We start from the raw sequence: 118,040 nt of genomic DNA on the forward strand, positions 1-118,040 counted from the left end.
CTTTTTGGCCACAATGCAAAACAATATGTTTGGCGTAAAAGCAACACAGCTCATCACCCTGAACACACCATCCTCACTGTCAAACATGGTGGTGGCAGCATCATGGTTTGGGCATGCTTTTCTTCAGCAGGGACAGGGAAGATGGTTCAAATTGACGGGAAGATGGATGCAGCCAAATACAGGAACATTCTGGAAGAAAACCTGTTGGTATCTGCACAAGACCTGAGACTGGGACGGAGATTTATCTTCCAACAGGACAATGATCCAAAACATAAAGCCAAATCTACAATGGAATGGTTCAAAAATAAACGTATCCAGGTGTTAGAATGGCCAAGTCAAAGTCCAGACCTGAATCCAATCGAGAATCTGTGGAAGGAGCTGAAGACTGCTGTTCACAAACACTCTCCATCCAAACTCACTGAGCTCGAGCTGTTTTGCAAGGAAGAATGGGCAAGAATGTCAGTCTCTCGATGTGCAAAACTGATAGAAACATACCCCAAGCGACTTGCAGCTGTAATTGGAGCAAAAGGTGGCGCTACAAAATATTAACGCAAGGGGGCCGAATAATATTGCACGCCCCACTTTTCAGTTTTTTATTTGTTAAAAAAGTTTAAATTATCCAATAAATTTTGTTCCACTTCACGATTGTGTCCCACTTGTTGTTGATTCTTGACAAAAAATTAAAATTTTATATCTCTATGTTTAAAGCCTGAAATGTGGCGAAAGGTTGCAAGGTTCAAGGGGGCCGAATACTTTTGCAAGGCACTGTATTATAACACTCAAATTCCAGTTTTTTTCTTGTATTTAAATAAAGGAGCTATAGCACACAGTAAAAGTTAAGCAGCCTGTATTGAGTCTTAAATAAGTTTAATGATAAGCAAGTGTGTTGCAGATATTGAAGTGTTGAGAAATAAGGACTAGGTTTTTAATTTTCTGTCTGCACTCATTGGGAAAGTGCACAATATACAGGACTATATGCTATGCCGAACATACTGCATATTTGTGTGTGTAAAACGAAGTAGCTGAGACATGAAGTACATATCAATGTTTTATTTAACAAGGTCATTGACCGCCTCCATAAAATTTACAAACTTTTCAAAAGACCTGCCAGAAAGTCCTTTGGACGTGGACGCCTTGACCGTGTAGGTCTTTTTTTTGGGGGGGGGGGGATATTTTTTGTGACCCTGTGCGGATTGGCCACAAAGCGCCCAGGCGCGTAGTATTTTACATTGCCAGTCTTCATCATCACCTTGTGGTGGTGGTGCTTGTTGTTGTGCTGCTGCTACTGCTGCTGATGATGGTGGTGTATTTGCTACAGCAGGTCATGTTGATAATGCTGCTAATGCTGATGCACAAGCTGACGTGAGGGGCGTAGCTGGTGCAACTTTGCCTTTAGCTTGCAACAGAACAAAAAATAAATATCACGGTTAAGCCCTGAAATGCATTAAAACACTGGCAAAGGAAATTATGTTATTTTTTTATCGACCTACTAACCTCCTCCTCCTTTGTGAGGATGTACAATCGAAATCTCTTAACGAGACACTGATGTCCTACTCTGTCATCAGTAGCCACTGACGCACAAAGCAGAAGGCTTCCTGGGCCATCTTCCATTCTTCTGCGCTTTCGGCCTGGAGATCGTTACGGAGGAGCTTGGAGAAGTCATAAAACTGCCACATCTCCTCGAACGTGAAGGACCGGAAGCGGCCATGCCCGCAGATGGCCCGGTCGATGTTCTGCTCCAAGTGGCATGACACCGGAGGGAACATATCCACGTAGCGTAGAAGCTGCTCCTTCAGCCTCCACTCCCCAGTTTTGGTGTCGCACCTTCCCTTCTGTCGTCGCCTCTTTTTCACGTGGCTATCGAGGAGACTTTTTAAGAGAGCATGCAGTAGTTGTTTTAAACCGATTTTTTTATTTTGGGTAACAAAGACACACAATCCACTGCCTATTATCAATTTCTTATATATACTCACTACTTGACATAGCCGACATCTTCCTCCGTAAGCCACATGAAGGTCTTGCCTTTGTATTTCCCAACGGTCACCGTGAGCTGGCCGGGGATCTGTTGGAGCTGCGGTGACGGCAAGGCAGTTTTTCCTAGCTGTTAGGTGTTAAAAAAAAAAAAAAAAAAAAAACATCAGACAAGAAGTAATAATATAGTTCAATTCATTTTTTAAATGAAGGAGATGTTTGTTTTTTTAAAAGGCATCCAGAACAATACCTTTTTTGTACATGTACTTCTCAAGCGCAGTTTAAGCAGCAAAGCATGGTGGCCGGTCATCGCTTCTGATGTACACTGAGAAACACAAAGGCAAGTGTCAACACAAAAGCAGGACATGACACGGAGGAAAAATTCTAGATGATGGTAATAATAAAATTGCGTTTTTGTCGGTTGTGAAGAGGATGCCTCCATTCCTAGCTGGCAATTAGAAAAAGAAAAATGACTTGATGTTCAGAGATGCTAAAATGTTGAGAGGGGTGTCTTGAGTTCATCTAATTCCCAAAGTCCAAATAAAAACGAAGTTATTGGGGAAAATGCAAAATTGGCCCACTTACAAAATGATGACGTCTATGTAGTACAGTATTTCTGTTTTGTTTAGTTTTTTTGTAATCCAAATAGGGAGCATTTACAGTGTGGGCATCATGCTAGGGAGGATCACGTCACAACAAAAATGCATTGAACGCAAGTGAAATGAATGAGCTATCGGTTAAATTTGTGACTAGTTACAAGTAATAGAAGACGTATAGCACACGGAGTCATTGAATGTTCACGTTACGTGCGTGCCTGCACATGGCTAATTATTATTAGCGCGGCGCAACGCGCACAACACGGCTTATCTACACGCCAACGAGCCTAGCTAGCGTTAGCTCGAATCGGTAATTGAAAAACAACACTCGGTTTGCAACCTTTTTAAGCGAATTTCATACACAATATTTACCTTTTCGGCTTGTCGATTGAGTGCGTGGGTCTTTTCGCCGATTGCGTCTTTTGGGCCAATCACAGGCGCGTCGTAAGGAGGAGGCGGGCCGCCGCGGTCTACGTTCGCGGAGCCAATCACGGGCGTCCGTGGTCGTAGGCGAGGAGAGCCGATTGGCCGCGCCCGAAAAAAGGAGGCGGGCCGCGGTCGACGTTGCGGCCAACGGCGGCGTGGCATTTTCTACAGCAAGAGGAGGAGGCGGGCCGCGGTCTACGTTTCGGCCAACGGCCGCGCGCCGTCTACGCTCGTCCACGGTCTACAGTTGCACGCTCCGAGCTCAGACTCCTGCGCACGCAGGCTTCCATCCATGTCTCGTGCATTGATAAGTAATAGCAGGTCATTAAATCAAAGGTTATTCAAACTCACGGGATTAAAACAAAACAAAAATGATCAAATAACAAAATAAATATGTAGCATAACTGGCAATTTATGACACAATTGGAACAGTAACTCAAGAAATAATTAGCAGAGAGCATTACCTTTCACAGAGAGCTTACAGATGCAAATCTGTAGCGCTGCAATGCATACTGGGAGGCATGAGTCATGTTGGACGACAGAGTTAGCATGTTCTTCCTGTGCCTGCTTGGGGTTTCTCCGGTTTCCCCCCACATCCCAAAAACATGCATGGTAGGCTGATCAAACATTCTTAAATATATCCTAGGTATGAGTGTGTGAGCGAATGGTTGTTAATCTCCTTGTGCCCTGCGATTGGCTGGCAACTGATTCAGGCTGTACCTCACCTACTGCCCATAGTTGGCTGGGATTGGCTCCAGCACCCCCTTGACCCTGGTGAGGATAAGTGGCTTGGAAAATGAATGAATGGCCAAATGAAGCTTCGTAAGGCAATGAAGCTTAGCAGCCAATTGGTTTCAAAGCTTTATGGTGGTTCATTTGCTCTATTGTGCTAACAAGTGGTCTTGAAGCCCAAGAGTTCAGTTGAGAAGAGAAAGAGAGTGTTGAGAATTCAATGGCTATTTGTTTAAGGAAATCATATGAATGTGCCTGTATTTGTATTTTCACAGCCCGAAATCCTCAAAATGTGAAACGACTGATTCCCTATGTGCAACAAGAACAAAAATGAATGTTTTTAGGATTTACATAGTATTTTTTATTCTTATTTCTTAAACATTTTTGTATCGTGACCCTGGCATACCTAGGTGCATCCCCCGCTTGTCTGATCATCTCAAGGGAAATACAAGTGATTTTCCTCAAGAATTCAGTCCTCTAGAAGGCGACACTAAGAAAAAACCTTTGCCCCTAGGCCAGGATCGTCTCTGGACTGCCCAGACTGAACTTTAGAAAACACCTTATATATATAAATCTAGATACAGTATGTACGCACACACTATATGTAAACGAGTGATTGCAGGCCGGAAGGTGTGAATGGAGGTAGTAGGCTTATAGCAGGGAATGAGTGGGCGTGGCGGCAGCGTGTGTGTGAGTGTGACCCATTCTCCCCAGACTTTCCTAATCGCGGCCTGATGAACATCTGGCCAGTCTGATTGGCTGAGGTGAATGGGCTTTGACTACAAATGCGGCGCTGTGTGAGTACAGAGGGAGGAAAACAAAAGGACCGGCCTTTTCCTGGACAGACACCTGAAAGGGAGAGTCGACATTACACCATTTAAACTAAGCCCAAACCCCCCTTTTTTATAGTTAGTTTTTGTGCAAACTGTAAATAAACAAATTTGAACAAAAAGAAGCTTCGTTGATTGTCATCGTGCTGTGTCTCAGGGGTGCGGCACAGTCCTGCTCTACTACAAGTGTCGTTGTTGGCAGGACCCCCTGATTACACAGCAGGATGGATGAGAATGAAGTCATGCAGCCACAAGTAATGACAGTAATGATACCATGGTCCATGGGCGCACCCTTAGGTGCCCAGGTTCAGTGGTGATGAGGCCAATTTTCTAGAATGGAGGACACAGATAGAGGCATGTATTCGATCGCAGGGACTAAATGTACAACAGGAAGTGATGGGAGGATTAGAGGGAGAGGCCAAGAGGGAGGTGGTACCGTTAGCTGCGGGTGACTACGACACAGGGGACATGGGGGGCAACAGCCTGTCGCCCAGCTCCGAGTACCATTCTATCACTGTAAACAAGAACCTGGAGAACTCTTCGTCTGCGGGAACTGAACCACCGGTGGAAAACCAGGCAACTGCTGGAAGTTGGAGATGACGACGACCTGCTACGGACCCAATTTATCCTGGGCCTTATACCAGGGCCAGTGATGCAGGAGCTACAGAGGCAGCTCAGGAGGAACCCTGCAACCACCTGACAGCAGATGAAGAAGGTCGAACAGCAGGTTACTTTCCTGAGTAAATCCATGATAGAAGAACTGCGGGAATAGCTGAGGCCAGCTCCAACAGACGCTGCAGCCCCTCAATCGCTCTGGCGACCGCAACTTGGACACCCCCGCTCTCAATGCTCGGGAGCAGCCGCCTACCTGACAATCCAATGGGATAGCCAAGGTTGGGCAATGAGTCGCGACTGTGGGGTAGTGGAGCACATCCAACGCTTTTGCCCCCGTTGCCACCCACAACAGGATTTTCGGCATTCCCGGTCACATCGGCGCCAGTGAACCGCTATTTTAGGAGGATCCCAAGATTGTGGTGACTATACAGGGTAAGACTATTCCATGTGTTCGGGACACTTTCTCGCAGGCTACACTCTTGCGCCAACCACTCTTCCAGCGTCACTTTGGAAACAAATTCATAGAAGGCCCGGTCGTATATCGTGGGTTAACTTAAGAGCGGACAATGGGATTCGTGTACCTGTTGTCGAATACGCGAAACTACATTTTATGATTGGGGGAATTGAAGTTTATATGAAGGGGGTTATCATTGTGACCGATAAATGTATCATCACAGAGGGAATTCTGGGCTATGATCAGCCAGAGTGGATACCGGAGGGCCACCGCTTTTAAATCTCTCTTCCCCCCTACTGCAGGGAGGTCCTGGGATGCAGCCTGGCAGAGGGTGGGGTTTTCCACTACTCAGGTGGAACTGCAGGAAGTGGCCATACTGCAACGACAGCCCCCAATGGGACTGCCTCCTGATACAGAGACTATTGTCTGGGCCCAAGTATTGCAAGCCACAAGCTTGGCTGATTGCCCTGTTCTAGTGGAGGACGTAGCTGACAATGGCCGGGGGTGGCGAATGGCTGAAGCATTGGCCTGGACACAAAACGTTCGAGTTCCCCTGCACATCTGCAATCCAAAGCCCTTCCCCTCGGGCTGCAGAAGCGGCTACCCCTCGCCACAGTGACTCAAATTGACCAGCAGGAGATCAGAAAGAGGACGACCCTTCGTACTGCACAGCACCGGTCCCCTTGTAATGGACCGGCACGGCGACACCTATCAGAGAGCGTTATTGTCCTGTAGCTTCAAACCTCTACTCTGAGTTATGGGCGCTGCTGCAGCGTATGCTGGACAGTGGGGTGCTCAGAGAAAGCTCGAGTGCGTGGGCTGCTTCGGTGGTACTCGCCAAGAAGAAGAATGGATCCTGGAGGTTTTGTGTGGACTACCTCAAACTCAACGCCGTTACCCACAAGGACTCCTTTCCCCTGCCATGCATCGAGGAGTCACTCACCAGCCTCTCGAAGGTCAAATGGAATTCCACCCCCGACCTGGCCAGTGGCTACTGGCAGGTGGAGGTGGCACCGGAAGACCAAGAGAAGACTTTACCACGCCATTTGGCCTCTATTAGTTTGACAGGATGCCATTTGGCCTCTGCAATGCCCCAGCAACGTTCAAGAGTCTCATGCAGCACAGCCTGGGAAAACAGGTGTATGACCATCTGCTCATCTATGATGACGACGTAATTGTCTACTTGACTCACTTTTCTGTCCATCTGCATTATCTGGAACAAGTGTTTTCCCACTTGAACGAGCATGGCTTGAAGCTCCAACAACACAAGTGTCGCCTTTTCTAGAGGAAGGTGACGTACCTGGGGCATACAGTCAGTAGTGAGGGAGTAGCAATAGACCCAGAGAAGGCAGCGATGGTCCGTGACTGAGCTCCGCCATCAACAGTCAAGCAGGTGCGGTCCTATCTAGCTTTCTTTAGCTATTACAGATGGTTCATCTTCAATTCTGGGTAGGGATTAAGCATTTTTATAGGTTACTACGTTGAAACTCCTATAATCCAAGCAAAACCTCTAACTGCCATCTTTCTTTTTCACTAACACCATAGGAGCAGCCCATAGGTTTAGACTTCTTCTAATCTCTCCCTTCGCCAACATGCCTGAGAGTAGAGTCTTCACCTCTTTGTACATTGCTGAGGGAAGAGGCAGATCACGCTCTCCAATGGGTGGCGCATCACCTGTAAAGATGCGATGTTGCACCAGGTCAGTACGGCCACTCTCTCTTAAGAGTCTCCTTCCAGGTCTCCTGTGATGGTGCAGACACATGGTCATAAACAGCAGCACATGTTATCTCAGATTGGGAAGTTCCATGTGCTTCATCCAGGGACAGTGCTTCTTTTTGAATGGCAGCAAAAATGTCCTGGGGGTTTCGACCTACATAAACTTTCAGGGCAAAAGCCAACGAACCATCACGAAGCCCCAACAAAAGTTGGTCTCGCAGAGCAGTATCGGGTAAGGGATCATCCATGTCATACTTCTGCAGCCTACAGTATAACTCCCTTAATCTTAAGATAAATTACAGTACAGTCTCATCAGGTTTTTGAGCACAGCAAAAAAAAAAAAAAAAAAAAAAAACAAGACCTCAAAACAGGCATGACAATGAATCTAAAAAAAAAATTCCGGACCTGATCTCGTCCATCATCCTTTAGAACAGTGACTTGGTGTTAAGCCTCTCCTGCCAGTGGACCTAAAACAATCTCAGTTTTTTTGGCCTCTGTTAATTCTTGTATCCCAAGTAGGCCTTGGATTTTTTCTTCCCAATCACAATATTTCAAATCATCATTGGATCCCTGAAACACGTGAAGCAAAGGGGCACCAGGGTACACTGGCATCATCATCATCATGATTGCTATGAATCTCCTTGGTCACACCGGTGTGCTCAAAACCTGATCCTCTTCGTGACAGCAAATTTTCGGGTCTTGTCATGGGGAAGTGGGCTAATGTAATAATAAAAAAACAAGGGGGGGCCTTGACGCTCTGACCCCCAACTACAGAAGCTAACTCTTGGGACATAGAATGTCACCTCTCTGGCGGGGAAGGAGCCCGAGCTGAAGTTCCGACTAGATATAGTTAGACTCACGTCCAAACACAGTTTGGATTCTGGTATCAATCCTCTCGAGAGGGGTTGGACTCTTCCACTCTGCGGTGAGAAGCACAGAGCAGGTGTGGGCATACTTATTGCCCCCTGGCTCCGGGCCTAATACGTTGGGGTTTGTCCCTGTAGACGAGAGGGTAGCCTCCCCCGCCTTCGGGTCGGGGGACGGGTCCTGACTGTTGTTTGTGCTTACGCACCAAACAGCATTTCAGAGTATCCACCCTTTTTGGAGTCCTTGGAGGGTGTGCCTGTATTGCGCTCCCTCTGGGGACTCCCTTGTTCTGCTGAGGGACTTCAATGTGCACGTGGGCAATGACAGTGAGACCTGGGGGGGGGGGGGGGGGGGGGGGTAATTGGGAGGAACGCGCCCCCCGATCAGAACCCGAGCGGTGTTCTATAATTGGACTTCTATGCTCATAACAAATTGTCCATCACGAACACCATGTTCAAATGTAGGGGTGTCCATATGTGCATTTGGCACCAAGACCCTAGGCTACGGGTGTCCAAACCTGTCCTGTCAAGCACAGACAGTTTAACCAATTAAGTTTCTGCTAAAACAAGCAGCACCTGACTGCAATCAACTGATCACACTTGTAAAACACCAGATTGGTGAAAAGGTGTCGTCTTGTTTTGTTGGAATGAAATCCAGCACTCACTGCGGTCCAGTGTGGAATAGTTTGGACACCCCTGCCCTAGGCCGAAGTTCGATGAGCGACTTTGTTGTCGCGTCATCATTTGTGGCCGCATGTTTTGGACACTCGGGTGAAGAGAGGTGTGAAGCTGTCAATTGATCACCAAGTCTCCGATGGCGGGGAAAGATGCTGGCCAGAACTGGCAGGCCCAAACGTATTGTGAGGGTCTGCTGGGAACATCTGGCAGAATCCCCTGTCAGAAAGAGCTTCAACACCCACCTACTGCAGAACTTGTCCCAGCGGAGGTGGGGGACATTGAGTCTGAGTGGGCCGTTCCGCACATCCATTGTTGAGGCGGCTGATCGGAACTGTGGCCGTAAGGTGGTTGGTGCCTATCGTGGCGGCAATCCCCGAAGTGGTAAGGGACGCCATCAAGCTGAAGAAGGAGGCCTAGCGGACCTTTTTGGCCTGTGGGACTCCGGGGGCAGGTGACAGGTACCAGCTGACCAAGTGAAAAGCAGCTTCTGCTTCTCGGATATGGGAGGTGTTTTGCGAGGCCATGGAAAACGACTTCCAGACGGTTTTGAGGAAATTCTGGTCCACCATCCGGCGTCTGAGGACAGGAAAGCAGTGCACCATTAACACTGTGTGTAGTGGAGATGGGGTACTGCTGACCTTAACTCGGGACGTCGTGAGTCGGTGGGGAGAATATTTTAAAGCCCTCCTTAAATTCCACCGACTCGCCTTCCTTTTAGAAAGCAGAGTCTGTGGTTCCGAGGTGGTCTCTCCTATCTCTTGGGCCAAAGTCACTGAGGTGGTTGGAAAGCTCCTCAGTGACAAGGCCCCAGGGATGGATGAGATCCGCCCAGAGTTCCTAAAGGCTCTGGATGTTGTGGGGCTGTTGTGGCTGACACACCTCTACAACATTTCGTCGACTTTGGGAACAGTGCCTTTGGATTGGGTTAGTGGGTGGTCCCCCTTTTTCAGAAGGGGATCGGACCTAAGGGTGTGTTCCAATTATAAAGGGATCACAGTCCTCAGCCCCCTTGGATAAGGTCTATTCAGGGGTGCTGGAGAGGAAGGTCCGTCGTGAAGTTGAATCTCGAATTCAGGAGGAGCAGTGTGGTTTTCGTCCTAGCCGTAGAATGGTAGATCAGTTCTACACCGTCGGCAGTGTCCTCGAGGGTCAGGCATGAAAATGGGTCAGGGGTTAAAAAGGTGAGAAGGGTGTGGAGGAAATATGTTCCAGTACACTGTACACCCCAACAAAATATTGAGCCATGTTGACCCACACTGTGTTTCAGCAGGGCCATGCAGAGACCGGTGGAGGGGCGGGTGCTCGTAGATCAAAAGGGGCACATTAACAAGTATTTAATACACCTTAAAACAAAATAACTTCAATTTTAACCAGCTTTAGATAATAATTGGCTGCGACTGTGACATACTTTAATTGGGAGGGGGCAACAGTGAATAGAAATCAAAACTGTCATCAACACTTTCTGGCTGTGACTCAGTCAGTCTGCCTCTTTTCGTCCTTCAACCTCTGCATCAAAACTTCCTTCCTGAACTTGTTCATCTGAGAACAAACCACATCAGATGGTCACTGAGCCACCAACAGCAGTTTTCTTAAAACTATTATTTCATTATTATCCATACTTAACAACTCTAGCACCTAATGATTAATAAAGCAATAACATAAAAATCTTATAGAAAAATAACATTGTAATTGTGTTTATAATTGTATTTAATACCCGACTATCCTTGCAAACTTGTTCTTACCAGGTCTGCTATTCACCCAGCTGATGAGGTATCCACTGCCTTTAGCAGCCTCATCTAACTCCTTTTTTTATCCCTCAATCTCCCTTCCCTACGACGCATGTCTATGTAATGAAATATAAACATTTAAAAAAAAAAAAAAAAAAAAAAAAAACAGACTCCCCGGTGGCTTTTAGTTTTAAAGCTTTCTTAATTTCTTTCTCTCTCAATAACGATGGAGGTAGATTTGTGTTTTTATTATTCAATCAAAAAACAAAGTTACTTCTATCAAAAACAAAGTTGCTTCAATCAAAATACAGTATATACTTTTAATCCCCAAAAAGTCACTTCAATAAAAAAAAAATTTTTTAATTGCAAAAATAAATTTGAGACAAAAAAAGCATTTGAAAACTATTTTTCTTGATTGAAACAAATTTTTCCATTGAAGTAATGTTGTTTTGCGTTTGGGCCACATTTTGGCTAGGACATTTGTGTCTTTATTATTCAATCAAATAAGTTGCTTCAAACAAAAAAATATATATAAAAAGAAAAACTTTGCACACGTGTCAATCACCGTTTACCAAAGCCTGAGAGGGTTTGAGTAGACTCACTATGAAGCATTTAATAATGCCAAGCATTTTCTGACTACTTTATTCTTGTTTAAAAATAATTTGGTGGGGCAGTAACATGTTTAAAACATCATAATTCTTACATTTTGAAGTGCTTGAAAAACATTTATAAATGATACTTTGGTGAAAAAAAGTGAAAAAACATGTCTTATGTATCTTTTTTCCAATGTAAAATCTGAATAAATGCATTGAACACGCACAAAAAAATGGGGGGGCGCTACTTCGCGGTTTTCACTTATTGCGGCGGGTTCTGGTCCCCATTAACTGCGAAAAACGAGGGATCCCTGTATTTCTGAAAAGCTTTATGAAGCAGGACTCATTCCCACCGATCGTCGGGCCGGTGTTGTGCCGACACTGGCCGTCAGCTCAAATCCAAGCCGAAAATAACGCGTCTCCGGCGGACGACGGGAGCGATGTGAGGCGCCCCCTCCATCCGAGAGCATGCCGCTTAATTTGACTCAACAGTGTGTTTCTTCGTTTATATTACCGCTAAATACACAAGCTTGACGCCAATTTAACGGGAGCTATTTTTTTTCATGGGAGATTTGGCTAGCTCTGGCAGTGTTCAACGCAAGCTGCAACGAATGGCAGTAACTTTTTTATATCGCAAAATGTGAAAACGATTGAAACCATTACTCACCAAATTCAATCTGCTGGCAAATACAGGCAAGTGTGTATGCTGTGCTCTGGTCTGCCCCGGTGTGGATAAGGCCTGCTTTTTGTTTTCGCAGCTTTGCAATGCAACCAAAGGCTCTCCGAGCACTCCATGTACAGTAAGGAGTGCGCGCGTTTGGAATAATGGAACGCAGCTTGGGCCGATGATTGGTTCTCGTCAGCGAAGCATCTAGAAGGATTTGCTGACTGTGTTCTTAAGTGCTCAGTTTACGTACTAAGTTAATCACATGATGATAATAATAATAATTATTAAATAAAACCTCCCGACCCCCCCCCTCCTCCCAAAAAGAATTTCTCCTCGGCTCTACGCAATTCACGTAGGTCGCCCTTTTTGACTTCAAAACGGCGAATTTCGCCGAAAGGTGAGAGATTTTCATGCCTGGAGGGTGCATGGGAGTTCGCCCAACCTGTCTACATGTGTTTTGTGGATTTGGTGAAGGTGTTCGACTGTGTCCCTCGGGGAGTCCTGTGTGGGGTGCTTTGGGAGTACGGGGTACCAGCCCCTTGGTAAGGGCTGTTTGGTCCCTGCACGACCGGTGTTCGAGTTTGGTCTGCATTGCCGGCAGTAAGTCGGATTCGTCCCCAGTGAAGGTTGGACTCTGCCAAGGTTGCCCTTTGTCACCAATTCTGTTCATAACTTTTATGGACAGAATTTCTAGGGGCAACCGAAGCGTTGAGAGTGGCCGGTTTGGTGGCCTCAGCATTGCATCTCTGCTTTTTACAGATGATGTGGTGTTTTTGGCTTCATCAAACCGTGTCCTCCAACTCTCTCTGGAGCAGTTCGCAGCCGAGTGTGAAGCAGTTGGGATGTAGATCAGCACCTCCAAATCCGAGACCATGGTCCTGAGTCTTGGTTTGGGCAAAAGAGTTCGTGACCAATGCTGTCGGGGCGACGCTGATTATCTTCTGTCTGTGTCAGCCTTGAGGGGTCTGACTCGGTGCGCGACGCCCGCTTGGAACTATCTGTCCGTCCGTTATCATATTGCAAGGAGGTTGACGTGAATTGTGTTGAATTGTGCTGTATAAATAAATTTGCCTTGCCATGTCAGCTTTGTTCTATCACTTAGTCCTTCATTCTCCGCATACTTTGTCTGCCCACACAAACATTATTTTACATGCACTCATATTTTAGACGTATTTTATTATTGGTCACATTATGTTTTTAAAGCAGCACGTTAGCTGCACAACAACTCCAGCCACCATCCTCTGGGAACGAACTGTAAATTGCTCTCCGCCGGGCGGTTTGCCGATCCACAAAGACAATCGACAACCGGGTCGTCATGTCAAATAATCCAGGCTAGTTATGTGTGATTTTCCGCTTCGAAGACTTTGAAACATCACTCGGTCCGGGTTAGCATGTCGGCTAGCTGTCACGCCTTCTGGTTTGTTTACATTCTCCGAAGCCGGGGAAGGGAAATGACATATGTCCGATTTAGGTGTCATAAAATATCGTTTGGGAGGTGCGACAGTAAAGGTGAAGTCGACAGTTTTGACCATTATGGAGTAATTTTGCCATGTCGCCCTGAATAAATGCATTTTTATTATTTCATATTCCATTCAGCACAAGACTGTTATTTGTCATGACCATGCCATTTATTTAGCAATTGGGGAAAATACTTGGATAAAAAGAATATCCTGTAAAAATATTGAAGTAAAGAGACAGAAACACTGACATTTTGCCGCTCTCTTTGTCGCGTTTTCCTCGTTGTGAATAGTTCCCCCTCGACGGGCTGACTGGTCCTTCTCAAGCCATTTATATAGCTATTGGGGAAAAATACTTGGATAAAAAGAATATCCTGTAAAAATATTGGAGTAGAGAGACTGAAACAATGACATTTTGCGGCTCTCTTCGTCGCGTTTTCCTCGTTCTGAATAATTCCCCCTCAATGGTCTGAGTAGTAAAACCGATGAGCCCAGTCTACCGCTGACATCATCCACCTGTTGGGGACGCTAAAGCCCTATAATGGTAGGTGTGGCTAACCGGCAGATTAAAATACTAATTTCTCGTCATCTGTGCTTTGCTAAATTGTTGTATATAGTCGAATCGTCTCAAAATATGATTCTAATTCACATAATAATGCCATTTAAGACTTTTTTTCTCATGTCATATGCTCTTTAAATCAATGGCAATATATTATAATATTTAGTACATATTTTGACCGATAGTTGGTGCCATGTTTTGCGGGCTCGCAGTGATGACGTCAATTGGATGTTTCCAAGTGTCTAGCGCAGGGGTGGGCAAACTATTCCACAAAGGTCCGGAGTGGGTGCGGGTTTTTGTTGCAACCCATTAAGAGGACACCTTTTCACCAATCTGCTGTTTTACAAGTGCAATCAGTCAATTGCAGTCAGGTGCTTCTCATTTCTGCTGAAACCTCATTGGTTAAACTATCTGTGCTTGGTCAGTTGGAACAAAGACCAGGACCCACTGTGGCCCTCGAGGACCGATTTGCCCACCCCTGGTCTAGCGTGTACAACAATTGCATATTGCTGCCTAAACTCACGAAGTAAAATGCCACGATGTGCTGCTTTTGGATGCAATTTCCAGTCAAATAGAAACAAGGGGAGTGATGTGAGTGGGCAAGGTGGAATTTTTTTTTTTCTCTCTTTTTTTGGTCCCTGTATGCACGTATCCTACCTACCACGCGTTACCACTGGCACCCGAGCATTTTTCCTGGATCGTCAGTCAAGTAAGGGATCCGTCTATTTTCTGAATCCGACGGTCCCACCGCAGCTGCTATATTGGTTTCGGATCTGTCTATTGTCTGGATTCATCGGTCCCACGGCGGCTTTTCGGATCAGTCCTGATCACGGCTGCATCATCGCCAGGGGCTTGGTCTAATTCCTGGATCTTCGAGTGAGTGAAAAAAAACGCGGATTTGGATTACTATTGCTATCTTTTTTGTGGACTATTCTTCGTGGGAGTTTTCCCCAAATTATACCAAATAATTAAAGCACTATGGCAGGCGACAGTGACGACAGTGACTCTGACATTGACCTTACTTTTATGTTGGAGTTCGTCTGGGAAGGCGTGTGTGCGTACCGCTGAGCTCCCGAGTGACGAGTGGTCAAGGTGGAGATATTACTTTTTGTGTATAAATGTGCATAAGTGTAAGCGTCTCCCCTTTTTGGTACTTTCATGCACGTATCCTACCTACCACACGTTACAATGTACAAGTAATGGATTACACTCGATTCCAGGATTTGTTCCAATCAGAAGACAAATTTAATGAGGACAGCCAACCACGACACGACTGCTATCCTGACTGTCACACGTGTGCATTCAGATTTATTACCTTCAGTGAGAATTTATAATGTCATTAGTCATGAAAATAAAAATGCACGAATGACGAGGTGTGTTCAAACTTTTGGCCTGTAGCCTACTGTATGTAAAGCACACGACAGCTCTGGATGCTAACAATCTACATAATTATACTGTGATAAGTTTGAAAAAGGCAGTAGCTTACCTTGAAGATCTAACAAAAACCGGAGTTCTCAGCAGCACATGCTCTCTCGCTCCGTTGTCATTGAGATGCACTTGCCGCGAGTACATTCCCAGTTTTGCCCAACTCTTGTCTTATCAGGTATTTCTTGCTCGTCTTGTGAATGACCGACAGTGCTTTCATGCTCTTCACTTTTCCGATCTGGTTCAAATTGGAAGGGCAGAACCGATGACATGTTGGGGTTGCTAACGAGTGACGCGCTGGAAGTCCGGCAGTGGGCCCTGTGACGTCACAGCACTGCGACGTCAACAAGAATGGCGACCTATCAGTTAAAATAATTTTACAACTTTTATTAAAACGAAAACATTAAGAGAGGTTTTAATATCATAATAAAAAATAAGTCATACTAACATTTATCTTTTAAGAATTACTTGTCTTAAAGATCGAGGATCACTTTAAGATCTTTATTTTATTTAATACTAAAAACAATAGAAGCAGGCCTGTCTTCAATTATCAATTAGCATGTTGGCAAAAATACAATTTTCCTTTACTCTGCCTGTTTGAGATGGTCAGAGTCCTACAGGTCACATGCACTAGTTTTCAGACTGGAGTCAGTTAAGCTGGAGGGTTAAAGTTAAAACTGTAAATATAGCAAAAATGCAAAGCAAACAACATCACACAAACCCAAAAGAAAATTTTTAAAAATATCACAACACTTCCACCATGGGACACTACCGTCTCACACCACGAGGCAGGATCAGTATCGATATGTGTATTGTTACCAGACGTATTGTTCTATCAAACACAACAAATGTTTTGTTTTAAAATACTGTAGTTTACGTATTTAAAAGTTGTTTGCAAGGACAAAATAGCTTTTTCAGCCTTTTGTGTTTTCCGCCATATACTTTTTTTCTTTTATTTAATTTTTCTCACCCTAATATAGTATATACATTTGAGCGTTCACACATGTGACACTGATTCACATTAGGTCAAAGCTGCCCATTATCCAGCGTCACAGACATTGTTTTTTGATCTGCATGGAGGAATGCGAGGCCTTTCTCTGCACTGAGCTCATCAAGAAGAAATGAGCGTCAAGTGTACATTTTTATACAAGAAAAACTTGAGAGACTTAATGTCAGCTATGATGACAGCAAGTTTCTCAGCAATTTAAAATGTATACTCTACATTCCAGTTTTACTAGGATTTTTCACATCAGTGTTTGAACAAAACTAAACGTTTAGTGTAAAAATAACCTACATTTTAGCATTTTTATGTTTTAAATGTACTGTATATCAGGACGCTGAATGAAATCTGAGTCGTAGCCGCCTAATGATGTCTGCTGTGTATTGCTTCTTAGCCTACTGCTCTCCACATTTGTCATAATCACAGGCAGTTTTCTCATTAGTGGAAACCATTAGCCATTAAAGCTCTATCAGACGCTTATCATGCCACCACTCCTGCATCACTAGGCTCAGTACACACGCACCCACGCAGACGCATCCCCCCGCCAAACACACACACACACACAATGTTCTCCAAATAATAATCAAAACATAAGGCACAAGAGAGATAACAATGGTAATGTTATGGTGCTGTTGTTCCATTGCTCCACTTAGCTCAACCATCTCAAGTCGTATTTGACCTCACACGTCGAACTGGATAGCTCTAGTAGCATTGGCTGGTTACAGAGCACACATCCTAATCTGGGTCCATTAGCAGTATCTGTCCTTTCCAGTTGCTGAGCTTTGTTCAGCTGTCAGGATGACCAATGATGTCACACCACTGCCTGATTCATGATGACGACCCTGAGATCGCATCTGATGGGAGCATCAGGCCAAATGAGCAAATGCACCCCACGAACCTATTATAGTCAATTTATCTAACTGAACATCTAATGGGAGCACTTCTTTCCAACTTTAACACTGTGATGCTATCGCAGAAGATTTGGTTAAGACTTTGCTTGGCTGAGGCTATCTGTGACAATGCAAGTTTGAAATCGGTGCAGGTGCTGTTTTAAAGCTACATTTGGGACCGAAAAAGAAAACTAAAACAGTTGAATTAAGTAAAGATTAATTTACCCCACCACCTCTTAATTTACCCCACCAGTTCAAATGTCCTACACACTCTGAACTAGAGCTCACCCATCCCCATCCCAATGAGTGCAATCAAAAAAGTAAAAGAGCGAGAGTAAATACTATCTGTCGCTACTGCTAACCGCTACCGCTAACTCGCTAAGGTTATGTCAAATAACCTTAGGTTATGTCAAATAACTTTAGCAAATAGTTTTGATTGTATCGTGGCATAACATTTTTTAGTCATACGTAAGCGTGCGTGAACATTTTTGTATGACTAACCTACATTTGTAATGTATACATTTTATCTAGATTGTTTAATGCCTGATCATTGGTGAAAGTGGCTAGAATTTATTGCTTTAACTCTCTGACATAAAAAAAAAAACAAAAAAAAAACACCAAAATACAAAGAAAACTGCTTTTGTTACAGTTATACCCAAGGGAGAAAGTGGGCTGGTAAAAGATTTGGGCGGGAACAGTGCTTTGATTCAGAAAATATGACGGCAACTGTCAAAACCCCATTTAAAAAAAAAAAAAAATGCCAGGCACCCACACACACATCTCCAAGAAGAACAATTCTACAGATTTATCCTTAAACTATATTCCATCTCACTGTGCATACTATAAATCATTTATGCTTATTTTTGTTATTTATGTTATTTATGTCTTCATTATTTTAAAAAAATTAAGTCAATGTTTACATTATCTTCATTTTTAATGTACATCCTATGTTTTTAAATAGTTTAAATTTAGGTTTGCATTTATATATGAGGAAATGAGGGAAAATAAAAATTAGATGGAGTTTTAGATGGTATTTTGCAAATCAGTGAATGTTGTGTTTTATTGTGTGTTATATGTATAACTGTGCTAAAAGCAGTTTTTGCACTTCTGTGTTTTAACTAGGGTGACCATATTTTGATTTCCAAAAAAAGAGGACACTCTGCCCGGCCTCAAGATACTTAAATTACACTTGAAGGTCACTCAATGATGCCTTATCACTTTAATATATTTAAAGTGTGCCTCCTCCATCTGGATAGAAAATCCAGTTTTATAACTAAGTAATAGCTATATAACTAACAACACAAATTCTAATTCTCAGAGGTTACTCAAAAGGCTTTATCATTCCTAAAATAATACAACAATAATAATGTAAAGAAACTGAAATGAAATAATCATTAAAAAAAAAAAAAAAGCCTGCCTCTTCTGTATTAGCGAATCATCCTTGAACAAAATAATAGCTGACTTTTCAATTCTTACTGGAAAAATAAATAACATTCTAATACCTTTTCCGTTGAAAAAAATCCAGCTTTAACACAAAAGATCTTTTCTCTTTCCAATGAAATAATGTACTGTAAATCAAACCGTAACCTCACAATAATTCTAATTTAACAAACAAAAAAACATATTTAGTTTTTCTTTTTTGGTTGGTTGGTTGGTTGTTTTAGCACTTCGGGAGACGATGGAACATTGCTCCTCTGTTACTGAGCATAGCAGAACCAACTACTGGCCAGGCTCTCTGGGATCACGCCAGAGGCAGCACAGAATGGGGCGCCATTTGTAAAGCAGCACATGCCGAAAATTACGACAACATTTTCTCACATGAAGCGCCATGCAGTGTTAAAAATGTGGTGTGAAATGTTTGCAGTCACTTTTTTTTTGCACATTTACAACATTATTTAGAAACTTAAATATTTATTTTTAAATAATAAGTATTGGACTTGAATGTTTAAATCCAGAACTAAATATTTACTTAAATCTTAAATGTAAATCTTAAATGTATATTGTATATATATATATATATATATATATATATATATATATATATATATATATATATGTATTAAATTTATATCCTAAATATATATATGTAATTTATATCCTAAATCTGAATTTTATATTAAATCCTAAATGTATATGTTATATCTAAATACTATATTTAAATCTTAAATCTGGAAACAATTGAAACAAAATATTTAGCGTAATATGCAAATTCACATGACTGGAGACCGGAAGTAACAAACTAAAAGCTGGAGCAGCTCAGACTGTTTGTTACGTTGCTTGAAAATGAATAAAACTTACTCAACGGTGGCAGTCGCCTCTTGGACATGATTTGTGATAATAACAATATCCAGGTAAAATACACATTTAGGAGAAACCATTTAAGGAGTATTTTGTGCTTATGTTGTCACTTTTACGGACGAGCCCTGTAAAGTTACAAAGAATAGCCACGAGGGGACTCTGTTGGAATGGACTGGAGAGCTAGGTTGCCTTTTCTAACTTCAACTGCAAAAATCCCGCGTTTCTCACTGGGAAACCTTTGTATTGCAGTCAGAATAGCTCTGCCGATAGTCCCGGGTAAATTTGACTCGCCTGACATTTTTTTTTACAGCCCACCTTCGCAGACTGTGAGATGAGAGGGGTACGTGATACCCGGTGGTGTGTAAATTAAAAGCTTTTCATTGCGAAATTGTGATATATTTTATTATAGGAACATCTTTAAAATACTATTTTTGCGATGTTTTTGGTATTTTTCCAAATTCAGGTCTTCCCATCGGCTATTTTTCCTTTTCAAAATTTCGGTTTTGTGATTTACTTGGTGGAATGGAGATGCAGCGAAAACACTGCAGTGAAGAACCATTTCACACTGGGCTGCTGGTGGTGTGAAAGGCCACTGCTTCTTCTGTACTCCCACGTGTACTCCCACTCTGTCATGCTCTCTCTATCACAACTACAACACTCGTGCACATATGAAACCCACAGTCGACCTGCCCTGATACACTGTAGAATTTTTTATTTAAATTACCTGAACCCAGAACCCCACCTCGAAAATCCACAAAATCGCAAACCCTTAAAGAGCATTGTTTTGTTTTTTTGTTTTTTTTGAAAACGAACAATTTTATATGACAATGATGTGATGATGACGAGCTAACAACGTGTCTTGGGAGACTAAAACATAACGAGATGAATTCCAGCTTTCGTCTGACGGGACGAGAACGAGATGAAAATTTGCCACAGTTTCCGTCATAAGTTCCCAATGTGGGACATTTTCTTATCGTACGTGTAGTTGGCACGCATCATAGCAGTGTTTGATAGTTTCACTCATGTGACGTGCTGCAGCCACACTCACACACTTACTCACTGGCTGGTGAGTAAGCTCCTTTTGTGAAACATGTGTCCGGTGCTGTTGGGTTTGGTTTTCTTATCTTGGCTAGATATACCATGTTGCTTTAGCCTTTACAGTGAGCGATCATCACACACTAAATTTAACTTGTAGCGTTAACATAGCGTTAGGGTTGCAACCCGTCCCTTGAAATAAGGAACAATCCGTAATTGGGAATTAAATGTTGCGTTCCGTATTGAACCAATACGGAATTTAGATGAATAGATAGATTTCTATGCATTTTATGAGTTTTTGGGATGTCCCTTTTTTTCTGCCAGTACAACTTTGGGCGCGAGGGGGGTCCTGTATTTCTATTTTTGAAAGGTGGCAACCCTACATAGCGTTGTTGTTAGCATTAGCATTTAGCGTGGTGAGTGTCGTCTTAAACTCTTGAAAAACTTTTTATATACAGTTGGTGGCATCCAGGTGAGTTTAAGTCGTTGAAAATAATGCACTGTATACCTGCTGAGTGTGAATTATCATCACGAACATGTTGGTGTCCTTGCGGACAATTGATGTGCTCGTCTGTCAATGTTCATTCGCACCTTTTATTTATTCATGTACTTAAACTTTTGAAGTTTACAGACAAAAACATTTTGATTGTCTACTAAAACTAGATGAAATTTTCTAAGTTTTAGTTGACTAAAACTAAATGAAGACGAACACATTTTGAAGTGACTAAAATTTGACAAAGAAGTTATTTCGTTCAAAAGACTAAGACGAAAATTAAAAGTGCTGCCAAAAACAATACTGCTCCAGATGCTGGACCATTTTAAATAACTACTTAATCAATATTCACAAAACCTATTACTGTTAGCAAAAACCTATTAGCCATATTAGCCTTAAGAATCCCAAATCATTTCCATGACAAATTCCTCTTTGAGCCTCTGTGCAGGAGTTAAAAATGTTAGAATGAATAGAATGAAACACTGTTGAAAAATATTTCCTAGAAAGTTGCAAGAATCATTAGATAAAGCGACATTATTTCTAAATTTGCTAATGGTAGAAACTTTTCAGCTCTCTTTCTCTTGCATTGCTTTGATAAGATAAGTGTACATAAAAACTAAATGTTTCATGTTTTTTTGCACTAAGGCTAATAGGCAGATTGAGGGGTTGTGGACAGGACAGATGTGGCCTGCAGACACATCGAGCAAGGTTGTCTATCTCATTTGAGAATTAAATGTTATGTTAAACACTTCAATAATGATGTAAATATGATGAAAATTTACTTTTTAAAGTGAAGTTAAGTGAAGTTTAAAGTCTCAAGAAAAAAATGGGCATTGTGAGGATTGGTGGCCCAACACTGTTGCTGTGGCTTTTATACATCTTGAAAAGGATTTATTTGGCACTTCCAGATAGAAGCAACCACTAGCTGGCCCTAACTAGAAGCAGAGGAAATCTATTGTTGAAGAGACCACCACTTTTTTCGTGTCATGCCGTGAAAGTGAAACATTGTCCATGATGGAGAGAAATTTGCTCAGTGTTCTTTGACCCATCACTTAATCAAAGGTTTCTATCTTCAGTAACATGGGGTCGCAAGCCATCCTAATTTATATGTGTGTTTTGTCTCCCTGCAACAATGCTGCTCCCCCAGGGGATTACAGCAAAGTAGATGGTAATGTCTTCCACAGTGTGGTAACACTTCCTGGTGCTTGCTTACAAAAAGTCACTTAATTTTCTAGTGTTAAAGTAGCAATATGTAAGATTTGCACCTTAAGTATTCACAACTGGCCCAAGTACAATGGTACCTCAAGATCTGGAGTGTCTTTTGTATCAGTTCGTATAATGAACCACATTTTACATAAAAAAAAAAAAAAACCTCAGAATTCAATCCTAGTACTACTAAAATACCACATTAGATTTTATAATCAGGGTAAAACCAGATTAAAATAAGAGGCAAATACATTTGAATCATGCAATATACCGTATCTGATCTAACTATTACTACCAATAATGAAGTAGCTGATAGAACATACAAAAATGTGGAATCTTACCTTTCGAGTGAGGCGATACTTTTACTTTGGTGTACATAGTGCTTCAGACTCCCTCTCACAAAGATGAATGCATTTATCACACAGAGAAGTCACGGAGCCAAGTGAATGAGAAACAGAAAAAAATACAGTTTCAAGCCTAAGTGTGCCTTTTGATGCTTGTAAAACTTCTATAGAACTATCCACCTGCTGTGGATATCGTCAAGATGGTGCCCTTGGTTTAAAAAAAAAAAATGATGGTGGCCCTGTGTTTGGCTGGCCGTCTAACTCTGCTCGATGTATTTGCTGCTTATACGGACAGTGTCACCACTACAAGTGTACGATCACCTAACGCTTCTAACATCGGTGACACTTTGGAAAAGCTGCCATTCAGTGGCTCGTATAGGCACTCAAAGTCACCACCGTCTTTCCACTGTCATCTACCGGCTGAACCGCCGACTTTATTCAAAGCATACAATCTATGGAGCTTCTCAGAGTTCCGTTATCAGTGGCTTTGGCTGACTCATCGGGACGTTACTTCCGCTTTGTCGACCGGTGTGGCTGTCTTTGCAGGGTTGTCTGCCGAGGAACTTTGGCCCCCTGGCGGCTTCAGCCACCCGGCTGGGCAATCCTTAGTTCCCTCAGTGCTGATCAACACGAGATGTCTCACGAATAAGAAAATGCAGTATATCTTGAATGACTTTTTTTGGCATATGACCTGGTTTTCCTTTTCCGAATAAAGAGACCTGGTTGAAACCAGGTGAATGCAGGGCCTTTTCAGAGCTCCTCCCACATGGTTGCTGTTTTTTCAACACCCCACGACGTACTGCCTGCTGTATTCAAAGACAATTTTTAAATGTAGGTCCATAGCTGCTAATAATTACTCCAGCTTTAAATTGCAGTTGTTCACTATCAACCGCACTCCCCCAGTGCTGGAATGTATTTTATTTTTTATTTTATTCAAGAGTTATTCTGAGTTTTTAATCAGATTTTATTCCAAAGTTTGGCAGGGTTTTAATTTGCAGGGATTTTAACATTCATATCTGCTGCTCTGCAGGGACAATACAATACAGATGCTATCATGCCCCCCCCCCCCTCGTCCGACCCTGCTCCTGTCCAGAGCGCGCATAAGGTGAGATGTGTCCTCCGCCACATTAACATCAGGAAGGCGGCCGGTCCAGATGGAGTACTGGGCTCATTGTGCTAAAAGACTGTGCCGCCGAGCTGACAGACGTCTTCACCTATATTTTCAACACCTCACTGTCCTGCTCACTGGTCCCTGCCTGCTTTAAAGCAGCCACATTCGCTCCTCTCCCAAAACAGTCCAACGTTACACGTCTCAATGATTACAGACCTGTGGCTCTCACCTCCATCCCCGCCAAATGCCTGGAGAGAATGGTCATCAAGCACGCCAAAGCTGCCTTACCGCCTTCACTGGACCCACACCAATTTGCATACAGCAAGAACCGTTCATCACCACAGTGCTGTATACACTTCTGGTGCACCTGGAAAAACACCTATGCACGGCTCCTCTTTGTGGACTACAGTTCGCTTTTAACACCATCCGGCCGTTCAAACTCCGGTCCAAACTCCACCAAGTGGGCCTCAACACGCACTGTGCAATTGGACAGCGGAATTTTTAACTAATTGCACACAGAGTGTCAGAGTGGGCAAAAACACCTCCTCCACTCTCACCATCAACACCGGGGCCCCTCAAGGGTGTGTTCTGAGCCCTCTGCTTTACACCCTGTACACCCATGACTGCTCCGCCTCCTCTGCATCCAACCTCATCGTCATGTTTGCCAACGACACCACAGTGCTCGGACTCATCTCCAACGACGAAACAGACTACCGAAGAGAGGTGCAACATCTGGAGTCATGGTGTCACAACAACAACTTGGCTCTTAACACCAAAAAAAACAAGGAGATTGTGGTGGATTTTCATAAGGGGAGTAATTATTTATCCGCCACTAAACAACTGACAGCTCTAGTCATCTAAGATTGGTCTTTAACACTATTGACTGTGTTATAAACCCATGCCCTACTGTCTTGTCTTCTGATAGGCAGACTATCTGCAACACTCTCATCTCATTGGATAATATACGACTTCCTGAACTGCTCACTGTTTTTGAGCAATTTGACCTTATACCATTGTCATCTAGGACTAAAATAATGGCATGAAACCCATTAACTGTCACCTAGATGTAATGCCGGCTAGGCTTCTAAAGGAAGTTTTGAGTTTACTTGGTGAAGTCTGCTGGCTCTAATACAGCAAGTGCCTGTCTCAGATCCAGATCGGTCCTAGGCTACCTTTGATCACTCTGTAGCCAGACCCCTTCTTGAAAAAAACACATCTCAACTCCTCTGCGCTGTCCAATTTTAGACCCGTTGCCCACTTGCCTTTCCTTTCTAAAGCTTTATAAAAGGTTTTCTTTATTCAGTTACAAATGTTCTTAAAGACCAACTCCACCTTTGACAAGCTTTAATCAGGCTTCTGATCCACGGACATGAAGGACATGAAGGTAGTTGGTGCGAGAGCAGAAAATGCAGGGAATAGGGTTTGATGGAGACAACTGATTCGCTCTGGCGACCACTGATGGGAAAAGCCGAAAGGAAAAAAAGAAGAGGAATAAAAAGATTTTCATGCCGAAGCTTTGAGACCCAATGAACAAACTGCTCTCACTAATTTTATGGACTGCATTTCCGATGTGAAGCAGGGTTAGAGTTAGCACAAAGTTTCAGTTTGCACCTTAACAGCAAAACTGAAAGTATACTGTAACTTTTGGCACACCATCCATGATGAATGCTCTTGAACACAACTTTGGTGCTATGGCTCCATTTTTTAAAGATGCACCTAACAAATCTTGGAGTAATATTCGATAGCAGGCTGAACTTTAAAAGACAGATTATTTCCATTGTAACAGCAAGTTTTTTTTTTACCTCCACCTCTTGGCCAAAGTGAAGTCTTTTTTTGGCTGCCATGACCTTAAAAAAGCAATACATGTCTTTAGAAACTCAAGACTGGACTACTGCAATGCACTTTATGTAGGTGTTCCCAATTCCTCTATTACATCTGCAACTTGTTCAGAATGCTGCTGCTCGATTTTTAACCGGTACATCCAGACGTGAACATATCCTCCCGTTCTAGCGTCAGTCCACTGGCTTCCAGTCCATTTTAGAAATGATTTTAAACTTTTACTGTTTTTAATTCTATCAATTACCGGGCTCCTTCCAAATTGTCTGAGATTTTAACCTTCCTTAACTCTAGAAGGACTCTTCGTTCTTTCGGCCAGCTTCTTCTGCAAGTTCCAAGGTCGAGACTTGGAACTTGCAGTCTCGTGAACTAGTGGAGATATCGATCTTTTACAGTTGTTGCCCCCCGGTTGTGGAATAGCTTTCCCCCTGACATCCGCACCATAACTAATCCAGGACTTTTAAAATCTAGGTTAAAGACCTACTTTTTTAGACTAGCTTTTTCTCCTGACGAGGGTAATCTGTTTGTTAGTTAGGATAGGTTCATACTGCAGGTCTTAATCTGATCTTTTCATGTTTTTCCAACTCGACTGAGACATTAACTTGAAGGTCTGAACGGGACAAGTCAAATAGAAGTGGACCATTTCAAATCCAGTCTGGATCACTTTCGTATGTGGTTTAAATCCGATCTGGGCCACATTTTTCCAGAATGTGGCGGCGGTCTGAACTGTCAAGTCTCCCAAATCCGAATTCATGCAGCAGTTATGTAATCAAAGAGCGAGAGCAGCATGCGAGACCGCAGAGATGTAGCTGTTTATTAGCATTAGCGCCTAGCTTTTACGACGCAGGAGACGGGCTTGACTGCAGTCATAAAAAATACAATGAAGAAAAGGATGAGCCTGATAATGCTAGGTTTCTTACTGTGCGCCAAATAAGCAATATTTCAGTATTGCTTAAATTGCCGAACCAATTTAAGTATTGCTTAAATTGGCAAAACTCACGCACACACATAATGAGTGTGTCATTTGTTTGGATGCTTCTGTGCATGCGGGTCAGTTTGCCCAACGCGTCTCGGACTGCGAATTAGTGTGCATGCATAATACTTGAACGGGCTTAATGGACAAAGGCAATCTGAACGGCACGCCATAAAAACATATGATAAAAAATCGGAATTGTGCAACCTAGCCTTAGTTTGTTCCACCACCAGCTTCACTAGGGCAGCCCAGACTTCCCTCTAACCAGCCACTTCAACCATCTCTTCTTGGGGGATACTAAGGCGTTCCCAAGCCAGCCGGGAGACATAGTCCCCCCGGCGTGTCGTGGATTGGCCCCGCGGCATCCTCGCACTGGCACATGACCGGGACACCTCACCAGGGAGGCATGCTAATCAGATGCCCGAGCCACCTCATTTGGCTCCTCTTTGCCTCTATATGCATTAGAGATGCGTTTGAACAATGGCGACAACTGATGAAGATGAAAAAAATGACGACAGATGCCACACTTGCACAATTTCTCCTCGCTAGATGATATACTTTTGAGTTTTCCTATATTACTTTCCTATGTGGTCCAGTATAGAGGATAGAGGGTGTATAAGAGGTACATTTATGTGTGTTTTTATAGACCCTACCCACGTGACGTCACAGCTCCGCTCTCCTGAATGGTACCGCCCACTTGTCCGTCAAAACATAGTGTTAACCTGTTACGGCTACGTACATTTCTCCTATTTACGGCGTGTTTTTCTGCTCCTTAACATTAATAATCAAAACGGTGAAGGCGTGTGTGGCGGTTGGTTGCACTAGCAGAGAAGATGGAAGGAGAGACTTGAAGTTTTACCGTATTCCGAGGGATCCAAAGAGGAGAGCGAAATGGACGGCTGCAATTCGACGTGAAAACTGGGCACCAAAAAATCACCACAGACTATGTAGTAATCATTTTATATCCGGTAAGATGCATTTAAGATATACTTAGGGGGTTTTGGGCTGACAAATAACCACAATTAAGATCGTTGCGAGGCTAATCGCCGACAACATACGACGTAGTACGACATAGTTTCAAATTCAAGATGTTTGTGACTTCCCTTTCTTCCACCATCGTTATTTTTTTGAATAATATTTAGCTGGTACCAAGTGAAAGAAACTGGCCTCGTCTACGGGGCTGACAAATAACCACAATTAAGATCATTGCTAGGCTAATCGCCGACAACATACACGTATGTATGTCGTGAGAGTGCTATCGCTAAACCATATAAAAAAGCCTTAACTCCATTGACAAACGACATGAAATACATTAGACTTGACAGTGGATGTTAGCAATAACAAAAGATTTTGAATTGAAAATTTCGTAACTCACCTTTCCAAGCACAAGATAGATTCCTGCCGAACGAGGACCTGTTTCACCCAACCAGCAACGAAGTATTTATAAGCCTCCAAGCTCTTGAAGTTTTTCAAATTTTCGTGGGAATAGGTTGATTTTGTGTGGACAAGATCATTGTAAATATCAGCGTAGCAGATGTCAGGCAGACAGGGCGAAGACAGTGGGTCGAAAAACATTGATTTGGGCATCAAATATGGATCTGGCGACTGTATAGAACGAAGCTTTTCCTCATAACGCCTTTTATGCAACAGATCCAGTGAGTTTGCGGCATCAGAAAGCACCGGGTCTTCCATGAAATGCATTTTAAATTCCGCCATCAATTGAAAACAATGCTAATACAGAGTCAAAATGACGGACAAGTGGGCGGAACCATACAGCGAGCACGTGGTTTTATGACGTTGGTGGGTAGGCTCTATAGTATTTCATCGTTTTGACTTGATAGTTTTGATTTGCTGTGATTACTCTTGTTTGAATCCTGTGCATCAATAAATACCAGGAAGAAAAGACAAAAATTAACTTCGTCAGACTCTTATTTCAGTTTTACATTTGATACTGATTCAATGTTCTATTTTCTGCCGGCATCACAAATATGTTATAACAAATATTGCTAGCATATAAAGGCCCCACAAATACACGGTCAGAGATATTTTTTTCCGACAGTAAAATCGTAAAACAATACACATTATTAAAATGTGCAAAACCCCATAAATGTAGCTTGACTTGAACTGACACATAATAAAATAAATAATAAAAAGGCTACGGTGTAGAGCTGTCCCGACTAGTCAACGTTGTCGACGTCATCGATGACGTAAATGCGTCAACGGGCAAAACATACCGTCGACGGGTAATGAATGGTTAAAAAAAATTACATGCGGATAAAGTTTAGAATGGCAGGCGCTCGCGATACAAGCGGTTGTTACTGGCACCCCCATGGGGACCGCTGTTATTTCAATGTGACCGGCATTGTCAGATTGAGCAAAGAGGAAGAAAGTGGGCGAGCGAGCGAGAGAGAGGGAGCGAGATCGGCGAGTTGGAAAAGTGCGTGGGCCAGGTAGAGCCGAGTTGAGTGGCTTCATCCCCCACGTTTTTGATTTGGTCAATAAAAGTATCCTTTAAGAGCCATCCGACGCCTCTCGGTGTTTTTTATGCCGCCTTCCCGAGGAGGAAATCGGACGAACCCAGACGAACCGATGACAACGAGCCAAGTGAATCGCCGGTTAGGAGTTGAAAACACCGCCAATTTCCAAAAAGGGCAGAGATGGTTACACGTGAAAGCGGCATAAAGCCAAAAAAGCCGACCAGAATAACCAGAGCCTGGAATTATTTCAAGGAAAATATGGAGGGTGCCACTGTGTGTACTCTTTGCAAAGCTGAGCTCGCATACCACGGCTATGAACGAACACGTGAAGCGCCGTCACCCAAGTATAATTTTCGAAGACAACAAGAAACAACAAGCTAGCGGATTGTAAGTCCATACAACTCTCTAACGATTTTTTAAATGGAAGTTGCCTTTATGTGCGTCGTATCAACGCGCATTTTATTTAATAAAATAATTAATATAATTATATATATTTTTTAAATTATTATTAAATTTATTAGGATCATGGAAGCTCCCACTTAGGGAAAATATATACATATATCCTGTATATACATAATATAAAAATTAGGGCTGTCAAAATTAATTTTTTAAATTAATCACGTTAAAATATTTGACGCAATTAACGCTCATGTCCCGCTCAGACAGTATTCTGCCTTTTGGTAAGTTTTACAGCAAGGTTTTTTGTGCTGTCTAACAGCGAACTCTTGTGGTCGCTTTGCGACATGGTTTATTGCTTTTTTGCCAGTTCAATATGGCTGCATGACGTCTCGGGCTGACGCCTACGTTGTAATGTTGTGCTTATATGATCCTTGGACAAGATTTGTCCGTAAGTATGGTTGTTGTAAAGAATGTACATATTATGTTAGTAAGCGAAATGTTATATTATTTGCATGAGACGCTTTTTGTTTATGTTTAGTGAACCTGTATAGCGTGCTAAGCTAACGTTGTTGCTAATGCAATTGTACTGCTCTCTCTATGTGTTAGGCTTCCTAGCGTTAACATAGATAAACAGCAAGCCAAACTCCTTTTCAAGAGCCAGGAAGTGAGCGTCCAAGCTCCTTTTATTGACGTCTTTCAGACCAGAAAGTCATGCTGACAACATTGAATCGGAGTGAAACTATAAAAAAGAAACACAAAATATATGCTCAATGAAATGCTAACATGGCGATGCTAACATTAGCACGTCTCAAATAGATGCTAACTGCATTATGATTGAGTAGATAGCATGCTAAAATATAGTGCTGAGTTGCTTCTCAATCTTGTTAAATGAAAACATACAAACGAATTATAGTGCAGAAATTACTGTCAATATAGAAACATAAGCATGTACACATTAAATAAAACTCACAGTCATTGCTTTCTGAGGGGGTTTTCATGTAGGATTGCATTGGATTAACAAACCAAAATGAGCGCAACCATGCTGCTTTTCTACACTCATACAGTCAGTCATTAGTTCCTACTTCCTGGTTTCGTCACTTCCTGCTTCAGAACGACTTCAAAATAAAGGCACAAAATCTTACATCCAAACAAATGACTTGACTGTGTTATAATTAACTGCAATTCGCAAAGAGAACATGTGAGGGCAGCACATTCACAAAGAAAACGTGAGGGCAGAACACTCCCCGTCTGGCATTAACTGATGCCACTAAACCTACTGTCCTTACTTGGCTCCTAACTGTCCTGAGGCAGGAGCAAAACAATGTCCGATATAGGCCGCAAGAATGTCTTTACCGTCCCTTGTGATGTCATCCTTACTTCCACTTGGCGGATTTTCCCGTCACTGCTTGGAAGTGTGGATGTGACCAAACCCATTGGCCACTCATTTCGAGGTACTTGGCTGTGTTTTAGCAACACGACGTCTCCAACTTCGAGGTCACGACGTGCTGTGTGCCACTTACGCCTCGGTTGAAGAGTTTGGAGGTATTCGCCTCTCCACCGGGACCAAAATTCGTTCGCCAATGCTTGAACTTTCCTCCATTGACACTTGAAAAGATCTTTCTCATCGAACTTGCCGGGCGGAGCAGACACACCTGGTTTCTGAGTGAGAAGTGTTGCAGGGGTCAGAAGCGTTGGTGAAGTAGGATCCGATGAAACAGGCACCAATGGTCTTGCGTTGATAATGGCGGACACCTCTGCCATGAGGGTACAGAGAACTCCGTGAGTCAGATTGGTATGTTTGTTTTGCAGGAACATGGAATCCAGTATTCTCCGAGTAACTCCGATCATGCGTTCCCACACACCTCCCATGTGAGACGCGTGTGGAGGGTTGAACTCCCACGTACAACCGTTGTCATGGAGGAACTTGAGAATGTTGGAATTGCTTGGATGGTCTTGAGTCATACCCAGTTCGGAACTCGTTCCAACAAAGTTGGTTCCTCTATCAGATCTCAACTGCTTAGCTGGTCCTCTCAGTGCAAAAAATCTCCTTAGAGCGTTGATGCAACTACTCGTGTCCAAAGACTCTATGACCTCCAGATGCACAGCTCTAGTACTCATGCACGTAAAGAGAATGGCCCACCGCTTGTCTTGAGCTGCTCCTCCTCTTGTACGTCGGGTGACCACATGCCAAGGTCCAAAGACATCCAAGCCCACATAGGTGAATGGTGGGGATGGGCTCAAGCGTTCAGGAGGGAGATCTGCCATTTTTTGAGTCTCAATCTTTCCTCTTAATTTACGGCATGTCACACAATTTTGAAGGACGGAACTTATCAGCCTCTTGCCAGCAACAATCCACATCCCAGCGGCTCTGACTGCTCCTTCAGACAACTGACGCCCTTGATGTCCTACCTTTGAGTGGTAATGGCTGACCAGCAGTCGTGCAACATGACTCTGTTTTGGGACAATGACTGGGTGTTTCATCTCGGACTCCAATGATGCATGTCTCAAACGTCCTCCCGTCCGCAGGAGACCGTCTTGCATGAAGGGATCCAGATTCAAAATTGTGCTGGATTTGGAGATTGCGTTATTCTCGCGCAGTGCAGCATACTCTTCTGGGTAAGCAACCCTTTGAACAGACTTAAGAATGACACGTTTTGCTGCTTCCAACTCCTCCGGGTTGCGAGGCTTCTCACATCTGTGCCATCCTTTACATGCATCTCTTGAGTTTGACGAGCGTGAGCGAATCTGGTGAATCAAGAAGGCTACTCCACGTAGCAGGGACTCCCAAGTGGAGAAGCATTGGAATCTTTCAGAGTCAAGTTCATCATCACTTACGTGAGTAGCAAGGATTGTTAGCTGAGGTCTAACATCTACGTCTGTTTCTGGTTCGATAAGCTCAAAGGTTTCTTGTGTTGCGAGTTGACTTGGTTTGTGAAGGAACGCTGGTCCTGTAAACCACATAGTCTCGACGAGTCGTGAAGCAGGCACGGATCTTGTGGCCAGATCGGCTGGATTCTGGTCCGTCGGCACGAAGTGCCACTGTTGAGGAGAAGTCGTCCGGGGTATACGATGAACACGATTGTGAACATACACAAAAAATCTCTTGGAGTCGTTATGAATATATCCAAGGACGACTTTGCTGTCACAGTAAAACTTCACAGCATCTGGTTTGAAGTCAAGTTCATCCAGGATATGCTCAGCCATTTCAACTGCCAGCACTGCTCCGCACAGTTCGAGGCGAGGGATAGTGGGCTCTGGTTGAGGAGCTAGTTTCGCCTTTCCAAGTACAAAGCCCACCCTGCACTGTCCATCAGTTGTGATGACCCTCAAGTAAGCCACTGCTCCTATTGCCCAGTTTGAAGCGTCAGAGAACAGACACAGCTCAGTTTGTATAGCGTTGGAGAGGGACTGATGTATGTATGAGCGGGGCAGATGAAGTTTGCTTAGATCTTGTAGGGAGTTTTTCCACGTTTCCCACTTGACAAAGTTCTTGGCAGGTAGTTCTGCATCCCAGTCGAGAGTGTCAGTTGAAAGTTCTCTGAGGAGCGCTCGTCCTCTGATGGTCACAGGTGCTACCAAGCCCAGCGGGTGGAAGAGGCTGTTGACAGTTGACAACACTCCGCGTCTGGTGAAGGGCTTGTCACTCACCGCTACTCGAAATGTGAAGGTGTCAGTGGCTATGCTCCAGCACAGACCGAGACTTCTTTGTACAGGCAAAGTCTTTTCATCAAGGCTCAGGTCCTTCAGACCTGCAGCTAGGTCATCAGGGGAAAAGGCTTGCATCACTTCAACGCTGTTTGAAACAATTTTGTGCAACTTCAAGTTAGATTCTGCCAACGAGGCCTGAGTGCGTTTGAGCAGATCGATCGCTTCTGCCTCGGTTGGAAGAGAAATGAGACCATCGTCTACGTAGAAGTGCCTGTGTACAAAGTGTTGTGAGTTGGAGCCATATTTTTTCTCACCTTCTTTTGCTGCTCTTCGGAGGCCGTATATAGCCACTGCAGGCGAAGGGCTGTTCCCGAAGACATGCACACGCATTCGATACTCTGTTACCTCCTTTGTCAGATCGTTGTCTTTGTGCCAGAGAAATCTCAAGTAATTTCTGTGGTCCTCTTTCACCATGAACCCGTAGAACATCTGCTGGATGTCAGCTGTCAGTGCAACGGCCTCTTTTCTGAACCCAAGCAACACACCAAGCAAAGAGTTATTTAGGTCCGGGCCTGAGAGTAGAACGCTGTTAAGTGACAGGCCATCTTCTTGTGCACTTGAGTCAAAAACAACTCGAATTTGACCCGGCTTTTGGGGGTGGTACACCCCGAAGATGGGTAAGTACCAACATTCTTCCTTTTCTTTGAGAGGAGGGGCTTCTTCAGCGTGTCTGTTCTTGAATAGTTTCTCCATAAAGCTGACAAATTGTTCTTTCATTTCAGGGTTTTTGTTCAATGTACGTTGCAGAGAGTGCAGGCGTGAAAGGGCTTGACCACGATTATTCGGGAGGCGAGGTCTGGGTGATCTGAATGGCAAAGGAGCTATCCAGTTGTTTTGTCCATCTCTAGCAAACTCTGCTCTCATGATCTCAAGGAAGGTCTCATCTTCGAACGATGAGGCAGGTTTATCGTCATTCTCTGTTCTCATGAACACATCCAGTCCGAGTTCGTTTTTGGCACGCAGACCAGCATTCAGTTGATTGGACAGAGAGGCGGAGGTATGGCGTCTCTGCTCCCCGCCGTAGCTTGATTTCTCTTTGATATAGATGCTGTTCTGACACGGGGTGAAGAGCGAAGGACGTCCGTTCTGCAGGACATTAGTCTTGAATACTGACACAGTGGGTTTATGCGCTCTGTCGATACAAACGTCGCCCACTATGACCCACCCTAGGTCTAGGTGTTGAGCAAAGGGAGCGTCATGGGGCCCGTTAATCTGCTGTCTCACCTTGTGAACACGTATGAGGTCTCTTCCAAGTAAGATTAGGATCTGCGCCTCAGGATCGAGCTCTGGAATGTACGGTGCAACAGGTGTGAGGTGAGCATGAGCAAAGGCAACTTCTGGTGTTGGGATCTCTGCTCTGTTGCTTGTGATTTCATTACATTCAATGAGTGGAGGTAAGTCCAAACACCCTTCCCCATTTAATGGCTCAATCTGAAAGCCAGCTGCTTTTCGTCCAATCATCTCAGTTGTCCCAGCACAGGTCTTCATTAGATACGGTGACAGACTGCCATTGATGTTGAAGAGTTGAAAAAACTCAGATCTAGCCAGTGACCTATTACTCTGGTCGTCCAGGATGGCATACATTTTTACTGAGCGTTCCCGTTGTCCTCTAGGAAACACCTGCACCAAACATATCTTTGCACACGATCTTGCTGGGAGCCCTTCTCCACAGATCTCTGTACATCTTGACGTTACCTCTGGTGGCAGGTCGGTTTGCAGCTCAGGCTCTGGTTCTGTCGTAGGACGTGCTGAGTGTGAGAGGATTGGTTGCATGTTGCCTGGATGCAAAGGTGTACAGTGTTGATCGCTACCACATTCGTTGCACTTTAGCTCAGCCGAACAGTCTTTGGCCATGTGAGTAGGAGAGCAGCACTTGAAACAACGTCTGTGTTCCCTCAGTAGATTCTTGCGTTCTGCTAAAGGCTTCGTTTTGAATGCTCTGCATTTCCCTAGGGGATGTGCTTTATTGTGAAGTGGGCAGTGGTTAGCCTGGTCTGTGTTGGCTTTCTTGTCTGTCCCCGTTTTATACGTAGGGCTTGAGTCTGCTGGTGCGAGCACATCTGTTTTATGGACCGATATAGCATTCTTCATACCGTCATGTTTTGCTATTGGTTTGTCGCTACAGTACTGATGCACACTGAGCGGTACTGAGCGATAGCTGTTTGATAGCAGAAAGCTTGGATCGTTTCTGGCTTTCACTTGGCTCCTGACGAAGTTGACAAAGAAAGAGAAGGGAGGAAAGCAAACTCCACGCTGTTCTTTGTACAGTGAGCCGACTGAGATCCACTTATCTTGTAAGCTCAGTGGTAGCTTTTCGACGACAGGGTTGATGCCTCGTGGTGTATCTAGGTAGCTGAGCCCAGGCAGATACCCATCTTCTTTGGCTGAGAGCAGTTCCATGAGGAGATCGCTAAGTTCCCTTAGCTTGATGTTGTCCCTTTGTGAGAGTCAAGGAAAAAGAGTCTAGTCGTCTAAATAAAGCACTCTCAATCACCTCAGGGGTAGCATAGCACTCATGGAGTCTCGTCCAGGCCAACTGCACTGCAGCCTGGGGGTTGTTGATGTGGACTGCACGTATTCGTTTAACGTGTTCAGCCGAGCCATTTTACAAGTAGATCTAACTCCTCACTGGCTGTTAGCTCCAAGCCCTGTGTAGCATTGAGGAAAGAAGATTCCCATGCTCGATAATTCTCAGGCTGGTCATCAAAAATAGAAAGTCCTGTAGTTACCAGCTCTCTGCGTGCTAAGTATTTGGCGAAATCGAACATGTTGGTGGCTGGCGAATCATGTCCGTTTTTCTTCGTAGGGCTGTCTGAATAACTTTTATGCTTAAATGGAGAGGAGTCTGGCTCCTGATGGGCTCCAAATGTGGCTCTTGCGCGGGCAGCTTCAGCCTTCGCTCTAGCCTTTGTAGCAGCACTAACTACTGAAGCCCTCGACGACGATGTGTGGTTAGAGCTGGTTACGGATGACATTTTGTCGTCTTCGTCTCAAACTGTAGGTGAAGAATCCCTCTGATGATATGACTTTTCACTGTACTGTTCTCTCTATGTGTTAGGCTTCCTAGCGTTAACATAGATAAACAGCAAGCCAAACTCCTTTTCAAGAGCCAGGAAGTGAGCGTCCAAGCTCCTTTTATTGACGTCTTTCAGACCAGAAAGTCACGCTGACAACATTGAATCGGAGTGAAACTATAAAAAAGAAACACAAAATATATGCTCAAGGAAATGCTAACATGGCGATGCTAACATTAGCACGTCTCAAATAGATGCTAACTGCATTACGATTGAGTAGATAGCATGCTAAAATATAGTGCTGAGTTGCTTCTCAATCTTGTTAAATGAAAACATACAAACGAATTATAGTGCAGAAATTACTGTCAACATAGAAACATAAGCATGTACACATTAAATAAAACTCACAGTCATTGCTTTCTGAGGGGGTTTCAGGTAGGATTGCATTGGATTAACAAACCAAAATGAGCGCAACCATGCTGCTTTTCTACACTCATACAGTAAGTCATTACTTCCTACTTCCTGGTTTCGTCACTTCCTGCTTTAGAACGACTTCAAAATAAAGGTGCAAAATCTTACATCCAAACAAATGACTTGACTGTGTTATAATTAACTGCAATTCGCAAAGAGAACATGTGAGGGCAGCACATTCACAAAGAAAACTTGAGGGCAGAACAGCAATACTTGTGTACTTTTTTTTGTAGTTTCACTACGGTCTAAAAAGGACAGTGGTTTGAGGCCATTTTATTAATAAATCAGATGAAAAAGGAAGAAGTCTGATTATTAAGGCGTCGTTCACTAGCTGTCTAGCTTTGGAAAAAGTAGACGCTACGGAGTGAAGACAGCATAGACAGATTTAAATGACAGTAGAGTGAAATGCCCACTACAGTCCTTATGTACCGTATGTTGAATGTATATATCCATCTTGTGTCTTATCTTTCCATTCCAACAATTTATTTTACAGAATATATATATAATTTACAGAAAAATATGGCATATTTTATAGATGGTTTGAATTGCGATTAATTGTGATTAATTACGATTAATTAATTTTTAAGCTGTAATTAACTCGATTAAAAATTTTAATCGTTTGACAGCCCTATAAAAAATATATATATGGAAACACCACTGGCCTGCTTACTGTAATCCATGACTGCACTAATGTTAGTTATTTCATATTATAAAGTTTTACATACAGTAGTATGCTATAAAATTAATACTATATACTTAATTTTTGTTACTGTGGGTATGTGTGCCTTTCATTCAAAATAATTGTGGTAATATTTCTGTGTGCCCTCTGCGTTATCTTCAGGTTAAAACAAACAAAAGTTGAACAGTTTTTCCCCTCCCCAAAAAATGTGGAATGCACACTGAAAAGAGCATCTGAACTCACACAAAGTATTCTGAAAATGATTGTCCGGGACATTGCAATTCATTTTAACATTTAGAACAATATAGACAATGACATACCGCAAAAAGAGTAAGAATTGTTTTGACACCTGTTAAAAAGGTGAAGTCACAGTGTTTCCGTTTACATTTTTTTGCACCAGTTAATGCCAGCAGCATTTGACCTCATTGTTTGTGATTTATTATTGATATTTATGTTATTTATTTATACGTTAATAAAGAATTTAGGTGTTCCAAAATATTTTTTGTGAATTAATAAGCTTTAACAAAAATTTCATTATTAAATTAGTAAAAAAAAAAGTTTTTAAAAATTATTAGATTAGTCGACTAATCGTAAAAATAGTCGGCTGACTAATCGGGAGGAAATTAGTCGTTTGGGACAGCCCTACTACGGTGTATCACAAAAGTGAGTACACCCCTCGCATTTCTGCAGATATTTAAGTATATCTTTTCATGTAACAACACTGACAAAATGACACTTTGACACAATGAAAAGTAGTCTGTGTGCAGCTTATATAATAGAGTTCATTTATTTTCCCCTCAAAATATAGCCATTAATATCTAAACCCCTGGCAACAAAAGTGAGTACATCCCTTAGAAACTACGTACATCCCTAAATGTCCAAATTGAGTACTGCTTGTCATTTTCCCTCCAAAATGTCATGTGACTCGTTACAGGAGTGCTGGCAGAGATTGTAGAGGTTGGGGGTTAGCCTGTTAGTGCTCAGACAATCGGCCGCATCTCTACATCAAATTGGTGTGCATGGCTGTCACCCCAGGAGGAAGCATCTTCTGATGACGGTACACAAGAAAGCCCGCCCGTCTCATCAGACCATATGACATAGTTCCAGTAATCCATGTGCTTTGTAGACATGTTTTTAGCAAACTGTTTGCGGGCTTTCTTGTGTACCGTCTTCAGAAGATGCTTCCTCCTGGGGTGACAGCCATGCACACCAATTTGATGTGGAGTGTGACGTCTTGTCTGAGCATTAACAGGCTGACCCCCCACCTCTTCAATCTCTGCAGCAATCCTGACAGCACTCCTGTAACCAGTCACATGACATTTTGGAGGGAAAATGACAAGCAGTACTCAATTTGGACATTTAGGAATGTACACAGTTTCAAAGGGATGTACTCACTTTTGTTGCCAGGGGTTTAGATATTAATGGCTATATTTTGAGGGGAAAATAAATGAACTCTATTATATAGACCCTACTCACCTACGTCACAAAATGGGCGTGTCGCTGTCTCCGGCCGCCATATTGTACCTCTTTTTCAGACCTATTCTCATTGTTTTCAATTAGTCGAGCAAGTTATAGAGCAATTCATGGAAGCCCCGGTGTTATCTGACGCTGTAAACTCATTGGATCCGTTGCATAAAAGGCGTTACGTGGAAAAGCTTCAGTTTATCCATTTGCCAGATCCGTATTTGATGCCTAAATCGATGTTTTTCGACCCGCTGGCTTCGCCTGACATCTGATATCCTGATATTTACAACAATCTTGTCCACACAAAATCAGCCTATTCTCACGAAAGTTTGAAAAACTTTAAGAGCTTGGAGGCTTATAAATGCTACGTTGCTGGTTGGGTGAAACAGGTCCTCGTACACGAAAATTCGGCAGGAATCTTGTGCTCGGAAGGTGAGTTACGAAATTTTCAATTCAAAATCTTTTGTTCTTGCTAACATCCACTGTCAAGTCTAATGTATTTCATATCATTTGTCAATGGAGCTAGGGCTTTTAATGTTTATATGGTTTAGCGATAGCACTCTCACTATATACATATATAACACGTAATTAATATGAAGTGCGATAGCACTACTCCAGATTGTCCCTAGTTGAATTTATTTTTTGGCTTTTGACCTCGATAGTGAAATTGTAAATTAATTGTATGACAACTGTCTGATTATCCCCTTATAATTATATATTTTCAGGTAGTTCATTCACAACGTCTGAGTGTATGTTGTCGGCGATTAGCCTAGCAATGATCTTAATTGTGGTTGTCAGCCCAAAAACCCTTGAAATATATATTAAATGCATCTTACCAGATATAAAATGACTACTACATAATCTGTGGTAGTCGTTTGGAGCCCAGTTTTCTCGTCGAATTGTAGCAGTCAATCTCGGTCTCCTGTTCGGGTCTCTCGGAATACGGTCAAAATTCAAGTCTCTCCGTCTATCTTCTCTGTTTTTGCAACCGACCGCCACACACGACTTCACCATTTTGATTATTAATGTTAACGAGCAGAAAAACACGCCATAATAGGAGGAATTTGCGAAGCGCTAATGCATTAACATGACTAGTATCCGGACAACATGGCGCGGGGGCGTGGCTGTGACGTCACGTGAGTAGGGTCTATAAGCTGCACACAAACTACTTTTCATTGTGTCAAAGTGTCATTTTGTCAGTGTTGTCCCATGAAAAGATATACTTCAATATCTGCAGAAATGCGAGGGGTGTACTCACTTTTGTGATACACTGTAAGCCAAAAATTTCAAAGGTGGTTGTTGTAAGCCTCACTTCTGACACGTGGACATCCATTAAAGGGTATGACAACACCTGGGGAAATGCTAATATTCCATCATTTATCCATCAACGCATGCCTTTTGAGTTCATATCATGCCACTTCGTGTAATTTTACACATCTCAACACCAAGAAAATGATAGAAATTAGGTCGATTGTCAAACTAAAACGACCCGCCCCCGAGATGCAGGAAATCTAGCATATTGTGTGCGTGACGTCACTATAAGGAAACAACCGGCTCAGTGCTTAGTACTGAATGGCGGCGATGATGGCGGACAATTTTGTTTCTAGTTGCAGCGACGAATCCGACGTAACGAACATTCTTCTAATGGTGACGAGGAGAGTTTTGAACCTTTTTTTGGTGTTTTGGGTTATCAATTTGAGCCCAAACGAAAGCCAATGCAGCCTAATGAAAGGATCTTTGAGGGGAGCAATCACGCTGATGAAACACCGGCGGCAACAGAAACACCGAATGGTTTGTTTTGCATTTCTTTTTATGAAGCTGATACACCGTGACCGCAAAATAAAGTAATGTATAGAATAATTATCATTTAATGTGCTATCATCGGGTTTCGCTCTGCCAACCGACACAAATATGAATGGGATTAGAGCAGGGGTGGGCAAACCGGTCCTCGAGGGCCGCAGTGGGTCCTGGTCTTTGTTCCAATTTACCCAGCACAGATAGTTTAACCAATGCGGTTTCAGCAGAAATGAGAAGCACCTGACTGCAATCGACTGATTGCACTTGTAAAACAGCAGATTGGTGAAAAGGTGTCCTCTCAATGGGTTGCAACAAAAACCCGCACCCACTGCGGCCCTTTGTGGAATAGTTTGCCCACCCCTGGATTAGAGGATTTGTTTTATATATTTTACGAGTGATAATTTATACATGTGTCCAGTCCTATGTCCAATGCGTGATATGTATTTTATTATAAAAGAGTACTCACTCTGTCCATTTCCCTCCTTTGCTTTGCCTGGGGTTAGGGATGGGAATTGATAGGATTTTTACGATTCCAATTCCATTATCGATATTGCTTAACGATTCGATTCTTTATCGATTCTCTTATCGATTCTAATTTGGGGAAAAAGAAGAACAAACGTTTTGATTGGCATCGAGTTTGTTTAATCAGAACTCACAACCTTACAAACTCACAACGAGATCAAAAGAGGCCCAAAGCCTCAATGTTAACTGTGGCAATAAGTGGCAAATACACAAGAATGTGTAACATTTTACTGAAACATTTATCTAATAGCAGTAAAAAAATATTGGTATATATTGGCAGATAGGTTGTTGTTCTGCCTTTGGCAATATGTGTTAAAGCAGGGGTCCCCAAAGTTTTTCCTGTGAGGGCCACATAACTTTTCTCTTCTCTGATGAGGGGCCGGGGTCAGTTTGTAAAAGAAAAAGTGTGACGATTGCAGAAGTGCATAAATGTAAAAAATTATTGTTTTTCAGAAAGCCACAATCAAATAACCCTTTCTGGATTCTTCACGGAATGAAAGTAAATAAAATACAAATAATAATATAATAATAATAATTAATAATAAAAACACTATTCATTAAATAGATAATAACCAAATAACCCTCTCTGAATTCTTCAAGGAAAAAGGCCAGGAAATAAATAACACGATTGAAAAAAAAAAAAAAAAAATCAAAATGGCCGGACCAAATGTGGAGGCGGGCCGTATTTGGGCCGCGGGCCGCAGTTTGGGCACCCGAAGAAATGCCGCATCCACGCGAGTGAGCGAGCGAAGTAAGAGAGGGAAACACTTCTACGAGCCTACGTTCTTTGTTAATGTTAATATCTACAGAGGCAACGCCTGTATGTATCATCTTTTGTGTTGTTGTTGTTGTGTTTTCACTCGCGATCGGACACTTAAATCCAGTTGTGTAGTGGTTTGAACGATGTGCTAATGCTAGCGAACGAATGCTAACCATACTGTTAATAGCAGCTAATCATCGCTGATTTACGTTGATGCAAACCTGTTTGTTATTGGGGACGAAATTGATTTGTTTCATTTCTATTCTTAGTTTCACTCTTCAAGTGATGGTTGAATAAAGTCAGCAAATTATACCAACGTCTTCTACATCGTCATTTGGGAGTTTAGCTAGCTGTATAGCCAGAACTGAGCCTTAGCCTCTCTGTGAGGACAGCGCAGTCGTATTCCCTCCCGATGCAGTTGTCTCCACCTTGCAATGACTGCAAGTCGCTTTGTTGTAATTTTTCCTCCTGAAGTGAAGACACACTTTCGAGCGTTTGAACCTACGCGTCATTGTTATGTTTACGGCTGCAATGCTCGTGCTTACCCGTCGTAACCTTTCATTTTCACACTCTTTCCTGGTGAAGTGTAGTCAAACTTTGGAGCGAGTGGTTCTTGGCGCCATGCTAGTTTGATGCGTCTGGACAACAAGACACGTCACGACGCAATACGCGTCTTTAGGAATCGTTAAGGCTTTTTCATTGTGATGTCGAGGCCTCGAAACACTCGGAACCGGTTCCGAATTGGAATCGGATTTCGATTCCCATCCCTACCTGGGGTGGTGGGGTGGTCTCATCAGAGCCAGTCATCGTCCTCTTTCTTGTTATTTCGGGACATTTAGGTGGCTGCGCGTGTAGGTGGGCACCGCATCTGCTTTCAGCAGCAATTTCTTAGCAAAACCTGATTTCATTTGTCCATAGTTCTTATAGCTTTCAGGTGTAAAATGTGCACTACACAAAACCGTGCCGGAGGCTGGGTCTGCAAAATTAGCCCTCTTAGCACTGACGAACTTTACTCGTTGTCTGCGTAGTCCAGCTCTTTTTCTCACGTTCGGGAACTCATGGGTACTACATTGCGACAAATGGCTATTTGTAAACCACATAGCATGACAGGTTTGAACCATTTTAGCGATTTTTTGATAAAACACAAACGCAACTCTCTCGTCGATAAACAACAATGGCACCTGCCTCGACCTTTTGTTTCCTTTTTATGACGTCTCCGCCCCATTCGGCTGTTTCTTACTTACTTACTTTCGGAAATGTTCGTAATTTTCGATCCATTTTCGATAATTGCTCATGAATGCGAGTTATTTTTTTGTTAACTTTAGTAATATTTGTTATCTTGCCACATAACGTTTCTATTGATATCTCACAGCCCCTTAGTGTTTTCATACCCTTTAACATGAATGCCTACCTTAATGTCACATGGCATTTTTGGGGGGAGAACACCAGGCTCAACTCTGTGCTGTTGGGAATGCACACATACCCCAAGTCACACACGGCTGAGAATTTCGCTCATGTGAAATCCTTCCTAGTGGAGGATTGGGGAATAGCGAACAAGTTGACATGTATGCTCACTGATGGTGCTCCAAAAATGGTGGCCTGTGTAAAAGAGGAGAAGCATTGCCACCATATTTGCATTGTGCACACTTTAAATTGAATGGTGAAGAAGGCACTTCACCAGGGCCCTGTGCTCGCTACCATACGGGCCAAAGCAAGAAAAACTGGATGGATTCTTTAGAAGCAGCACCACTGCTAAAGTATGGTTATTGCATTCATTACAACGTCTGATAACACTTGTATTTCGCTGTTCCGGCTGTAGTTATGTAATGGCCTACATACTGTATCTCTAGCTTTAAAGGAGAGTCTTACACAAACGTAGCCTGATCTGGGCATGCCCCAAATGAAGCTCATCCAAGACCTGGAGACCAGGTTGAACAGCACGTATTTGATGTTGTAACGCTTAGTGGAGCTTCAGGAGCCAGTTGGAGCAACATTATCTGTGCTCCAACATGATGTGGGCATCATCAAAGGGTGCCTGACTTTCATTGCTGTCCCCCTTCCATGAGGCCAATGTGGAGCTGCGGGCTGAGGAAAATGTGTCTGCCTCTAAAGGTATCCCTCTAATGAAAATGGTCAAGCAGAATCTGCAGAAGGAAATGGCAAAATAGGTGCCTGTAGTAGCTTTGGAAATTGGAAACCGCCTTATAAGGCAACTAAGGGAGAAGCTACACAGTTTGCGATCAATGAGCATCATGGCTACACTCCTGGACCCCCGTTTTAAAATTTTTGGATTTTCCAGACAGACAAAAGCCCCTGAAGTTGTGAGGTGACGAACTTTAGAGTGTGGTACAAGTATAAGTGCACAGCCAAGCAGAGACAAAATCCCTGAGGCTTCTCCCTCCCATGACGTCCCAAGGGGTAATCTAGTTCACATTTTAATGTCAGGTATTGTTTTGAGAACATTGACGTGATCTGTGGTTTCCACTTAGATAGCAAACTGTGGCGTCATTTGGACACCAGTGTCATGGAGGCGAGGAGGTCTCAGAATGTAATCGCAGATGCAAAGGCGAAGTTTGACTTTAGGGGCAGGGGGGGCACAACATGTTGATGACCCCGAAATGTAGTGTCAGCAATAAAATTAACTTACAAGAATATTTATAATCATAAGTTGACAATGAGTGTTTTTTCCCATCATTCTTGAGGGGAATCCTAAATCAGGCTGCTTAGGCAATACTTTTCGCCAAGATTGTCATCCATTGAATATGGTACGCCCGCCGGTGTCGTGTCAATGTAGTTACCAGTCAAAAATTGTATCCCCTGGGCGGAGCCATATGGAGGTAGATTTGTGTCTTTATTATTCAACCCAAAAAAATGTTGCTTCAATTAAAAAAAAATGTGTTTGAATGCAAAAATAAATTTGAAACTCAATGTGTCTGAATGCAAAAATAAATTTGAAACTCAAAAAAATGCACGTGAAAGCTATTTTTCTTTTTTTTTTTTGTTTTTTTTTTTGTTATATAATTGAAGTCAAGTTTTTTTTTTTTATTGAAGCAACTTTTTTGATTGAAGTAATGTTGATCTGTTTTTGGGCCACATTTTGGCTAGGACATTTGTGTCTATATTATTCAATGAAAAAATAAATTGCTTAAAGAAATACAGATTTTAAAAAAGAAAATCACTTCAATCAAAAAAAGAAAAATTTCAATCATAGAAAAAGTTTTTGAATGCGAAAAAATATTTGAGATTGAAAAATTTGCATTTGAACACTTAATTTTTCATTGAAAGAGTTTTCTTTGATTGAAGCAATCCTTTTCGTGTTTGGGCCATATTATGATTAGGACATTTGTGTCTAAATCATTCAATCCCCCCAAAAACTTGCTTCAATCAAAAAAATTATTTTCGGTTAAAGAAAAAAATCAATTTTTAAATGTTTTTTTTTTTTTTTTTTTTTTTTAAGTTTTTTTTTCTTTCTTTTTTTTAAAATTATATGCAAAGCAAATTAAGGTGCTCGAAAAATAATTTTGACCCATTATAAAAATGTATATTTTTGTTAATTTCATTCATTTTTGTTGCAGTTTTATTGCTTTTCAACTTTTATGTATATAGGAAAGTCAGTTACATGCAATGACACTTTTTGGAGACCGGGGGGGGGCCTGGCCCCCATGGCCCCCCCTATAAAATCCGCTTATGCGCAGATGCTACAGTGGAGGTACAGTGGTACATTTCAGGGCCAAATATTGGAGGTAGGAAAACCCTCTAGAGTAGTGGGAGAGGCAAAAACTGGTGTACCCAAATTTGAACAAACGTGCGCTTTCTTTATTGTGCACTCCAGCATCTTCTGTCCATTGTGAACATGTGTTTTCAAAGCTGGAGAGGTTGTCTCCAAAAAAGTAAATCGTTTGAAACTGAATCTGTGCCCTTTTTCAAGTTACACAAAGCACTTTTACTGTCCGCTGCCTCATTAGACTCTTGCAATTGTCTGGAAAACACTGCACAACCTTCCATATGATAATACCATTTGGGGAATCAATTGCCACGTTTACATGGAGCCAAATATTCCAATTACAATCGGAATATTTGTTCAAACCGAATAAATGTGTTCCATATAAACACCTCATTCGGAATGAACAGGCCCAAACCGAATGGAATTTCATTCTGATTCACAGGGGTGGAATATTCCTTTTCCCAAACCGATTAGAAGTAAAATTATATCATGTAAACAGGGAAGCGGAATGGTGTCTGGTTGCGTTCTTTCTGCATATGCTCCGTACTGACGTGGTGACGTCACTTTGTGACGTAAGTAACGTCACTTGCAACATGGCTTCCAAGCACAGCGCACCTAATTGGAGTCCGGCAGAAAGATTGTATTTAATTCAAACTTTAAAAGAACTGAATATAATCGCTCGCTTAGACGGGCGTAAAACGAGGAACAGTGAACTATTTAAAAAAGTTCACGAGAGGTTACACGAAGCCGGAATAGACCGGATTAGAAACCGGTGGAAAACCGGCTACTACAAGGCAAAAGAGCAAAACAGCAGAAGCGGATACGACCCCACAGACACAACAAGTGGGTTAAAGTTAAAACAGCAGCACTCCGACGATCGATCTCCATGTTTTGCAACGTGACGCTTTGTTTTGATTAATCTGCGCATGTCAGACGGCAGTTGTCAAACGTCCTTTCGGAATAAAGGCAGTCACATGTAAACGCTGGATCGGAATAGATGAAGTGACATGTAAACAGCTGATCTGAAATTTCCATTCGGAATGATTTGAATCGGTATGAATAAAAGTCAGCATGTAAACGTGGCTATTTTTACATACACCCACTACTTTCAAAATTTCTATACATTTCTATACATTACATATGTGCAAAGAGCAGGGGTCTCCAAACCGGTCCTCGAGGGCCGCTGTGGGCCCTGGTTTTTGTTCATACCGATCAAGCACAGACCTTTTAACCAATGTGGTTTCTACTAAAACAAGCAGCACCTGATTGCAATCAACTAATTACACTTGTGAGACACCAGACTGGTGAAAAGGTGTGGTCTTGTTTTGTTGGAATGAAATCCTGCACCCACTGCGGCCCTATGTGGAATAGTTTGGAGACCACTGGCATAGAGGATTTGGTCAGACAACATTTTGTATATAATTTAATTCCCAACAAAAATCAACGGCTCACATTTGTAGCAGAGACAAATGACTGTGATTATACACTTAGCCAGTAGTGGTACCGTGCACACCTGAAGCATTGAGAAATGAACCATTTCTCCAACGAATTAGCTCAAGTGGTTCAGTGCTTCGTGAGGCTTCATCTAAACATCAGTAATTTACAGTCTTACATTTGCGCCACAGGTCTACAAAGTTGTTCACCAGCTCTCTGAACTTAATATCCTGATTGGACCAATATTCGCTCTATATTTTCATGCATCTAAGTAGACACAAAAGCTCCCTGAGCACACTAAGGACCACTCTGAGCAACATCAGATGTGTACTCTGTGGCCACACACCAGTATGACACCCGATCAAAACCTTGGATGATAGCAAATTACATGGCTTATTAAAAGAATCAAATTACAGCAGCATCTTGCATTAGTTTACTTTTAATACAATTGATTTGGCCCAAAAATCTTGTTGTTCATGAATGTGTATCGTTAAATGTGAGAGTCCTGCTTTAAACATTGTAAAAGTGTAGGTCCAATTGTGGCATGAGTGAGTTATAAATAGTTAATTAACAAAACATTATGAACAACCACAATAGCAGTATATCAAACTCCCAAAATAAAACTGTTCGGACAATAAGGACACTCAAGATTCATATTCTCCCTGTCTAAGCAGCCTTACAAGAAAGAAAGAACGAAAACATCTCAAACTTGCTTGTTCTTCTATTTGCACACACTCCAAGAGCCTTCCACTGTAAAAAACAAAAAAACATATTTTTTTAACTTTGGCTTGATGAGTGTAGTGTCGCTGTCCATTCTTTTTGCTATGATAAGGGGTTAGCAAGTGCAACTCTTCAACTCCGCTGCACTGTTGTCAGCTAACTAACCTGCACAGCGTGTATGGGCGGGCACATATGCGCAAAACTGTCAATGCTATGATTGGCTGCGTAGTGTATGTGAACTGGATCTTATTATTGGCTAGACCAGGGGTTCCCAACCTATTCCACTAAGGCACACTGTGGGTGCAGGATTTCATTCTTACCAAACAAGATGACAACACTTTTTCCCCAATCTGGTGTTTTACAAGTGCAATCAGTTGATTGCAGTCAGGTGTGGCTTGTTTTAGCAGAAGCCTCATTGGTTCAACTGTCTCTGCTGGATCGGCTGGAACAAAAACCAGGACCCACAGTGTGCCTTGAGGACTGGGTTGAAAACCCCTGGGCTAGACACGTGTTGCTCCTTGAGTTACGTTGCAAAACGGTACAAAAATAATATTATTGGTCTAATTAACTAGATTATATCAGTTTTAAACTTAGTAATTAATACTGTAGCACAAATTGGCAGCGAAATGTGGTTTCAACAAATCAGAACAGAAGTCTTACATACTTTTCACTCTTTATTTTTCTCCGCACTCATCAGGTCATGCACCTCACAACTACAGTATACAGTAGTGTCAGTCAGTAACCCACCAACGGGAGCACCGCATTCCTGTATCAAACGCACCGATAGAAGTGTCGCGCTGATTTATCACTGCAGCGCTGACAATAGTCCTAGCAATGCTACAAAACGTTTCTGTGGAATATTATTTTGTGCGCTGCATAGATTTTCTTGTGCGCCGAGTCTGTGCAAGCAGTGCGCAATTGCGCATGCATGCAGTTTAGAAGGAACGTTGGTTTTGACTGTCCTGGTTTGACTTCAGAATCAGATCGTTGATGACTGAGCTGGACAAATCAAATTGTATGATGATTTTAACTTTTTTTTTTTTTACAGACTGAAGGCGTGTAAAGTCATTGCTCATGTTGTTGTTGGTGGTGGTTTGTATACTACCATTTTCACAATGAATTTTGGTATGAAATGTATGGATTTTTTTTTTTTTTTGGATCAGGGCTAAATAATAGCAGACTTATTGTGCTTATAGTGCCTAATTTGTTCACTAACTCTGAAATAACCTTTAATTTTTTAATAACTGGAAATGACTGAGAATGACAGCAGTACATTGTCTAAATTTCAAATAATATCTCATTATTACTATAAATATTTTAGAGCAGGATAACATTTATTTCTTGGGTGACAACTTGTACTAAATTCTAGTGAGAGAAGTATGGAATTTGTTGATAATAGACTACCCTATTAAGTCATTCCAGTTATTAATCTAATCCTGTCCTGTGGCTGGTCTTGCCAGGTTATAGCCTTATTCCTGCCACATCCTATTCACAGATATGATAAATGACCATCGTGATAGGTAGTATGTCCCCCTTTAGCCTGATAAGACCCTGGCAGGGAAATGAAATCCTGCTTTTACTGAAACATTATGATTTATGGATCAGAATCATGACAGTGGTTGCCTGCACTGTGTCCACAAGCATTCTTATCTAGAAGTGCTCTTGTGTATGTACTTACAGTATGTGTGTGCATGTCCACAACATACAATGTATGGACGATACCTTTGCTTCTCTATGTCTCGTATTCTTGTATGTAACAATTTTAGGCTGGTCCTATTCTCCCCCTTAGCCCTCATTTAATTCCTTAGCCCTTGGTTTTGCACTTGCTCAAGAACTGAGGACTGTCCCAAGGCAAGGCAAGGCAAGACAAATTTATTTATATAGCACAATTCAACACAAGGCAATTCAAAGTGCTTTACATCACATGAATATCATAAAAATCACATTTAAATCAATACAACGTAAAAACCAAGACAAAAGATCGCATTTAATCACAAATAGAATATAAATAAACAAAAAAAAATAAATAAAACAAAAATATAACAAAAACTACTACTAATAATAATAATTGAAATCAGCAATGGAGATAAGCACAAGAGGAATAGAAAGGAGGTAGATTGAAATATATAGCCAGTTATGGATATGCAGTGCTAAACAAAAGCGTTTTTAGCCCTGATTTAAAAGAGCTAACAGTTTGAGCATACTTCAGACGTTCAGGTAACTTGTTCCAGAGGTGAGGAGCATAATAACTAAATGCTGCCTCACCCTGCTTGGTTCTTGTTCTTGGAATATGCAGAAGACCCGTTCCAGACGACCTTAGGGGTCTAGATGTATCATAGGAATCTAACAAGTCAAGCATGTATTTTGGTCCAAGGCCATTAAGTGTTTTGTAGACAAGCAGTAGTATTTTATAGTCTATCCTTTGACTCACTGGAAGCCAGTGTAGCGATTTCAAAACCGGTGTAACTTACAGACCTAATTTAGCTTTGAGGGGTAAGAAAATTCCACAAATGGCGGATATGGGATTTTAAAAGGCTGATGCTGATACAGATTTTGATACAGATTTTTTTAAAATTTAAATTCAGCTGATTGCTATCGTTTAAAGCCGAATTTGTATGCCCATATTGGAGGCCGATTAGCTTAAGAAAATAAAAAATCAGGTTTACTATGAGAGGTAATTGAAGCACTCATTATATAAATGTCTTTAGTGTGGTACCTCTATATACTAAATTAATTTGTTCAGGAGTGGCTTTCAGATCATGATTTTTTTTCGTACATTGGATTGAATTTACATGTAAATCGCCTTATTTGTTCAAAGCTCTACTAAAACACTAAATTAAATTTGCTGTCATGTTCTCTGATTTCCTGTCTTTATAATGTTTTGTCGCCCCCTTGTGGTGCTTAATTGTAACTTATTAGGTTCCAGCTCATGCTACAGACATTATCACATGACTGCTCGAGCTCAAAGCAAACACGGAGTGCGAAAAGACAAGCTAACTTCAGCTGCCATTGCTTGCTATTTCATCTCGCTGTTTGTCCCTTCTAATGTATATTTCTATTTTGTTTCACATACAGTGCATGAGCATTGTGTTGTGTATATTTCGTTTGCTTATATGTATTGTCAAACGTAATTACTAACTGTTGCATTGCTGCAAGCGGGAATTATCTATTACAATATGTCTTATCTGTCGAAAGATGAATAGTTTTTCATTATGTGAAGTGAAAAAAAGCTTTCGAAAAACTGGGATAATTTTTTTTGTGTGTGTACCGAAGCTTTCGTATCTTGAGGTACCACTGTATTACAATGAACATAACAGTTATCCTATCATATCGGCTGATGTCGGGAGATCTTGAAAAAAGTCCATATATCGGCCCGATATATTATTGGTCTTTCATAAGAAATATCAGCACCCAAACAACTAACATAAGTTCTATTATATTGGCCGATAGCCGATCTTGATAAAAGTGCATGTATCGGCCTGATAAATTGGCTGACAGATATATCGGTCGACCATTTACAAAAGTAGGCTTCAAAAGTTTAAGTAAATATTTTATTTCCGCAGTAATGGCACTCATGATCGCTTCCCTTCAAGCGACGGGCCCTCCCAAGGTCCATGGAGTGGGGCTTATTATCGCCTGCTCTGGGGGTGGTTGTCCCCTGGTTGCCGGCGCATGGTGTGGCACCCGTATGGGGATGTGCGGTGGGTGCCCAGGGAGTGGGGGCATTGGAGGGGCTCTGGTGCTTCTCTCGCCCTGCGGCCAGTGGTTCTGACGGGTGGGGCTTGCCTCTTAGCTCACGCATTTTTAAATTTGCACTGTAAATATCTTTCACCTTTGGCACCTACACACTGATTCAGGTCTTCGAGGGCAGTCAGAACGGGGCGGTACAGTCCAGCCTCCCCCTTGATTTTAATGCATCATACACCAAAAATGTGTGGCGGGTCGGACCAGTTTGGTGGGGGGGGTGACATGACAGTGTTCTCCCCGCTGCCGGCCCTGCTATTACCACACCTCTTTTTACACACCACATACATTATACTCCACGGGGGGGCTTCAACAATGGGCGGTGGGATGTGAGACTGGGAAGAACTTCCATGCTGCGGTCTCACTGCCCTCAGCCAGGCGCTCCTATTCTAATGCATACACTGCACAATCCTGCCCACAAAATCCCATCACGGTGCTGGGTAATGGCTGCCTGTCGGGGACCTGACAGCCACAGTAATACGGCTGTAGGTGGGTCCCTTTCTCAGGATTTAATAACAGACATGTTAGAGCTAGCAGAACACGTTGACGCTGGAAATTTGGACCTTGAGCACGTGGCGTACAAGACACAGCGGTTTATCACGAGAGAGAGCTCATGCAGAATCTCAGCAATCGCTGACATGCTGCCATGTTGGGAAGGAAAGAGCGCTAGCTTGACTCCAAGGCCATGTAGCTTGACTCCCTCAACTCAAAACCGCCTAGTTCACGCCCGCCCACCAAGTTTGATGAGCCAATGACAGATAAAATTATTTCATGTTGTACAAGGGGAACAAAAGTGCAAGAATGAAATAAAATTTTTTTTAAAAATTAAATCAATGTTGAAATAAATAAGTAGATAATAAGAAAAAAATTTTTTTAATGAAATAAATACATGTGGGAATACATAGATAAAAAAGGAAATGTTAAAATAATTAAATAAAATTGAAATAAATATAAATTGAAACAAATAAAACGTGAAATATGTAAATAAAAATTGAAATAATATTTAAAATGAATAAATATAAATTAAAATAATTATATTTAAATTGCAAAAAATAAATAAACACTGAATTAAATATTGAAATAAATAAATCTTGAAATGACACATTTAATAATTTATTTATGTATTTATTGGGGCTGTCAAAATTATCGTGTTAACGGACGGTAATTAATTTTTTTAAATTAATCACGTTAAAATATTTGACGCATTTAACGCACATGCCCCGTTCAAACATATTAAAATGACAGCACTGTGTCATGTCCACTTGTTACTTGTGTTTTTTTGGTGTTTTGTTGCCCTCTGCTGGCACTTAGGTGCGACTGATTTTATGGGTTTCAGCACCATGAGCATTGTGTAATTATTGACCTCAACAACGGCGAACTACTAGTTTATTTTTTGATTGAAAATTTTACAAATTTTATTCAAACGAAAACATTAAGAGGGGTTTTAATATAAAATTTCTATAACTTGTACTAACATTTATCTTTTCAGAACAAAGTATTTCTATCCATGGATCGCTTTAACAGAATGTTAATAATGTTAATGCCATCTTGTTGATTTATTGTTATAATAAACAAATACAGTACTTATGTACAGTATGTTGAATGTATATATCCATCTTGTGTCTTATCTTTCCATTCCAACAATATTTTACAGAAAAATATGGCATATTTTATAGATGGTTTGAATTGTGATTGATTACGATTAATTAATTTTTAAGCTGTGATTAACTCGATTAAAAAATTTAATCATTTGACAGCCCTAGTATTTATATAATTTTTGCACTCCTGGTCCTCCATAATAACCCCTTCCTGCTCGCCGTTTTCTCTTACTAAAAAACCCCAAAATGAATAATCACAATGGGATTATATCATACTCCCATGTGATACATTAAAACTGTTTAGACCAATAGGAAACTGAGATCCCCATTCTCTGTGTCAAGCCGCAGAACAGGGCAGGTTAAAGAAAAAAAAAAAAAGGAAAATGACAGAAATTGTGTTGCATTTTTGTCTTGTTCCAATCTTGTCAGACGTAAACAGGTGAAAGTACAAATCAAATCTTGTTTGTCAGAGCGGTTGTTGGAGATGGAGGTTGTTGCTATCCTGACACCTGTTGAGGGGGATGGCTCCTGCAGGCGGGCACGGATGATTCTACCACAGCTCAGCCACCAAACTGGCAGCGTTGCTCCAGGCAGGGGGCATGGAGGTGACCTACAGCTGGCCCTCCACATTTGTGAGGTGGAGCTCCAAACGAAAACCAGGAAGGTTGAGCTTATGCATTTGCGGATAAGGGTTATGGAGCTGGAGAGGCGCCCAGCTACCTGTACCCCTCCTGCGTACTGCAGCCGCCCGAGCAGTTAGATACCAGCAGGCACACTGCCCTCATTCCAACGTTTTGTGAGAACGAGGTGGATTCATATTTTCACGCTTTTGAGTGTATTGCCTCAACTCTGGCTTGGCCTAAGAATGTCTAGAGCATTTTGCTCCAGTGTAAATTGGTAGGGAAGGCGCAGGAAGTTTGTGCACATGTCTCTCCATGGACAATAGTATGGATTATGATACTCTGAAAGCCACTACAGTATATTGAAAGCATATGAATTAGTCCCAGATGTATCGACAAAGATTTCGGCAGTGTCGAAAAACGTCTAATCAAATTTTTGTTGAGTTTGCTAGTTAGAGGGCCGTGCTGTTGGACCTGTGGTGTGAGATGGGCGAAGTTTCTACATTTAGCAGTTATGTGAATTACTCCTCCTTGAGGAATTTAAGTTGTGTCTTTCTGAAAAATTAGTTGTGTATCTAAATGAACAGTGTCCAAGGCTGCCATTATGGTAGATGAGTTTGTGTTGACTCATTGGGTCTTGTGGCCAGCTGTTTGTCATGATCGAGTCTCAAGTGCCCCCACTGTAAAAAGCCAAAGAGTTCCACTTAGTGCTGCATCGCGGCCCCTTTCCGCTTCTCCTTACAATGGGGAGTGTTTTTATTGTCACATAAGGGGACATAGAAAAGCTGCTTGCCCTGTCCTGCAATGGAAGGAGCAACGTCGGACCCCCAGTCAGTCCAAACCAGTTTGATTGTGTCTAACCTGCTTCTGCACTGTTCCAAGTTACATCAGAGGGGATTCATGTTTAGGAGTCTTATAGGCCATTCACTTTGATGGCAAAGTTTATCTGTCAGCCGATGTCAACAATCCAGTGCCAATCTCAATCCTGTGTGACACCGGTGCAAGCCAATCCCTGTGTTTTGCCTTTTTCGGATATCTCATCATGTGGATCAGAAACGTTAGTATTGGGGCTCAGAATGGTTCCGTTCCGGGCACAATTGCACAACATATTCCTGTGTTGTCCACTAGTTCTAGTTCTTGGCCCTGTACGGGTCCGTGAGCATCTACCTGTTATGGGGTCCATCTTATTTTGGGCAAAGATTTAGCGGGAGAAAAGGTTTTCCTAACTCTAGAACTTAACAATGAATTATTTCTGGTGGGGAGGGATACCCAAAATTATTTCCATCATGTGTTGTGACAAGAGCACAAACGCGGAAAATTGAGGACGCCAATCTGTTAGACGATACATTCCTCTGTGTAGAGGGGACGCCGGCAGTGTCTGAGGTACCTGCCTATAAAATACATGCTGGGGCAGAACTAACCATTGATGTGCACCGTGAGACTTTAATAAGGGCGCAACAATGTGATCCCAGTTTAAGTTAATGTTTAAAAGCAGCTGCCTGGCCGAAGCCTGACCGTTTACCAGCACATGAGTTAGTGGACGTTGTGTTAGTTCATAATTGTTTCCCTCCTTCGATCAGTGATTTGTGGTGGAACTCTTAGCAACAAATGGTCGTGCCTCAGCTTTTTCATACCCAAGTCCGTCGCCTCACCCACGACACAGTCTCTGGTTATTTGTGAATCAGAAAAATGTATGATCGGATCGGATTCCGCGTGTTTTTTGGGGGGGGCGGAGCTGGTCTGAAATCAAGTGTCGAGTCGCTACTCCTCCTTATCGAGAGGAACAAATGAGGTGGCTCGGGCATCAAATTAGGATATCTCCTGGACGCCTCTCCAGTGAATTGTTCCAGGGACGTCCCACCGGTAGGATGCCTTGGGATCGACTGTGAACACGCTCAGGAGACTATGTGTCTCGGCCGGACCGAGATTGCCTTTTGATCTCCTAGAAAAATTGGTTGGGCAGAGGGAAGTCTGGGCTTCCCTGCTTAAGCTGCTGCTCCCATTACCCGACCTCAGACAAGCGGGAGAAGATGGATGGGGTGACGATATAAGTCGATGTTTCGCCTTACTATTGATTTCAATTCGATTGTGCTTAGCTTTTGTCGTAACCAGTAACTGCTGGTTAACTCATTCAATACCAAAAATGTATAAACAATGATGTTCCTCAAGCCAGGCTGCGCTCCAGGCTTGCTTGTTTTGAAAGGTATGGTAAGATTTCTACTCTTATCTTGGAAAGAGAGAATTTGCAATCTTACTTTAGCCTTTAAAGGTATTTGCTGAGTGCTCATCATACACTAAAGCCTGAGTTATGCTCCCGCGTTGCGGTGACGGCACAGCAACTAAGGCGTCATTCGATATTCGATGGTTCTCTGGCCAGGTGACGTGTTGCTCTGTAATTCACCACCAAGCCACTAGAGGCGTGTTGTGTTATGTTTGTACGGTTTTGGGGCATGCTTGTTGACTTCCTCTTGTCTAGTTTAACGGAGAAAAATAAACAACGCTAGATGGAACTCTTGAATGTGGATCTTCAGCTCATCAACACAGAATAAATGTTGATCATACAAATGTTGAGGCGCAGCCGACGCAGGAAACGGTTTAGAGGCGGTCTGTTCAACTTTTGATGCATAGAGAGTTCTAGCCTCGAGTGAAAACCAGCTAGCTGTGGCGGCTAGCTTCAAACTGGTGTCGAGCACTGCGTCCAGCGTTTTGTCCAAGGTCTGCAAAGCCCTCTAGCCCGATTTGTGTGCCGTGTCCTACAACCAGCCAGTGGCAAGCCATAGCAGATTTCTGGCGTCTATGGAACTTCCCAAACTACGTTGGAAGCCTTGATGTTAACGTTATCATTAAAGCACCAAGGCAGGTCTGACGCGGAAGCATAACTTGAACATAGTAAGTGCTTAAACTTGCTGTTTTGTTTTCGTTTTGTTGTTGGCGTTATTCTTTTAGACGCTACATTATGTGCTCATCTGTCAATGTTCATTCGAAATTGTTGGAAATCTTCATTTTTTAAATTATCTTGGGACTCAAACGTTGAATTTTTTAGTATTTTTGATAGTTAGTATTCATTTAGTATTCGTCGACTAAAACTAGATGGAGTAACACATTTTGAAATGACAAAAATATGACTAAGACTAATAAGTATTTTGTTCAAAAGACTAAGACGAAAATTAAAAGGACGGCCAAAATAACACTGCACAGCACTGTATTTTACAGAGCATAAGTTGAAGTGGCAGTAGTTTGTACAGAAAACTTTTCATGCGTCTTCTTCAAAACGAAAAAACATGGCGCTAAGTTACGAAACGGCAAGATGGAATAAACAATCGTCTACTTAGGACACAACCAGAACACAGTTACAAGTGGTGACGTCGCAGTATTGAGTGCAGTCCACATTTTTAGTTATATTTTTTCAAGCCTAAGTCTTTGCCCATTGAAAAGGGCTAGGGCAGAAATAATTAGCAAAATAGAACATGTTTGGGGAAGCTGGAAAGCTAAAACTTCACAAATTGTGACCGTGATACTGCAAATGAAAGGAAAAATGGAGATCGCACAGCCATCAAGGTGTTCACTGTCAATTCCGGAATTACACAGATGATTGCTTCACGGGTCCAATTCCAGAGGTGGGGGAGCCGGTCAATGTTAAGTTGTGAGCCATTTCCAGCATCCATAGTTTGGACACCTCACCAGATACGCCTATGTTTGATATCTGCACCAATTTTCTTGTCAAGACCTATACACGTATCGCCCACCAGATCCAATCCGTCACGTTGACATGATGAGCGCTGGAGATTTTATCCATCCATCCATCCATTATCTTCCGCCTAGTCCGGGGTTGGGTCGCGGGGGCAGCAGCTTTAGCAATTAAATGAGTTTGGCGCTGTACAGAAACACCCTCAATGAATAAAAACCACTGCAATGCAACATTGCATTCAAACCATTGTTAGCTTAGGTAACTATTTTTTTTTCCTGAATTGCATGTCGTAATCCCTTGTTCATTAAGAAAATTAAAGAACCTGTGAAGAGAGAAAGTCAACTTTTTTCTTCTTCCTTCCGCACATTGATTATAATGGTTACAACCAGTGTTGTATTTGGCAGCCCTTTTCATTTTCGTCTTAGTCTTGTTAGGGTCTGCAAATGCGGAAACAAGGTTGGACCTCGAAGCAGACAGCAACCGAGGGATGCGTACAAGGGTTTATTAAATACAAACAAACAAAAAATGCGCGATTGCGGAAAAGTGGAAATAATAAAATGGGTCCATGACAGCAGGTCAACGGGGCTCAATAATACTAACTCGAGGGTAAACTAAGGCAATAGGCAGAGAGCCAAAAAGACAGAATAAAGCACTCAAATACTTGCACAAAGTACAGGATTACAAACGAGAGCAGCAGCATGACAAATTAGAGGGAACACTGGATGCAGGCTGACTAACTACTCGTACAATTAGAAAATGTCACATATTGTGAACATATGACGGAAACTATTGGTGTCTCATTGTTTACTAGTCAAACGAAAACTCGCATTTGTCTTGTTATGTTTTAGTCTCGTCTTGTCACTGTCATGAAAAAATTGTTCGGCGACGAAATATTTTCATTATCGTTATCATTGACGAAAACATTAATGGCTGCAACACACCTTGTAAATAATTCGCATTATTGCTTCATCTCCTGCAACTATCATTTGAGGACACCAAAGTTTGTCGTTTACCTGCCAAGCACATTACACCATACAATGCAGCAATAAGGCCACGAATGCGGTTACCATTCAAATGCAAATCTATGCTAATTAAATTCCTGTTTTACTGAATCAGACATTATTCCAGACAAAGGAGCTCCACCGGTGAGAGACGTTTTAATATAGACCATAGACAAAAGAAACATGTTGCTCTGTGAAAGACATGCTGTAATCGCTTTGTTCCATTCAATATAATTTCAAAATAAAATTAGTAGGCGAGGTCACAAAACATAGTCTTAGGAGAGTTCAGTAATTCAAAAAAATCATTTGTCTTGCATATTGCGATTGTTCTCCACTGTTGTCAGTTGCTGCTCTCTCCAGCCACTCAATGTGCAGAGACAAAAAGGAGAAGTGCAGTGGGGCCAAGTGCCTATTCTAAAACACACAGCATCTTATTGACCTAGACACTTACACAAACCGAAGAACACAGCGTAGGCACGCACGCAAACACGCACCCACAGCTCTTGAAGCGTGCAACAGTGATATTACCTGGACTTGAATTGAGGTAATAGAGTTATTAAAGAAACAAGCCCAGGCTGACTAGAAAGAAGAAGAAAAAGAAAATACTATTAGAATAATTATTGAAGCCAACTACAAGTGTGTATGTATGGGGGGTGGGGGCGTTTTGTTTTTCAAAAACAGTTTTATAAAACATAAAAGTGCTTGCATTCCCTCAGCAATAACAGTTTTGCAAATAATCACTTGAAATATAAGGTGGAAATGCAAACGAAATTGCATCACCGCAAACATGTAATACAAATAGTGAAAATAAAGTACACAGAAAGGAACAAGAGAACAAATGATCATCATTTTGAGCATGGTTTTTCTCACGCTTCACTCAAACTTCTTGTCTCCCACATTCTATGTTGTCTTCCGTTATCATTAGTGTTGCACCGATACCATTTTTTGGCCCCGATACCGATACCTGGCTGTGCAGTATCGGCCGATACCGATACCACCCCGTTTTTATATATATATATTTTTTGTTGTTGTTGTTGTTGTTTTTTTTCCTCCAAAGAGCTACATAATTGGATGTGAAATCATTACTATCAAGGCTTTGTCAAGCTGTTGCTTACCTTTGCAAAATAGGAAAAAGACTAGTACAAAGTATAATACTAGTCCAACAGTAAGAAAGTAAAAATAAATTCATAATAATAAACTCTGAATGAACTGAGTAAACTTTTTTAAACCTCTCAAAGGCCAAACAGTGCAACTTTCATGAAATTATTGTCACATACTGCTGCTGGTTAGATTGTGTTTTGTTGCTGGGCTGTTAGTGGGGGCGTTCCTGACATCGCACCTGAATCCAATGCAGGCTCATCAACGCAGCATTTAAGCACGGGTGATCTCAGAGAAGGCTGCCGAGATATTTGCCTTGCTGATCGCCATTTGACATCTCGCACTATATCCTCGCTACATTTGCTTGTTACGCCCCTGCAATGGGTTTTTTCTGTTAGTGTGCTGCACTCGTTTGTAACCTCTACCCTGTGCAGGTATTTGAGTGTTTTTATTTTGGCTTTTTGGCTCGCTGCCTATCGTCTTAGTTAACCTTCGAGTTTGTAGTATTGAGCTACGTCGACCTGCTGTCAAGGACTCCTTTTGTTATTTCTACTATCCCGCGATCGCGTGTTATTTTTTGTTTGCAATCATTAAACCCTTGTACGTATCCCCCGCTTGTTGTTCGCTTCGAGGTCCAACCTTGTTTCCGCATTTGCGGACGCTAACAATTATAAGTAATAATAATTGACCACAGCATCCCGTCTCTCTATTAGCCTCCTTTTTTCGGGATGGGGGGGGAGTCCCTTATTTCTATTTCTGAAAGGTGGCAACCCTACTTTGGAAACAGTTCACAAATTACTGCGGCATTTCTTTAAGTAAAAGACAAAGTAAAGTTGACATATTGAACTTACCAGAGATTGTTGCACCGGTCCAGCGCCCTTCCTCTGGATAGCAGTCCTGCTCTTGCAGGCTCAAACTCGTTGTGTTCGTTCACGTTTCGTCTTCAAATGTTTTATCAGACCGCAAATCTTGCATGCAGCCATTGATTTTAATCGACGGGATTTGTATTTTGAAATATTTCCCGACCGCCGCCATTTCTCCTGGTTTATTTTTCCCTCATATGAAAAAGCACCCTTGTCATTGGTCGGGAGTGGCTATTGGCCCGTTCTCATTGGTCTGGAGCAGGCCAATAGCGATAGCTGCTTGGTGTTCACGTGTCATCACACAACACAGAGACGGAGTGTAGTGAGCGCCAGGAGAAAAAAAAGGCTGCGGTCAAATGTTATAATAATGGACCGGTAAATGGTATCGGCGCCGTCTTTGTTGGTACTCGCCGGTACCGATACCACCATTTCGGGCCGGATCGGCGCCCCCTGCCGATACTAGTATCGGTATCGGTGCATCTTTAGTTATCATATTGACAAAACACAGTAAATTGACCAAAGATGAGCGGGATTGTCATTGTTCTGCCAGCTCATAGGTCAGAAAGCAGGAAAGGCGGGGAATGTGTTTCCCTACATAGTCTTGAAAAGCGTCATACCAGTATCTGTTAGTTCTACAATTAAAGCAACACGAGGTAACTTCTCAATTTTGTTCGATTTTAGGGACGCCGGTTGAAAAACGCGGTAGTGTTTTGCCTTAAAGAAGACTGCGTTTGTCATGGGGACCAACACACCCGAGCAGTGTCGTAAAATCATGATATCCCGGTCGCCTGCAGATGGATTAAATGACATTTTTGTTTCCAGCGGTTGTGTGAAGGATGAATATTGATAAGGAAATGAATTCAGTTGTGGCTAAACAACAGCATATGGTGGAAAACACACAGGTGGCTTGCATGAAAAAGAGATGGAACCATTACCTCAGGGCCGTGCCATCCTTCTCTGACCGAGAGTCAACCATCTCCTTGGCATTGTGGAGGTTTTTTCTGGCGTGCACGGCTCTTCCGAGGGCCTGGGAGAGGAATTTTAATCTGTGCAAAAAACATTTCCAGGAGAATTTTAGGGGTTAAATTCCAATGCAATAATATTTTAATTTTTACAAGTGGGCTTTTTTCAATAATTTTTCATTTATGATTAAAGAATGTGAATGCATTGTTCTATCTTTAATTCATTGAGAAAGTTATTACTGTTGTTTAAAATTAGTTAAAAGGCTTTCTAGGTTAAAAATGTTAAAGTGGATGCATTTCACCTCTTCTGCACTTAATTCTGCTACTGTAACTGCTAGATGTCAGTGCATGCCTGTTGACTTTTGATATTACCAATTTTATTCTGCAAAAAAAAAAAAAAAAAAAACTGTCGCGAGGACAGAAACTGCTTTTTCAGCCGTGTGTGTTGTCCGCCATATGACGGTTAGAAACCGTGTGGTTTATTATGGCTAACTCCTCTACCCGGTGTTGTAAAATCATGATCTCCCGGTCACCTGCAGAGATGTATTAAACATTTCTGGTTCCAGCGGCTGTGTGAAGGATGAAGGGTAATAAGGTAATGAATCCAGTTGTGGCTAAACAATAGCATTTGACAGTTAGCAACCGTATGGCTTAGTGTGGCCAACTCCCCCACCCTAACTCCTCAGCGCTGACAAATTCGGTTGGGGGTGGTCACGTCTTGAGTAAACTGGTAGCCTCGCATCGACGTCTGTCTTTATAATGAAAGGGAGAAATGGTGTATGCCGTAATGCAGTCACCACAATTGTAGTTTTTTTGGTGTGGCAGGGTTCCTGCCACTTTCCTCAAAGTTAATTAGTGCCGGTGAAAGCAATACAGACCTAGCCTGGTACTCCAGACTCACCGCTGTTCCAGCTATTGAGTCTGGCCACCATTAAGCGGATGAAATTTCCAGGGCGGAGCAAGTCACAGCAAACAGACAGCGGAGTGGACCAATCAGCGACGGGCGGATGTGACGTTAGAAACGCGCCGAGGGACTTGCGCGCGGAATTAAACATACGAGGAGAGCGGAGTTTATTCAACATGGCTAGCGCGAGACAGACTGTTGTCAATGACTTGTGTCGATCGATGTGTTTTTGGTAATTTAAAACTGATTTTACCGTGGATTGGAACATATTCTCGGCTCTCCTGTACGCCCTCTGTGTTGTTATGGAGACGACTTCCGACGCGGAAGAGTGACGTTGCTCGTTAAGAACACGTCACGCAAATAAACAAATCTGATTTGACAATTGATTTTGTACTTGCTCGAGATGCCGTTAATGGGCTGGGTCCCAGACTATTCTCTCAGTGTTTGAAAAAAACAGGGAGAACAGTCTGGCCCTGCCAGGCAAATACAGACCCCTCGGGCCATAACGGAGGTGTTGTCAATCGACATATTATCACAAATATTGTAAAAAAGGTTTTTGTAAATGTTGAAAAGTTACCTAGTGTTGCTTTAAAACACGATTTTCAATTTTCATGACAATACAGGATAAAGCGCGTCCCTTGTCAGCTGATTACAGGACAGGGTACTTTGGGTCGTTTTGCTCGGATTCTTATAGAGGATTATAGAGGATAGACTATAAAATATTACTGCCTGTCTACTAAACACTTACAGTTGGGAGAACAAGTATTTGATACACTGCCGATTTTGCTGGTTTTCCCACTTGCAAGCCATGTAGAGGTCTGTAATTTCTATCATAAGTTCTCTTCAACTGTGAGGGACGGAATCTAATACAAAAATCCAGAAAATCACATTGTATAATTTTTAAATAATAAATTTGTATTTAACTGCATGAAGTAAGTATTTGATACGTTACCAACTAGTAAATATTTCGGCTCTTAGTTCTTTTTTAAGAACCCCTCCTGTTCTCCACTCATTACCGGAAGTAACTGCACCTGTCTGAACTTGTTACCTGTATAAAAGACACCTGTTCACATGCTCAAACAAACACACTCCAACCTCTCCACAATGGCCAAGACCAAAGAGCAGTGTAAGGACATCAGGGATAAAATAATAGACCTGCACAACGCTGTGATGGGCTACAGGAAAATAAGCAAGCAGCTTGGTGAGAAGGTAACAACTGTTGGAGCGATTATTAGAAAATGGAAGAAGTTCAAGTTGAGGATCAATCTGCCTCGTTCTGGGGCTCAATGTAAGATCTCACCTCGTGGGGCATCACTGATCATGAGGAAGGTGAGGGATCAGCCAAGAACTACACGGCAGGACCTGGTCAATGACCTGAAGAGAGCTGGAACCACAGTCTCTAAGAAAACCATCAGAAACACATTACGCCGTCATGGATTAAAATCCTACAGCGCACGCAAGGTCCCGCTGCTGAACCCAGTGCATGTCCAGACATGTCTGAAGTTTGCCACTGACCATCTAGATGATCCAGAGGAGCAATGGGAGAAGGTCATGTGGTCGGATGAGACCAAAATGGAACTTTTTGGTCTAAACTCGGCTCGTCGTGTTTGGAGGAAAAAGAAGGATGAGTACAACCCCAAGAACACCATCCCAACCGTGAAACATGGAGGAGGAAACATCATTTTTTGGGGCTGCTTCTCTGCCAAGGGTACAGGACGACTGCACCGTATTGAGGGGAGGATGGATGGGGCTATGTATCGCCAGATCTTGGCTGACAACCTCCTTGCCCTGAAGATGGGTCGTGGCTGGGTCTTCCAGCATGACAACGACCCAAAGCACACAGCCAAGGCAACTAAAGAGTGGCTCCGTAAGAAGCATCTTAAGGTCCTGGAGTGGCCTAGCCAGTCACCAGATCTGAACCCGATAGAAAATCTATGGAGGGAGCTGAAAGTCCGTGTTGCCCGGCAGCAGCCCCGAAACCTGAAGAAGGTCTGGAGATCTGCATGGAGGAGTGGGCCAAAATCCCTGCTGCAGTGTGTGCAAACCTTGTCAAGGACTACAGGAAACGTTTGGTATCTGTAATAGCAAACAAAGGTTTCTGTACCAAATATTAAGTTTGATTTTTGTGATGTATCAAATACTTATTTCATGCAATTAAATGCAAATTTATTATTTAAAAATCATACAACGTGATTTTCTGGATTTTTGTATTAGATTCCGTCCCTCACAGTTGAACAGTCTTTGTGTTTATGAAACTAGAGCCTCACCTCTGGAACAAATTACCTGAAGGTATCTGAAGTGTGCTCAAAAAGTTAACTCCTTTATATCAGGGGTTAAAACACTATTGTTTACAAAAGCGTTTTCAGATGTAATTGCCCCTATTTTCCAAATTGTAAGAATTTGCTTTCATCGGTTCAGTGATTATTTCCCCCCTAATTCCTGTTGTGATTATTTTTGTTTTTAATTGTCTCAATGATTTAAAGTGACATATCTAATTTTTGAATTTGTGTTTTAATTTCTATTTCTCACTTTTGTCTTGCTGAGTTTGATGTCACCTATTACTTTTGGAATTTTCTTGTGTTAAATTGTGCTGTGCAAATTTATTTAACTGGTCTTGCCTTACTTGGCACAGCAAAGTTCCACTCAGTGATGGCCATAACCCTGGAACTGTCTTATGCATGCATGTGTACATTGGGCTAAGAAATATTTTGTCATTTACCAATTTCGCCAGTTCTCCCACCGAAAAATTTTAATCATAGGTATACTTCTATTATAAAGATAAGATGAGAAGGAAAAAAAATCCACAAAATCACAATGTCTGATCTTTAAATGTGAACTAAGTAAAATTGGTGGCCAAATATGGTACTGCAACCAGGATCAAAACACTGAAGCTTTCGACATCCCCTCCATTTGGGTTGCCAGATAAACACTTCGCAATGGAGAAACATGCATTTCATTGCATTTTAATCAGAACACATTAACATGTGTAATGATCATGTGAACATATGACATGTGTAGTCTACATGTTTTACCCCCCCAAAAAATGGAGCATACTAGCATAGATGAGTTTCTCATGCCATGATGAGAAGAACTTCCATACTTTTCTCGACAACAGATTGGCATAAACCTTTGGGGGGGGGGGGGGGGGGGGGGGGGTGCCAACCATGCGCATGCTCAGTGGCGCTTTGGATATTAATTCGAACACCTGCACTACCTCGCGCTCATTGAAATTTAAGGCAGGGATAAGTCCTTTACCCAAGTTTACGTTTTTGGGGGTTGGTTTTTGTACTTGAATTATTTTCAATATTTAATATTGTTGCTTTTCAGAATGCTTAAGGATAATGTTCTGCTTATTGTGCAGTACGCCGAACATACAGTTTGAGATTTGTAATGGTTCATGGTCAGTTAACTTTTGTATTTCTACATAGACTAACATATTTTATCCAGATAACTACTAAATGTTCTAAAATACTGTATATATTGTCTATATTCTTCAATCAGTTAATATAAACATATTTGATATGAAAATTAATAATAATAATAATAATACATTTTATTTGACGGTGCCTTTCTGGCACTCAAGGTCGCCCGCCGTACAATCATTTAAAACATTTAAACATTAAAAGTGAGAAAATGGAAGTATAGAACGGAAGATGTTATACAATGTAAAATGTAATAACGTGTAGAAGATGAAAGGTAATATCAGTCACTTTGCTGGGTAACAAATTATTGTTAAATTGAGATAACTGAGTTACTAACTCAACTACTTTTTGTGAGAAGTAATTTGTAACTGTAACTAATTACATTTTATTGAAGCAAGATTATATTTATTATGTGCCTTACACTTCCAAGCATTTTCAATGACTTTTTGCAAAATGTTGGGATTTTTCAAACCTTGAAAACATGACAGTAAAATCCGAATATTTTCAATGATTTCAAGGACCAGTAAGGACCCTGTACTTAGCATTAGTGGCGGTGTTAGAGGTGGGGTCACAGGGGCACTGCCCCCACCTCTAATAAGTGCCCCTATAGACCCCACTCACATGTCGTCACAACCACGCCTCCGCGCCATATTGTCCGTCAGCTCGTCGTGTTTGCGCATTACCGCTACGTAAATTCCTCCTAATATGGCATGTTTTTCTGCTCATTAACATTAATAATCAAAATGGTGAAGGCGTGTGTGGCGGTTGGTTGCAGTAACAGAGAAGATCGACGGAGAGACGTGAAGTTCTACCGTAATCCGAGAGACCCGGAGAGGAGAGCGAGATGGGCTGCTGCAATTCGACGAGAAAACTGGGCACCAAATGATCACCACAGATTATGTAGTAGTCATTTTATATCTGGTAAGATGCTTTTAATATATATTTAGAGGGTTTTGGGCTGACAACCACAATTAAGATCATTGCGAGGCTAATCGCCGTCAACATACAGTTTAAAATTCAAGATGTTTATTTCTTCCACCATCATTATTTTTTGAATAATATTTAGCTGGTACCAAGTGAAGGAAGCTGGCCTCGTCTCCGGATCATCAGTTAAACAGGGGTGTCCAAACTTTTTGCAAAGCGGGCCAGATTTGGTGTGGCTGATTTACGTAGAACAATATATTCAAACAAATTTTAGCAAGCCCTTCTGTGTGTCACATTTGCTTTATTATTTTTTTTTTAATTCATAATTTCAACACTCGCCTTTGTGGCGTTCTCTTTCGACACTCGGGCTCTTGCGAAATACTGCTGCTGTGAAATTAAATTAGCTTCAAGTTGCTATAATTTCTTGCTGCGTATCTTCCCTGTAATGTTGTACATGTCAGCGTGTCTTGTTTAGTAATATCGCGTCACATCGAACTCTTTGAAAACAGCGACTGTCTCTTTGCAAATGAGGCAGACACTGATGTTGCATATTTTATTGAAGAAATAGTCCAATATCCACCTATCCTTGAAGCGTCGGCCATCGCAGGCAACTTTTTTTTTTTTTTTTTTTTATTGTCGCCATTTTAGAAAATTGGAAGTCAAGGGTCACACGGGGTAATGTTGCTTAGAGTGCTGCTCTTAAAGTTTTTCAAAGTTTCGTGAGAATAGGCTGAGTTTCTGTGGACAAGATAGTTGTAGATATCAGGGTAGCAGATGTCAGGCAGAGACGGCGAAGACAGCGGGTCGAAAAATATCGATTTAGGCATCAAATATGGATCTGGCGAATGGATAGACTGAAGCTTTTTCACATAACGCCTTTTATGCAACGCATCCAATGAGTTTACAGCGTCTGAAAGCACCAGTACTTCCATGAATTGCACTATAAATTGCACGACAAATTGAAACCAGTGAGAATACAGATAAACAATGACGGACAATATGGCGGCCGGATACAGCAACATGTCATTGTGTGACGTTGCTGAGTGGGGTATATACCCATTTTAGCACAAAGCATGGCAATCAGTGAATCCTTTTCTGAAGTGAGAGAGAATGTTGTTTCTAGTAGTAGGCCTGAACGCTTTATTTTTTAACATCGTCATCGTGTTGCGTGGATAGTCGCATCGCAAGGACGTGCGATATATATATATTTTTTTTAACACACAAACTTGTTTTTCTGCTTCGTGCTCGTACAGTGCCACATTCTCTCACCCTTCATCCTGCTAATCAGTGTGACCAAACTGTTTTTCTTGGTCATCAATGCAGCTGGCATTTGGTACTACACTTTGATCTGGCCAGAGAAGACTGGGGAGCTTTACAATCAAAGGCACAAATGCACAAAACGGAATGCATCATTCGCTGTCTCAAAACTCACATTACCAAAAAAACGCAAATTATCCTCGCAGTTACGTGTTAAAAATTACATGGTAGTTTTGACGAACTCGTCCAAAGTTTAAATTTGTAAAATTACACCGAAATCCGAAAAGCTCTTCAGCTGCTCTTTGAACTTGCAGCCCAGTCTGAAGTGTACTGTGCCAGCTCATTCATTGTGTAAGTGAGAGGCTGTTCTCGGCATTGGTAACGTCAAAGCATGAGTGAATTTTTAGTGGACTCACTGAATGAAGCATTGAATAATTTGTTTAAAAATAATTCACATTATGAAGGTGGCGTGTGGGTTTTCTCCGGGTTCCTGCCACGACCCAAAAAAAATGTGCATTGTATGCTCATTGAACACTCCAAATTATCAGTCGGTGTGAGTGTGTGCAAGAATGGTTGTGTATCTATACACCAATTGCAGGTGACGCCGTGCCGGATCCAGCCTCAGCTTGCCAGATCCGCAAAGCAATCACACCCACTGAACGTCAGCGACCCTGTTTCCTAAAAGTCCTACAACCGCCACTGCTCAGCATAGCTTATACTAACTTTACAGTTTACACAGTAAAACAGGGCTATCTATTCAAGAACACACACTAGCTATGTGATTAATAAAGATAGCACACGCTGACACAAGAAAAAGACCATAGATGGATTTACAGAAATACATACGCAGCCTCGAATAGTTCCAAACATGGCTTTGATGAGGGCGGACCCCATTCATTTGAATGGCTAACTGTCAAATATATTCGGTAAAACTACCCCTTTTCAATTTTCAATTATCTGCATTTAATCAGAGGCGCTTTATAATGTACAGGTTGAGCTTTATTTGTATGTGCATGGCGTAATGCTATACAGTATATATGATGAGCGATTTTCTCCTACTTTTTAAGCTGACTCATCTAACTGGGAAGTTATCGCCAGGGATAAATTGATTAAATCACTACCGCTTTTAAATCGTCAACTCTTTCAGAGGCCCTTTGTGACACATACACCTATTTGTTTTCGTGAGTATTTGTAGACGACCACCTTTCATGTGCTAGTTAGCTCAATTCTTAAGCTTAGAGGAAGTTAATGCATGACAACCTGTATTCTTTACTTCACAATGTTTGATATATATATTAGAGATGTGTTTGATTAAAAAAGGGTTCGGTATTTATAATAATTAATTAATTTATTTATTTAATAGAAAACTAATTTAATGTGTACTAGTGGTATATATATATATTCATGTATACATATTATATTTTCATGATGCACATCATGCCAATGCTTGTGCTTGGAACAGCTGTTAGTGCTTGCTGATGGTGATTGCTGTCTGTGGCCACTGAGCCCACGGCTTACCATTACCATCAATTTTTTCTGCTGCTCTTGGTCCTTGAGGATACAATACGTACGACAGCACTTTTATGACCGATTGATGCATCCAAATGCTGCACAACCAACCATCACACCCCACTGATCTATAAAATCCCAGGTGTAAAAAATGAACTATGACACCAATTTCACCAATTGTTCAATGAAAATGTAAAATATGGTTTTCTTTATCGATGGGTAATGAGTTGTTATTCGTTGATATATTACCACAGGTAATGGAATCAAGGAAATCCAGACATTCTCTGGAAAAACAGTAATCTTGTTGAGAAAAATGGAAAACTTCGATCATCTTCAATTTGAATGTGAAAGTTGATTTTTCATGCTAACCCAAACATGAAACTTTCCCTCCACAACATGGGTTGGGGTTCCTTTCTGCGTCACAGTTTACATAGTTTTCCGTTGTCACCTTAACATTGCAAATGTAAAACTAGTATTTACAGATACAGTGTATTATAATGCAATGACATAACCAAACATGTACAGTACTTAGATAAGTGATTTTATATATTTTTACCATAAATGTCGCAATCACCGCTGTCAGTTCCATAGAAAACCATGACAGCGCTGCTTGTGCTTGGAACTATTCACCCCCAGTTGAACAACGTGACCACCCACCCGCAGCGAGATTCGTGAGTGTCGAGAGACTATCTTTCTACTTTAACTATTTAAACTGATAGATATTGTTGTAAATATGCAAAAACAACAACAACAACAAAGTTACTCAAATATTTACACCAGGTTTTTAAACATTGTTCAAAGCTAAAAGTGGCAAAATGTTCCTTTTGCTTTTCGCATTAGCAGCTTTTACGAATGCCGCACCTCGGGTTGCCAATTCCCTGAAAAAATAAGGGACACCTCATTGGTAGAGCACCGTCACCCTTTAATTATTTTTTTGTCAGTGAAAAGTGATTTTTTTGTTGTTGTTATAATTATAATGTAATAATTTTACTCAAAACTAAATTAGGTACATATTTGAGTTATATAAGCACATGGGAAAAAGTAATCATCAGAAATGTATTTTTAATACAAATATACTAAAATTAAATCCGTCCTGCTAAATTTAAAATTGCATAATTTGACGCTCAAGGACCTCGGCCTTTATGTCTGTGTGTTTGGCCGTATTTTCAAAATGTTTTTTTTTTTTTTTTTTTTTTTAAATCTTATGTTGTCTTCCATGAGCGACAACAGGCCTGTTCCTGACCAATTTGGTACCCTACGCAACAGATTTGTTGCCACCCCCCTCATTTTCACCACATATATTTAAACACTCACATTGAAAAAGCACATCATCTCTTCTCTATATTTGACGCAATTAACGCACATGCCCCACTCAAACAGATTAAAATGACAACACAGTTTAATGTTCGCTTGTTACTTGTTTTTGGGTGTTTGGCGCCCTCTGCTGGCGCTTGGGTCCAACTGATCTTATGTGTTACACCATGAGTGAGCATGGTGTAATTATTGACATCAACAATGGCGAGCTACTAGTTTATTTTTTGGTTGAAAATTTTACAAATTTATTAAAACGAAAACATGAAGAGGGGTTTTAATATAAAATTTCTATAACTTGTTCAAACATTTATCTTCTAAGAACTACAAGTCTTTCTATCCATGGATCCCTTTAACAGAATGTTAATGTTAATGCCATCTTGTTGATTTATTGTTATAATAAACAAATACAGTACTTATGTACAGTATGTTGAATGTATATATCCGTCTTGTGTCTTATCTTTCCATTCCAACAATAATTTACAGAAAAATATGGCATATTTTATAGATGGTTTGAATTGCGATTAATTACGATTAATTAATTTTTAAGCTGTAATTAACTCGATTAAAAAATTTAATCATTTGACAGCTCTAAATAAAAAAGACAACGAACAAGTGCATAAATGAAAAGAAAAATACTGTAATAACTATTCAAAAGCACCAATAAAAAAAACTTCAAAAACAAATGCATTAAATAAACTAGAAGTATTATTACAATATGATTAACACCCACCCACACAAACCTATATAAAGGCACACAGAACACTTTAAAATGAAACTTTTTTTTTTTTTTTTTTACCTTGACCTATAGCCTAACCTTACTCACCTTGGGTTCACTGCTGCAAAAGCATCTATTGCACTTTCATATGACAGTTGTTTTGGAAGGTGCACTTCTTTCCTGGACTTGGTGGGCTTGGACTTGGTGCTGATGTGGATAAGTTCGCTGTAAAAGATAACCCAGGATGTACAGAGGTAGAAGGAAAATATTTCAGAAGAGCATCTACAAAGAAAAGAAAGTGGAATGTTACATTATATTAGTCAAATAGCTGTTGATTGTGAAACCAGCATGACATAACCATAATAGCGCCTATATTCTTGCAGCCTACTGTACCTGTCTATTGGCTCCGGCCACTATCTTTGATGGGCGTATTTAAACGAAAATAAAGTCTTGAAGCACGTCAACTACACAGGACTATCCAATAATAATGAATTAAATAATATATGATAGCAAAACAAATAAATAAATTGAATATGTTTTTACATGAACGTGATCGCCATTTTAATGAATTAATGACACATTTAATAACAAATGTTTGCATTTAAATCCGTGGCACTTTTAGTCCCCCATACCACAGAACTTGGAAATTATTACGGTAATTCCATATTTAATGGTGTATTTATTTAATTAACCTTGGCACCTTTAGGCAAGGCAAATGTATTTGAAAAGCACAATTTAACACACGGTAAAAGTGGTTCACATCACATGAAAATAAGCAAGACGATTGTCTCCCATACACTTTGTTCAAATTTCTCTAAAATTGGAGGGGGAGTAAATTTAACTAATACTAATCCACAGCTGGCTGATTACTGAAAATATTTCTAAAACAAAAGCCTGGCTAATGATACAGTATAATTTTGCTTTAGCTCTAAGTCATATAAGCTCTATGTAAATAGCCGCTAGCTTGCAGTTGCGCTAAATCTACGTGCTTATGCTGTTGAAAAAAAAATCATCACAACAAACTTCTGGTTTTCTTCGCGTCTTTGCTGTCTTCTCTCTTTTTGTTCTCGGTCCCGGAGGGCTTTTGTCTTTTCATAAAGTTGACTTGTCACCGTAATGTCGCTCAATTGCGGAGGCTAAAAAAAGCACCTTCAGGTAGCTCGCTGGTCTGCTGGGTGGTGAGTGAGACGAGGGTCTGTAGTGAAATTATCTCATCACAGGAAAAAGTGAAACGGGCTGAAGGCACACTAGAAAAATGATTTCATTATTATTTAAAGACTTATTATGAACGGTTTTGCTGTTATTTTGTTTTAATGTTTCGTATAATTTTTTGAATACTGCTATCATCAAATTTTATTTGAATTTTTTTCTTGACGCCTTTTTGGACGCTGGGGCGCCCTTAGGCGGTTGCCTAAATCACCTTATGGGCGACAATACCTTGACCAATGAGAGAAGTGGAAATTCGTATCGTCATTGTTCCATCAGCTCACTGATCAAAAAGCAGGATATGTAGGGGAATGTGTTTTCCAGCATATTCTTGTAAAGCACCATACCAGTATTCGTTCATTCTACAAATAAGACACTATTTTCGAGTTTGATGATAATAAGGGACAAAAGGCGTCCCTTGAAAGCTCATTAAGGGATGCATACTTTTGTTCCTGAAAACCAGGTGATTCCATTTTTCAAGGGACAGTTGGCAACCCTAGGTAGCCGCACCAAAGTTAATGTGTAAAAATTATTACTGGAAGGAAATCGTGGTAGCTGTTAAATTTTAATTTTGAATGTAAAAATTCTGACTTGCTGAAGGAGGCATTTGGATCTCCTGGCTATGCAGAGTACAACACTGTACATTTTGCCTCAGTAAAGCATTGTTTCATATGTAGGGAGATCTAAATAAAAGGCTATTCATCTCACTGCAGTCACTCATATCCAATTTGGTAGCTCAAGCTGTAACTGTGATTGTAGTAATTAAGATTCTTTACAGTCTGCAATTAATTTAATAAAGAGGGGTTACAGCGAGCTCATTAACCTTAATGAGAATTATTAGTCACGACACAGACACTGCCTCTCTCACTGCCTCCCTCCGTTCCTCGCCTGTAGTTCGTTTTGTATTTGTCCTGGGTGCTAAAGGGAGTACAATTACTTCTAATTATGATTCAATTAAGTAGACAGACACGTATGTGCTTAAAATATTGAATTACTTTACTACACTACTTTGCGCTTGTGACAAGTCAGTTAATGGTTTGAACATTACACCACTGCTATTATTATTTTCAACTCAGATTTAGCTATTTGCAGAATTTATTCTTTAAAAAAATTGACTATACTGTATTTTTGTGGCAATACATCCTACTCGGAGTAGATCAGCGTCAGCAACATCTTTGCATATGTGCGCCCCCTGGCGCCGATGTGACAAGTCTGCCCTCGGCAGTGCAAGCGCACGGCAAGGAAAATTTATTTGTATAGCACAGTTCAACCCAAGGCAATTCGAAGTGCTTTACATCACATGAAAAAGAGATAAAATTATAAGTAAAAATCCCACTAAATCACAAAAAATATAAAAAACAAAAACCATTCAAACAGGAAATAGAAATAAAACTAGAAAATGAATATTTAAAAAGAAATGAAACAGGAAATAAAATGATACATAGCACTAGAAAATGTAACCCTGTCTGTCTGTCTGTCTGTCTGTGTGATCTGATTTGATCTGATCGAATTTCATCTAATCTCATTTGTAATCCATTTTGCTATACAACTCCCAGGTCAAAGCAGAATTCACCCCCCCCCCCCCCCCCCCCCCAAAAAAAAAAAAAGACTCCATGATGGCTACAGATATCCCTAACTGGCTAATCAGATGTCAGTGTTCCATTCAATTATTTCGCCCAACTTTTAATTTCTTCCTGCTTAAGGTTCGCTGAGCAAAGCAATTACCTAGACATGGTGACGCGTATAAGAAAAGCAGGGTGAGAAGAGAGACATGTCAACTTTTTTTTTAGTTCCTTTCTTGTGCAACAGTATACAGTAATGTGTGGTTATGTCCTTCATCACGACACCCCCTCCCCTCCGTTCTGTGGTTAAAAGTCACTGGAATGTTAAGATCCCAGCATTAGAATAAACACGTCATGTGTTAAATCAAAATCCAATTCTGTGGTCTATTACTTTCTGGCATAATAATGACTGCCAAGGATTAGGAATCAATATTTCACTGCAGAGGGGACATTAACAGCTTTATTCGTCCGTAATTGAGTTTTGGGGAGAGGCCTTGCTCTGGAATCAGCATTAAAGATAAGGGCTCTTCGCCTGGAGATGCACAAATAAACCTCTGGAGGCAACACATCAGCTACACATCATTTCAAATTGCTCATCAATAAACACTGCAAAGCACTTGATAATTCCAAAAGGCATCAACTAACACAATTCCACTTGACTGCAACTCAAAGCCGATTGAGATTTACTACCACTAACTTCTCCATTCACTGTGTAGTTGTTGTTATACATAATAAAATCAGTAGGGGAAAAAAATAATCCACTTGCAATTCATTTTAAACAAATTACTGGGTCATAAAGGGACCAAATTTGAGTGAATACGACAGCAGAATTTTAGTTAGCCTATTCATTTGACTCAACTTGATTAAATGACTAACCTTAATTTTGTTCATTAAGATAATCCAATGTTATAGTTGTCGTCAGCATGGGCAAGCTAAGCTGTTGTCTTGTGCACCATCTAGTTGGGGGGTGTTACCACCCGATCGTGACGGGCTACCGGATTGTGACGAATTGCTACTGCGCATGCGCGAACCGATGCCATTTTTTGCTCGAGCGATGACGGCAATATAGATAAGTATGTGTTAGAGAAAAAAAATACATTTTTCTTTCCATTTTTTTGGGGGGGGGGGGGGTGATATTTAAAAAAAAAAAAAAAAAAGAATACATCCAGTGATTATGTGATAGAAGTATGCCTCAAATGGTCCGTGAACTTGGCCCCCCAATCAGACGCAAATTTATAGAAAAATTGTGTCATTCGTTTGTGCTGGAAAAAAAAGTGTTTGTGCTGCTATTGTTTTTGAGAAATTCCATGAGATATTTTTTCAGCACAAACCAAGCACAAACAAATGACATAATTATTCCATAAATTTGCGTCTGATGGGGGACCAACATCAATGAGGTCTTTAAATGTTGAAACCGTTTTAATGTACTAGAATATGTGTAGAACATAAACTACAGAAATTTTCACACTATAAGGTGCACCTGACTATAAGCCGCCACTCACCAAATTTGACACAAAAAACGGCATTTGTTCACAGATAGGCCGCACTGGACTATAAACCGAAGCTGTCCTTACTGTAGTCAATCTATCAATATTTACACCAATACATTATATCAACCAGATATCAACCGGTAACACTTTATTTGATGGCGGCATCATAAGACTGTTATAAGACCAAATGAACCATCATGAAGCTTTGAACCAATAGGCTACAAAGTTTCATTGCCTTAAGAAGCCTAATATAGCCAACACTGTTCTCTTGGGGGAGTCTGTCAACCTCTGCTGCTAACTGCTGTCAACACTGTTGTCATCCAACATGCCTCCTAGCATGCATTACAGTAGTTAGATGTAAATAAATCAAAATTCATGTTCTGTGCTAAGTATTTCTTCACGTACTGTTCTAGTTGTTTCATTAATTACTAGTTATGGAATTTGGTAACACTTTATTTTCAGTGGTGCCATCAGACTGTCATAACACCATCATAATTATGACATGTGTCATCCGGCAAATTATCTCCCTTTTGAATGGATGTAAAAGATCCAAGCTGGACATAAATGGACTTAGTGACATAATTTGCCGAATGACACTTAATGACATCTGTCATAAGCATTTATTAATGCCAATGATAATGTCATGTCATAATTATGATGGTCTTATGGAAGTCTTATGATGCTGCTGTCAAATAAAGTTACACTTATTAACCCAAATAAATTAACAAATAAGCCGCACTGCATTATAAACTGCAGGATTAAAAAATGAGGGGGAAAAAAGTAGCGGAAATCACGGTATGCAGCTAGTCCCCAGGTCACAACGTACCCAACCTGCATGATTTCAACTTTATGACGCCGGAGTCTCGTCCGTCATTTTTAAGTCCCGTAAATAGTACCTGGTTCCTGTTGCCGTTCTTCATGTCAGGATCCCCCACCTCCCCCAGCAGCATCACCGCCGTCCTGCAATTCCTTTCTGCCGCTTCCTTGTTCTGATGCTGTTTCTGCTTCTCCCCCGGCGCCGACTCCTCTTGCGAGTCCCAATCAATTTTTTTTTTAGTTCGGACGGCAGGCTCGCATTGAGAGAGGCGACGGTGGCATCCTGAGTGGTCATGATATCCCTCTCTCTTGCCTCTCTACTCTTTGTACAGCGCCCTTTTCTCTCAGCAAGGCAACTCACTCGTGAGTAAAGCCCGAATATCATTGACTATAATAGCATTTAACACAATGTACCTCACAGTATCTTATATTTTTTTGCTTTATCTTATTAATCCATCCAGCCATCATCTACCGCTTAGTCAGTTCGCGGGGGCAGCAGCTTTAGCAGGAAAGCCAAGACTTCCCACTTCAACCAGATATGACGTATAATACATGCTTTTGGATAGTTATTTTGAGATGTAGAGGGAATATAGGGGTACTTACTAACATGGAAATTTGGGTTACGTCATCGGCAAATACTCAAATATGAAAATTTAGGACTCTGAAGCCATGGTACATTTTTACAATAACACTGTTTCTGACATATTTCTAGTCAAAGACTAACTAAAAAGGCTAGTTAAGCTATGGTATATCTGAAAAACCTTGTACGTTATACATCACAAAGTCTAATGTTTAAATAAAGGTTTTGGTTTTAATTTTAACAGAGTGAATGGTCTCTGAGACAGTTAGATATTTTTATATAAGGAAAGCACTTTTTAAATTCTTGAAAGACATTAAATTGATGTGTAGATTGTAAGGGTGGAGGAATGGGTGCTGCACATTTTGTACATTAGGTGGTAGTATGCACCTGAAAATTGATTGCAAGAAGAATTTTAACACGCATGCACAGTACGGCTACCCGATTACTACAGGTGTAGGTACAGAATCTACTTGGGTTTGCACAATATGCTCGGGGGCCTAGTGCTAAATTTTGGATTGAACTTGAAAAATATATCATGTGTAAAACCAAACAAAAGATAGTATTAAATGGGAAAACAATTATTATTGTATTTGAATCCAAAGATTAAAAAATAGGTGGCACGGTGGCTGAGTGGTTAGCACGTCCGCCTCGTAGTTCTGAGATGAAGGGTTCAATACCAGGCTTCAGCCTTCCTGTGTGGGGTTTGCATGTTCTCCCCTTACCTGCGTGGGTTTCTTCCAGGAATTCTGGTTTTCTCTCACATCCCAAAAACATGCATGGTAGGCTGATTGAACACTATAAATTGTCCATGGGTATGAGTGTGTGCATGAATGGTTGTATGTCTCCTTGTACCCTGCGTTACACTTTTGAATCTTTATATATTGTTGGGAACATTTCATATCCACAAATCTAAATTTCAAAAAGCAAATCAAAACTTCAAATTATTCTTGACTGAAGTTGATTCATATTTCACACCAGTCTACTATTGAAGCTCATGCAGAAATATTTAACGTATAACACACTATATATATGGCGGAAAACACAGACACAGACCGACCGAAAAAGCAGTTTCTGCTCTTGCACCTCTCTTTAAAATAAACTGCTGTATTTTAAGCCAAAAGAACTGTTGTGTTAGATAGAACAATATGTCTATATGCTGCCATAGCAGATTCATAGCGCATTAAGCCCCCGAACAATTTTTAATTTGTCCGTTTTACCCTGGAAACCCCCATTTACAGACACCATGCAACCGCTTTTGTTTCAACCTAGCCATAAAAAGAAGGTAAGTAATCATATTTATTACTTGAAATGTACTTCATTTATTATTAATTTATAAATTAGAATCATTAATTAATGTTTAATATTTCGTTTAAAAAAAAACGACTTTCAAAAACTATTCACTCGCATATTTTAAATTTTTAAACAAATTTGCGTCTGTAAATAAGTCACAGATAGCTCCTCATAACTATCGCTTGATTGTATTTTTTTTGTGTGTGTTAGTGTTGCATTTTCCCCAATATTTTTGATGATAAATAATCGATCCAAACAAAGAAAAAATGGAAAAAAAAAAAAACGTTTAAAAGTTTAAATATATGAAAATGAACATCTCGACCACTCCTTGATGTCTGCGATTTCTGCATTGCGACACTTGTTATATTGCCATGTTTCACCCATAAAATCCCTAAAAAAATCCGGCTGTGGCCATTCACAGCTGTGTCTTGACACTCGGTGATACATGCTACATGGAGTTTTTGGATCAAAAAGAGGTAAGTACGCGACAATATCTCATTAAAATCATGGCGTCTTTAATTCTACTCTCGCGTGCTCTCAGCTCCAGTTAGGGTTTTGCTGTTAAAAAAAATTTTTTTTTAAATTGAATGCCCTCCTGTTCAAAATGTTTCTTCCCCCAGAAAATTGAGATTTTAAGCTTTCCAATGATGTATCACACATGCATATCGGACAATTTTGAAAGTTGGCCAAATTGGGAGTCTCAGAGGCTCAGAGATAACTGTCCATCTCTAAAACTAGTTTTTAAAAAAGTCAGTTTCATTTCCCTGGCTTTTAACCTTGGGTCCTTTTAACGTCTTATGGTTTGTTATTTTATTTTATTATTTATTAATTGTTTGCTTTTGACATCAGTACTGACGCTGTATGTTCCTTTCTTTAAAGAATGAACATTTTCTTCATATAAATCTTCCATTATTGACACAATTTTAAAAAAAAACAACCCGAACACTTTTGCTGCATTTGAGGAGGGTGGGAAGTCGCACTTATCCCACTCAGTTGCGACCTCAAAGCGTTCCAAGCGAATGTAAACAACAAAGATGATTGAAAGCAACAATTAGTTGTTTTTTTTTTTTGGCCATTTAAAGACATTTTGACCTCCAGCAAACCAGCCTTTTCATAAGCGATCGAAAAGTGGAGGAAAAATTACAGTTGAGATGAATTGCACACACTGTAACTGCCTTCTTTAGTTACATCCTTGCTGAAATGCAATGTAAAAATATCAATTCATTAAGCTAATTTATTGTCTGAGAAAAAATACAAACTTAATTTAACTTGGTAATTGTGTGATCAATACGTTGTCTTGAGCTCCATTTTGTCGAGTGACGTCAGATTAGAAGTGGTAGTGGTACTTTTTCATGAAGTAGTACTTTTTCCCCACGATTTCGCGAGTAGGATCTCCATGTTTGAGTGGCTTTCCAATTCGTTCCTGGTCGGAGGTTGGAAAAGTCTGACCACCCACATTCCCCGAATGCTGCACGAGCGGTGTTGTGATGTCATCAGCAGGCGCAAGCCCCCCGAGCAGATTGTGCACCCCGACCGTTGTCGTGCATACATACACCAGCTGTTCACGTGACTGCGCTACGTCATTGTTGGGTTTATGCTTATAAACGTGAAAGATTCGGATATATAAATTATTATTCATCATAATTGTATTGACTGGTCACAGCCATCAGCCACTGCGCAACGCCTTCAAGTAGGGGGCTATCCTACAGTCCACTTGAGTTATTCGCAGTCGGTCGTAGTTAGTCAACACATGCAGGTATCCATCGCCGGATTTAGGTTGAAAAAGTACAAAAGCTGTACCGCATACAAGCAGGAAGGATTTTTTGGGAGTCATTTGTTCGAGGATTCAAGTTAATTATTATATTTTTCGTACCATGCACGCATTTTGAAATGTTGTGAAAAAAATCAATGGGAAAAATTAACTGCTATGGCATTGGGATCATAATTTGCAATATTTGCGTAAAATAAATGCTAACCGCCCGTTTTTTTGCTTCTAACCAAGAATTGAGACTGTTTTATGTCCATATCTATAAAGAATTCAGGGATTTGAGCATTTATTCACGAGAATTTTCAATGGACAAAGCTCTTTGTTTATATATGGCGGCCGCTAATTTCCTTACTGACTCGCCTCATAGTTCGCAATATTTAGGTAAAATAATTGCTACCTGCACGTATTTTTTGCTTTTAACCAAGGATCAAGACTGTTTTACGTCCATATCTATAAAGAATTCAGGGATTGAAGCATTTATTGACACAAATTTTAAAAAGCTCTTTGTCTGTGATTCCATTTGGTCAGCTTTGATGGAGATAGGCCCCCTATGAATCAGCCGCGTCCCGTCAGTAAGTAGCTACGAACCAGTTTATATCGCTTATGAGGCAGGAAGGGGGCATGAGGCCGATTTTTTTTTTTTTTTCCCACAAGCAAACATGTTCAAATATGCTCAACTATTAAAGGAAAATATTAACAGTGAGGTATGTTTTGGGAAACATTTCTACAATGTTAGAATGCAATAATTTGGAATGATATGGATTAATGTGGATGTATTATTCGGCCTGATGTTCAATGATTGGAATGACGGTGAGCTGTGTGGAATGAGCGGGCACTGGGATGATGACACGCTGGCACTGATGGCTCAGTGCTCATCTTATTTTTATTTTCCCTCATTTCCTTCTTCACATCTTAATGCAAAACCTAAATTTGAACTACTTAAGAAACTAGGATGTACAGCATATTAAAATGGATGATAATCTAAACATTGACTTAAATATTATTTAAAAAAGTAACATATATTAACAAAAATAAGTAAACATGATCTACAATATGCACAGTGAAATGGAATATATTTTAAAGAATAATGCTTTTTAAAAGTTTTTATTTATATATATATATATAATTATAAGGAAATAAATAAGTAGCCTAGCATAGGTAAATGAACAAAAAAAAAAATTCCAAAGTGCACATTAACAATTGCCAAATGTAGCACATTTGAGACCAGCATTTCTGGACTTCATTGCAGTTAAAAAACATTAAAACATGTATGTAAAACATTATTGCGTTCAATCTCACTTTATTTGTTACACCACGAGAACTGCATGTAATGCTTAATGTATCATTTATGCAACAAATTAGAGAACATATACAAAAAAAAATGTTTTCTGTTTTTTTTAAGTATTAGATTATTTTTAAGAACCACATACAGCTTTTTAATTTTTTTGTTCATTATTTCTGGGGTCATTGATTATAACATTGAAAATGTTCTGAATCTACTCATCAGAGCAAATAAAATAAGCCTCTTCAACTCCTTCCTTTCTCTTAAAGATCTGATCAATTTTCTGTTGCATTACCTTTTTTTTTATCACATTCATTAAACAACCTTTTTAAACGTGCATTTGAACCAATCAGAGCTAACTAACGCTGATCACATGTCAGTATGTCAGTCAACTGAACGGAAAAAAGGGTCCAGGGTAGTTTGCAGCGCGCATGCGCATATCGACGCGACTAGTCAGATACACACGCTGGGAGAACTTCGTGGAATACATAGATATGCGCATATAAATCTGACGTTAGTATTTTGTTTTCTCCTTGGAGATGCATGTGTGGCACCCCGGCAGTTTTGGAGGTTTGACAGTTTCCGTCATATTTTTAGGATGAAAGCACCGTTCCGCCCCCGAATTTTATACCGGAATGGCGATCCGGACCGGTATTCACAGCCTGCCAGAATTGTACTGTGAAAAAAACCCCATAACAAAACAGTAAATTGTTTCAGTTTTATTGTAGCTTTTAAGTTAACTGAATAATAAATTACAATAGTCATTCATTTTCTACCGCGATTCGCTATTTAAAAGAATTGCAAAAAGTCATCGCTTAAATCAACCATTAAAATACAAGTTTTTTTTTTTTTTTTTAATCTGTGATTTGTTGGTAATTTAACTGTAACTCCCCCCCCCCCCCCCCCCCCCCCCCCCCCATTTATCAAAGTAAAGCTACATATGCCAGTATCCATTCATTTGAAGGGATCTTTTTTTTCTCCCCGGTGGTCCTCAAGTTATCAAGCCCAAATATGTAGAACATGTCCATTCAATGTGTATAGACTTTTATGAGTCAGCCGAGGTGAATTAGGAATTGGTTAAATTACAGCTCCGTTCATTCCGTAGAGAGACCACAAAAAGGCATCAGTCGCAGCTCGAGCTGCGGGAGGGGTATCCAGCCTGACTTCACCAAACCGACCGGGGAGGTGGGGTAAGGATGATAAGTGTGTGTGGTGGGAGGGGGCGGGGGTGCTCGAATGTTGTCAGGCTTCTGGGACAAGCGCAAAACACGGCGACAAACGCACAGAGATCACACAGAGCTCGAGGTACAGAGTGCTGTGAGCGCAGTGTTTTGACAAGTGAATAGGTGCTCCGTCCTCAGCGGATGATACATGGCGATGGCTGCGGAAGACAAAACATAGAAGAAACTACTAAAGTCCTTCCATTTTCTATGGAAAACTTGAATAGTCTTAAAACTCTGGATGTCGACTGGACTCACCGACCACCTTTTTGTAAGAGAGTAGCTGATTGGCTACTTTATTTGATATGCATAACATTGAATTGCTTTTGCACTGCTTGATCTGAGCTACTTCTTTTTTTTTTTTAATCTGCATCTTAATATATGGCACAAGAAGAGTAAAGTCATGAACCGGGACATAGCGGAACAGGAATCGGGGGGGACCGTGATGAATCGAGGGGGTGCCGCTGCAGGATTCCAGGCTTCCATGACTAAAGAACAACCAGTACCGGGCTCTAATGAGGAATCGCTCCAGCCCGTACTCAGCCCGGATCAATTGGACACACTAAATGGAGCAGCTCAGGATGACAAACGGATGTTCTCCAGTGCGCTATCCGGGATCAGAGACATGCGGAACCATTCAGAACCTCTACCGACGAACCCAGTCTTAGCACCACCACAGCAGGTATCATCTCATTTCTGAAAATGTGTTGATGATGACGATTATGATGTTTTTTGTTGTTGTTGTTGTTGTTTTCTTTTTTCTTTTTAACTCAACACTGTGTATTTTTTTTTTTTTTTTTTTTTTAACGAGTAAACAAGTGACTTGCCGTGACGGCTGTTGACGCATACTTCGCAAGTTTAAGAAGTAAAATAATTTCCATGGAAATTTTTAGATTTTCATATTGCAGTTGTGACTGAACGGTTTGTTCATCAGGTATAATGTGCATAAATGAAACAAGTGTGGTCTCATGAAACAGACCACCCGTAATTATTATTGTTGGATGCAATTAATAATGCCTGGAAGCAAACATGTCCATTGTCAAGTACTTACTGGAATACTTCACGTCACATAGCTCATTGAAAAATGGCGGCGATATTTATCATTATTTCTGTTCCTCATCCACAAATAGTTATGATATCATGTCCTTCATTGTTGTTACAATGGGGATAGTCGCAAGCCAATTTCAACGTTGTAATGGGGGTGAAAATGTCTCCAAAATCATTTATATTGCACAATGTTAACGCTGCTATGCGTGTCTATACGTAATATATTAGGTTTTAATTGCGTTATTATCGAAATTGCGCCGTTTAGATGAATCATGAAAAACGTGTTTGTTTTTTTAATGCACAAGAGTGGATTGCATATCTATCTATCTAACACCATTCTTGTCTTTTTTGTTCATTGGTATTGTTTTGTTTGTTGTCTTTTTTTTTTTTTTTTTTAATGGCCGAGGGAAATGATGTTGTGAGACGTTAAAACAAAACGAAATGTGCATTAAACATTTTAAGGTATAGATAATTATTGTATAAATTGGTCCCAAATTTTAAATCATCTTGCACTTGTCGACTAAAACGACGAGCAAATTATGAATGAAGTCACGAGTTTACGTTCGAAAATTCGTAAGAGAAAGGTTGCCTTTTTTATTTTTATTATTATTATTTATTTTATTTTATTTTTTTAAGTTTTTTACTTGTTTTTCCAGGGTCCCACCGTACACCGGACAACCTCATTCTCCGTCTTAGACATTCTGGACCCCAATAAATTCACCAGCAGTCGGCGATTCCAGCTCCAGAGCGGCCACCCGGACGAGCACAACCTAAGAGGGGATTGCGAAGCGGGTCTGCTGGAGCCCGATACGGGTATTTACGGCGGACACGAATACCACAGCAGTAAGTCCAATTTTACTTTTATTGGTCAACAATTGCTTTTATTTTAAATGTTTTATGTTTGATTTTTCATTCCATTGTACGGTCGTTATTTCTAATTGAAGAAAAGCGAAAACCGAGGCAAATAGCTGTTTGAAATTCAGTCATGATGTACGTTGATATATATATAATGAGTACACAAATTGATACATATAATTTTTCTTAGAATCTATATAATTACTCTTCTAATTATTAATTAATTATGGACCATTTTTAAACCAAAATAATAATTAAATGATATCAATTTCTATGAGAAAAATTATATGGAGAATTACTGACGCCGTTTTAATCCGTATTAAATAAAAATCGATTTACAATGTGTTTGCTTTCTTCATAATATATATTTTTAAAAAAAAATTTAATCGAAATATTATACTGTCTGGCCACTAACCATGAAAATGATTTGTTGATATTTTCAGTTTGTCGTCATTAACCGAGCATTCATTAATATGAGGAAGAAGTAGACCGAATCCACCAGTTTTCTGTATTTGAATTGTTGTCACGAAACGGCTTGCATTGCAGGCTATACGATGTATTACGTACATTAGTTTGAATGTGTATGTCATAGACGCAAAATACCTTTATGTTGGGGCCAATGTTAATCGAACAAATGATACTTTCTTGTGAAAACAGCAGATGCAACGATTGCTCCGGCGTATACTTTTAATTTGTTTGAAAAAAGGCTGGACCATTGTAATGTGCATGTATAAGAATGTTGCGTTGTAATGAAATTTCATTTCCAGAATCCCTCTAATGTGGGGCCTGGGGGGGAAATGCAAAAATGCTGTTAAAACTGGAAATTGGGGTGGCAGGGTCAGATTAATAATTCAATATAAAAACCGATTAATACGCAACTACAAGTATTAAATATGTGCGCACTGCTACCAACCAAAGATGAGGTATGATGTGTCGCTCAGGCCTATGTGCGTCATTGCGTTGGGCTTTCTCAAAACAGGCCGCAATGTGGCCTTACTTCAAAATTTGAAACAGATACAAGGAGGTGCTTAGACACAACTTTAATATCACGGTCTCGTGCATCAAATTCAAGTAAAACGTTTAAATAACGGTGTGTGTGTGGTTGGGGGCTGGGGGGGGCTGGGTGCGCGTGCGCGTGCCGGGATGTGTAAAAAAATAACAAAATAGAAACAAACCTTGAATTATTTTATTGGGAATGGCAAGGCTCAAGATGAGAGTGAAAATTAGAGGTGGTGTTTCTACAAATCTACACTCAGAATTTCTCTTGAATAGAAATTTACAAAATAATTTACCAATACTGTATCATGTTTCTGCTTTCATAAAGGAGCAAAACAGACCTCTCAGAATAAAGCAGTATTGCTCAATGGTCTGCAAGCATCAATACATCATTAAAATTAATCTAAGTGTTACTAGCGCCTTCAGAAGTGAGTACCCGTTTTGATGGTTAAATAAATGTTGCCGTATTGTACATTGTCTGAATGACGAAAGCACATTTGGTTTCAGTGCCATGTTCAGTACAATGGCAAAACTTGTGCTGTCGATTATGTCACAATTGTATTCTTTACGTGAATAAACGGATTATTACAGCACAGCCCTTTACCACCAAAAACGAGCGTAAAAAATATATGGCTGCTCTTGAATTGGTGATTTTGAGTAACTTCTATCAATAAACCAAGTACAACTGGATGATTAAGGACTATTTCAATGTGAAGAGATAACAAATGGGATGCAATTTAACAGATCAGGACCTAAAAGCTTGGAAATGATCTAAACAGTAACTAATGAAAGAAAATGGTACAATTTGTGACAATATGTAAAATTATATTGATGATTTGGTCAACTTTTTTAAGTATTACAAGTACCATGTATAGTGCTATAAATAAAATATGGCCTTTTTTAATGCCATATTTTACTTATAGTATCCATTTTCCAAAGGAATTCCTTAACATTGAAATAAAGTCATTGATGATTGATGTAAAGGTACACTCACAAAAAATGCACATGCACTATTCTAGCTTTTAAATAGATGTTTTTGATTGTATATACACATATGAATTGGCTTTGTTTTTACAAATTGCTGAATCCATAGTTGCATATATCATGTAGAGAGTAAAATAAAATACTTATGATTAAATTAAATAAAATTAAAGGGTGTTTTTCATTATATATACATATTAGCTTTGTGTTTTTACAAATTACTGAATTCATTGTTGTATTTATCATGTAAGAGAGTCAAGTAAAACACAACAAAAGCATTGCTTAATATATATGTAACATGATTGTACAAATTGTATGACTTTTGTCCCTCTGAGGTTGCCGTACACAGCAAAATCTCTGGAGTTGATTTTTTTAGTGTAAGTTATTTTTGAGTCGATTTGGGTGTTGTTTGAACACTAGCAGTGTTAAGATCGCTCTTGGCGCGGTGTCAATTAAGTGAGTTGAACACAGACAACCCCGGCAGAGTTAAATGTGCTAGCAGAGTTTATCAGTCACACTCAGGTTAAGTGCATGTAGCAGGCGCAAAGACTTGTGGGTGAAGTGACACCACGATTGTAAGTAGTGTTGTCTGTAAATAGCTGAAGTGTGTTCGGTTGAAAAACCATATATTTGTGAGCCTGACTCCTATGCTTACTTAAGTGATGCAAAGTCCTTATATTACCGCTCGTGAGCGCAACAGTAGCGTATGTTTGCCAGTTAGGCCCAATGGCTGCAATAGGGTCACCCAGTCAGCCAGAATATAACATTACAATGAATATTATTTAAAATTAACACTCCCATTGTAAGACAACAAAAGGTGGTTACACATTGTGCATGTAAAAGGTTTGAATATAGGAACTGCTTAACTTGTTCAAGAAGTTCATAAGTCTTACTTAAATCATTTCGGCATTTTTCATTTAACTACACAACTTAATAGTTACTTAAAGCAGTTGTGTGTAACCACTTGAAATAAGGTTCCATATCAACATCTAAAATTAGAGAAAAGAACGCAGTGCTTCTTAATTATTTTCTATTACACCTTTCCTAGAATGAAAACTTTTTTTACACCCCCTGCTATGACTATAAATGGCATAATTGTTTGTTAGAAATACAGAAAGATTTTTGGCACTACACTGTGCATCATGTTTCATTAAAAAAAAATTTTTTTTTTTAAAACCAGCAAACAATATAAGCATGATTTAGGTGTAATATACTGTATGTACACTGCAGGCCAAAAGTATTGGAACCCCTGCAATTCTGTCAGATAATGCTCAATTTCTCCCAGAAAATAATTGCAATTACAAATGCTTTGGTAGTAATATCTTTATTTATTTTGGTTACAATGAAAAAACACAAAAGAATTTAAAAAAAATATTAAATCATTATCATTTTACGCAAAACTCCAAAAATGGGCCGGACAAAAGTATTGGCACCCTCAGACTAATACTTGGTAACACAACCTTTAGACACAATAACGGCGAACAACCACTTCCGGAATCTATCAATGAGTTTCTTACAATGCTCTGCTGAAATTTTAGACCATTTTTCTTTGACAAACTGCTCCAGGTCTCTTAGATTTGAAGGGTGCCAATTTCAGAGCTCTCTACGGGTGTTCTACGGGATTCAGGTCTGGACTCATTGCTGGCCACTTTGGAAGTCTCCAGTGCTCTCCCTCAAACCATTTTCTAGTGCTTTTTGAAGTGTGTTTTGGGTCATTGTCCTACTGGAAGACCCGTGACCTCTGAATGAGACTCAGCTTTCTCACACTGGGCCCTACATTATGCTGCAAAATTTGTTGGTAGTCGTCAGATTTCATAATGTCATGCACACGATCAAGCAGTCCAGTGCCAGAGGTAGCAACTCCAAAATATCAGGGAACCTCCGCCATGTTTGGGACCGTGTTCTTTTCTTTGAAGGCCTCGTTTTTCCCTCTAAACACTATGTTGATGCCTTTCCCCAAAAAGCTCTACTTTTGTCTCATCTGACCAGCGAACATTCTTCCAAGACCTTTTTGCCTTTCTCGGGTAAGTTTTGGCAAACTCCAGCCTGGCTTTTTTATGTCTCTGGGTCAGAAGTGGGGTCTTCCTGATTATTTACCATAGAGTCCCTTTTCATTCAGACGCCGACAGATAGTACGGGTGGACACCGTTGTCCCCTCGGACTGCAGGACAGAAATTGTTTGGATGTTAGTCGAGGTTCTTTATTTCTTCTTTCTCTGCACAATCTTTCATTGAAATCTCTCGTCAGTTTTTCTTTTCCGTCCACATCTAGGGAGGTTAGACACGGTGCTTTACACTTATTGATGTCACTGCGCACGGCAGACACAGGAACATTCAGGTCTTTGGGGATGGACTTGTAGTCTTGAGATTGCCCATGCTTCCTCACAATTTTGCTTCTCAAGTCCTCAGACATTTCTTCGGTCTTCTTTCTTTTCTCCATGCTCAATGTGGTACACACACGACACAGGACAGAGTTTGAGTCAACTTTAATCCATTTTAACTGGCTGCAAGTGTGTAGTTATTGCCACCACCTGTTATGTGCCACAGGTAAGAAACAGGTGCTGTTAATTACACAAATTAGAGAAGCATCACATGATTTTTCAAAGGGTGCCAATACTTTTGTCCGGCCCATTTTTGGAGTTTTGTGTAAAATGATAATGATTTCATTAATTTTTTTCCATTCTCTTTTTTTTTTTTTTTCATTGCAAGCAAAATAAATTAAGATATTACTCCTAAAGCAGTAATTGCAATACTTTTCTGGGGGAAATTGACCATTATCTGACAGAATTGCATGGGTGCCAATACTTTTGGTCAGCTGTGTAGGTGTATAGATTCCACCATCAGTTGATTTAGGTGGAAACAGGACTAAGGTTTTACTGCCTACAAGCAGGCAGGAGTGTCTCAAGAATGATTTGGTCCAGGATTCACTATAATTATTATATCAAGTAGCACCAAGCATGCACTTCGAAACATTGTGGAAAAGAAAAAAAAAAAAAAATCAATGGATAAAATTGGTGTAACTATGGCTTGAAATACTGTATTTACGTAAAATAAATGATAACTGCCAGGTTTTTTGAAATTCTGTGATTTAAGCATTTATTTACAAGAATTTTCCACTGAAAAAGCGGTTTCGTGATGGCCTCCATGTTGGATTACATAATACTGTAACTTTGCTCGAAATACTGTATTTATATAAAATCAATGATAACTGCCCGATTCTTGCTTTTAACAAAGAATCTACTGTTTTACGTCCATATCTATAGAAATTCTGCAATTCAAACATTTATTTTCAAGATTTTTCAAATTATAAGCTTTCTGTTTCGTGGCGGCTGCCATGTTGGATTACACAAAACCGTAACTTTTGCTTGAAATATTTACGTAAAATGAACTATCACGGCCTGTTTTTGCTTTTAACCAAGAATCTAGACTGTTTTATGTTCATATGTAAAGATATTCCACGATTTAAGCATTTATTTAAAAGAATTTTCAACTTAAAATGCTATTTGTTTTGTGACGACCACCATGTTGGATTTTCTATCTCTACACATGACATTTAGGTTGCTATTTCTGGCAAAAACATATGTTAAATATTGCTATTGATCCTGAAAATATGGGTGATTATCTCTGCAACTGGTGATTTTTGTGCATCTAGCGTAAAATCTGAGAATTTTAGAGCCATTTTAATTTTTTTTTATACTTTATAAAATAATCAGGATTTCAGTATGGAACGACTTTGAATTTTTTGATGCCGATGCTCATGGAGACTCATATATGCCGAAGGGAGGTGCCTGTTTTGGTCTTAGGTTGCTAGTGGCTTTAGTTTTGAAAATATTTGAATTTTTTTGAAACTTTTTTTAAATAGGCCCTCTACGGATCGGCCCAGTGTCCCTTCAACTGATAGTGAAGTCTATGGTAGGTGGCTAAGTCTCGTGTTGGCTGCTGCCCATCTCCCATCATAGTACCAGTGAAGGCAAGCGCATAATGCACTTTGTCATATTTCCTGCTCGTAGCTTTCAAGTGACTTTTCGCTGTCTCATTATCCATGAGTCTATCGGTCTCTCTACGCTTCTTTTATCCACAAAATATTTTTTCATGTTGTCCGTTGAGGATTTGTTCACTGTATTTCATATTGCTTTGTATACAGCAGTAAAAACAAGAAATTGAAACTACCATCTGCTGTACAGTTCTTTCTAGTACAGCAAAAAAAAAAAACATTTTGCCTTAGGTTACACGTGGACCTCCCCTGGCATCGCACCATGCCTCCCCAGGGGTGCCCAACCCACCATTTGAGAAGGACTGCACTAAAGTACGCCTTACATTTATCCAGTAGAAATATTTCTAAATGGAGGAAATGTTTTACAGGATTCCCTCAGGAAACAGATATTGTATAACGTACAATATCTGTACCAAACATTTTCCAAACAGTCCTGGCAAATAAAAGTTGTTCATAAATTCAATTTCCGACAGAAAAAAAATATTTTCTTTCTGCTCCATCTCATTCAAGGTTATATATATATATATAAATATATATATTTATATATATTTATATATATATATATTATATATACTGTACACACACACAGTGGGGCAAATAAGTATTTAGTCAACCACCAATTTTGCAAGTTCTACTTGAAAAGTTTAGAGAGGCCTGTAATTGTCAACATGGGTAAACCTCAACCATGAGTGACAGAATGTGGAGGAAAAAAAACAGAAAATCACGTAGTTTGACTTTTAAAGAATTTATTTCCAAATTAGTGAAAAATAAATATTTGGTCACCTACAAACAAGCAAGATTTCTGGCTGTCAAAGACGTCTAACTTCTAACGAGGTCTGACGAGGTCTCACGAGGCTCTACTCGTTACCTGTATTAATGGCACCTGTTTTAACTAATTATTGGTATAAAAGACACCTGTCCACAACCTCAGTCAGTCACACTCCAAACTCCACTATGGCCAAGACCAAAGAGCTGTTGAAGGACACCAGAGACAAAATTGTAGACCTGCACCAGGCTGGGAAGACTGAATCTGCAATAGGTAAAACGCTTGGTGTAAAGAAATCAACTGTGGGAGCAATTATTAGAAAATGGAAGACATACAAGACTACTGATAATCTCCCTCGATCTGGGGCTCCATGCAAGATCTCACCCCGTGGCGTCAAAATGATAACAAGAACAGTGAGCATCCGATCAACACCATACCCACTGTGAAGCATGGGGGTGGAAACATCATGCTTTGGGGCTGTTTTTCTGCGAAGGGACCAGGACGACTGATCTGTGTAAAGGAAAGAACGAATGGGGCCATGTATCGAGAGATTTTGAGTGAAAATCTCCTTCCATCAGCAAGGGCATTGAAGATGAGACGTGGCTGGGTCTTTCAGCATGACAATGATCCCAAACACACAGCCAGGGTAACAAAGGAGTGGCTTCGTAAGAAGCATTTCAAGGTCCTGGAGTGGCCTAGCCAGTCTCCAGATCTCAACCCCATAGAAAATCTGTGAAAGGAGTTGAAAGTCTGTGTTGCTCAACGACAGCCCCAAAACATCACTGCTCTAGAGATCTGCATGGAGGAATGGGTCAAAATACCAGCAACAGTGTGTGAAAAGCTTGTAAAGAGTTACAGAAAACGTTTGGCCTCCGTTATTGCCAAGTAAGGGTACATAACAAAGTATTGAGATGAACTTTTGGTATTGACCAAATACTTATTTTCTACCATGATTTGCAAATAAATTCTTTAAAAATCAAACAATGTGATTTTCTGGGTTTATTTTTTTCCACATTCTGTCTCTCATGGTTGAGGTTTACCCATGTTGACAATTACAGGCCTCTCTAATATTTTCAAGTGGGAGAACTTGCACAATTAGTGGTTGACTAAGTACTTATTTGCCCCACTGTCTATATATATATATATATATTAGGGCTGTCAAACGATTAAAATTTTTAATCGAGTTAATTACAGCTTAAAAATTAATTAATCGTAATTAATCGCAATTAATCGCAATTCAAACCATCTATAAAATATGCCATATTTTTCTGTAAATTATTGTTGGAATGGAAAGATAAGACAAGATGGATATATACATTCAACATACGGTACATAAGGACTGTATTTGTTTATTATAACAATAAATCAACAAGATGGCATTAACATTATTAACATTCTGTTAAAGTGATCCATGGATAGAAAGACTTGTAGTTCTTAAAAGATGAATATTAGTACAAGTTATAGAAATGTTATATTAAAACGCCTCTTAATGTTTTCGTTTTAATAAAATTTGTAAAATTTTCAATCAAAAAATAAACTAGTAGCCATATTCTGTCCTCAATGTGTGTGAGTACACAAACTGACAGATAGCGAACATAAGTTCCAAAAAGAAATCAGACGGTGTGGCAAAGTTGCATGGGCTTTACTGAAGTCATCTCTTTTAGACAGGAGCACGTTTCTTGTATTTTTGTAAAACTGAAAATAACAAGGCAATGTGTCAATAACTTGCATAAATCACAAAATAACATAAAATGTACACACACGTGTCCATTTGAGCAGTAGCACTAGCCAATTAGCTCACAAGCATCTAACAATGTAACTGCATTTCACCATATATGTGAACAAATTCAAATACACATCATCAATAACTATCTAATGCTCATGAATATAAACAAAGGAGGAATATAACTCACAAGCGATGCATGTATTAGACACAAACAGTGTGATGGGGCTATGAGAACTGCCACTGAATACTGGATGCGGACGTTAGCTGGTCTGAATAGCACTGTCTATTAGTGTGAGTTCGCGTCGACATATAATCACGTCAGAAAAGCGCGCCGAAACCCAAATAATCAGCTGCACTGAATCGCCAGCAGAGGGCGACATTACGCCACATAACATATGCAAGTCACACCCAAGCGCCAGCAGAGGGCGGAAAAACTCCATAAAACACAATTAACAAGTTGGCCTTTCACTGTACTGACATTTAAATCTGTCTGAGCGGGCCTAGTGCGTTAATTGCGTCAAATATTTTAACGTGATTAATTTAAAAAATTAATTAACGCCCGTTAACGCGATAATTTTGACAGCCCTAATATATATATTTTTTTTAATGAATATACACTGTGCACTACAGTATGTGTATTTATATGCATGTATACAGTATACAATTAGTACAAATCTACACGTTGAGCCAGCATTCATTCATTCATTTTCCATGCCGCTTTTTCCTCACGAGGGTCGCGGAGGTGCTGGAGCCTATCCCAGCTAACTATGGGCAGTAGGCAGGGGACACCCTGAACTGGTTGCCAGCCAGTCGCAGGGCACCAGGAGACATACAGGGTTTCCCGGAGGAAACCCACGCAGGCACAGGGAGAACATGCAAACTCCACACAGGAAGGCCGAAGCCCGGGATTGAACCCTTGATCTCAGAACTGCGAGGCGGACGTGCTAACCACTCAGCCACCGTTGAGCCAGCAATTAGGAGAAATATATATTTACTAGGGTTGTCAGATAATGACTTTTTAAAAGTCAAATCAGATACCGAATTCAAACAGAATATGCGGTGGTGGACTTGGCTAATACATGACTATGGCTAATTGCACTGTGATGCCCCACTGGATGCTCTAATAATGTAACAACAACTGAACTGAAGTTATGGGAAAAGGTGCCTATAATTGTACCATTATATTTAGTGTTGAAATCAAAATAGTGGTATAAGTTGTTTTTTTAAATCATGTGCAAGTGCACAGTGCTAATAGGGCACCTTTTTTGTCCTCAGTGTGTGGGGGGGTATACAAATGGAAAGATAGCGATCAAATAAAGCTCTAAAGAGAAGTCAGATGCCGGAGGAAAAAATTGGCTTTAGTGTGGTCATCTTTGACAAGAGCACTTACTTTTTTTTTCATAAAATTAAAAACAACAGTATGTGTCAATATTATATGAAATACAGTCACAAATAAATCAAAGTATACACCAAGTGTCATTTGAATAGCAACTGGTACAACAGCTTGCAAGTAATAAAATGTCACCACATTTTAGCACAAATGCAAACAAAATGAAATGTACACATCTCCAATATACTACACAACGCTCATGAATATGAAACAAAGGAGGAATATAATTTATAAGCCATGCTTAAATACGTGAGAACACTGTGGTGAGATGGCAAGAACTGCGATATAGTGCACTGGCTGCAGACGTTAGCGCATCCATTTAGAGCTTTCTATTCGCAATGAGCCGCTGTATGTTGACGCCAGTAGAAAGGGCTGGAACGATTCAAAACAAATTACATTTAGAACCAGCAGGGGGCGTCAAAATACCGAAAACACAGGCAAGTGGACATGACAACTGCCATATCCATATTGGCCCAAAACAGATCATGAAAAATCTATATCAATATTATCCGATAGAAATTTAAAATGCTTTCATCGGCCGATATTTTCTGCTCCAATATTTACCTTTGTTGTTTTCGTCAACGATGACGATAATAAAAACAAGTCTCTGACGAACATATTTTTCATGACAACAACGTGATGATAACGAGCTAAAAATGTGTCTTGGGCAACATGATAAGATGATGGCTAATTTTCGTCTGATGAGACGAGAACGAGATGAAAATGCGACAGTTTCTGACATATGTTAACGATGCGCGACATTTGTTTATTATAAGTAAGTCACCCTACATCCTCGCCATGTTTGGTTGTGTCACTCATGTGACGTGCTGCGCTCCTCACACACACACACACACACACACACACTGAACAGTGTTATTCAAGCTAGGCTTGTTTTGAAACACATGGTAAGTTTGGCCTTTTCATCTTAGGAAGAGATAAGCAATGTTTCTTTAGCCACTGAAGATCGTGCTGAATGATTACACACTGAGTGTAACCTGTAGCATTAACATAGCATTTGCTTTATCATAGCAGCATCCTCTTAATGTTTACAGTCCGTGGCATCCAGGTCGGTATAATAAATTGTTAACAATGCTCTGGTTTGCTGGTGAGTGCATATCATCATAGGAAGAAGTGTTGCGTTCGGTAGTTTGGATATACACATGTGGTTTTTAAAAAAGGTAGTCATCAGGGGTGAAAGTGGGCCGGAACGGTGCTTTGATCCCGAAAATATGACGGCAACTGTCAAAACCCTATATTTTATTATAAATAATTAAACTGCCAGGCAGCCACACATGCATCTTCAAGAAGAAAACAATCTACTAACGTCAGATTTGCATACACAAGTGTTAACAACGAGCCCAAGTGCTTGTGTAGCGCCCTCCCTTTCCACCGATATTTGTTATTTATTCCACGGCGTTCTGCCCAATGTCAACAGTGTATCTGTGTCTGACGAGTTGCGTCAATAGGCGCAGCAAACCACCCTAGATTTAGTTGTCCCTTCAAATGGCTGAAATACTGACCTGTAATCAGCAGTAGTTAGCTCTGATTGGTTTGAACGCACGTTTTCTGGAACAACAAAAAAAGAACAAGCTTGTTGAATTAATGCGAGAAAGGGCAATGAAATGGAAAATTAATCAGATTATTTATAACGGTTTGCATACATTCTATCAAAATAGCTGGAAGTTTTTTCACTAAAACCTTTACATTTTTTACCAACAAACATTATTTGTTTACTAAAACTGCTTCAGTATTTGTCGACGAAAATTAGACAAAGTCTAACCCATTTTGAAATATGACAGTAATAAAAATTTTTCAACAGACAGACAAAAATAGCACCGATATTTCCACACAGTTCGAATCCACATATTTTGAAAACATGAGGACACTTTCAAGCAAAAGAAAACACAAAGTGGGAGGGGGTGGCGTGGCTCAGTGGTAGAGTAGTTGTCCGCCAACCCAGAGGCTGTGGGTTCAATTCTCTGCCCTGATGAACTCACCTAAGTATCCTTGAGCAAGATACTGAACCCCACATTGCTCCTGGTGTTGCGTCACAAGTAGGTAGATGGCGATGTAGTGTAAAGCGCTTTGAGTGCCTTGAAAGGTGGAAAAGCGCTATACAAGTATAACACCATTTACCAAAGAAAAAAAATGTAACCGTGTCGGGCAAGGCAAGCCCCTTGGTATCAAATAAAACACAGGTCTGGCAAAAATTATGCAGCAGCAGAGGTGATGGCAACAGTGAACAATTTATTTAGGCGAGTTTATTTTAACAATAAAAAATAAAAACATGCTTCTTAAAATTGTTGAGTGAATATTTGAGAGAAAAAAACAACAACAATCACCGATTTGAGTGAAATACACTGGGAACTTGACCAAACAGAAACTTGATTAAAACTGACCCGACTACACGCGGAAAAAGGGAACTTAATTAAAAAGCCGTGGCCAAATCAGCCCCCAGTCCTCATGGTCACTGCTAAGAACAACAACGTCAGGTTAAAACATTCAACACAATCGGGTACAAAAATGTAAGAGTACGTCACGCAGACAGCTCTGCTCAAAGGCTGGTTCTCATCGGGTCTCAGGTCTTCAAGGGTATAGGGCAAGCAACCTGGCTCATTCACAGGTGCTGTGCATGGGCCAATTTATAGTACACCTTGGAGGAGTGGCAGTCAATTAAGCATGATGGATTTGAGACTGGGGAAAATTGGGCACCCCAACTTTCCTCCTTGTTACACCTTGTTTCATCATCATCAAGATCACAGGGGTCATTGACCACCATTCACAATCAGGCCAAACTGCTTGGTCCACTTCTGCAGCAGGAAGGGCAGTTTGATGTACTTGCTTCACCTGATGGAGCCTATCCGCTGGGGCAATCGAGTAGACCACCTCGCCTGGACCAGGGACCTTCGCCACCTTGTAGATGATTGAACTGTAGGCATCTTGAATTTTTCTGCGGCCTACAACTACGTCACGCAAATACACTTGTTGACTCTCCTTTAATGGTTTACTCATGGCCATGCTGTCATGTCTTTCCTTTGTTGGGCTGCAGACTTCAATCAGTGCTAGGCAACACCCATGGCCAAGTCCATGCGGCGCTGATGCTCTGCTACCCAGTCAGACAATCTCCCTGCTTCCATTTCTGGTAGCCTTTCCAGAAGGAAATCAACAGGTAAGTTTGGCTTTTGTCCGAACATCAGCAGATGGGGTGACTCGCCAGTAGACTGATGGAAAGTGGCATTGTAATGAAACACCAAGTGTGGAAGATGATTGGGCCAGTTCCTCTTCTCTTCAGGCGGAAGGGTGCGCAGCAGATTATGCAGGGTGCGGTTGAACCTTTCACATTGGCCGTTGCCCTCCGGGTGATATGGTGTGGTGTGACTCTTCTGAATGCCTTAGAGAGCACACAGCTGTTGGACCAAAGCGCTTTCAAAGTTCCTTCCCTGGTCTGTAGTGTATTCGTGCTGGGACGCCAAAACGAAAGAACTACTCCTTGACCAATGTCTCTGCCACTGTGGGGGTTTCTGATCGCGGGTGGGCACCGCCTGTGGGAACTTTGAGAAGATGACCGTCATGATCATCACCAGCTCACGTCCATCATGGCCTGGTTCCAGCAGTGTAAAATCAATTGCGAGCACTTTGTTTGGTCTGGCTGCCATTAGATGGCCCAAGGAAGCATGGATTTTTGGTTTGTTGCTTTTAGCCACAGCACAGCGCTCACAGTTCTGACACCATTCCTTAATGGTGTGATCCATCCCGGCCAATAACAACGCTGCCGCACCACTTCAGTTGTCCGTTGGATCCCTTGATGGCCATGGTTCTGGTGCAGATCCTGCAACACTTCCTGCAGGCTGTCCGGTAATAACAACTGGAAGACCTCTTCAGCACCATCTGGCCACAGCTGGTGACGATACAACAGCGCCCTCCCTTTGCACAATCCGCTGCCACTGCTTCACAAGACCCCGTGCTTGAGGAGTCAATTTCTCCTGCTCCGCTCGATTTGGTACTCTTTGCTGGCTCCAGTAATTTAAGAACGCTGCAATGGAAGGGTCCGATTGCAGGAGGATGCTCAAGTCCTCCAGCTGCGGGATGGAAGGGCAGTGACGGCTGACTGGGTGGCCTCTGGTAGCTGCTGACCCACGTGCTCTATGAGGGACTCGGGAAGCTGGGTGCCAGGTAGGTCGTGCCATGGCTGGCTTTCTGTCTGGAAAGAGCATCTGCATTCCTATTAATACGCCCTGGCCCGCACCTCACTGTAGTCAAAGATTGACAGTTTGGCAATCCAGCGCTGCTCTGTCGTGCCGGGTTTGGCAGTTTCCAAGTGGCTCAGAGGATTGTTGTCTGTCCACACAGTGCAGTGATGGCCCAAGAGGTAATCTTTAAACTTCTCTGCCATAGCCCACTTCATGGCAGCCATCTCCAATTTCATGGAGCTGTAGTTTCTCTGCATAAGGGTGACTGCAAATGGCATAGGCCTCACTTTTCCTCCCTGCTCCTGTGAGAGGACTGCTCCAAATCCCCAGTGTCTGGCATCTACCTCGAGAATAAAGGGGAGAGAATAGTCAGAAAAAGCAAGGATAGGTCCACTCACAAGTCGAGACTTCAGTTCCTTGAAGCTCTCCTCGCATTCCTCCGACCAGGCATCACTCAAATTGGGTCTTGGTCTTTGTCTCCCTTGCCTGTTGGAGCCAGAGAGCTCTGTGACCACTTCGTGGAGGGGGCAGCCAGCTTTGTTATTCCTTCCACAAACCTTCGGTAATAGCTGGCGAAGCCTTTGAAAGACCTCAGCTCTGTCACCGGGGTAGGGTGGGGCCAATTTGAAACTGCGGAGATCTTTTCAGGGTCTGTTGACACCCCTTCTCTCGATATGCGATGTCCTAGGTATTGCACTTCTCTTTTAAAGAACACATTTCTCTAACCTTACTTTTAGTCACTCTTGCTTCAGCCAGCTTAACACAACTTCAAGCCGTTTTATATGTTCATCATCAGTGGAAGAGAAGACAATTATGTTGTCCAAGTACCGCAACAACGACTGCCCGTGCTGTGCGCCAAACATCCGCTCCATGAGTCTCTGGAAAGTTCCGGGCGCATAACATAGTCCAAAGGGCATTCGATTGAATTCGAATAACCCAAAGGGGGTGCAGAAAGCAGTCTTTTGCTTATCGCTTTCTGTCACTGGCACTTGATTATAGCCACGGGCTAAGTCCAGAGTTGTGAACCACTGAGCTCTTGATAGAGAGTCCTATGATTCCTCAATATGGGGCAGCAGAAACGCATCCTTCCAGTTTTTTTTTTTTTTAATCAGCTGACGATAATCTACACACAAGCGCAGGCTGCCATCCCTCTTGCGTACGATAAGAATAGGGGAAGCATAGGTGCTGCTGCTCTCCCGGATCACCTGTGTATCTAGCAACTGATTAATATGGGCTTTAACAGATTCGCATTTAGACAGCGGTATTTGTTTATGACGCTGACGCACGGGGTACACTATCCAAAAGGGGGATATCGTGAGATAAAAGCCCAGTACAACCGAGGTCACCTTCAAATGCGGAAAATAACGATTCATACTTTGTCAACAATGACCTGACTTTTAACTGCTCTGCTGCCGATAATACTGATAAATCAAGCCCATGTATTTTCGCCCGTACTGAACCCTCTGCTGTATGTGACTGAACGGTAGCAATGACTGAAGTGCGGTCGTCAGGGACTTAATGCAATCCTGAGGGTAAACTCACTACCTCCACTGGGCTTACTAAGGCCAAGGGACAACGAGATTTAAACGTAACAGGAAATGCACAGATATTTACTACTGGTACATACGTCATCCCTCGAACAACATTTACCAGGGAGGGCGCCACCAACAGCCCAGGAGGAAGACTAAAACCATTGCACAAGGGCTCAGCGAAAGTAGCTCCCGAAGAGGATGCCAACATGGAGCAAGTGGCTGCCGCCATTTTAGTACTGCTTGGGGGAATTACAACCGATCAGCGACCACAAACAAACGGTTTTTGGGCTCCGTACCTCAGCCTTTTGACATAACTGCAAAGCAGGTAACTAGGGATCCAAATATGGCTGTGCTAAACAAATCTGACCCATACTGGTGAAAAAGTTGCTCATAGACCGCTTTTATCACATTCATGTCAATCATACCTGGCGTTGAGGTTGCGTTGACCTGTCTTTGCGGTCTCTGACTACTAAATTCCCCCTCTTGGGATCACTCTCCCACCCACTTCTATATCAGGCTCAAGATAACCCAGATATGGAATAGCTTAACCATTAGCAGCCCTCAATGCCAACCAATGGCTTTAATTTATCTTGGAAATGCTGCCTGAAAAGGACTCAGAAATTGAGTCAGAGTTAGTTGAAACCATTGACCCGGTATCTAAAAAGCACTGTATAGGAACACCAGCCAATTTAACAGCCACTTGTGGACATGGAGCTACTAAACGTTCAATTTCCTCACCTGTCATGGGACCTAATGAGTCTGACCCGTGCCGTACTATCTGGCTCATGACAATAAGGGGCGGTAGTTTTCCGATGGTTGCGTGCTAGTTGTTGATACAAACTGGGATGACTGAACAGTTTTTGGCCTAGGCCAAAAACGGGTTTTACAGTGGCGCGCGGTATGGGCTGGTTGCTGACAGCAGTAGCAAACCTCAGAATCTGGGCGTGAAAGCTGCGAGGAGTGCGACTGAATAGCGGCCAGGGTCTGTAATCTGTGCTAGCTGTTCCTGATTTTGTACTAGAGCAGTGAGGGCTGCTAAGTGGGTATCAGTGTCAGTAGGACACATGCTTGTCAATGGTAAATTAGTGCTTTGAGTAACAATAACGTAGGCACAGAATGGAAATTTGCCCTACTCTACACACCTCCCTCACGTTCCCAGTTAATAGCTGCCATCCAGTAAAGTACGAATTTGGTCTACTCGAACTAAGAGTTTTAGCTCTCTTCTCAGGTTAGCATTATGCACATTTTCAACAAAATTGATCACGAAGTAACATAGGCGAATTTGTAACTATATGGAGCACTGGCAACCACTTTTTCCCCATTTAAAAAAAAAAAAAAAATGCGTTTGAGAATTCTTGTAGTTTCTCCCTCTAACTGCTTTCTAGAAAAATATAAGGTTTTTGACAACCATAAAGTTCTTTTAAAATAGTGAACAGTCTCAGGACCCTCACATTCAGCAACAGTTGTGTATTTGATTTCATCCCACGCTTCGCCCTCCAAGTGATCAAAAATAAACCCGGCCTGGTCTACTAGCCCAACATGTCTAATCCGCATGCTTGCACGGATCTCCTCAACCCACTCATCAATCCCAATACCATGCGTTCCTCGAAAGATGGTGCGCTTCCTCTCTCAAGGCAGGTAGCGGATGTGGTCCAAGGTCCCGGTGTGCTCTGCTCGTCCACCTCCGGTCGGTCCTGCTTGGGCAGAATCTCTCGTTTCAGCTGGACCTGCTCAGACTCCAACTCACAGACTTTCTCGCAGCTGCTGCAGACCCTCTGCCATCAGCGGTGGATGCCAGAAGCCAACGTGACGCCAAAAGCCGGGGGTCTCGAACAGTGTCCCACGGCGTGCCAACTGCTGTTTAATCAAAGCTCCCTGTACTACACCATCAGCTCTCAAATCGTCTTAATAATAAAATGCCTACAATTTTAAAATAAAGCCTCACTGCTTTATTTGCCAGATCCTGCCGACAACGCCAATTTGTAAAAGTGTCAGGCAAGGCAAGCCCCTTGGTAAAAAAATGAAACAAGTCTGGCAAAAAACAATGAAGCAGCAGAGGTGGTGGCAACAGTGAACAATGCATTTATTTTGGTGAGTTTATTTTAACAAATCGAAATGAAACATGCTTTATTCAAACCTTATTAAAATTGTTGAGTGAATATTTGAAAAAAACAATCACAGCAATTGCAAACAAACTCAAGTGAAAACACCCCAATCAAGGCAAAAAAAAGGAAAACGACTAAATTTGCACATTCAGTTAAATTCTTTAAAACGTACCCGATTTGAGGGAACTGCACAGGGAACTTGACCAAACAAAAACTTGATTAGAAGGGTGACCTGACTACGCAGGGAAAAAGGGAACTTAATTAAACAGCACTATCCAAATCAGCCCTCAGTCCACATGGTCACTGCTAACAACAACAATGACAGGTTAAAACATTCAACACAATCGGTACAAAAATGTAAAAGTACTTCACGCAGCCAGCTCTGCTCAAAGGCTGGTTCTCATCAGGTCTTACGTCTTCTCGGGCAAAAGGCAAGCAACGTGGCTCATTCACAGGTGCTGTGCATGGGCCAATTTATAGTGCACCTTGGAGGAGTGGCAGTCAATTAAGCATGATGCATTTGAGACTGTGGGAAAATTGGGCACCACAACTTTCCACCTTGTTACAATAAGATGAACAAAATTAAAGTCCAATTTACCGACAAGTCATGGATGGCCTATCCAGGCAGCTATTCTGATACAGTATTTGTGTGCGCAAGACAAAAGCAATGTTCAAATGAGTCCAAATGTAGCTTTTGTTGTCACCGATGTCATGACTTATTGTTTGGATGGCATTATTTTGTACATTTTCTGGGTTTTCACAATGAGAAATCAATAACTGTTTTTTCATCTTTTCTGTACAGAAAAAAAAACACTTTGTCAACATGGACAAGCGTCTCATTTTAGCAGTGTGTGAACAGCATGAACTTTATGATACCTCTCGGCATGATTTCAGGGACATAAATAAAAGAACAACAGTCAGGGGTGCGACTACCCATTTTTGTAAGGGTATGCGAAATGAAAAATGCCCCCCGACACACGCACACACACCCCAACCCAGCACACACACTTTTTTTGGTAGCATCTTTGCTGCTTTTTGAGTATGTTAGTGATATGGCTGAAATTGGCCATTACTTTTCTAATCGATTAATCGGATGATTAATTAAACAATCTTTTCATCCAATCCTAATTACACTTTTTTAAATTACCTTCACAATTTCACTTGACGTTATTTTAGTCACGTTGGAAGAGACAATGAAGACAATATGGATGACTATTACCTTCAAAATAATATTTTATTAGAGCTTCCTGACTTAACTGTAGTTTACAACTGTACTGTTTCGAGTATATAAAATATTTTTAAATGAAATTCTGAGTATAAAACATAACAATTTCCCGGTACATAAATCAGACTAAAGTCCTGTTCAATCAAATAAAAATAAACTGCTGATTGGCATTTTTTTTCTTGTGGGCAAAGTGCCAATATAAATTGTTTCAATGAATCATTTACTCTAAACAAACTAAGCAACACAATTGAATAAGAAGGAGGCAGACTGTAATGAATCAGTTTTGTTGAGCAAACAGTTGTTCATAAATACAGTCCAATTTCAAAGCTCACTCTCACATTGGCAATTTACAGTTTGAATGGGGGTTTGTGCTCGGACTTTCAAGCCCCTTCCACAAACATATCCTGGTAAATTCCCGTGTAAGGTGACGTGAAATTTACTTGCGTCATTGCTTTCACGCAAGTAGAGATATCCCGGCAACGACGCGGATTGGACACTTTTACAGCCTTGTCCTGTGTTGCCCACTGGCGCTGTCTGTGCGGGGGAGGGATACTGGTGCGATTCTATAGATTACGCCATTTTTGATTGGCTGTCACAATGTTAGTCAAATCGTGTTCTTTTGTGGGAGCGTTCCCGACGTCGTAACTGCAGCCAATTCAAGCTCATCAAGACTGCCCAGGCGATCCAAGAGAAGGGTGCCGAGATATAAACTTGCTGGGCGCATTTGACACCTCTGGCGCCCTTGTTTTGAAATTCCCTACATTGTGCTAGTATTTGAGTGTATTTGTTTTGTTGTCTTATCGGCTCTCTGCCTACCGCATAGGTTAGTATTATTGATCCTCGTCGACCTACTGTCACGGACCCATTTGTTATTCCCCCTTTTCCACAATCGCATGTATTTTTGTTTGTATTTAAAGTGCGTACGACACGAGAAAAAAAGTCTTAAATAGGATTATTATGTGAATTAGAATCATATTTTGAGACGATTCGACTATATACAGCAATTTAGCAAAGCGCAGATGACGAGAAATTAGTCTTTTAATCTGCTGGTTAGCCACGCCAACCATTATAGGGCTCTAGCGCCCCCAACAGGTGGATGACGCTGACGTCATCCACCTGTCACGATTTCATCTGATTTAGTATGCAGCCCATTGAGGGGGAATTATTCACAAAAAGGAAAACACGACGAAGAGAGCCACAAAATGTCATTGTTTCAGTCTCTCTACTCCAATATTTTTACAGGATATTCTTTTTATCCAAGTATTTTCCCCAATAGCTAAATAAATGGCTTGAGAAGGACCAATCAGCCCGTTGAGGGGGAATTATTCAGAACGAGGAAAACGTGACGAAGGGAGCCACAAAATGTCATTGTTTCATGCTCTCTACTCCGATATTTTTACAGGATATTCTTTTTTCCAAGTATTTTTCCCCAATAGCTAAATAAATGGCTTGAGAAGGACCAGTCAGCCCGTTGAGGGGGAATTATTCAGAACGAGGAAAACGTGACGAAAAGAGCCGCAAAATGTCATTGTTTCAGTATCTCTATTCCAATGTTTTTATAGGATATTATTTTTTATCCAAGTATTTTTCCCCAATAGCTAAATAAATGGCATGGTCATGACAAATAACAGTCTTGTGCTAAATGGAATATGAAATAATAAAAATCCATTTATTCAAGACGACATGGTAAAATTACTCCATAATGGTCAAAACTGTCGACTTCACCTTTACTGTCGCACCTCCCGAACGATATTTTATGCCACCTAAATCGGGCTTATGTCATTTCCCTTCCCCGGCTTCGGAGAATGTAAACAAACCAAGTGGCGTGACAGCTAGCCGACATGCTAACCCGAACCGAGTGATGTTTCAAAGTCTTCGAAGCGGAAAATCACATAACTAGCCCGTATCATTTCACATGACGACTGGGTTGTCGATCAGTATCGCCGATCGGCAAACCGCCAGGCGGAGAGCAATTTACAGCTCGTTCCCCTACTACAGACAGGAGAGCTCACCAGGGAAGCAGCTGGACAATGTTGCTAATGTGTATGAGGAGAGCTTTTTACATGCCCATTCATGATCAAACGTAAGTAGTCCTTTATTTAAAGAAAGTTTGTAGTGTTTACTTTGTAATCGCTGTACTCGCGGCTATTTTTAATCTAAAGTTGCCATTTCTGATCGGTCGGAAAATTTGACAGAACACCGGGCGCATGAGCACAATAAGTCGAATATAGTGCTCTCCCGGCAGGGGGATTTGCGACAAGCCGCCGGTGTTGTGCCGAAAAATAGCCGCCTAAAACGATCCCAGTATTTGACATAATACAAAACACGATGTTTACTCACTTCCTTGTAAGTCCCACAGTAGTAGGGCTTGTTTTGGCCAATATCCACCGGTGAATGGCGACCTTTTGAAACCCCAAAAAGGCGCACACGCCTCTCCCTCGTAGAGCAAGATTTTTCTGCAGCCGTTTGGCTGGCGTGATGCGAAAAATAAACGTATTAATCTGCAAAATCAGCTGAATCAGTCCTTCTCATACAACAGTACGGCTGTATAGTGAAGAGGACTCCTTCCTCCGTACACGTCACAGCGCCCTCTTTCTCAACTCGAGACTGTTGATGGAAGTCACTCATTTTCATGGCACGGGATTCAAAAAACTAAATAAATACAGCGATCGCTTCCACACACATCCAAGCGGTCCATTTCATTCAGGAGCATAAAATACCGCGTGTATTATGAAATAAACATGCTTTTTCGCGTCACAGGCACTTTAAGGGTTTCTTGAACGCACTCCTCTGTCGTTTCCTGCTTTGAGGTGCAACCTTGTTTCCTCAATATTACCCTAACATCGGCAACAAAATAAACCACACATTTCCAAAGATGACTGGACTCACTTCCTCAGCTTTATGATCCAGAAGCAATTTAATTTTGTTATGTTTTCAGTTTAATTTAGCTATTTCCAGCTTGCTATGTTAATAATGGCAATGTTTGTTTACCACTTTTCGTCTTACCGCAAAGAAAGAGGAAGTGACGATCGGCCCGCCATGATATTTACGTCATCAGACATCGTGCTGTGACCCGGGAATTTAACGCTTGCTTTCCCATAAGCCTTGCCCCAAGACTTTCCCGGGCATTATACTATGACGCGACGTGTGAAGGTCCGCGTAATCTCCATGTCAGTCGACCCGGGAAATTGCATTCACATACAAGGGCTGCCCTTTTAAATCCCGGGATTTTCACTATGTTTCGGCATGTGTGAAAGGGGCTTAAGCTGTTATACGAATGGGTTTATGTGTGTGGTTTCATTAGAAAAAGAAATGAGAAAACTTTGCTAGAACTACCAAGGGTGAATAATTTGATACAAATCCCTTTTGTATCCAGAGAAGGGTCATCTGACCCTAATCAGCATATAGTTTGTGAGCATTGAGGTCCTCTTTAGTCATTCCCATTCACACTCTCAAAAAACCACAGGGTTGGATTGCTCCAATTAGCATTTTGAGTGTTTGCAGGGCAGGGGTGCCTTGGCTTTGTCAGACAGTGGACTGGTCAGGCAGGCAATCGGGCGGACAACCTTTTTACATCTTCCAAAAGCTGCATTTTGCCTACGTACGAGGGACGGTGTAAAAAATAAAAAATTAAAATTATTTAAGTCCACCTGTCTCTCTTGCCTTGTGGTGCATGCCTGATACAACACATATGCATTCAGTGCTGCTAGGTCAATCATATTGTAGAACACGGCGAATGGCCATCTCCGTGTTCCTCCATGTTTGACAAAGCAAAGGGAGCCCTGGATTTGCAAATATTCAAGATGCTAATTGCAGCTATCCAGAGTGAAACCCCTCCTTCTCACCTAGGCAGCGACTCCACAGGAGTGTCGAGGGTGGTTTTATGCTTGATTGCTTGTTTGAGTGGTCTATTGTTTGACAAAGCCAAGTAGTCAGTTTGGTATCGGGGTCATTTGACGGCTTTCTGGTCTTTCTTTATAGCCCCCAAAAAAACGGGACTTCCAGAGCTAACAACAACTCAAGTGTTTATATGCTTCTCCAAAACACAATACAAATAGACACTTGAGACACTGATTAGCATGATCGCAAACTAGCTTAGCGCTTCGTGCTAAGTAGTTACGTCTCATCAACAAAGAATACAAACAATACAATTGGCTTCGTTTCCTCATCTCTGAGGGAGGCAAACTGGATATAACAACACACAAGACAATCCAACTCGCGACAAATCTTAATATTATTAATTTATCAACCGAACCTGAGTGGAGCAGACTTACAGGAAAAACTCTCTTTTGCTCTAATCACTGGAGCGCGCATAGTCTCACGTTGCACACAAACCCCAGGACCCAAGCGGGACTGCTGATTGCTGCCGGCAAAAATCGATAATCAAATTCATTGGCAAAAGTCTATTGACATTCCTAATGAACAATTTAAAGTTATAAGTAAAAATGAATTAAAATTAAATGCAATAAAAATGTGAGTGTAAGTGATTTTGAATGGGACCGGGCATAGACTTCATAATGGTATTGACGGGGTGCCTGCATTGTTGGGGTGGCCGTCAAAGCTGACCGAGTGGAATCACAAAGAAAGAGCTTTTTTCATGATCTCCGTTTGAAGAATTTCAAAAGCAAGCAACGGTTGTATTTCATCCCTGTCGACCGCCAAAGGCGGAGCTAAAGCACCGAATGATCCCTGCACGCATCACCTATGCCCCACCGCTTGACCCTCAGAAAATACATTAAATTCCAGTGACAACCAAAATCCGGTCCCCTTTTTCTTCTCGTGCGGCAGTTGTGTCGCTCGGAGCTGTGTGACGACTTGTCGGAATTGTGTAGTTTCGCCCACCTCAGCTGCGATGATATTTGTTTGTGGCTGTTGCTTCTTGGTTGAGCTACTGCCTGCTCTCGCAATGTGTACACACCTCTCTCTTGCTCTCTCTGAGTACCGAGCGTCGGGCTCTTACATTTGCCTGCTGTGTGGCGGTCTCCTTTCCTCACTCCTGGCCCACTTTGTTGCTGGCCTGCACTGCGTGGGCCTGGTTGCATTCATTGCCTTACACGGCGGCAGCCGCTCCTTTGTCTTTGATTAGTGGCTGATTGTTGCGGGTTAGCCATCTACGCTAGTCATGGTTTGCTGCCATTCACTTGGCTTGAATTGTGGCCTCTTGTTACAGACAGTGTTGTCACAGATTCCTTAAAAAACTAATTGAATTGCTGATTATTGATTATGCCTAAAAAAAAGGAATCTAGTTACCTTACTTTAAGATTACTTTAATATCAAAGTAACTAAGTTACACCAAAAGTAATTTATCGGTTACTTTTAACCAGGGGTGAAAGTGGGCAGGAACGGTCAGGAACGCAGTTCCGGTATAAGATTCGGGGCCGGAACGCAGTTCCGGTATACGGTGCTTTGATTCCGAAAAATGCCGCCAACTGTCAAAACGCTATGTAAAAAAAAAAAAAATACAAAGCTGCCACACATGCATTTCATCTCCAAGGAGAAAACAATCTACCAACATCAGATTTACATACCAAAATGTTAACAACAAGCATATTAAAGTACTTGTGTAGCATAATCCGTTTCCACCGATATTTATTATTTATTTTATTCCACGGACGGCATAGCGGTTTCACCAGTTATCTGAGTCTGACGATAACGAGTCACATCAATGTGCGAATGCACGCAGCAAAGCAAAATGGCTTACACTCATTAATCCGTTCAATTGGCTGACATACTGACATGCTATGACCAGAGATAGCTCTGATTGGTTCAAATGTGCATGCTTTCTGAAACAGCAAAGAAAAAAAAAGGGGCAATGCAACAGAAAATGGATCAAATCTTTAAGAGCATGAAAAGAGTTAAAGTGGCTTATTTATCATATTTAGTTTTATTTGCTCTGATGGGGAGGTTCAGAACATCTTACCTATCAATGTGCACTTTGGACTTATATTTGTTCATTTATGTTAGGCTACTTATTCATTTGCTTTTGATTTTAAAAAGTCAATGTTGCGCGATTTTCAAAATATATTCCATTTCACTCTGCATAATATAAGTCATTTGTACTTATTTTTCTGAATGTATGTTACTTTTATATTTATTATTTAAAAAATACAACAAAAAGTAAATGTTTACATCATCTTCAATTTTAATATACATCATATGTTCTTAAGTAGTTAAAATTGAGATTTGGCATTTAGTATGTGAGGAGATGAGGGAAAATAATAATTAGGAGATGGACGTTGGGGTTATAGCTGTTTTTCATTCATTCATTTTCCGTGACGTGAACTTTTATTTTGCAAATCGTCGAGAAAAAAAAAAAAAAAAAAAATTTTTGAATGAAAATCATTTTTTGTATGTGTTATAGAAATAACCGACTAAAGCAGTTTTCTTTGCATTTCAGTAGTTTTGACCTTCACGTTGGGGAGTTCCGGCAAGAAATTCTAACCACTTTCACCCCTGCTTTTAACCAATTTTTCTCCCTTTGCGTCCTTAACATAAAAATGACAACAGAAAAATACCGCATGTAATTGAATGAATGAATTTAAAGGGGAAGAACAGAATTTTTCACATAAGGTTTAATGTTCAAGTTAGCGCGGATTTAATTAGTCGATGGAGTTGATTTCAACCACCATTGACTCGTGCTATAGCTTAGCCACTCTGGAGCCCTGAAACTAACAAATAACTGACAAACTGCATGGAATTTGTTGAAATCAACTCCACCCACTAATGAAACCCCTGCTAATTCCAAGATTAAACATGTCGTCAAAAATTCTGAACTTCGTCTTTAAAATAAAGACCCAGCTGTTTAAATGTTGTCTATAAAAGTTGCAAATTAATAAAACAAAGAACAAAAATAAATGAAATGTACAAGAATCCTACAAAGTATTTCATAATGGGTCAAAATTATTTTTCAAACAGATCATGTGACTAGCACCTTCGAGACGATCCTCTGCCCTTCTTATCCAAAACTACACCTGAAGAGGCAAGATGGATGTTTAGAATTTCTTTAAACGTAAGCTTTCAAAAGCTTCAACAGCTAAGCTTGAACCGAGGATTGAACACGAACCGCGTCAAGATGTGTATATATTTATACAGTGCAGGCTAAAAATTTGGACACACCTCATTCAATGCAATCCAAATGATGGTCCCAACACCATTGAAAAGGCAACAAGCTTTACTTATTAAACCTGATGAGGCATACTGTACCTGTGAAGTGAAAACCTTTTCAGGTGTCTGCAACTTGAAGCTCATTGAGAGAGTGCCAAATGTGTGCAAAAAAGTAGTAAGGGCAGAGGGTGGATACTTTGAAGAAAGTAGAATATAAAACCTGTTTATTTTATTTATTGCACCCTTTTGCCATGTACATAATTCCACATGTTCATTCATAGTTTTGATATCTTCAGTGAGAATTTACAATGTAAATTGTAGTGAAAATATATAAAATGCACAAATGATGAGGTATTTATATAAATATACATATATATACATACATATGGCGGAAAACACAGACAAGACTGAAAAAGCAGTTTCTGCTCTTGCACTCCACTTGAAAAGAACTGCTGTATTTTAAGCCAAAACAAATGTTGTGTTTGATAGAACAATATATATATATAATATATAATATAATATAATATAATATATAATATATATATATAATATATATATGCTGCCATAGCAGATTCATGACGCATTAAGCCCCCAAACTATTTTTAATTTGTCCGTTTTACCCTAAAAACCCCATTTACAGACATCGCACAACCGCTTTTGTTTGAACCCAGCCATAAAACGAAGGTAATTAATTATATTTATTATTGAAAATGTCATTTTTAGCTTAGAATCATTCATTGATGTCTAATATTTCGTTAAAAAAAAAAAAAAAATACTTTAAAAAATTATTCACTCACACATTTTAAACTTTGAAACAAATGATGTCACAATGAAAAAAAAATGGCGTCAGTAAAAAAGTCACGGATGTCCATCTATTAACTATCGCTTCATTGTATTATTTTTTTTTTTTTACTGTCACATTTTCTCCTTTATCTTAGATGATAAATAATCGATCCAAACAAAGACAAAAATGAAAGAAAGAAAAAAAAAACGTATAAAAGGGTTATTATATGAAGAAGAAAATCTCGACCACTCCTTGATGTCTGCGATTTCTGCATCGCGACCCTTGTTATATTGCCATGTTTCACCCATAAAACCCCCCAAAAACATCCAGCTGTGGGCATTCACAATTGTGTCTTGAGACTCAGTGATACATGCTACATGGAGTTTTTGGATCGAAACAAGGTAAGTACGCGATAATATCTCGTTAAAGTCATGGCGTCTAATTCTGTTCTCGCGTGCTCTCACCCCCAGACACGGTTTTGCTGTTTAAAAAACTTTTTTTTTTCCAAAATGCCCTCCTGTTCAAAAATTTTCTTCCCCCAGGAAATGGATATTTTAAGCTTTCCAATGATGTATCACGCATGCATATCGGACAATTTTGAAATTTGGCCAAATTAGGGGTCTCAGAGCGGAACTTCAAGTCACCTGAGTGTTTTCCGCCATATACATAGTATATATACACATATATATTAGGGCTGTCAAACGATTAAAATTTTTAATCGAGTTAATCCAAGCTTAAAAATTAATTAATCGTAATTAATCGCAATTCAAACCATCTCTAAAATATGCCATATTTTTCTGTAAATTATTGTTGGAATGGAAAGATAAGACACAAGACGGATATACACATTCAACATACTGTACATAAGTACTGTATTTGTTTATTATAAAAATAAATCCACAAGATGGCATTAACATTATTAACATTCTTTCTGTTAAAGGGATCCACGGATAGAAAGACTTGTAGTTCTTAAACGATAAATGTGAGTACAAGTTATAGTATTTTTAGATTAAAACCCCTCCTAATGTTTTCATTTTGATAAAATTTGTAAAAATTTTCAATCAAAAAATAAACTAATAGCTCGCTATTGTTGACGTTGCCGAGCGGGACGTCACATGGGCTTCCTGCCGTTCTTCCACAGTGTCTTTAACTACGTAAGGTAGTGATTGAAATACACAACAAGGTGTCAATGGCAAGTTTTAAATTAATTAGAGATCCCGCCAAGGCTAATTCTGAGTAAGTTTTATGTGTATTTTGCATAGCTTTTTTGAATGGCAATGCCAGTTCTCTTTGCATTGAGCGCTTTTCTTTTTGTGAACATTATTTTTTTTGAGAGATAGGAATATTATTTTTGCTGTGCTTTCACTAAATGATACTGTAACGACTTAACTGTTCCGCCCAAATGCATGACTTTTTTGCCAAAATCATCAATATTAAAATAATAAAAGGCTTGAACTACTTCAGTTGTGTGTAATGAATCTAAAATATATGAAAGTCTAATGTTTATCAGTACATTACAGAAAATAATGAACTTTATCACAATATGCTAATTTTTTTTAAAAAGATTTGTATACAGTGAAGAAAATAAGTATTTGAACACCCTGCTATTTGGCAAGTTCTTCCACTTAGAAATCATGGAGGCTTCTGAAATTTTCATCGTAGGGGCATGTCCACTGTGAGAGAGAATCTGAAAAGAAAAATCCAGAAATCACAATGTATGATTTTTTTAAACGATTTATTAGTGTCATACAGCTGCAAATAATTATTTGAACACCTGAGAAAACAAATGTTAATATTTGGTACAGTAAATGTGTGCAGCCCTACTATACATGCTCTTGTATAGTTATCTAATCAGTGTGACGGATGTTGAATATTTGAAATGCACTAGTAATTTCACTACGAGCACTCACGGTGGTTAGTGTTAGCATTTTGTGTGCGTGTTATTAAATAGTGTGGCGGACTAAATGTCCCAGTGTTTATATGTCACAGCATGTGAGCGTTGTTATCCTTTGTTATTTCAGTTTTACACCTCCTTGAGCCAACTGCATGGTGGTTAAAAAGTCAAACATCATCATCCTTGTAGGAGTTAGCTATCAGCGGGGTAGTAGCGAGGGCAGAATAGTCATGTTCAGGAGCCTTCCCATATAGCTGCTAAATCAACACCAAACTTTGCCATAATAATATAACCATAACTAAATAAATACTCCTTAACTAATTAAATAATTAATCAATATGATTAATTAATTGTGGTATCATTACAATATTTTTCGGTCATAACCAACCTGAAATACAGCTAATGTATCAAAATGCCTTCAAGGTTCAAGTCAATAGTTTTTAAGAAAAATGTCCTTTTTACTTGACAACAACAGCAATAAATGACTTTTTTGGCTTCACGACTGTATTATTTATTTATTTTCCCCCACTATTTTATCAAACTTAATCACAGTTTGTGTCCATTCCAGATGTTTAAGTGTAGAAAGCAGTTGTTTACAATTATTTAATGTGTAGTTAATAGTTAAAGTGCCTATGGCAGCAAAAATCATGTTTATTTCATATTTCACAAGGGATTTTATGCTCCTGAATGAAATAGACTGCTTGAATGTGCGTGGACGCGATCGTTTTATTTTTTAATCCCGCGCCATGAAAATGAGTGATTTCCGGCTCCAGTCCTGGGTTCCGGACGAATCCGAATGTGACGTCACCCGGGTCAGCATCTCACAATACAGCATTACTTTACAACAAGCAGATGGACTGCGGATTCAGGTGATTTTGCGGATTAATTTGTTTATTTTTTGCATCACACCAGCCAAATGTGATGCAGTGTTTTGTTGCTGCACCAAGGTTTCAAAAAGTTTCCGTTCACCCCAGGATTAGCCAAAATAAGTCTGACAACTGTGGGACCATTGGACTACGAGGAAGTGAGTAAACATTGTGTTTTGTATTATGTCAAATACTGGGATTATGGCACACGTTTTAATATTGAGGTGGCTTGCGTTTTGTGGCTCACAATGGTTCTTGTCCACCAAGAATGCCACTCGGCCAACGACCGGCGGCTTGTCGCACTTCCCCCTCGGTCCTCTTCGCGTGCCTGCTGGGAGAGCGCTATACTCGGCTTATGCTCGTGCGGTTATCCATATCGTCCAGACTTCCAGCCCCTCTGCCCTCTTTGTGTGCTCAGCAATAGACCGCTATCCTCGGATTGGGCTCGGGGACCTACGCGCTCCTCCGGTGTTGGACGGATTGTCCGGCGGTCATTCTCCAGCTGCTTCCCAGCAAACAAGCTCTCCTGCCCGCAGCAGAGGAACAATGAGCTGCTGCCGATCCGTGAAGACAATCGACAACCCCGCCGCCGTGTGACATAATCCGGGGTGGTTCTGTGTGATTTTTCGCTTTGAAAGGCGAGAATAAGACTTGGAAACACCGCTCGGTTTGGATTAGCATTTCGGCTAGCATTAGCTGTCACGCCTCCTGGTTTGTTTACGCTCTCCGAAGCCGGGGCAGGGAAACAACAAAAGCCGGACTACCTTCGGTGACATAAAATACCTTTCAGGAGAGGAAGAAGTCAGCAGTTTTGACAATTATGCATTTGGCATTATTGCCCTGTCGTACTGAATAAATGCATTTTTAATATTTCATATTCCATTAGATCAGTACTTCTCAAATGGTGGGGCGCGCCCCCCTGGGGGGGCGCAGAGCGATGCCAGGGGTGGCGCGAGGGACCTCGGGGAACATGCTTTTTTTTTTTTTTTTTTTTCCGTACTAGAATAAAGTGCACTTGCACATCCACTCCGTGGGTGGCAGTGGCGCCCTCATTTTCAAAGTGCGTGCAGTATTTTTGAAGTAAGCAAGAGCACACGGAAGAGACTCATGCAGAGCTGGACTCACGCACACGCAGCGACCCACTGACTTCTCCGGTTCTCACGTGTCCGGCCGAGAAGTGCCGTTTTCGGCTTGGGATCATCACGACCACCGCCCTCACCTACGGTTCTCCCTCGGCCGCCGAGAATGCGCTTTTTTCGGGCCGTTTGCCTTTTGGCTTTGACTTTTAATATAGTGGGAAATGAGGAAAGACCACTGTTTACTGAGTCTAAAAATGCTTATAGCGGAGATTCTGAAGCAAAATCAGTTAAGACGCCACTTAAAGACATTAGACCTCAATCTCATTGATAAGCCGCTTGATTGTTTTTCAGCGAAAACGTGCCGAATATTGCCAATTGTCACAATCGTCCCGCTTTGTCAGTGTTATATCAGTAAAACAGTGAGCACTGTGGTGAATCAGCGAAAATAAAAACTTTCCTTCTGTCCAAAGACACCCCCCCCCCCCCTATTCAGTTTTGTTTTTTTCGGTCAAATTTTTTGGCATGTTGTCCTGAAGAGTAAATGTTTCGAATCATTTTGAATTTGTTATTATTTACTGATTTTATTACATTTTATTTTTCAGAATCAAATGGTCAAAAATGTACCTTGAGTGTATTTTTACAGTTTGGATGTGACCTTTTTTTTTTTTTTACTTCAGGCAAATTGATGCGCGTTGTCTTTTCTGTTACAAGCAAAACAATGTTAATAAAGTTATACTTTATTATAAGTTGATCTATGTTACTTTTTTTCTTTAATAGAAAAAAAGGACACAATGTTAGGCTGAGGCGTACTTATAATAGTAATATTATAGACAAATGATACTATTTACAGTGGCGGCAGAGAGTTGGGGGGGGGGGGGGCGCGAAACATTTACGTCTTCCTTGGTGGGGCGTTACAGAAAATAATTGAGAAGCACTGCATTAGATGGACCCCCTCATGTTCACTCACCACATTGCATCTCTACAAACTGAAACTCCTCATCAGTCCTGGTGCATCTATAGCCTGTCCGTCCTGGGAGTGGAACCTCTCCTGACTGTGGTTTTCCCCATGGTTTCTCTTTTCCCACTGGGTTTTTGGAGTTTTTCCTTGCCGCCATGGAGGTTCTAAGGATGGGGGATGCCCAGGACATTAACTCATCTAATTCATCTACTGTATCTGACTGTGTATCACATTGACTCAGCAAAGCCCTCTGAGACAACTTTGTTGTGAAATAGGGCTATACAAATAAAATTGAATTGAATTAAATTGAAATGAATTTAGCACAAGACTGTTTTTTGTCATGATCCTATGATTTATTTAGCAATTGGGGAAAAATACTTAGATAAAAAAAAATATCCTGCAAAATTTTGGCGTAAACAGATTGAGAGATATTTTGCTGCTCTCATCGTCGCATTTTCCTCATTCCGAATAATTCCCCCTCAATTGGCTGAATTCTAAATCAGAGGAAATCGTGACCCTGCCGACGTCATCCCGCAGCTGGGGACGCTAGAGCGCTATAATGAAAGGCAGGGGCTAAACGGTAGATTAAAGGACTAATTTCTTGTCGAATCGTCTGAAAATATGATTCTAATTCACATAACAAGGCTATTTAGGACTTTTTTTTATGCTGTCGAAGGCACTTTGATCCTTAATGTGCTTTATTAAAGAAAGCATTGTCTCACTTTAGATCCAGTTGCTGCAAAAATCTCAGTTAACTATTTATTAATTATTATATATTATAAATATATTATTATTGTTTATCATAGGCTTAAGAATATATATTAATGCTAATACGCATCATATAAAGGACATATTAACACAGTAATTCTTCTTAACTGTTATAATCGCTAATTGCAAGGACCTTAATCTAAAGTGTGATCCACATTTGTACTGTGAATTGACATACTATTGTCTTTGAGATCTAATAGATGCATTTACTATGAACACAATTATTTATTAATACAAAATGTCTTATCTTCATTAACATATGTTTCAGAAACCTTTGGGTATAGAAGTCCAGGTGAGGAAGACCTCAACAGAAATGGTAGTCCAGATTCAGAGGCAGCAGATGGTTCCTATAGTAGTGAGGAGAGCAGTTCAGCTCTACACTTTGGTGTGGACAGAGAAGTCAACCAGCAAAGTATCCAGGACCTGAGCAAGCAGACAAAGAGCCCCAGAAGAGGCTCTGCAGGCCAGATCACCAATGTACAGCCCAACGGGGGGCAAGGCCCCCAAGGAAAGCCCAAGAGAAAACGCTCAGGCTCGGACTCCAAGTCAGGGAAACCCCGCAGAGCTCGTACCGCTTTCACCTACGAGCAGTTGGTTGCCCTGGAGAACAAATTCAAGTCTACAAGATATCTGTCTGTGTGTGAGCGGCTCAATCTGGCACTGTCACTCTCCCTCACTGAGACACAGGTCAAGATCTGGTTCCAGAACCGCCGGACTAAGTGGAAGAAACAGAACCCTGGCGCAGACACTTCAGCTCCCACTGGTGCAGGAAGCACATCCGGCACCGGGGGAGGAATAGGTGGTGCACTGGGGAACCTCAGTCCACTCAGCCCATCACCTCCAATTAATGGGCATCTAGCCATGCACACAGGCTATGCATCAGGCCACCATCACCCTTCTGCGGGCAGCCTTGTCCAGCTGCCTTTCCTGACAACCGGCCATGTTCTATCGCCATTCATGTTGGGGACACAGAGCTATGCTGCACCTGCCTTTTACAGCTCCCACCTGTAGACACACAGATATACAGTACTGTACACAATGCGCACACTGAGCCAAGAGACTGACATATTTCACCGTTTGAATAAACAGATCAACTCAGCTTGCGTTTTCATTTGCTACAAGTAAGTATAATGTCAAAGTTTGATTTTGACAGATCATTTTCACTGAATGTCAATCTCTATATAAAATTGTAAATAATTCTAATGCTCGAGCTCCGTATACTGAATGCTGTAAAGCTAAGATAAGCAAATAGCGGATCTGTCCATGAACGTGTTCGGAAAG

The 118,040-nt window shown here is 40.9% G+C and overlaps 1 protein-coding gene across 3 annotated transcripts; it reads left to right on the forward strand.

The window, feature by feature from the left end:
- The first annotated feature begins 41,726 nt into the window (after positions 1 to 41,726).
- On the forward strand, positions 41,727 to 117,806 carry nkx1.2lb (NK1 transcription factor related 2-like,b). 3 transcript variants are annotated; one of them, XM_057849528.1, is made up of 6 exons: positions 41,727 to 41,849; positions 66,343 to 66,470; positions 82,642 to 82,771; positions 82,892 to 83,182; positions 84,204 to 84,390; positions 117,028 to 117,806. In XM_057849528.1, the coding sequence occupies exons 3-6, from the start codon at positions 82,742 to 82,744 to the stop codon at positions 117,768 to 117,770; spliced, it is 1,251 nt and encodes a 416-aa protein (XP_057705511.1). In that variant the 5' UTR covers positions 41,727 to 41,849; positions 66,343 to 66,470; positions 82,642 to 82,741; the 3' UTR covers positions 117,771 to 117,806. The 3 variants fall into 3 exon arrangements, with proteins under 3 accessions (XP_057705511.1, XP_057705512.1, XP_057705513.1); XM_057849529.1 differs by having other exon boundaries at positions 41,735 to 41,780; XM_057849530.1 differs by lacking the exons at positions 41,727 to 41,849; positions 66,343 to 66,470 and adding an exon at positions 69,916 to 69,928 and having other exon boundaries at positions 82,895 to 83,182.
- The last annotated feature ends 234 nt before the right edge of the window (positions 117,807 to 118,040 follow it).

This window comes from Corythoichthys intestinalis, chromosome 11, assembly GCF_030265065.1.
Source record: "Corythoichthys intestinalis isolate RoL2023-P3 chromosome 11, ASM3026506v1, whole genome shotgun sequence".
Lineage (NCBI taxonomy): Eukaryota > Metazoa > Chordata > Actinopteri > Syngnathiformes > Syngnathidae > Corythoichthys > Corythoichthys intestinalis.

Excerpts from the sequence above, each read along its gene's own strand:
- nkx1.2lb (XM_057849528.1), top strand. The coding sequence starts at position 82,742 with ATGTCGACTGGACTCACCGACCACCTTTTT. Across the intron at positions 82,772-82,891 it reads GACTCACCGACCACCTTTTT|AAGAGTAAAGTCATGAACCG; the intron begins GTAAGAGAGTAG and ends ATATGGCACAAG. Across the intron at positions 84,391-117,027 it reads CGGACACGAATACCACAGCA|AAACCTTTGGGTATAGAAGT; the intron begins GTAAGTCCAATT and ends CATATGTTTCAG.